The sequence below is a fragment of the Ananas comosus genome, linkage group 19 (assembly GCF_001540865.1).
Source record: "Ananas comosus cultivar F153 linkage group 19, ASM154086v1, whole genome shotgun sequence".
Classification (NCBI taxonomy): Eukaryota; Viridiplantae; Streptophyta; class Magnoliopsida; order Poales; family Bromeliaceae; genus Ananas; species Ananas comosus.
In genome coordinates this window covers 10417116-10532718 of record NC_033639.1, presented here as the reverse complement: position 1 = coordinate 10532718, position 115603 = coordinate 10417116, and the positions used below count along the sequence as shown (strand labels likewise).

General features: G+C 37.4%; 15 protein-coding genes across 30 annotated transcripts; 6 read left to right on the top strand and 9 right to left on the bottom strand.

The window, feature by feature from the left end:
* Positions 9663-14589, bottom strand: LOC109725169 (glutamate receptor 3.7-like). Its single transcript, XM_020254259.1, is given in 8 exon segments — positions 9663-10310; positions 10652-11058; positions 11175-11206; positions 11532-11809; positions 12167-13261; positions 13263-13507; positions 13752-14091; positions 14574-14589. Coding segments are annotated over 7 exon segments (2766 nt in total). The 5' UTR covers positions 14011-14091; positions 14574-14589; the 3' UTR covers positions 9663-9860.
* LOC109724821 (major pollen allergen Ole e 10-like) lies at positions 15096-15930 on the bottom strand. Its single transcript, XM_020253747.1, has 4 exons — positions 15861-15930; positions 15668-15696; positions 15323-15557; positions 15096-15198 (listed from the first exon to the last, which is right to left on the bottom strand). The coding sequence occupies exons 1-4, from the start codon at positions 15928-15930 to the stop codon at positions 15173-15175; spliced, it is 360 nt and encodes a 119-aa protein (XP_020109336.1). The 3' UTR covers positions 15096-15172.
* LOC109725236 (chloroplastic lipocalin) lies at positions 16688-19801 on the top strand. 4 transcript variants are annotated; one of them, XM_020254341.1, is made up of 5 exons: positions 16688-16782; positions 17553-17688; positions 17931-18197; positions 18466-18756; positions 19363-19801. In XM_020254341.1, the coding sequence occupies exons 1-5, from the start codon at positions 16730-16732 to the stop codon at positions 19639-19641; spliced, it is 1026 nt and encodes a 341-aa protein (XP_020109930.1). In that variant the 5' UTR covers positions 16688-16729; the 3' UTR covers positions 19642-19801. The 4 variants fall into 4 exon arrangements, with proteins under 4 accessions (XP_020109930.1, XP_020109931.1, XP_020109929.1 ...); XM_020254342.1 differs by lacking the exon at positions 16688-16782 and adding an exon at positions 16819-17141; XM_020254340.1 differs by lacking the exon at positions 16688-16782 and adding an exon at positions 17148-17337 and having other exon boundaries at positions 17961-18197.
* Positions 20909-23266, top strand: LOC109724668 (CRS2-associated factor 2, mitochondrial). Of its 2 annotated transcripts, XM_020253561.1 has the most exons (5): positions 20914-21467; positions 21918-22045; positions 22152-22377; positions 22485-22612; positions 22839-23266. In XM_020253561.1, exons 1-5 carry the CDS (start codon positions 20972-20974, stop codon positions 22911-22913), a joined length of 1053 nt encoding a protein of 350 aa, XP_020109150.1. In that variant the 5' UTR covers positions 20914-20971; the 3' UTR covers positions 22914-23266. The 2 variants fall into 2 exon arrangements, with proteins under 2 accessions (XP_020109151.1, XP_020109150.1); XM_020253562.1 differs by lacking the exon at positions 22839-23266 and having other exon boundaries at positions 20909-21467; positions 22454-22554.
* Positions 23575-30662, bottom strand: LOC109724667 (zinc finger CCCH domain-containing protein 55-like). 4 transcript variants are annotated; one of them, XM_020253557.1, is made up of 6 exons: positions 30522-30662; positions 30138-30264; positions 28540-29061; positions 26476-27018; positions 24001-26056; positions 23575-23892 (listed from the first exon to the last, which is right to left on the bottom strand). In XM_020253557.1, exons 4-6 carry the CDS (start codon positions 26889-26891, stop codon positions 23863-23865), a joined length of 2502 nt encoding a protein of 833 aa, XP_020109146.1. In that variant the 5' UTR covers positions 26892-27018; positions 28540-29061; positions 30138-30264; positions 30522-30662; the 3' UTR covers positions 23575-23862. The 4 variants fall into 4 exon arrangements, with proteins under 4 accessions (XP_020109146.1, XP_020109148.1, XP_020109147.1 ...); XM_020253559.1 differs by lacking the exon at positions 28540-29061 and having other exon boundaries at positions 26476-27021; XM_020253558.1 differs by lacking the exon at positions 28540-29061.
* On the top strand, positions 31398-40034 carry LOC109724919 (eukaryotic translation initiation factor 3 subunit A). The gene is made up of 14 exons (XM_020253907.1): positions 31398-31551; positions 32324-32423; positions 32796-33277; positions 34272-34487; positions 34810-35178; positions 35280-35309; positions 36217-36444; positions 36959-37120; positions 37233-37454; positions 37709-37915; positions 38061-38267; positions 38359-38439; positions 38556-38757; positions 39285-40034. Exons 2-14 carry the CDS (start codon positions 32378-32380, stop codon positions 39779-39781), a joined length of 2949 nt encoding a protein of 982 aa, XP_020109496.1. The 5' UTR covers positions 31398-31551; positions 32324-32377; the 3' UTR covers positions 39782-40034.
* Positions 40798-53635, bottom strand: LOC109724917 (protein EXPORTIN 1A-like). Its single transcript, XM_020253904.1, has 32 exons — positions 53267-53635; positions 52533-52649; positions 51343-51435; positions 51158-51229; positions 50757-50864; positions 50599-50681; positions 49931-50069; positions 49739-49807; positions 49427-49504; positions 49225-49287; positions 49069-49113; positions 48603-48710; positions 48355-48450; positions 47729-47932; positions 46981-47040; positions 46681-46791; positions 46439-46536; positions 46246-46354; positions 45988-46053; positions 45036-45134; positions 44853-44933; positions 44582-44671; positions 44062-44147; positions 43760-43840; positions 43418-43600; positions 43022-43088; positions 42824-42934; positions 42603-42710; positions 42381-42518; positions 42161-42298; positions 41964-42068; positions 40798-41617 (listed from the first exon to the last, which is right to left on the bottom strand). Exons 1-32 carry the CDS (start codon positions 53360-53362, stop codon positions 41495-41497), a joined length of 3225 nt encoding a protein of 1074 aa, XP_020109493.1. The 5' UTR covers positions 53363-53635; the 3' UTR covers positions 40798-41494.
* On the top strand, positions 55153-65304 carry LOC109724922. 4 transcript variants are annotated; one of them, XM_020253914.1, is made up of 9 exons: positions 55156-55498; positions 61455-61535; positions 62244-63249; positions 63502-63552; positions 63632-63691; positions 64016-64075; positions 64162-64221; positions 64604-64663; positions 64740-65304. In XM_020253914.1, the coding sequence occupies exons 3-9, from the start codon at positions 62298-62300 to the stop codon at positions 64859-64861; spliced, it is 1365 nt and encodes a 454-aa protein (XP_020109503.1). In that variant the 5' UTR covers positions 55156-55498; positions 61455-61535; positions 62244-62297; the 3' UTR covers positions 64862-65304. The 4 variants fall into 4 exon arrangements, 3 of the variants coding, with proteins under 3 accessions (XP_020109503.1, XP_020109501.1, XP_020109502.1); XM_020253912.1 differs by having other exon boundaries at positions 63632-63775; XM_020253913.1 differs by lacking the exon at positions 55156-55498 and adding an exon at positions 55571-55703 and having other exon boundaries at positions 63632-63775.
* Positions 66229-72070, bottom strand: LOC109724921. 3 transcript variants are annotated; one of them, XM_020253909.1, is made up of 13 exons: positions 71789-72070; positions 71160-71281; positions 70895-71043; positions 70504-70639; positions 70130-70173; positions 68969-69017; positions 68845-68878; positions 68347-68450; positions 67995-68234; positions 67752-67853; positions 67566-67616; positions 67014-67098; positions 66229-66672 (listed from the first exon to the last, which is right to left on the bottom strand). In XM_020253909.1, exons 1-13 carry the CDS (start codon positions 72003-72005, stop codon positions 66524-66526), a joined length of 1482 nt encoding a protein of 493 aa, XP_020109498.1. In that variant the 5' UTR covers positions 72006-72070; the 3' UTR covers positions 66229-66523. The 3 variants fall into 3 exon arrangements, with proteins under 3 accessions (XP_020109498.1, XP_020109499.1, XP_020109500.1); XM_020253910.1 differs by having other exon boundaries at positions 67566-67613; XM_020253911.1 differs by lacking the exon at positions 70130-70173 and having other exon boundaries at positions 68969-69013.
* LOC109724927 (1-acyl-sn-glycerol-3-phosphate acyltransferase-like) lies at positions 73276-77019 on the bottom strand. The gene is made up of 5 exons (XM_020253920.1): positions 76350-77019; positions 74778-74927; positions 74226-74324; positions 74038-74130; positions 73276-73767 (listed from the first exon to the last, which is right to left on the bottom strand). The coding sequence occupies exons 1-5, from the start codon at positions 76698-76700 to the stop codon at positions 73525-73527; spliced, it is 936 nt and encodes a 311-aa protein (XP_020109509.1). The 5' UTR covers positions 76701-77019; the 3' UTR covers positions 73276-73524.
* Positions 81756-87863, bottom strand: LOC109724924 (solanesyl-diphosphate synthase 1, mitochondrial-like). 2 transcript variants are annotated; one of them, XM_020253915.1, is made up of 12 exons: positions 87599-87863; positions 86573-86665; positions 85953-86033; positions 85734-85805; positions 85128-85259; positions 84955-85041; positions 84363-84434; positions 83761-83846; positions 83390-83522; positions 82954-83043; positions 82461-82559; positions 81756-82293 (listed from the first exon to the last, which is right to left on the bottom strand). In XM_020253915.1, exons 1-12 carry the CDS (start codon positions 87740-87742, stop codon positions 82114-82116), a joined length of 1269 nt encoding a protein of 422 aa, XP_020109504.1. In that variant the 5' UTR covers positions 87743-87863; the 3' UTR covers positions 81756-82113. The 2 variants fall into 2 exon arrangements, with proteins under 2 accessions (XP_020109504.1, XP_020109505.1); XM_020253916.1 differs by having other exon boundaries at positions 86573-86668; positions 87599-87738.
* On the top strand, positions 89609-95719 carry LOC109724918 (translation initiation factor IF-2, chloroplastic). Its single transcript, XM_020253906.1, has 13 exons — positions 89609-89769; positions 89958-91524; positions 91612-91644; positions 91760-91873; positions 91997-92146; positions 92278-92376; positions 92484-92546; positions 92637-92792; positions 92936-93001; positions 93580-93816; positions 94065-94340; positions 94507-94695; positions 95146-95719. Exons 2-13 carry the CDS (start codon positions 90049-90051, stop codon positions 95305-95307), a joined length of 3021 nt encoding a protein of 1006 aa, XP_020109495.1. The 5' UTR covers positions 89609-89769; positions 89958-90048; the 3' UTR covers positions 95308-95719.
* Positions 95781-99390, bottom strand: LOC109724820 (glycerol-3-phosphate 2-O-acyltransferase 6-like). Its single transcript, XM_020253746.1, has 2 exons — positions 98785-99390; positions 95781-96811 (listed from the first exon to the last, which is right to left on the bottom strand). Exons 1-2 carry the CDS (start codon positions 99388-99390, stop codon positions 95942-95944), a joined length of 1476 nt encoding a protein of 491 aa, XP_020109335.1. The 3' UTR covers positions 95781-95941.
* LOC109724925 lies at positions 99923-105766 on the bottom strand. Of its 3 annotated transcripts, none has more exons than XM_020253917.1 (11): positions 105570-105764; positions 104518-104672; positions 104200-104344; positions 103687-103777; positions 103322-103519; positions 102749-102975; positions 102082-102213; positions 101715-101782; positions 101480-101541; positions 100933-101071; positions 99923-100519 (listed from the first exon to the last, which is right to left on the bottom strand). In XM_020253917.1, exons 2-10 carry the CDS (start codon positions 104667-104669, stop codon positions 100938-100940), a joined length of 1209 nt encoding a protein of 402 aa, XP_020109506.1. In that variant the 5' UTR covers positions 104670-104672; positions 105570-105764; the 3' UTR covers positions 99923-100519; positions 100933-100937. The 3 variants fall into 3 exon arrangements, 2 of the variants coding, with proteins under 2 accessions (XP_020109506.1, XP_020109507.1); XM_020253918.1 differs by having other exon boundaries at positions 105576-105764; XR_002220115.1 differs by lacking the exon at positions 99923-100519 and having other exon boundaries at positions 101018-101071; positions 101698-101782; positions 105570-105766.
* On the top strand, positions 106544-113518 carry LOC109724920 (nucleolin 2-like). Its single transcript, XM_020253908.1, has 22 exons — positions 106544-106698; positions 107141-107200; positions 107284-107332; positions 107424-107608; positions 108136-108222; positions 108397-108516; positions 108788-108910; positions 109012-109113; positions 109249-109353; positions 109441-109569; positions 109647-109715; positions 110634-110741; positions 110831-110947; positions 111104-111208; positions 111476-111556; positions 111640-111731; positions 111812-111929; positions 112142-112230; positions 112456-112546; positions 112650-112741; positions 112858-113171; positions 113264-113518. The coding sequence occupies exons 2-22, from the start codon at positions 107168-107170 to the stop codon at positions 113290-113292; spliced, it is 2238 nt and encodes a 745-aa protein (XP_020109497.1). The 5' UTR covers positions 106544-106698; positions 107141-107167; the 3' UTR covers positions 113293-113518.

Below are 115603 nucleotides of genomic sequence, written 5' to 3'. Positions count from 1 at the left end.
TTTTTTATTATTAATAAATTTATAATTTTTAAAATTCTACTTAAACTTAAATTTAATAAAAAAAATATTTTATAATATTTAAATATAATTTATTATTAAATTTATTATAATATTTAATATTGAAATATAAATAATATGTATTAATATAGTACAATTAATAATTTTATAATAAAAATAATATATTATAATATATTAACATATTATATTTATATAATTTAGTTTTAATTTAATTTATAATTTTAATAAAGTTTGAAATTAAATATTATAATAGCATTATTCTATCAAAATAGTGAAATAATAAATCCCAAGCTATTCCGGAATAGCCGGGAATAGCAAGGTTGACCGGGATAAAATATATATTCAAACCAAAAATTATTTTATTTGGCGGAATAGAGAGGATAACTTTCGTTATCCCCGCTTATACCGCTAACCAAATGGGGCCTTTGAGATTGGCTTCTTTGTTTTATTCCATTTTTTCCAATAATTATGAAAATGAGCGTAATCAACTATAGTACGTACTTACGAATGAGACTCAGGAATATTTATTTTAGCATTTTACATTTATATTTTATTAAGTTCATGTATAATTATGTGCATATAAAATTATATTATTCGTGCGATTTATAATTAACGTAAGATGCACGTATGATTCGAAAGTCGCAATATTTTTTTTTTCTTATTTATATTAGTCTATAGAAAGTTTGATTCCGCGTGAACATTTCAGAGATCGATTTTGGCTTGGTATAGGGCCTTAACTTGTGTTGGGGTTAATTTATTGGTCACAAAACAAATAAATATTTCTCCAATATGGTTGGAACCTTTCTTTGACTTAAGTGTTTGGTTTCACGTAAAATAAACAAAAAAATTATTAATTTTTGATATAAAAATATTTTTTTATTTATTTGGTTCAACGCAAAATAATTTTTCTATAAAAATATTTTTTACAATTTTTTAAAAAAGTTAAAATTTTTATTTTTTATTTTTTTTTTCGGTGGAAAACAAAAACATCTATAAAAGAGTCACTTACCTCTCGTTTTCTTTATACTAATATACTATTTGATGAGCAAGACTGCTGTGCTCTCAGGAGCACGGAGGCCTCCGTGCTCCTGAGCCGTTTTTGATGATGAAATTTTCGAATCGACGATCAGCTCCGTTAGACTTGATCTAGCGTATTTGAAATTTCTAGAAAATATATTTTGCGATTTTTTGATATTATTTACCTTGCAATCGAAAGGATTCAAAATCAATAATTTTTAACGGTTGATATCTGCCGTTTTCAAGTTTAACGGTGTAGAAGTATTCAAATCAGATGAAATTTTGATAGAAAATTCTTTATACTATCTACAACAAGATCAATATTTCTGATCGAAAATTTTAGTGCTATATCACCGCTTTTTATAGAATTTTTATTTCCAGCCGTTAAAAATTATTGATTTTGAATCCTTTCGATTGCTAGGAATATGATATCGAAAAATCGCAAAAATTATTTTCTAGAAACTTCAAATACGTTAGATCAAGTCTAACAGAGCCGATCGTCGATTCAGGTGTCCCATCGTCGAAAATGGCTCAGGAGCTTGGAGGGCTCTGTGCTCCTAAGAGCACAGCAGCCTTGCTTCTATTTGATATTTTATTTATGAATATATAACTCTATATATTATATATATTATATTATATATGTGTTATTATATATTATGTTATATATATATAAATTATTATATATTACATAATATAATTTTGAATATATTTAAAATTATAAATATAATTCGGTATTTCTGTTGTCTCACTGTTCAAAAACTTTACATTATTTTAAACGTTCTTTAGTGGAGATTAAGAACCAAACAGAAAGAACTCTATAAAAGTTCTACGTATTGATAGAGGATTTGTCCACATTGGATACTTATTTATACTTTTTCATCCTAAATATATTCTCATCCCATTCTGCTTTTTATACGGAAAATAATTTGTGCGATCAATAACGAGAAGAATAAAAATAAGGAGTGTTATATTAAGCCACCATCCAACTAATATAACACTACAACTTCAAATCTCGTCTATACCCCAAATCACTGAACTGCACACCAGATCATAGCATCTCTAATCTCATAGAGCAGATTAGATCTCTCTCATCAATGTATTTGTTCTCATAATTATATTGACAACAAATATCAATATAATCGTTCGGATTATGAGTCACAAATCATAGATGTATTATCAAATAATTTTTTCTTAGATGTCTCATATCAATCCATTTCAACTTAACTATTTTTCTAGACATGTTCTGCTGGACTGAATTAATCATGGTCCTTAGATGTGCTAAAATAGCATCACCAAGTATCAATTTCATGACATGATTCTAAGCCCCAAAGGGTACGCAAAGCTCACACAGCGACGAAATAGGAATCAATTTCGTCACTCTCTAAAATATAGTGATTGATCTTACGCATACGGTATGAACGTATGCTATGGTGGAGTTACCTCTAAGGACATGTCACGCTCAAAATACCATACGAATGTCGGTTCTGTTGTCACTCAATACAACAAACCTCAAGACGATCACCCACATGGTGTCTTTCTTTACATTCAGCTTCATACAGGCCAAGTAGAGTCGTGAATCATTTCTACTGTCAACTTCGTACAGTCTTATCTTAGCTCGTATAAGACGACATTCAAGATTTAAACACTTGCCGGCTCTTATAGCACAAAGTGAATCACCTGCATTACTAGCTGCATGCATTTGTGTAATCTTATTTGTTTCATCCTACTCGCTCTCCTAACGACAGGGCGATCACCTGCGTGAGAGGACTAATCAAAGATCTCGTGACATTCATTCTCATAAAAATATTGTGCACTAATTCAAAATTCAAAAAAATGTATATGATAAAAAATATGTCAAAAATATTTATTATCAAAATTATATAGAATAAATAGTAGTCTTAACTATTTGTTACAATTTGTAGGGTCCATTAACTAAGTTTAATTTATGACAAATTTTTTAAAAAAAGTAAATGTGTTTTTATCCATTATTTGGAAAAGGAATAGTAGCCTTAAAAAAGCATTGGCTTATAAATTATACTCATCAGTGACAAGTAAAAACTGTTTGTGACAAGAACCTTGTGAGATTGGCTTCTTTGTTTTATTCCCTTTTTTTCAATAATCATGAAAATGAGCGTAATCAACTATAGTACTTACGAATGAGACTTGGAATATTTATTTTAGTATTTTCTATTTATATTTTATTAAGTTTATGTATAATTATGTGCACGTAAAATTATATTATTCGTGTGATTTATAAATAACGTAAGATGCACGTATAATTCGAAAGTCGCAATATTTTTTTTCTTATTCATATTAGTCTATAAAAAGTTGGATTCGGCCTGGAAACTCACAGGTCAATTTTGGCTTGGTATAAGACCTTGACTTGTGTTGGCGTTAATTTATTGGTCACAAAAAAAATAAATATTTCAAAGTAATGATTTTCTCCTATTATTGTTGGTACTTTTCTTTGACTTACCCAGCGTTTGGTACCACTTCAAATAAACGAAAAAATTATTAATTTTTGGTATAAATTTTCTTTTATTTATTTGATTTGACGTAAAATAATTTTTCTATAAAAATATTTTTTATAATTTTAGAAAAAATTGAAGTTTTTTTATTTTTTATTTTTTTCGCTGGAAAACGAAAATCACTAGAATAGAGTCACTTCCCTCTGGTTCTCTTTATACTAATATATTATTATATAATATTTTATTTATAAATATATATATATATATATATATATATATATATCCATATATTATATAGGAAAAACTTTAAATACTCCTTGTGTTCACTTTTTCCACTTTAGTATCTGTGGTTTAAAGTGTATCAGTTAGTACCTTGTGTTTTGCACTTTTTTAACTTTAGTACCTGTGATTTAAAGTGTATCAAGTAGTACCTGTGAGTGTTTCGCACTTAATCACTTAGTACCCTTTGGTTTGCACTTTATCATTTTAGTAACCTGGGAAACCATCATCCTAACCACACATCCTATCATTAAGGTTAAAAATTTATGAGTACAAGAGGATCTATACTCATAAGAGTATAATATCCCGCATATATATATATATATATATATATATATATATATTATATATATATATATATATATAATAGAATTAGCTGGTAATGCTATTAATAGTATAAATACTTTTACTATCAAGTTTTAACCTTGGCGCGATGAAAAACTTGTAGGTCAGAATAATATTAAGTACGGTTAGAGTTGAGTGGTCACTAATGTTTGAGTGTCCCCACTGGGTGTATAGTATTTAATCCAATGTTTAGAAATAATGAAAGCAGTTATCCAATGGCTAAAAAACTAGTAGCCACAATAAATTTTGGAGCTAATATACCCAGTCAACTCTCTCTTCTCTCTAGTATCTATTTCTCTCATCTCTCGTCTCTCCTCTCTCTCTTCTCTTATATATATATATATATAGAGTCCGGCTACTGTACTCTTATGATACGATCGCCCTCGTACTCATAAGTTTTTCGACAGATAGAGCTTCTGCAATCGACGATCGCATACGTTAAACATATCTAGAGCCATTTAAAACTTTTAAAAATAATTTTATAATTTATTCAATATCATTTACTTATACGAGTCAACGTTCCAACAAAGTGAACAATTTTAACGTCCAGTAGAGATATTTGCTAGTTAATCGTGAACAAGAATCGTATATAGATTTGAATTTTAGATAGAAAATACTATTCACATACCTAAATAAAAGCAATTAACGCGACTCTTTAATATAAAGGATTCCGATCATTCCATTTAGGATTATTCGATTTTACCGTTCATTTTAATAAACTCGCTTATGATCTTTATAATGAATTTCGAAAAGTTTATGAAATTTATTTTCTACGAAGCTTCAAATATTCTAAATCATTTACGATGTGGCATTCGTCGAGTTTGAAAACTCCAACATCGCAAAAACACTTATGAGTAGTAAGTTCGTATACTCATAAAGAGTTATAATAGCCACTTACTTAATATATATATATACTAGAAGTTGAGCAAATACTATGATAGCAAACGGGCTCTTGTTGCCACCGTTTGTTTCGAATGAAGAGCCTTCAAATCAATGATCTCAGCACCCTGAATAATCTATACCACTTGAAGTGTTTTGAATCAAATTTCATTACATTTTCGATATTGTTTTTCGTAGTCCATTCTAGTGGCCATAAAATGAATGGCTGAAAATAAATATTCTTAAAAAACTAATGATATGAGTCTTGTAATTAAGATAAGAGTATAGATCTTGTTTTATAGTTAAAAAATTTTCTAAGATAAAAATTCAATTATTTGAATTCTTTACGCCCGTAAAATGAGAAAACCTTATATAACCATTTAAAATTACAAAATTTTGAAAGCCCTTGATCTATTGGGCAAATGAGTCAAGATTTGAAATTGATTTTAAACACTTCAATGTTAGAGATCATGTTCAATGCCTTCGTTCGATCGTCGATTTGACCGCTTCCTCATTGGAAAACAAATGGGGCTGGCAACGAGAGCTCCGTCTGCTACCTGTAGCATCAGCCCAACTATATATATATTAATATATATATATATTTTATTATATATTATTATATATAATTATATATATATAAAATAGGGTAGTTATTTATATAAATATAAATAATACATAATATAAATAGAAAAAAAAATATAAAATTATTCTTTATTGAAATTTGTTTTTTCGACCAAATAAGTATGGTTGAAAATTTATCTTTCTTTTTCTACAAATCAAACATTAAAAAGTGTAAAAAAAAATTTACCATAAAAAATATTTTTCTACTAAAACTTATTTTTCATAGTTTTACATGGAATCAAACATACTTTTAGAGCACGCTTTTTTTTTCTGTTTGGCTTTTAGAAAAGCATTTGCTATTCCAAATATGTGAGTCCGATCATTCTTTTAAAATAATAGAATATCAAAAAATTTTAGATAATATGATATCAGAGATAATATAAAACTCGCGTCCTACCCACACAATCTTTAAAATGCAACATGATGGTGTCATTTTGGAGCGAATGTACAATAGACAAATCCAATCGTAGAAATTTGTTCTCAAATTTTGATCGTTACTTCAAAAAAATCTCGGACAAGGGAATATCTATGATGGTGATAGTGATGTGTGAATTTAGTGCTCATTTGACCTCATTTTGCAAGTCGTCTATTTTGTGGTAGTTTAGTGCGAAAAATGCGGCTTCCTTTTGGTGGAGTTCTATCTTTATGGTAGCTTAGTGCGAATTTGACTTCTTTTTATATGTTAATGCTCTTTTTTTCTTTTTTTTTTTAAGTAGTTTATGTTAATGGTAGTTGACTTCTTTTCATATGTTAATGGTCTTTCTTTTTTAAGTAGTTTATTATAATGGTGGATGACCTCTTTTTATATGTTAATGGTCTTTTTTTTTTAAGTAGTTTATGTTAAGGGTAAACTTCAGATGCCACCTCTGTGGTTTCACACGTTCTCAATTTAGTACCATGTAGTTTAAAGTGTACCAAGTTCGTGTCCTGTGATTTCATTTTTATCTTTCGTGAGCTTCTCCGTTAATATTTTGTTAAGGACGTTAAATTGTATACAAAAAGTTTCAGATACTCTACATAAATTTATCGAATATTCACTTTAATACCTTTTAGTTTTAACTTTGTCACTAATTTAACGAAAAAAATTAGTGGAATCGATAATAAAAGAAATAAAAATGAAACCAGAGAATACTAAATTGATACACTTTGAACCACAGAATACTAAAGTGAGAACGTGTGAAACCACAAAAGTGATATTTGAAGTTTTCTCTTGTGTTAATGGTAGTAGTTTGCTGGTGGGCAGTTGACTTCTTTTTGAAAGCAAAGTCAAGTAGACTTGTGGCAATTTTTTGTTACTGATTCTGCGTAAAATCTCTTAAAAACGATTTGAAAAAGAGAGATTTTTTTTTTCCAAAAAAATGTCATTTATTGGTATTTATTTTAGTATAATATGAATTCAGGACATACATAAAAAGAGTTTCTCTGTAAAATACATAAAACTGTTTTGCAGGAGACAAAGACGTATAGATCTCAATTTTAGTGCAAAAAACTTATTTTTGGCCTCATTTACATGCAACCAAACAGCGTCCTAAACCATGCCAACTTATTCATGTCTTATCTTATGGACAAGTAATGATCAAATCAAAGATAATCCCAACTCATAAAGCGAAGGAAAGCTAAAATTTTGAACAGAAAAATTCTAGAGCTTTTGGCACAATCACATGAGTTCTAGCAACAGAAATTTTTTTTTGACATATTTGGCACCAGTTACCAACCCTAACACTGCTAAATAAGTCGCGAAATGGCTTTAACCATCACGGAAAATATATATGATTTACGTTACAAGAAGTAAATTACAAGCTACATATTAACTTCCTCTTATGTTCTACAAACAGAGAAAGGTGGAACTAGTAACAGCACAATCAGCTTTTCTGAGGCTGAGAAGTGCTTTGCTGCTGCTGCTGCCTGAAAATGGCTTTTATGGCTTCTTCTCTCTCATCAATGAAATTGAAGAAGCTATAAATGGCTTGAGAACAGCCCCTCTTTGATAGCTCAGTATCTGATGCAGGATCTCTATGTTTTATCCGATAGCGAATGAATTGCCGAATCGACCGTAGAAGAAATAAGAGGAGAGAAATAATAGTAGCTGCCCCACAAACCAGAAATAGCCCCCAGAAGCAGCTCAAGTGCAGCTGGTCTGGCTCAGAATTCCCGCTTCCCTGCGCAGCACATGAGTTTGTCTTGCAAAACCACTTCTTGTGAATTCTGTGGAGTTCTCCGCTTTCGGAAAGTTCTAAGATTGCTCTCGACATGTCAACTGCAAGGGGAGAATCTCTTCGAAACGCCTATTAGCGAAAAGTGCACAGTACTNGTGGTTTAAAGTGTATCAAGTTAGTATCCTGTGGTTTTGCACTTTTTCACTTTAGTACCCTGTGATTTAAAGTGTATCAAGTTAATACCTTGTGAGTGGTTTCGCACTTTATCACTTTAGTACCCTTTGGTTTTGCACTTTATCATTTTAGTAACCTGAGGATAACCATCATCCTAACCACACATCCTATCAATCAATGGTTAAAAATTTATGAGTACAAGAGGGTCTATACTCATAAGAGTATAATATCCCCAGCCATATATATATATATATATATATAGAATTAGACTGTAATGCTATTAATAGTAAAATACTTTTTTTACTTTTAGAGCGCGCTCTTTTTCTGTTTGGCTTTAGGAAAAGCATTTGCTATTCCAAATATGTTGAGTCCCATAATTCTTTTAAAATAATAGAATATCAAAAAATTTTATGTAATATGATATCAGAGATAATATAAAACTCGCGTCCTACCCACACAATCTTTAAAATGCAACATGATGGTGTCATTTTGGAGCGAATGTACAATAGACAAATCCAATCGTAGAAATTTGTTCTCAAATTTTGATCGTTACTTCAAAAAAATCTCGGACAAGGGAATATCTATGATGGTGATAGTGATGTGTGAATTTAGTGCTCATTTGACCCCATTTTGCAAGTCGTCTATTTTGTGGTAGTTTAGTGCGAAAAATGCGGCTTCTTTTTGGTGGAGTTCTATCTTTATGGTAGCTTAATGCGAATTTGACTTCTTTTTATATGTTAATGCTCTTTTCTTTTTTTTTTTAAGTAGTTTATGTTAATGGTAGTTGACTTCTTTTTATATGTTAATGGTCTTTCTTTTTTAAGTAGTTTATTATAATGGTGGATGACCTCTTTTTATACGTTAATGGTCTTTTTTTTTTTAAGTAGTTTATGTTAAGGGTAAACTTCAGATACCACCTCTGTGGTTTCGCACGTTCTCACTTTAGTACCATGTAGTTTAAAGTATATCAAGTTCATGTCCTGTGATTTCATTTTTATCTTTTCGTGAGCTTCTCCGTTAATATTTTGTTAAATTGTATACAAAAAGTTTCAGATACTCTACATAAATTTATCGAATATTCACTTTAATACCTTTTAGTTTTAACTTTGTCACTAATTTAACGAAAAAAATTAGTGAAATCGATAATAAAAGAAATAAAAATGAAACCAGAGAATACTAAATTGATACGCTTTGAACAACAGAATACTAAAGTGAGAATGTGTGAAACCACATGGGTGATATTTGAAGTTTTCCCTTGTGTTAATGGTAGTTTGCTGGTGGCAGTTGACTTCTTTTTGAAAGCAAAGTCAAGTAGACTTGTGGCAATTTTTTGTTACTGATTCTGCGTAAAATCTCTTAAAAACAATTTGAAAAAGAGAGATTTTTTTTTTCCAAAAAAATGACATTTATTGGTATTTATTTTAGTATAATATGAATTCAGGACATACATAAAAAGAGTTTCTCTGTAAAATACATAAAACTGTTTTGCAGGAGACAAAGACGTATAGATCTCAATTTTAGTGCAAAAAACTTATTTTTGGCCTCATTTACATGCAACCAAACAGCGTCCTAAACCATGCCAACTTATTCATGTCTTATCTTATGGACAAGTAATGATCAAATCAAAGATAATCCCAACTCATAAAGCGAAGGAAAGCTAAAATTTTGAACAGAAAAATTCTAGAGCTTTTGGCACAATCACATGAGTTCTAGCAACAGAAATTTTTTTTTTACATATTTGGCACCAGTTACCAACCTTAACACTGCTAAATAAGTCGCGAAATGGCTTTAACCATCACGGAAAATATATATGATTTACGTTACAAGAAGTAAATTACAAGCTACATATTAACTTCCTCTTATGTTCTACAAACAGAGAAAGGTGGAACTAGTAACAGCACAATCAGCTTTTCTGAGGCTGAGAAGTGCTTTGCTGCTGCTGCTGCTGCTGCTGCTGCTGCTGCTGCTGCTGCCTGAAAATGGCTTTTATGGCTTCTTCTCTCTCATCAATGAAATTGAAGAAGCTATAAATGGCTTGAGAACAGCCCCTCTTTGATAGCTCAGTATCTGATGCAGGATCTCTATGTTTTATCCGATAGCGAATGAATTGCCGAATCGACCGTAGAAGAAAAAAGAGGAGAGAAATAATAGTAGCTGCCCCACAAACCAGAAATAGCCCCCAGAAGCAGCTCAAGTGCAGCTGGTCTGGCTCAGAATTCCCGCTTCCCTGCGCAGCACATGAGTTTGTCTTGCAAAACCACTTCTTGTGAATTCTGTGGAGTTCTCCGCTTTCAGAAAGTTCTAAGATTGCTCTCGACATGTCAACTGCAAGGGGAGAATCTCTTCGAAACGCCTATTAGCGAAAAGTGCAAAGTACTTAATTATCGACAATGAAAACGATAATGTAATAATCCATGTACCAATATAAAATATGGATTTTCATGTATAAGAACAAATTCCAGTTTCTTTGAAAACGCCCTCATCTTACTCCAATTCATTGGAGGGAGTTCATTTTGTAACAGAGAAACTATTTTAAAGAGGGGTAGTTTTGTATGCAAAATTATGCATGTACAACAAATCAAGTTTTTGAAGGGCATATACGAAATTCAAATTTTGTCGAGATGTATACGTAAATAGGTGATTTGCAGGGTACCATGCAACAAATATTCATATATAATAAAAGAATTAACTTACAAATCCCCATCCACTTCTGGTGAATGGCTGTCCAATTATGTCAAACCCACTTGTCTTCGACAAAAATATTTCGACATACGGAAGCTCATCGACAATTGCCGCTACACCGCCACTTTTAGGCCCGAGTTTTAATGCTTCTTCATAAGCTTCAGGAGATCCGAGAGCAACGAGCCTCGAAGGATGGACACCAAGACCGTCTATAAGATAACTTCGAGCGAAAGACCCAGTTTGATAACCAATAGGCGCATTACTTGCTATTAGACTATCAATTCCTTTCATTGGAGACGACAACTGTTGAACGGTGAAAAATGATGTTAAGCTTGCTGTATAGCTCGATGTGATAACCATAAGGAGAAATAGCCATGTCGTCATGACGAATCGGCCAAGCGTGCTCAAAGTATCTTCTTCTGAAACAAAAACAAAACAACGTAATGTTATTGTGCATAATCTCGTCAGTTATCTGCATAATGATTCTACTGGACTATTATTAGTTGTTGAGAATGATTTGAGTAAATTCACTTACGCTGTGAGTGGAAGAGCGTCGAGAAGCTAAACCTGTTAAGGAAAATATAGACATATTAGATGCTTAAATTCTTTTAAAAAAACATAATAAATCTTTTTAGCACAAATCTTCACAAACTACAAGACAAGGTGCTAATTGCAGTTGCAGTTCTTTTTTTTTTCGTAACTATAATGGAACATTTAAAAGAAAAAAAATGAATACAACTAGACTCCCAATTTACCAAAGTATAGGCAGTACGACAGCGCAGCTAACATCAATAACTGCCAGTAAAGCTTAACGAAAGTAGAATTAAAATAAGATAGACATACTGAAGCTTCCATAATAACATGCATGAGTCTAGTACTGTAAATATCTTACAAGAGCATGGTGATGCACTGCCTCTTGGGTGGGCCCCGAAAATCGCTATTCACCCGATGCTCGAGCAGCCAAATAACCATCCCAATCATGAAGAAAAATGCAAAAGTCACGCACCACATCCTAATCGTGAAAGGCCTGAGGAAAGCCCAAGCATTCGATTTTATACTTTTCAATGGAGCCACTATGACTAGGCCCGTAGAGATATAAGGCTGGGTGAAGTCAGCAATTTTGGTCCGGTTTGTGACGATTGCAACATCCCCGACAGCTGCATCAATGACCTGAAATTTCTTTCATCTTTATTATCTTACTGATGAAAAAATTGGGCAGTTGATGACCGAAAATCCTACCTCAACCAGATCCCTCAGTCAAACTCTGCTTAATTTCCTTAAGTCGGAGACTAAGTCGAAGCTAATTTACCTTCCACATCATCTTCAATTGAGGGAATTAAACAGAGTTTACCATTGCGATCTAATCAAAACAGAAATAGAAGTTCGGCACATCAACTGCAACAAACTAAGTTTTAGTAAACCGAGTGAAATTTTGCCATAAGTTCAGTCGCCAGTTGCATAATTTACCCCCAGAAAATCATAAAAGCAACAAAGTCCAAAACTGAGGTGATAGAATTTTGTACTTACATCTTCAACAACCATTCTCACAAGCTCATCATAGTTTGGGTTCGACCGTCCATCACCAACTGGCACAAACTGATGCGAGACATCATACGGAATCAATCGAGTTGCAGCATTAAATACCTCAATGCAATATCCATTAACTGTGTGATTTTCTTTTTCTACTCCTACAAACTCAGTATAGCTGGCTCTATAAGGAACTCCAATCCGTAGTGGCCTTTCACTATCTGCGACGACCCAACCACGCGGCGTTTCTGTCTTTCCACTAGGCCAAGTAGTATTTCCAAGTCTCTTACTCATTCTTAGATCCCTCTTATTGTTCCCGTGCATAGTATCAGGCAAAGAAATAGACAAGCCTGTATAATTAGACCAGTATCCAATTGTTTGGATCTGTGCGCTGTTTATGTTTATAATTTCATATGTACTGCCTACGAGATTCTTATTGCTATCGAATTTGACTGGGCCAGATAAGCCGCTGAAATTCAACAGCAGTAATTTCTTAAGCAGCAGGTTCCCGCCATCGAACGTTCGGAGCTTGTCAAGTTGCATCTTTCCTTTTGCAGAACTTAGCGCGTTGTTCGAAGAAAATGTTATATTTCCAAACTCATTGAGAAATTCATCAACCGCATGAGCAACGGCCCAAACTGAATCATACGCGTAAAAGCCATAAGCGTTTAGTTCAGCACTAATTCCCCCCTTTCGCTGCAAATCTCTCCATCTTGATATAAAAGCACTTCTCACTTTCGAGTTTGGGATATGCGGGCGAAAACCAACTACTCCTCGAAGGTCACTCAATAAATCAAAATTAACAGTTTTGGATGTTTCTAAAGCCGTAGAAAGCCAATCTGTTGCGAGCCAAACATACTCATCGCTCATCATTCCAAGATTTTGGGCAATGGAGAAGATCTTAAGACCGGAATCTGGATTAACATGTGCAACATAAACTCTTGGTCCAATTATTATTGATTTTTTCAGCAAATCCAAGATTTTATCTTCCGAAGCACTTGCTGGTAAAGCAATCTTGTGGACCTTTGACAATCTTTCTGCGAGCTCGTCATCTAGAGAATTTATTCCATTTCTGCCATACTCATCGTCTGTAAAAAATCGCAATTACTTGTCTCCACCCATAATAATCAATTAAATTGGCCATAGCGGCCATCTGATAAGAATCACTAGGTGTCATGCGGACGAAGAACGGAAACTGGAGAGAGGAGAGGGTCGGATCGGTAGCTGAGAAGGATACAAGTGGTATTTGGAGGCCATTAGAGAGAGATGATATCATGTGAGCTATTGTTGAGGATTGCGGCCCGATAATGGCTATTGCCTCCTCCTCGAGAACTCTAAGTGCTGGAAACAGCAAACATTGTTATGATGCAGCAACAGCGTCTGAAAACACGATGCAAAACACGGGAACTAGATATACTACAAAATTTGCTAAACCACTTCAACTAGTACATTTGTTAATCAGCATACTACAATCTGTTTACGAAGCCGTAAAGATACTAAACTGAAAGAGTAATCCAACTTGACACATATAGACAACTATAAATTCTCGTCAAACACAGAAAGAAAAAGACTCAGATGGATTTACCTGCAATGGATCCAATAAAAGCACTACAATTAGAGTCCTGCATTATAAGATTCAGCCGGGTTCCGCGAAGAACAGTCTCATCTGCATTGATATCGGCGACTGCAGCCTCGATCGCGGCCTTTGCGACTCCGCCGATGAGAGAATCATAAGTTAGAACAGCACCAATGTTAACAACAGAAGGCCTTTCAGAATGGCTGAGACCATTAAAGCCCAAAAGCAGGAAACTAAGAACACTAATAATCTTCACATAGGCCATCATCAAACCCCTTTTGAGCTTAGGGCAAGCCAATTTCTTCACTTTTTAAGAAACTCATCTCAGATCAGAAGCTTCTTTCGACATCTACCAGAAAAATTGTAACTTCAGCTTGACTTCGTAATCAAGAGAAAAACACCAAACACAGGCTCAATCACGCTCAAAAATTGGACCTTTTTTTTTGCCTTTTAAGGAAAACACTAACCTTCAATCGAAATCCTGATCAGGATGATAAAAAGAAACAAGATAAACTTAGTGCAAGACGAATGTAGAGAAGAAGTGATGGAGAAAAAGCAAGAGGAAGCTTAAAACCTGAAAAGTCAAGCACAAAAAATTAACTTTTTCCTCTTCCCTTTAACTTTTTCTGGGAAAAAGGTTGCAACTTTTTAGATGAAAATGTGAAAGGGCCTTTACTGAGAACCTTAACACACAGAAACAGCTGTGCATTATTAACTGGTTCTGAGATTTAGAAAGAAGCCCAATGAAGAAGAAGAGGTTAAACACATGAATATTGATAACGAGGATGATGATTGTTAGCTTATGAGCTCCATGATTCTGTGGTTAAATACCTGAGCTTATTTGTGTGAGAAAATGTGTGAACTGTGTGCAGAAGAAGATGGGCTAGCCCTTTCCCCATGGCCCATGGATGGATGGATGGATGTAGTAAATTAAAAAGGACCCACATTGAAAGCATTAGTTGCTCACCCACGTGCTTACTTACAGTACTCACAAGTCTAATAAGTCAAGTCAAAAGGAGATTCTACATAGTTCACACAATTTATAAATTTTCTGAAAATTGGATATGCAATTTTGGGCGCAACACGATAATCACGGTTCAAACACGCCATGGAATTATTAAGAAAAATCCTAAGTTAATACAATATATAAATTGGTATGATTCTTTCTAGAGTGGACTGATGTGTTGCGTGCGGCCTACAGATATCTTCGACCAAAAAAAAAAAAAAAGTACCAACACAAATTCATGTAATGTGAAAACAACAAGTAAAAAGAAAATATTTTGTTTCCATAGTTCCGCGCAACAAAATGTACCGAACAACAATTACATCCATGAAACTAAAGACAAAGGAAATACAAAAACTAAACAAGTAGGCTAATATATATGAGATTAAACTCAAGTTCTTGCTCATCTAGGAGAATCCACAGCTCCTTAAGCATACTTGCAGCTTCCATAACCTTCAAAAAAGATAGGAAAAAAAACCCAAAAATAACCATGATTAATTAGCCATTAACCAAAGGGAATTAAAAACATAAAAACTTACAAAATTAACAACACAAACATGCATAGGATAGTACTAACTTGGGTCAGTGAGTACAATAAGCCCAGAACCATTGAAGTAGCAGTTCCAAAGGTTCCTTCCTCTAGATTGGTAGTAGAGATTCATGGCCACTGAAGCGTGTGAAATTCGGGTGTTCGGGTCGAAACACGGTCCATCGGCTTGGATCGGGTCGCAGTTGGTTTCACTGCACGCGAACCGGATTATGTCGTCCAGATCTCTATCCTCAGCTGAAGCCTTTGCTACACACCATGTTTTCTAGGGAGAATTCAAAGGTGTCACATAGATTAAAATTTCTCAAAAACTTGGTAAAAATATTAAGAAAGTAAAAATATTTTCCAACCAAATTAAATTTACTATCTATGCACCTGGCAACTAGTTAGCCCACTGCATTCACCTGAAGTCAAAAAAAAAAAGTGCAACCAACAAAATGTAAACTTGGTCAAAACCAGGAAGAAATATGAAATCAATTTCTAAATTTATAAAGGAAACTAAAGTAAGAACTTTTATGCAGAAATAGTTTAAGTTTCAAATGTTTGAGCTAATTACAAAAAATGGTACCATGATTGAGGTAGGAGAGAAGCAATAGAAAGTGGAGGAAGGAGAGAAAAATAACATGGGTAGAAGCCATTGGAGAGTAGTAATAATAATTAAGTTTATAGTAAAAAAAAAAAAAATGCATATATATGAAATGAAATGAAATACACAACAACAAGAGAGATTAATTTATAGACCTTTCATAATGAAAGGTTTTAAAACATTGTAGAAGCTTTTGGAATGTCCCCCATAATTATTTGGTGATTTAAATTTCTTTAATTTAATAGTAACGGTTGAATTAATAATGATCCTATGTAACGGTTGAAATTACTTTATTGCTAGAAGACCAAAAGCCAAAAAAATTAAAAATAAAACCTCAATATATATATATATATATATATATATATATATATATATATATTTTTTTATGTGTGTGTGTGTGCAATACTCCATTTCATAGACATTGGGATTTGGGGTGATTTCCATTAATTTAAAGTTAATATATCATGTTTTTAAAAATGGAAAAGAGTTTACCAACAAATAGTTTTACCCATAAAAAAAAAGAAAAAAGAAACTCCACGTGGCAGATAATTAGTGAATGCTTAGCACAGAATCTATTCTCGAACTCCGTCCACCACGTCATCTATGAACGGCATAGCCATCGACCGTCCATTTAATCCCTTGTTGAAATCCTCACCGCAATATTTACAAAAAAATATTTAAAAACACTAAAACTAAATGGACGGTGGAGATTTCAAAGAAAGGTGAGAGGTAAGGGACGTAGCTTTCTCGGTCCACAGATGACGTGGTGAACCTCGTCCACATAATAATATTCCCTTATCTTTCTCCACCAATCACATTTCCCGGATTGGTTCTCCACTCTTCGAGTGGCCATGGCTTTTGCTCTACTTCGAATCCCACCCCCATCTCCACCTCCCTCTTTCCGGTATTTCCCAAATTTCCCTTCAAAATCAATGCTTTTTTAGTGAATCTTAAAAAAAAAAAAAAATTGTTAAGTAATTTCGACTTAATATTATTCTAAGTAACATTGTTATAATTCTCCGTCTCTTTTAGGTTGGCTGGTTGGTTTGTTCTCTAGGAATTGTGGTTGTAATTTACAGTTAATTTTCTAACTTTAACAAATGGGTTTATTCAAATTTGATTGGTCGGTATGTTTGTGGTCTAAAAAGGTGGGATTTTTCTACTTAATTTGAGTAGTGTAGGATGGATTCCCTTGTATTCTTCATATGCCATGAAGGTGTTTGACAAATTGTCAATGTGGATACTTTTAATCTGTTGCAAGAGGTAATTATGTTGTATTATGGAGATTAATGGGATATGGTGATTACCCAAAAGATCGATCAGATATGAAACTGTCTAGAAGTAATCTTAGCATTCTCCGCTCTTGTGGATGGATGGTTGAGAAAAGTCGAACTATGCCATCCGAACTGAGAGGGCTTAGGAACGGCTTTGACACCATGATATCGGCGAGATTGATTTGGTAGGAAACGGTCCACAAATAGGATTGAAAGTTTTCAACCAACTACATATGCATATTATTTAGGAGACACTCTTCAATGAAAATCATGAACAAAAAGTTATCTGTTTTATTGTATTCCAGTTAAAAGTTCAATGCCTTTTAGCGTATTTATCTGTAGCCTTATTATCCTTGGCTGCTCATATAACCTCTTTTTTTTTTCGCTTTTGTCTCTTTAGGAGGAAATGTTCCTTTCCAGGAGAAAAAAATATTAAATGCTCTTCGAGGGAGACAACATCTTGTGGTGATTCTATATCTAGACGACTGCTCTCCTGTTTTGCTGCTTCAATAATGCTCGTCTCTCCACCAAACCTGGTAATGATATGTGTTGCTATTTTGGTATATTTAAGAATGTCGAATTTTTATTAAAGGGCCGCGGAAGAACTAAAACAGTAAGAAGAGTTGTGTACAATGTAATGTCGGAACTCATAGTTATCACCGTAAAGAATACTGGCATTTAAGCACACAACCAGAATTACAGAGTTATTCTTTCCCCGTTAAATTTCGAAGAAACTAAATTTCAAAAGATTAAATGAAAAGTTTACTTTTGTTACAAGATTAAAGACTTATTACGGTTAAAAGATCAGGCTTTCGCTGCGGAACCCTCTGGCCACCGGAGCTTATGCCAGATTGCAGCTGCCGCAGACAATGGTTCTACTCTAAAAGTGGATACCATGTTGGAAGATGGAAGTAGGATGCTTATGATGAGGGGTATGACAGCTAAGAATTTCGATCCCATCAGATATTCAGGAAGATGGTTTGAAGTAGCTTCACTGAAACGCGGATTTGCCGGCCAAGGGCAAGAAGACTGCCATTGTACGCAGGTAAACATATGGCTTAAGGCATCGTTATGATGAATTTACTGTAACTACAAAATGCCTCTCCTTAAAAAAACTCTTTCTAATACAAAACCAACATCCCTGCATGAATTGGATGACTCTGCAACTTAATGGTATTATCGCAAGAGACTCTACTTACGATGTTTACGTAGTAAAAGTCAGAGCTTATTGGAGGGATACATGTAAAAGCCCCTTTTTCATTTTACAGCAGTAAAATTATGCTAATTTAGGAAACTTTTGTGTGAGATTTCAGGGAGTCTATACATTTGATGCGAAGATCCCAGCTATCCAGGTGGATACATTTTGTGTCCATGGTGGCCCTAACGGATATATTACTGGTATAAGGGGAAGGGTTCAGTGCCTTTCTGAGGAGGATATGGAGAAAACTGTAACTGCTATGGAGCGGCTGGAAACGATTGAGGGAAAATGTTACCTTCGTTTCCCAACACTACCGTTTATACCTAAGGAACCCTATGATGTGATTGCGACTGATTATGACAACTTCGCGCTTGTTTCTGGGGCTAAAGATAAGAGCTTCATTCAGGTAAGTAATACTATTACTGCATTTGAGTCGCTTTTCATATTTGTCAGCAATAATACTTCTGTGCCTATTATTCTGAATTTTATGTGTAAAACAAATTGCAAAGTTCTTCAGTAGATTCCTACATTGGAATTTGATAGGTAATAGTAATGCGGTCGAAACTTTCAGCTTAATTTTACGCATGAAAATGTCAGCGGATTCAATGACACATTGAGCGTGGCAAAAAAAAAGAAAAGAAAAAAAAAGAAAAAGAAAAAGAAAAGAGCCTAAAAACCGAGTTGAAGCCCCAAATTTTAGTTTTGTGTCTGTGCGCACACACACGTGTTTTATTAAGAAAAACATAGCTATGAACTTCAGGAATTCAAGGTACAGCAAAACTCAGAATTGTTCAGCCTTTTTGATAGTTTCATAGTGTTTTGGTTAGAAATCGTATGGTGTGGTTCGCTGGAGAACTGAAATCGGTAATAGTTATGTTAAGCATGTAATTTTATCACATTATTTCTATTTTGCATACAATTTAAACTTTTTGTACCTTGTGATGCCTAGTTAGTTCGTGTGCTATATAATCTCCCTGGAATTGATGCTTACACTTGAAATTCTGGAAATCAGATTTATTCAAGAACTCCCAATCCAGGTCCAGAATTTATCGAGAAGTACAAATCGTATTTGGCAATGTTAGGATATGACCCTAGTGAAATCAAAGACACTCCGCAAGATTGTGAGGTCATGTCCTCTAGCCAGCTAGCTCTGATGATGTCGATGCCCGGGATGAACGCAGCTCTCACAAACCAGTTTCCCGATTTGGAATTAAAGGCACCGATCGCACTTAATCCGTTTACGAGCATCTTCGACACATTGAAAAAGCTTCTCGAGCTATACTTTAAATAGCTCACTATGTGTACTAATGTTGTGTAAATTGTGTTGCTGCGCAATCGCCTTTTCAGTGACGAAAGTTGCTCAATGTATGTAGATAGTTACTCAATGTATGTATTTGATTTCATTGTAGTTATTCGTTTTCATTCAAAAATCTACCATGAGAATTTGAGAATGTTTTTTTTTTTTGTGGTACATCTTTTATAGGTAAAAGTGTCTGGAGACCCCCTTAACAATAGGAGAACTTTGAAATGGCACCCTCGACTTTATTTTTAGTCTGTTGACGTACTCCTTAACTTTTTGATGTTTTGGAATTGGATGATCTTAGGCAATTAAATTGGAGATTTCAGCAAATTTATTATTTTTTTTTTCAAATTTAGTAGTCTTTAATTCGCTTTTTAGCGAAAAAAATTATTCATACATCCCCTTTTGAGATGTATTGGTAGCATTGCTTTAACTGAAACCATTGGAGTGAAATAAAATAGAAGTTTAGAGGGGTGTCAAAAAAAAAAAAAAGTCGAGGGGTCACATTCAAAATAGCCTTAGTTGAGGGGGTTCGTACGCAATTTTACCTAACCAATGGGTAGGGCTTTTTTATAAAATGACCCTCCAAAAAATTGAAATTGGCAAAATGACCCTGTAAAAATTTTATTTGTAAAACTAACCCTCCTTTCGCCACGTGGGTGCCACGTCAGGGTTTCCTTACAAAGACGGTGAATCGTTCGCCGTTTTCTCCCATTATCCATTTCTTTTAAAAGCGGTGAATCGTTCACCACTTTCTCCTATTTCTTTTAAAGGCGGTAAATCGTTCACCGCATTCATTAAAATTATGCGTGAATTATATAGGAAATAGAAAAAAGTGAGGTTGTTAGGATTATATGTGGATTATTAGAATTTTTATTTGATTATTAGGATTGTATGGATAGATTATTAGGATTTTCAGGCTGTTAAGATTATATGAAATTATATGGATAAATTATTAGGATTTAAAGGTTGTTAAGATTATATATGATTTGTTAGAATTTTTATGTGGTTGTTGGGATTATATATGGGATAAATAAGTGAAAGGCGGTGAATGATTCACCGTCTTTAAAACAAATAGGAGAAAACGGTGAACGATTCACCGCCTTTAAAAGAAATTCTGACGTGGTGCCGACGTGGCGAAAAGAGGGTTAGTTTTCCAAATAAAATTTTGAGAGGGTTATTTCACAAATTTCAAAACTTTAGAGGGTTGTTTTATAAAAAAGTCCCAATGGGTATAACCGTATAAGACGAGAAGTTACTCCCTAAACCGGGAGTATAACTTCGGACTATTCTCAATCCACTTCGGCTTCGTCCCCGCTTCATGCTCCGGAGGCTTCTCCCATGGCCTCACCACGCTCCCCAAACCCTAACCCTAACCCTAACCCTAACTCGCTCTAAATCCCAGTCCCCTTCTCCTCCACGCGATTCCTACGACCCCCCCTTCTCCCCCATCTCCCCCAAATCCCCACCGGCAAAACCCACCAACTCCCTCCCCAAAACCCTAAGCCCCAATCAGATCAAACCCTCTGCCCCCTTCCACTCCGACCTCCCCTTCGACTTCCGCTACTCCTACTCCGAGTCCGACCCCTCGGTGCGGCCCATCGGGTTCCGCGAGCCCCCGCGCTTCTCCCCCTTCGGCCCCGGGCGCCTCGACCGGAAATGGGACGGCGTGGTCGCGCCGGCGCCGGAGCCGGCGCCGGTGGTGGGATCCGCCGATCGGAGGAGCTCGGTGCTTGGCGAGCCGCTCACGGAGGAAGAGATCGAGGAGCTGATCGAGCGGTATCGACACAGCGACTGTTCCCGGCAGATCAATTTAGGTCTCAACCCTTCTCCTTTTGATCTCAAAATCAAATTTTTTATGCACATTTACGAGGCCATATGAGTTTTTATCTATTCAAATTAAACATTCTTTTTTTCTCGAAACTACACTTGCTTGGGTTGATACAATCATGCCATTTTTTCTTGTTAAAGTTTTGCCTTTTATCGGAATTTTAATGATATTTACAAACTATTAGTGGAAAATTCCGTACCCTAATATAATATTCTGTTATTTATCTAAGTTCTCACAGAACTTGACAAAGAGATTCCAAAATCCAAAGTAATCAAAGGTCGGGTGTCGAAATCAAAATTTTTTGAATCTGAGGTACACATTTCAAAATGCGTTGTAGTTTGTTGTAGTGTCTTTTGTGTTTTTACCTTCTACCTGCTCATCGCAAACTTTTGTTTTAAACATCTAACACAAATAGGTGACATTTGATGTTGCTTAGGAAAGGATGGCGTGACGCATAATATGCTTGACGACATCCACAACCATTGGAAGAGAGCTGAAGCTGTGAGAATCAAATGTTTGGGGGTGCCGACTCTCGACATGGACAACGTTTGCTTTCATCTTGAGGTTGTGAATTGTGATGCTACACTATTTTGCATTAAACACGCGGTAAATTTGTTCTCTATCGTATTATTGTAGGTACTGCTCTTAAAAATATTAGTTCGACCCACAGGATAAAACTGGAGGGAAAATCATCTACAGGCGAATCAACATTCTCCTTCTATATCGCGGTCGGTACTATGATCCAAAGCAAAGGCCGGTCGTACCATTGATGCTGTGGAAACCGCTCGCACCTATTTATCCAAGGCTCGTACCAAATGTTGCTGAAGGTCTCAGTTTCGAGGAAACGAAGGAGTTGAGGAACAGTGGGTTGAATTCCCCGCCGCTGATGAAACTAAGTAAGTCGGTTCAAAAAATCTATTGTAGGAAAGTTAAAGAGTGTTGCTTGAACGAATTTACTTCGATATTTTCTAGGGCAAACAATTTGACTGCTATACTCGTGCAGCCAGGAATGGTGTGTATGTGAATGTGGTGGATAAAGTTAGAGATGCCTTCAAAACTTCGGAGGTGGTGAGACTAGACTGTGCTCATGTCTATGCGAGTGATTGCAAGAAGATTGGAGTGAAGCTAAGAGTACGTATTCTATGCCCTCGTATTTGTTGCAGTGTTCTTCTTCATACACAATAAGTGGTGGCTTCGGTGCTTTAAGTGTAGCATCTCAGAAATTATCGATGCTCTTTGCTGTTCCCAGAAATTATAGGAAAAGTGTATATTTGTACTTCCTACTATATGCCGCTGCATCTCCACGTACAAGAAACTTTTGAAGTCTCTTTTAACGCTTAGGTTGATTTCACTGCAGGATTTGGTGCCTTGCATTCCTCTCTTGTTCAAAGACGGTCAGATAATACTGTGGAGGGGCAAAAGGAGAATCTGAGCTCGGTGCTGTGTGATTCATGACTCTATGTGGAGACAGAGTCTCCGCCATCTCATTTGTCGGCGCTGTCGCAAGTGTAGAGATGATTTAGAAATAAGCGGGTCGCGGTTACCTTTATAGGGCTTTTCTTTTCTTGTGGGACGTATGTTGGTGTTCCTGTGGGCGAACTTTTAGCATCCATTGGGAACCTTGCTTAGTCAACTGAGTTTTGTATTGAAAGCAGAGTAGTTGGGTCACTACATGCAAGGATGTAGTTTATTTGATTAAAGAAAAATCATGTTTTGAGCAATACTATTCATGTTTAGTGGCACAATGCCTTAATTTTGAAGCGAGAAACTTTAGTAGTTGTTTTATTTAGAAGTTAAAATTTAAATTATACTCTTTTAGTTCCAGATGCAATGACGACAAAATTCTACATGGTGGAGAATGGTTACAATGATGCAAAGGTGGGTGTAATTCGCAAGTGCAGATGAGCCCTACAAGGCTACAACCCTTTTTTTCGCCTATCAAAATCCCCAACCATTTTACATACGGAGCATTTCTCAGTAACAAATGAGCGTAATCTATCAACAATTTGTAGAGCTCAATCTTCAGTTTAACTCTCGCAGTTGCAGGGTTGCATGATTGGTGAAATAAGCCAAGGTAAATGAATATTCAAAAGGACACAACAGAGGAGCATAGAAACTTTTGGGCATCATTTCTACACATTGCCACCGACTGACACAAGTAAAGATAAGTTTGAGTTTATAATTCTTCAATGCATCGGAAAGATCACGGAAAACACCCGTCTAGTATCAAATAGAAGTACCGAAGCCGAAAGAAGAAAACATTCTCTAGTCAATTAGCAAAGCCTCCAAAATTTACAAAAAAACTTCATCATTGGAAGTAGAGATGGAGCTTTTCGACGGGACGATGACAGACAAATAGCTTGGCTTTGCACAGAGCAGGCTCAGCTCTTCACATATTTCTCTACATACGCCTGCATCAGGACAAAGAAGTATTGCAGATGAAGCAAACAATAATTTTTTTACCAAACTTCAGAGAAGATACAAAGAAATGAAAGCAGACGATTAAGTTCCTAACTCACCTGTACAAGCTTGTTGAGTTTCGCCTTAGAGTTTGATAGATAGAGATCAATTTTCTCCTGGGTTTGAGGGATGTTAGGACCTTGAATAGCACCAGTCACTTTCTCAACCACCTTCTTCACTATAGTTTTATGAGCTTCTTTGCTCAAATGACCTTCCTTCCAAGAGGGCTTCAGTACATCCTTAACAAACTCGACAAGCGCACACTTAAACATTTTCAGTGCTTTAGAATCCTTGCTCTTCTTATTCTCGCCATCCGCCACAACATCCGCATTTGCTTCTTCAGGAACACCATTCTGTTCTTCTTCTTTACCTTGGACTAACTCCTTTTCATGGACTTCCTTCGAAGGAGCGTTAGTCTCAACTTGCTTGGTTTCAACAATTTCGTGGTCTTCTGACTTGGAATCCCTTTTACCATCAGCAATAGTCAAAGGAACTAAGTTCGCTGAATTTCTATTCAGTTCCTCCATCAAGGGATTTTTTTGTTCAGTAGAAACAGATGAGGGTACAGTAGGATTCAAAGGCATCACAAGTCCCATTGGACTGGCATTTAAAGCAGCACTTCCAAAGAACTGCGCCAAAGAAGCCGAAAGGTCGGTAATTCGAGCAGCCTGCTCGCTCGTCACTACTTTAGGGGCGATCGAAGTTCCAGAGCCTGGCTCCAACAGTTTGATTTCTAAACTCGAAGTAGTATGAGGGGTTTCAAACTGGTTTTTCCCTACTTGGACATTCTGTATTCCTTCTCTATTTTGAGGCATAGGAACAATGACTTTCTCTTGGCTTTGTCCCTCCACAGAAGAAAGAGTCTGTTGAATTTTTACATTTTGAATAGAAAGATTATGTAGACCTTGCCCACCAAAGAGTTTTTCCTGTTGGCCTTGACCATTACTTTGAAGCAATTGAGAACGACTCTGTGAAATCTGCCCGCCAAGATTAATCCCCTGTTGGTTGAGTCCTATATGAGGAGGGGCTTGTTGAGCTATGAAATGACTCTGCCCAACTGGGTGCATTGGAAAGGCCACTTGTTGCATTTGACCATTAAAAGGCATCGCAGGGACACTTTGAGAAAAATTTTGCACATTAGGAACCCCGGGATTGATAAATTGGTTCTGGGATGGATGGCCCAAGTTTGGTCCTGCAAGCGCGGGTCCGCTTCCATCCTTGAATCCAGATGCCTCTACAGTTATTTTCATCTCACGAGAGACTGGAGGAGCATTTTGAGGAGAGTTGGTTGCGTCAACAATTGCAGTTCGATCACCCCAACTCGAGTCATTTCTTGATAAATCATCATGATTGGTGTTCCACTTATCATCATTTGTCCCAACTTCCATATTATTTTGATGCGAGAACCTGCAGCGCTCACCGCGGTGACAACGCCCTTCAGCAAAAAACTTACAGGGCTCATCATTTACCCTTTTTGTCTCAGTACTTCTGCCAAAAGATACCTCACTACTATTATTTCTACTATTATAATGGGATCTTTCTCTTTCCCTTTCCCTTTCCCTTTCTCTTTCCCTTTCCCTAGGCTCCCTAGCCTCATCTTTAATACTATACCCACTGTGGGAAGAAGCTTCATGATGAATGAATCTGCAATTTGCGCCTCTTTGGCATCTTCCCTTCGAAAAATCATAACATCTTTCAGTTGATTTGTTGTTATTTCTACGTGGATCAAGCTTTTCCCAACTACCACCTTCATCAAAATGGCCCCCTCCTTGCCTCTGAGATGGCTTATTCCGTGAATGATAATTGTGTTCTCGTGAATCAGAAAAATCATTCTCAATCTCGTTACGATGGTATTTTGCCCTTTCAGATCGACCTTCCCGCAAATCTGTTTGGTAAGGCCTGTCAAAGTGTCTCCGATCACTGTCCTCATGAAGGAATCTGCATTGATTTCCTCTCCTGCATCGCCCAGAAGAAAAATCTCTGCAAGGTTGAACCAACACTCCAACTGTTCTACCTCTGTCCCCTCTCCTTTCAATACCATGCTTTTGACCATAAGGGCTTCTGCTCCTGCTTCTGCTTCTGCTTCTGCTTCTACTCCTCGTTCGACTTCTTTTCCTAATTGTTATTAAATATTGTCAAACTTGTGTCAATACTTGTTAAAAATATAGTTTAGTGCAGCAATATAAATATCGAAAGAATAAGATACACAAGACAGAATCAAGTAAATAACTAACAGGATAATCATTTGTGCACCGATACATTATGCATATACCATATCTATCTATAGCCCTGCAAAATTATCTACCTACATATCAATCCCTTAAAAAACTGAACTTCACTCAATGCCCTTAAAAATGCCCTTGTACTATTTTTTTTTTTTTTTATTTAAAGTGAATTGGATGACTCCCCACAAAAGTTGTGTAAGAAACTCTGCCTTTTAAGGGGTATATGAAAATTCTACAAAGGGTGTATATGGAAATAGCTGATTTTCCAGAGAAACACATCAAAAGGCCCTTGATTAGTTTAGTGTATACCTGGATGGCTTGTTAGAACCACCTCTTGGAGATGGACTGCAACTGTGCTGCCTCCATGGATTGAGACCAGGTGACATGCTTGACTTGATTGCTGTACCCCATCCCTCTACCATTCCACTTTTGTCAGCATTTTTAACCATAGATTGATTCTCACCATCCGGGTTCCATAATGAATTCTTCGAATCAATCTTGTTCCCAGATTCAGTGTAAAATGCCTCTTCAGGTGGTTGAGACCCTAAAGGAAAAGCTTTAGATGATCCACTATTATTCTCACCATCTTCCATGTCTGACCAGTCAGTGAACTTTTGATCTGTTTCAGAATTATCTCTCTGCACGGAAAACTCAGTTTTTACTTCTTCCGGAGGCCCTTCTTTCAAATCCCATTTGGATGCCCTTTTCCTAGCACTGTCATTCATCTTTTTAAGTCCTCTTAACAAGACCGTAACTTTAGTGCTTTGTTTGTAAACCCTGATCGTCTTCCTTCAAAAACAGATAGGCTTAGGATTGTCTCTGCCAAGCTAAAGATGTTGATAGACTTATCAACTGCTACATTTAAATAAGAGAAAAGAAAGATTAATTACTGTCATGAGTTAAACACCCTGCCGCAAAAAGGAAAGACCAGATGTACTTCTTAGCAACAATATTAACATGTGACTATATGTGAATTAACAAAATATTTTTAACTACATTATCCAATATACAAGAAGAAAAACAAACAAATAAAACATACCAACAACGAAATTTGCATAAAGCTAGACTCTAGACATAGATAAAGCAAGTGTGGCATGAGTATGCAGATTATATATCATTGATATGGTTATCTACTTCAATAGCATATCAAAATTCTGAAGCAACTTACAATTACTGAAAATACATACTACTTGTCTAGGAACTCGAGAATAAGAATTCTCTTCTGTTCAGTTGAATGAAAATAACTTCTTGTTTCCTTAAGTCGTTTCATTTGCATTCTCATCTGCGTTCCTGTGATATATATGGGGGGCTTATTCTCCTTAAATCATTTCGTTTGCGTTCCTGAGATACATATGAATCTTTCAGTCCTTGGGTAGAGGCAGCATTAAAGTTGTTCACATAGAATAACTCTGCTCCTACCTCATGTCAAAATCATGAGATTTCTTCTCTCTCTCTCTCTCTCTCTCTCTCTCTCTCTCTCTCAATGGAACATCGTTCACCGCAAAAGGGAAATTTCCCTTGAGATAACTTCATTAATCAAGTAGAGAGTTTCATTGGCTCATTGATAGTAGTATAAGAGACAATCCTATAATATAATAGCTATTCTTCCATCCCCACTTGTTCCATGCTGAGAAACTTTAGAAAGGGTAGCTCAATTACATCTGGCCCATAATTAATTCAATTCCAAGTTGATACCCAAGTGATAAAATAATCTAACCTTGTTACAAAACCTCTTTTACTTTTGATTCTATATCTTGTCCAACATCTGAAAATAATGGACTAGCATGATGATAGTAATGATGATAAAGCATCAATATCTTAGTTAATTGATGGTCAGAGAAAAGGAAGGTTTACTCTAAGGCACTCAACAATATATTGATAGATGTATACTGCCCTAGAAGAAAGCAACTTGGATAGTTTACACTGAAGACACTAAACAATTTCTTTTAGATATATACTGGCCAAGAAGAATATAACTTGGTCTATCACAATTCACATAAATCACACAGAGAACCTGCACAGGCAGCTCTAGCTCCCATGTTGACAAATACCTTAGTTTCAAGAGCATAACAAAGGAGAATTATTCAAGTGCTAGTGATCTAAGTATAAAATTCCAATCCTATCATTCAAGAAAACCTTATCAGAATACGTAAGAGGATCAGTTATATCATTTACATCTTAAAATAAGTAAAAGCCAAAAGTTTTCAGGCATGTTTTCATGAAGTGCAGTGCATGCCACAACACATATCAATATGTATAACCTTTTTTTTTAACTCCTAAATGCAAAGCAAAACAGAAGAAGCATATAGCCTTTGAACATCATCATTTGTGCCACACAACCAACTTAGACCAAGGAATTTTAATGCTAAGCACCTTGTAGTAAACTAATCATCCTTGCACATGAACCTTGAAATACTTCAATAGAACAAAGCTGCATTTACATCAGAAGGAAAGATCGAACTGAATCAAGATTTTAATTAATAAACTTAGGACAACTCAATACATCAAGACTACTCTTAGAGAATCCTAAAACAACATCCTGCTTATCAAGATAATCAGGATAAATTACAATCATCTTTCACTCAGCTAAGCACAGAGAGGCATTTTTTGACTGGAATAGCTTCTTGGTTGTCTCTAAACAAAGGTGCTTCAAGAACATCAACATGACAAAGCTTATGCCAACTTTTAACAGTTTTGCCAACAAGCTTGTGGCAATATAGAGATCACCACACTTCTTTTATTAGATCATTGCTAGCTACAAATCCAACAACTTTTGCACCAATGGGACTCTATGAAAATCAATCATCCTGCAGAAGGGAGAGAAAGAAAGCTCCATCTGCTCCTAAGAAATACTTTCAATGTTTCCGCCCAGCTCGCTCATGTTCACTCTGATTCCTGAAAATGGAATACCCCAGACATCAGGCAGAGGCTAGTATGTTCTAATAATTTCTTAATTGTGTGCTTCTTAATGTAAAATAGGTAGTCAGCTGCAAAGATATTATGCTCCTTTTTTCCAATCCTATTTAGCCTACTTTTGACTGTTAAATTAAAGAAGCCATGCTCCTCACTTTTCTTGTGTAATGTTCAGGAACTAAACATAGGAGAGGTGTATCATTATTATCAGAATGTACATTGTTTCTCTCTCATCGGGATACAAGTTCCATCTGGCTAGGATGCTTGTTGATTCTTCAGAGGTTTTCTACAGTTTTCGATTTTTTGGTTCTTGATAGATATGAAGATCTAGAAATGCATTAAATTCCACATCACAACAAACTTGCTCTACTCAAAATAAACATTCATTAGTCAACCTAATAAATCTTATTCTTTCTATACTAATTCAAAACATCATAGATCATGATCTGAAGGCTGAGAATTGGTTTAAGGCGGGTGACGAGTACAATAAGTTTTGCACGGTTACGCAGGATAGGAATAAGACAGGACATTTTAATCCGAACACAAAAGAAGGGGAAGAGAAGGCCCATGCTCCTTCACACACAACAATGGAATCAGCTCCCACCTCAAACCTCCTTATTATCATCCTTACCCTTAGCTAAAGTTTAATCAATCTAGTGTCAACGATGGAAGCATTAGCACCAGGGTTATAATTAATCATAAAATTTCGTCAATATCTTCTCACATAACAGTGTCAACATTCGGTTGCTATGGCTACGTAACTACATATCACATGGTAAAATAAATGGATGCGAAAGATGATGATGCTTAATGGTGATGATCAAAAAGACTATTATAACTAGAGTATTATCAAATAACAACAAGCAAAGTGTCCAAACACCAAACATGACATACATTTAAACAAAAAATACAAACTCATACTCATTTTTTCCGCACCAAAACTAAATTGTTAGCCACACAGCAAAATGAAATCATCCACCAAAGCATACTGAAAAAGAAAAATCGAAGAAGAACATAAAAAAAAGACAGTTTTAATAATATTAAAAAGCAAAACCAACCTCAAATCAACTTCACAGTAGCTGCGAACTAGTAAAACCACCACTTTTCATAATGTCCTAGAAGAAATCAAAACGCGACGATCTTCGTGCTCCTAGAACGAGTCCTAGCTTCTTCTACTCCCGACATCTGAAGGACTCAAAACAAAACATAAACTAAAATTAGTGAAACAAAATAAGAAGTAGCGATGCAAAAACTACGGATACGATCCCACAAAGCAGCTAAAACCAAATCGAAACCCTAAATCAGAAGCCGTGTTTAGTTACAAAAGCAATCCAAGCGGAATCAAACACCACAACGCAATCGAAGAAGCATTGTGAACGAAAGATTAGGGGAAATCGTGTGTGGGATTTGTACAAGCGATCCAGAGAAGGGGAGTAGGGCACCTGTTGATGGATTCGAAGGTGTCGGGATCCCCTCGGCTCCTCCCTACGAAGCCCTAGAGAGAGAAACAGAAGAGGGAGAAGAAGAACGCGTGGGCGATACACTGGGCGAGAGACGATCATAGAGATATTTGCATAAAACCCCCTTAAAATTTTGAATTTTAAAGTTCGTAACTCTAACTTACATTATACCCCTTAAAAGATTTATATTTACGAACAAAATTTCTGAATCTATATTTTCATATTATTGTTTATTTGATTTTTCAAATTAAAATAATAATAAAAAACACCTCACACACTGCCTCTTCCACCAAAGCCCCCTTCATTATCATTGGTATTATTGGTATTATTATTATTATTATTATTATTATTATTATCTGCATAATTCAAACAAAAAACTAACTAATTTTAAAAATAATAAAAACACCCCATAATTTTTTCAAAAAAATTCAAAACCTCAGAAGAAGGTCATAAAAATTTGAAAAATATGTATAAAATTCCAAAATATCATGAAATCCAAATTTAAAAATTTTCAATTGTTTACTCTATTGTGCAGGATAAATAAATTGCATTTAATTTAATTCGCTGTGGTGTCTTAAACCCCAAACCCGATTCTTTTCAACAAAGAACCATAACCCGTATCGGGTTGAGAATTCAATCCAATACAAATATCTTTTAGTCAAAACCTGACTCGAGTTCAAACTGTTGAGATGAAAACCGACCCAAACCGAGTCGGATCTGGTTAACTAATCGGGTTCGGATCAAAAATAGCCACCCCTGAACCGGACCGGTTCGGTCCGGTACGGTCCAATTCGACTACCAGCCCGAACCAGAGAATAAATTACCCGGCTCAGCTCATCGATCGCCCATGCGACCAAACCCTACCCCGTCGACTCTCCCCCAAACCCTTAAAAGCCAATCCTTTCTCTCTCTACTTCTACCTCTTTCTCTCTCCCACCGCCGCTGTGCGCCTCCTCTCTGCCCCGCGATTCCTCGCCCTCTCGTGCTCTCCCCGTCTCGATTCCCCAGCGAGGTGAGTTAGATCCTTCTTTATATGCGCGATCGATGCTTTCTTTGCCCTCTTTAATTCGATCTCTCGGTCTTTTTGGGTAATTTATGGATCTAAGGGTTGGTTATAGATTTTTAGCTTACTTCGTTTTTTAAGATCCTTTTGGGAACGGGCGGATCCATCCGCTTCGTTGATGTTGGCGTGGGTTTTTTGCATGTAATCTTGGAGAAAAAAGTTGCCTTTTTGGTCATTTTTGCTAATCATATGTAAAATATCTAGCAATGTGTTCGACTTTAATATTCTAGGGGTTAATTTGCAGTGTTTGGGATAGTATCGTGAGAATATCCCAAGATGGGTATAGACAGATTTAGATAAGATATAGATTACAATTTTATGGTGAAGCTGGTGTTTGTGGATTTGTTGGATTTTAGTTCGATGGCTTGAAACTGAATCATTTTTCTCTTGAAGTGTGTAATCTTGTTATGTTGCTTGTTTTTGCCGATAAATCAATTGTATCAAGCTCATCATTTTTTATTCATTCACACATCCTATGTTTTTTTTATGCTTTATGTTGCATTTGTAGCTTATTTAGTCTTTCTTATTGCCTTTGTCAGGATTATCCTATGTTTTCTTCTTACTTTATTCTTTTTTGTCGATACTTATTGTTGCCGTCTTGTGGTACATTTTGTGCACTGATGTAGTCTTTCCTAGGTTTCTGGTGTCTGATGACCATGAATTCAATACTTGATGCTGCGATTAAATTATACGAATATATTTTATTTTTTTGATGATGCAGGTTTGATTGCGCCTGCTTGTAGAAAGCAGGCACCACTAAACATTTCTTGGGATCATGGCGACCTTTGCAAAGCCTGAAAACGCTTTGAAGCGTGCAGAGGGTAAGTGTTTATTCCTTATTTCTATATATCAGTTAATAAATATTGCTGCCTTTCTTGCACTGTTTCTGATATGTTGATTGAATCTTCTGGCATATTGTATATCAGTGCTTACATGTATTTACAATAAGGATAGCAGCTGAAGCTTTGTTGTCTCGTAATTAAAATCAAGAAAGGCAGAAGTCTAATTATTTTTGAGTATGAATGCCATTATGCATCTGGTCTGAGTATTTCAGCTCTTCTAAAATGCTTACATATTTCTCATAGACATTTCCATTTTTCTGCTTTTATTGACTCGCTTTTTTTTCTTTTTCCGTACATATGTCAAGATTAGATTGTTTTGAAAATCACTGATTCATCTTCTTGTTTCTTCAGAATTGATAAATGTTGGACAGAAGCAAGCTGCCCTACAGGCACTTCATGATCTTATCACGTCGAAAAGGTACAGAACCTGGCAGAAGACCCTGGAAAGGATAATGTTTAAATATGTAGAACTCTGTGTGGACATGAGGCGAGGGAGATTTGCGAAGGATGGGCTTATTCAGTACCGAATTGTTTGCCAACAAGTCAACGTGAGCTCTTTGGAGGAGGTGATAAAGCATTTTATGCAGCTTTCCACGGAAAAAGCTGAACAAGCTAGAAGCCAAGCACAAGCCCTAGAAGATGCCTTGGATGTAGAGGATTTGGAAGCTGATCAGAGGCCTGAGGACTTGATGCTTAGCTATGTCAGTGGGGAGAAAGGAAAGGATCGATCCGATAGGGAGCTTGTGACGCCATGGTTCAAATTCTTGTGGGAGACATACAGAACGGTGCTTGAAATCCTCCGTAACAATTCAAAGCTGGAAGCACTTTATGCAGTAAGCCATCTTTGCTGTTTATTTGGAATTATTTTGGGATATTGGTAAAAGTGTTTTTATTTTTAATTTTAGCAAAAAATGTGGCTACACGTTTGATACATTGAATATGCTCAAATGAATATACTGCTTCATTGGATGGTTTTGCTGTGAGATGTTTTCTGCACAACTCTGCCCTCAAAGCTATGCACCTCGCTTTGTTGGACATCTGTTTCAGTTGTGTATTTATTGTCTGTGTACATTGGTATTGTGGGCCTAGATTTGTCCAGCTATGGGGGAATTCCTGTTAGTCCCCCCATCTGAGTTCTCGCTTGTACATGGATTTGCCCGGGTTCCATGGAAGAAAATCTTCATGACCACAATGTACAGCTCCACACCCCTCTAAGGACCTTCTGTACACTCCTTGCCGTGGGTGGGGGCATTCAAATATCCTTACCTGCTTTATCAAAAAAAACCCAACCCAAAAAAAGAAAAAAAGAAACAACAACAAACCACAAAAAGAAAAGAAAACCATAGTCCTTCCCTTCCCTTCTCTCTTGAAGATAAGATTGCTTGGCTCACTGGGGCAAGGATAGGAGAAGACATTTAATTTGTGAATTGAAAACTGGCTTGATTCTTGTATTGTGTTTTACAGCCATTAGATATGCCCATACTTACATCGCAAAGAAACGTCCAGTTGGTCTCATTTCATTGGCATTTGCATTTGACAAATATTTGAACTGATTGTTTACATAAAATTTTTGAGTTCTGATGAAAACTCTCTGATCAATGCATATGCAACCCTTTTCAAGTTGCTTTTCATGTGGATTCTATCATCTTGCAATTCTTTTCTTTAGTCTGTTATTTGGCCAGTATCTATGTTCAGCCAGTATCTATTTCCGTTACTTTGGTTCTTAGTTAAACTTTTATACTTTCAATCTTAACTTTTTTAGTGCACAAGAAATCTAATATGGCTGCTATCTTATATCCATTTTTTGTTTCAACTTTTGACGCGCAGATGACTGCACATCGGGCTTTCCAATTTTGTAAACAGTACAAGCGAACTACTGAATTTCGCAGACTATGTGAAATAATGAGGAACCATCTTGCTAATTTAAACAAACACCGTGATCAAAGAGACCGTCCTGATCTGACAGCGCCTGAGAGCTTGCAGTTTTACTTGGATACAAGAGTAGAGCAACTCAAAATTGCGACAGATCTTGAGCTATGGCAGGTCTGTTTGCTGCAAATTTTGGAATGGCTGGGATGTTGGATGTTTCATAAAGGCACTTTAAAAAAATTACATATTATATACATGTGAAATTTTAATTTACACGTACATCTTCAGCAACTAAATTTCTCACCTATGTACTATTATAGTGGAAAAAAAGTACTATTTGAAAAGCTTTTTTGAGTACAAAACAAACTTGTCCATGTAAATTGGGTGACTTATCAGATTACAACGCTTTTCTAGAAACTGTACTTTCAGATGATGTGCATTAAAAGCCACTTGTCTGTTTGTTCGTATCATAATCTTTCGCAATGCTTATTGACAGGAAGCCTTCCGTTCTGCGGAGGATATACATGGCTTAATGAGCATGGTGAAGAAAACTCCGAAGCCATCAATGATGGTCGTATATTATGCAAAGCTAACAGAGATATTCTGGGTTTCAGATAGCCATCTTTATCATGCATACGCATGGCTTAAGCTCTTCGGTTTGCAAAAGAGCTACAACAAGAATTTATCTCAAAAGGATTTGCAGCTGATAGCATCCTCTGTTTTATTAGCTGCGATTTCTGTGGTACCATTTGACCACAAGTATGGTGCATCCCATCTGGAACTTGAAAATCAGAAAGAACGTAATTTGCGAATGGCCAGCCTTATTAACTTTTCTCTTGAACCTAAACGAGAGAGCAGAGAAGTGGTACCTTTTTTGTTTCAGTTGTTGTTTTATTTTATTTTATTTTCTAAGTAATAGATTTAAGTCCTTCTACCCTGACATCTTTTTTTTGCTCCATTTTGCAGCTTTCACGGTCATCACTTCTCTCAGATTTGGTATGGTCCAAAATGTTTAATTTTTTGTTTTAAATACTTGCGTTATACTCTAAGATCAAAATTTGTGAGCTTGTTGGAAGTCAGCCTAGTGGAATTTTTTTCCTGATACTATTTATGTAATTACTTTCATTATTAATCTTTTTCAGAAAAAGGTAATCAGCATGGATATTTGGTCTATGCTAAGTTGGCCATTGAGGCCTTATTTGGATATCGGAATAAGTTATCCAAGGATAGCTTGTTCCATATGAGGATTTTCTTGTATGATTGTAAGGAGTTTGATTTTTGCTTTTTCAAACGTCTTGCTATCCATGATTTGGTAGAAAAGCATATTTCATTTGTGAGGTGATTTATCGTATTTTGGAAAAATGATTTGGAGTTCGAATATGATTTTTCATTTTAAACATTTGATCACACTCCTTATCAATCAAATGTACAATTTTTTTGAGTAAATCAAAGAGAATATACTGAACAAGGTATTCATGCATCCAAGCAGGGCCTTAGTCGAATGTTCCTTGCTATACATATTTAAAATTTTGTCAAACTGTAAAATTAGCAAATAGTAAGATTTGGATATGTGCATTAATTCGTAATGGAGTCTGTAACTTAATATTATTGATATCATCAATAGTTGCTAAATGCCTTGAAGCCATATGCTGAAAATTTTGCTGGTGTTGTCATGCTTTGAGGTTTTCATCTTGTCAATAGACCAACTGTCTAAGTTGCTGTTCTCATACAAGCTAATTATTTTTCATTTTTCTTCTCATTTATCTGGCTTTCTTTGTGACTTATTTCACCTAATTTAGCATGACGAAAGGATATGTTAAGACATAAATATATTTCAAGGTCATTGCATGTATTGGTAGAATGACGAGAATTTTTAAAATTTTCTTTTCTTTTGTCGCTTTAGATCACTAAAGGTGTGATGTCATGTGCCTCCCAAGAAGTGAAGGATCTGTACAATCTCTTAGAAAATGAATTCTACCCACTGGATCTTGCGTCGAAAGTTCAGCCATTGCTTGCTAAGATATCCAAACTTGGGGGCAAGCTTTCATCAGCCTCTTCTGTTCCAGAAGTTCAACTTTCCCAGTATGTCCCTGCATTGGAGAAACTTACCGCTTTGAGAGTACTACAACAGGTGGGGGTACCTCTTTACTAGTCTTCTTTGCTTTTTTGAGATATTTGCATACTAACTCCTGCAAAATATTCTAGTTATATTTATAGCCCATAATTTCTAAATTTTCATATTTGCCCTTTAAAACTTTAATTTCATCACATCTCTCCTTTAAGAAACATTTTTGCTAATACGAACCATGTTTCCTGATGAATTGGATGAATTTCGTTCGGAAAAGTATTTTGTTAATAAACCTGCATTAAAACAAATATATGTTAAAATATATATATATATATATATATATATATATATATATATATTTATATATATATATATATATATATATATATATATATATATATATATATATCCTCTTTTTTTGGGGTGTTATCATCATTAGTACTGCTATTTTCTCTTCAATAATATTTTTGATGATATTGTTTCTATATGTATTAGTAATGTAATGTTAAGATCTATACTAATGTAATATGAAGCTGTGTGTTCTCATCTTCATTTTTGCTGCCTTTTACCTTTTCAGGTGTCTCAGGTGTTTCAATCTGTGAAAATTGAGAAGCTATCAAAGATGATCCCTTTCTTTGACTTCACAGTTCTGGAGAAAATTGCAGTTAATGCAGTTAAATATAACTTTGTACCTATGAAAGTCGATCATCTAAAGGGCGCAGTTCTTTTTGGTAACGTGGTATGTCGGTGTTCTTCTCATTTGTGCATACTATCGATTTACTCCAGCATTAATATGAACACCAATTTATCTTTTATCAAATCAGGCTAATTTTGCTATCTTCTGTGTTCAGGACATTGAATCCGATAGGCTTTCTGGTCACCTTACAATGCTTGCTGATTCTCTTAATAAAGCAAGGCATCTTATTTATCCGCCTGTGAAGAGGCAATCAAAACTCGGCGAGAGCTTGTACAATTTGTCCGAAGTAGTAGAAAAGGAACATAGGAGGCTTCTCGCACGAAAGTCCATTATTGAGAAGCGCAAGGAAGAGCATGAACGCCAGATGTTGGAAATGGTATTGGCATTTTACCTATCCTTTTTTTTTTTTTCTATTCTCATATATATTAAATCTATATGATTGGGTTCATTAAGATTTAAGACCTTTGTCCTGAGCGTAAAAAATTTAAGGAAATAAACATCCTAAGTTCTGGCAGAAAGATGGACTGTGTGTGACTAAGGCCTGTAAACTTCAACCTCCTGTCTCTGTAGTTGCAAAATATTTTGAACCTTTTATTCTCGGTTATTATTTTTATGATTTTATTTTTTCAGGAAAGGGAGGAAGAGTCTAAGAGACTGAAGCTTCAAAAGATAACAGAGGAGGCCGAGCAGAAGAGACTTGCTACTGAGTATTCACGAAGGGAGGAGCAGAGGATCCGTCGGGAAATAGAGGAGAGAGAACTCCAAGAAGCTCAGGCCTTACTTCTGGAAACTGAAAAGCGTGCTAAGAAGAAGGGGAAAAAGCCTCTCCTTGAAGGGGTAAGCTCAAAATATAATCCTTTGATACACTTGATAGTCCGACGGAATAAATGACGTTCTAATGAAGTACTCTTCTTTCATTATAATGAGAGGTCCACAACTCTTTCGTGATTTGTTAAGATTTGTAAACTTTATTTTCTTGTAGGAAAAGATTACAAAGCAAACCCTCATGGAGTTGGCTTTGAGCGAGCAACTGAAGGAACGTCAAGAGATGGAAAAGAAACTTCAGAAACTTGCAAAGACAATGGACTACTTAGAACGGGCAAAGAGAGAAGAAGAGGCCCCACTGATCGAGCATGCATTCCAACAGCGATTGGTGGAGGAGAAAATCCTTCATGAGCAAGAACAATTGGTTAGCTCCTAAATATTCTCTTCAATTGCGAATTCCCCATGATAGTTTCCTTCAATGTTTCTTGTGTTGATTTATTTAATGCTTCATGTAGAGAGAGATCGAGCTTAGTAGGCAGCACCATGCAGGTGACTTGCAGGAAAAGAACAGGCTCTCGAGAATGTTGGAACATAAGGTATGTTTCCTCCTGCAATATCATTACATCTTCATGAATGATTGGTTTGATCTTTTACTTTGTTTCTAAATTTTGGTGCTATCCTTACCGTTGAATACTTTGGGCTCTTTTTGCAGAATATTTTACAAGAAGGGATTGCTAGCCGCCGCGAGGCGGAGTTTAACCGGCTTAAGAAAGAGAGGGAGGATCGGATCAACCAATTAATTGCAATGAGAAAGCAGGAGAGGGAGAAGAAACGGAAATTGCTCTACTTCATCAAGTCAGAAAATGAGCGACTAACGAAGTTGCATGAAGAGGAGGAAAGACGGAAGCACGAAGGTGATATTTACTGTGCAGAATTATGGTGTGAAATTTGTCATTTTTATATTTGCTGGGTGCATTAGCTATTTCAGGAAGCAAAGTTCTTTTCCTTTTATCATATGATCGCTGATTCGCTGGTGCATCCTTTCGATCAAAAGCTGCTTCCATTTGCTAATACCAGAAATGGTAGTTGGTGGATTCTAGTTCTCATTTCTGGTGAATAATGGAAGGTGCTAGAAGGCATTATATAGTTAGCTGACTTCGCTTAGTAGTCCAGGAGTAGAAGCTTTAACACATGAATTTGTGGGGTACTTTTGGTGAAAAAGTATATATGACAACGGGTACTGGTGTGGTAGTCTTTAAAAACCTCACTTCATATCTTTTGCATCCAACCTTTTCATTAATCTCACTTTCACATCTTCCATTTTTTTCCTTAAGATTATTCACTCGTTGTGGTTCATAAGTCACAGCTTATTCTCATCCTTTTTGACCTCGTCTGAGGCCTAATCAAACAAATATTAAATTACAATTTCTCTTTGTATCAGAGGAGGAACGGAGGAAGAAGGAAGAATCCGAACGCAAGGCTAAGTTGGACGCCATTGCGGAGAGGCAGAGGCAGAGGGAGATTGAACTGGAAGAGAAGGAAAGGCTTAGAAGAGAAGCTCTCCTGGGCCGTGCATCTGAGCCGGTGGTCCGTCCTGCCGACCCCATCCCTGGGCCACAAGCTTTGCAGCCCATCCCTGCTGCTGCAGCCGCCTCTGCTGCGGCTGCGGCCGCTGCTGCCCCTGCTGCTGCTCCTGCTGCCCCTGCCGCTGCAAGTTCGGGAAGATATGTCCCGAGGTTCAAGCGCGCCGGGACTGAGGCCCAAAAAGCTGTGTCCTCTCCCGAGCCCGATAGGTGGGGCAGGCAAGATGATCGGCCTCCCCAACCCAGCGATAGGTGGCGGAGCGATGACCGCCGCCCATCATTTGGGGGTGGTGGCGGGTCGAGATTGTCGTCGTCCTCCTCATCCTCTTGGTCTTCGTCGAGGAATCGTGGGTGATTTTGATGGTGTGCTTCTATCAATGGCCGTGTTTTTTGTAAGAGCGGACTTATAATTGTGCTGTGTTAATCTAGAGGAGGTTTGTTTTATTCTTAGATCTGTTTTCTGTCTGCCTAAGTGGTTATGAAATTTTTGAAGTTTGGGACATTCCGAAATTTGTAGTATGACTTATGATTATGAATTTTGGGAGACTTGTCTCGGCCTTAATTTATGCTTCAGCTAAAATCAAGCTTGGTCAATGTGTTTTCCTTTTCTTTTGAAGTGTTTGATTTAAAGCTTCACGTGCTTTTGTGGTGATTCCTTTTGTCGATTGTTAGATGTACTGCTACACTAAACAAGCTGACAAGTCGGCCTTTTCTGAGTTGTATAGGAACGAAATTGTATCTGAGGGTATGATTTGCGTGGTTGGAGCTCCTGAAGTTGATTGAGACAGCTTTAAAAGCCTTATTGTGTAATCGTTCCTCATAGGCTTTATGCTGTAGCTTGAAGCACAACCTTCATCTTTTAGCTGCTTTTGGTGGTACGGACTCTCTGTTTTGCCTCAGAATTACAGATGCTTTTTGCTCAAAATTAATAACCATCTCCGGCGGAAAATTCGCTTATACGATAAATGCCTGAGTCGTGAAAATTGTGATGTTGTAAAGCTTGTATTTGTTCGTACAAAAGGCTTGCCATATTCCAGGATTTCACTATGATTCCAGCCTAGGCACGGTGGTCTTCATTTTTTTAGAACTAAGAACAATGAAAACCTCATTCCCAGGTCTACACACTGAAAACCATTCAAGATACAAAGACATTCCACAACCAATCTGCCAGAAGAGAAATGGAAAAATAAACACACCAACGAAGAAATATCAACACAAACAACCGATTTCACCTATTGCCAATTCTCAAGATTAATTCTATAAGACTCGAATGTCTCATAAAAAAAAAACAGATAGATGTATCCATTTGTGTGGCAGTTATTAGACTAAACCAAGACATCAGAACATCATTATGAAGTTGCACTCGCATCAAATCCATCAAAAATAAAGCCTCAATTAGACTAACACTGTCTGAATCTGTAGTTTCCTATTCATACATCGTTTCCCCAGACACAATTTTACACACTGCTTCCAGAAATTTTCTTGCCCTCAACAAGATAGAATTCCAACAGGCAAGTAAAAAAAACAGCCAAAAAAATTAAAAAAAATAAAATTACCAAGTTGCTAAACTACAGCTCAAAATAGTAAGAGAATGTAAATTTTCAAACCCTCTCTAGTAAACAATACAGCAAACCACAAATCTCTCGAGTCAGCAGAAGGGGAAATGCTGTCACTCCGTCAAACGCCATCACTTCATTGATGTGAATGAGCCTAAACATGTAATGATAATAACAATAATAGTAAAATCCTAACTGTACTATGGTTTGTTGGATCAAATACATCACCTAACACACACTATACTTATCAGCAATCAAATTTTGCACGAGAGCCGCAGCTACTTCAACCACAAAGCCTGAAAGTATCACCAGCAGTCGAGCAGCTCTTGAGATGACACTCCTCGTCTTTCTCTCTCTCGGTTGAATATAGAAAAATCAGCAGGAAAATTTTAAATGAAAACGGATCCTATTTTGGTAGAAAATTAGGCAAATGATGTGAAGAACCCCAATGAAATTAGGAGGAAGACACCTGCGGAATTAGCTTTTTCTGTAGTGGAGTACATTTTAGCATGTTATGAATCCACCATTTCATCCTGCAACTCGCTCGGGGCGATGAGCCCCGGGATGGAGAGCATCCTTTGGCGTTCCCTCTCTCTCTGGGCGGCAGCCTCCTCGGCGTATAGATCTTTGTTGTCCTGCATATTGAATTCCAAGAAATTATGGCAACATGGTACTATTTCTACCATTCACACACAAAGGGCCAAGCACTCAACAGCTTCCTATGAACCATGGAATATTTATATGCAATATAATTGACACTGCTTCATTTTGGGAACAGATTTTATGGACACCCTTTCATAGCGGTGACACTTAAATGCTCACTTATATTGCTATTTAGGTATTTAGTAGATGGATGTATGTGAATGTATGTGGATGTATGTGAAAAAAGACAGTACGCCTAGTTGCCTACAACTTAAAAGCAGGAATGTTTTTTCTTCTTTACCACAAAAGTACAACAATTAGATAAATAATTTAAAATACCTGTGCCGAGAACTCTTTCGATTGCACAAGGAAATCCCGTATATGGTTTTTGAAAGTCGGAAGCTCATTTCTTGATTCTAAAAGCCCATCAACAAATTGAGTAATCTGGGAGAGAGGAAAAAGCACACAACTATCATGCCTACCCAAGTTCGAGAAGGAAAATAAAATTAGAAAGGATGTTAGACGCGAGTTGCTACCTCTGCAACAGTCATATTTGGAAATGATGATCCCAAAAGCTTTATGGTGAAATCACGAACAAACATCATATTATTTGGGTATGGGTATGGTACGGTGGAAGCATCCCACAAGGGCTCAGTGAGTGAACTTGAATCGACCTGATTATTGACTCGTGCATTTATAATATTCACCATAAGAGACTAAGCAAGAGTGGTGGAAAGAATAGCTTTTGTATCTTACCAGGTAAAACAAATGATGAAGCACCAAAACATGTAGCTTAAAACCTGGCTTGTGGAATGTGTCAGTTAGCACAGCAAAAATCTCTTGTTCAATTGTCAAATAGTAAGTCCGGTAAAATTGATTACAGAACTCCGACATCTGAAAGTAATTGTGCTATTGATAGTGAGAATTGATGCATATCTATTTAGTAATGGTTGAACAGGGATAAGCAGAAGTAAAAACCTGGAAGTTCTTCAGCATTTCCAATAAAAGATTAAGCCCAGTCTCAGCAATGTTTCGCTCAGTATGCCGAAAAGCCCAATTTATGGAGTCCATAACAAGTTTCAATTGCTGCATAGTAAAGAAAAAGAAAAAAATAAAGAAAAGGAAAAAAAACAAACAGACTAGTATTGAGGAAGCTACAATCTGGACCAAGAATGTCAAGGATACTCTTAAATACTAACCTGACTAGACAGCTGAATTAGAGCTTGAAAACAGTGGGTCCCAATTGCCCGAAGTAAAGAGAAGAATTTGAGACGGTGTTCGGGATAGTCTTCGAAATTCTTCGTAATCATCTGCACAGAATGAAACAAAATTTGCTGTATAAGAGAACAAAGCAAACAAGAAAATCTAGTGTCTTAAAAATTATTATGTATCCTTACATCAAGGGTGCACTGGAAAACAGCTTCAAATATGCGAGGCACGTCCTCCATCATTGCAGACTTATATCTGCAAGGATTAAGTCCACAATACTATAAAAGATGAAGAAAAACAGATTTAATTCTGCAAAAATAAGACAACAGTATCCAAAAGTCAAGACAGTAGATGCAGCTATTGCAGCTGCATCAATCCTTATCGGGTAATTAGAAGAATTTTTGGGCTGCTGATACTGCATTTAAATTTGCCTACTTGTTTGTCGAGTGCATTTCACTATTGTCTGTTAGCAATGCAGTTAACTACAGTGGCATCAATGAAATCGAATTTTTTCTTAAATGTACAAATAACAATATATAAAATAATACTGCATAGAAGGGAGAAAGGAGAAAAGGCATATATACTTGTTTATAATAGTAGCAAAGAGGGATAAGACTTCAGATTCCCTCGCATCAGGCAAATTTCTGGCATAGTCACCAAGAACAGGATCCATCATAGGTGGAACAAACTGTTTTCCAATCTGTGATTGACCTTCGGCCTTCTCTACAAATGTCTCAATCAGTTTCAGAGTCTCCCTCTTGACAGATCTATTAATATAAAGAAAAATTTAGCTATGCAAGAATAACTCCAGAAAATTCACAAACAACCAAGTAAAAGATATATATATATATATATATATATATATATATATATATATATATAAAACAAAGAAAAGAAAAAGGAAGTTCGAGGATTTGTAGTGTTACCTCAACAATTTTACAAAAGATGTTCTAGAAGCAAAAGGGCCCCCTTCAGCTATGGTGTTAGAAATGAGTTCACTGTACATTCTGTGATGAAACCAAAATTATACAATTAGTACATAAAAAAAAATACAAAGTACATGCTTCGGCATTTGTTTGTGTAAAGACATAAGCTCAAAATATAAGAGAATGGAGAGAGAAGAAACGGAATTAGTGATAGTACACAGCCAACTTTCCACTACTGATACCATTGTTTTTGCATCATGAGAAATCGAATACAAGTTAAAATAAACGAATTAAAATCTTACCTGTATACAGTGAGCATGTCCAGGAATATCAATGATATTTGTGGGATAAAAAACTGTCCAAGTGAACTAGCAACACTGGTATTTGTCTGCCAAGCATCAACAGGCACACCCAATTAATATGCAAAACGTTAAAAGCAAGACCAAAGTTCATTTAAACACATCAAGGTTCATCTTCAATCAAGATTCATTTTAAACACATCAAAGAATTCCGTAACCAATTGCTAGAACTTGGAAGATTGGAAGCAATCAAGAAGTTACATAATATGGAAAGAAAAACAGCGGTCGATATAAAATATTCCAAGGACAAGAATCTTCCATATGTAAAATGTTAGCGATATGCTCTCACAAAAGTGGGACACAAAAAAAAGGAGGTTTTTCAACATATTAAAAGCAATGAAAACATGGATAACCACATGCGATTATAATCTTTTAGCAGACAGCTAAACAAATATTTTAGCAAGCAGCAGTACAATCCTAAGTGCCATTTACTAGTTCTGCAATAAAGTTTATGCAAAAATACCTGCAATATATTAAGAATAGCTCGTATGACATCCTGATCCTTCAGGACATCAACGCTTTGACTAGCCCGTCCAATGATTTCAGCCCAATTCTAAGAAAACAATTAGTCAAATCATCAGCCACCCACACACAATGCAAAAAGTGTAACTTAAAATGATAACAAATTGAGAGTTAAACAAAACATACAACAAGAGCTAATAATACCAGATAACAATAAAAAACTGTGAGTTAAATGAAGCAGATAAATGCCAACAATACTAGAAACACGTTACCTGATTTGGAAGTTCCATCAACCTTCTCAGATACTCATCTCTCTTAGGAGGATCAGATTCTGCTTGAATCATGTGACCGACCTGCCAAAGAAAAAAAAAAGGGCCAAAGGAAACGAAAAACTAAATGTTATTGAAAGAGCATGCCGTATCACTGGAAATTTGCAGCAATAAGATGCACAATACCGATTCATAAAATGTATGAATCTGATGAGGCTCCAGATCCGCAATAGTACTTGGAAGGGTGGCTAAAAGTTCAGATACGAATGGCTCATTCTCGCCAACCTGAATAGACAGCTAATAATGTAAGAGGAAAAGATGCTGATATCAATAGCATGATTGGTTCTCATTTGTCGAAATAATGAAAAAAAAATCCAGCCACAAACCATCATCTTGGAAACTCATTAAGAAAAAAAAAATTACAATATCTTTGGATGATAAAGCCAATTATAAGTTTGTTCAAACTAAAAAGTCTAAAATTTAATTAGTCAACAAACTGAAGAATTCCAAATTTGTTCACATTCTATTTCATCTTTTGGTTGACCAATATGTACATATGACAGAAAGATAAAAATGTATGGAGACCCCCTCAACTTCATAAGTATTATGAAATAGCCCCTCGATTTATAGTTCTTTGGTTGACACCTGTTCAGCTTTACATTTTTTATGGGAATTGTGTGAGTTTTAGTTAATTAAATTAGAGATTTCACAAACTTTATTGATAATTTCATCAATTTAATGGGTTTAATCATGTTATCACAAATAAAACTAGGACAATTAATGTCTAATAGTCAATAGAGTCATCAAATTTAATGAAAGTATTAACTTAACTAAGTATAATAGTAATTCAAATTAAAGAACAAAATTAGGAGTTAGAAGGATATCAATAAGAAAAGTAAAGGGTGGCCTGATTGATTGAGGGGTATCAATACATCTTCACGTTAAAAACATAAAATTGTAGCTAATTCTAATTTCTTTAAAATTCCAAAAACAGCATTTTTAACAACTTTTTTTCTAAAGCAAAAAGAAAGCACATGAACATTAGTGAAATGTACGAATGAAGATATACAGATGCTGACATATTTAAACCCTTTGAGAGTATTAATTGAGTTTAAATCATCTCAAAAAGGGGCAATACCTGTGTAACAACAAACTTGCGTTTGCATTTCTGAACAATCTTTAGAAACGTATCGCATGCCATATCCTGCAAAGAGGGTGAGAATAGATCTCGTGTAAAGATAGATATAAATTGTATCTTCAAAAAGTTTATTCTACATCAAATTCACTAGAGGAACCAGGACCCATGATACCAGCAAACAATGCAATATCATGGAGAAATAATTAAGAAATAAATTGAAGAGCCAAAATATCCAAACAAAACAGAAAGATTGACTACCTGAACTCCTGGATGTGTTTCATGCATAAACTCAAATAATTTATTCACCACTGTTTTCAGAAACTTCCAATGAGCCCTAAGAAATCTAGGATACTGCCCCACTACATACCTGATAATATACAAAATAAAATGAATAAATTAAAAAAAGTCATTTTACATAATTAAATGAGAATGTGAAGCGAAATATACTGACATAATGTTACTTGCTATTACAGCTTTGTTATCCTTCCCTTTGGTGATTTCACAAAGATTCAACAAATCACGGATAACCATCACAAGAAATCTATTTTCCTGAAAAACAAGAAGAACAAAAATGAACCTCAGCAGTTATTTGAAAAGATATGAACTTTCATAATGATGCAACTAAATATCCAAAGATCAATTGGTAGGCACAACTTGCCTAAGAAACATTGACAATATACTTTTCTAGCATACCTGCTCCTCCAGCATGGAACCAGATATTGATCCAATCGCCCAGCATAAAGTATTTAAATTGTTCCAAGACCAATCCTCTCCATTCAATTGTTTACTTAACTTCTTCAACATCTGAGATACAAAAAAAAGACTCACATTGCATAGAGCGCCTTTTTTTGGGAAAAAAACACCAGTAATGAAAAGTAACCAGCTGGAAATGATAATAATACATTATGCATAATAAGACTTAATAATAATAAATAATGAACAGTTAATGACTTGAGATATTATGTGCAATAATACACCGTAATCAACCCATACCTGCTGTTCTGTATCCTCAAGATCAAGGTGCGACAAGTAGATGAGTGTTTCCCTCATAATCTGCCAAAAAAGAACTATGGTTACTTAACGTCCTTTGAAACCGACAAAGAGAAAGAACACAAGATAACAAGAAAATGTATAATAATCAAGCATAAATAGTTTCTAGGGAAAACTTCAAATACCACTCCTGTGGTTTCGCACTTTTTTATTTTAGTACCATGTGGTTTAATGTGTATCAATTTTGTACCCCATAGTTTCATTTTTCTCTTTTTATTATTCCTTCCACTAATTTTTTTCGCTAAATCAGTGACAAAATTAAAACTAAAATGTACTAAAGTGAATATTCGATAAACCTTGGTGAGGTATCTCAAGTTTTTTGTATATAATTTAACAAAATATTAACGGAGGAGCTGACGAAAAGAGAAAAATAAAAACCACAATGTACTAAATTGATACGCTTTAAACCACAGGGTACTAAAGTGAGAAAGCGCAAAACCACAGGGGTGGTATTTGAAGTTTACCCTAGTTTGTATTTCATCCATAAGAGAAGGGATTCCACATTAAACGCTAAGAAACCCCTTGTCAATTGTAAGGTGAAAACATCTAATTTAGAGATTCCATGCGGCCAAAATTATTGTTGTTCCTTGATCCAACAACTTTAAACTAACCAAGAAGCATTTAGGTGTGAAAAAGTAAAATGAAGCACAGATTCCTACAAGAAAGATAGCACTATGATTGGATAACACACCTTATATTGAACGAGGACATCATTGTCTTTCATAGTTTCGCGAACGATATTGCCATTTTCATCTTCGACAATCAATACTTCCTCAGGCTTTGCCATACGACAAATCATGAGCATTCTTAACTTTGATAAAGGGCCTGAGTATAGCTGTCGCCTTTGAAGAATTGCTGAACCAAGGCCATCTACCATTCCTGAGATCAGGGGAGTCTGCAGAATACCAATTGTCAATCATAATGCAAATATCCTTTTCTACAAGCAACTGATCTCGAAAGAAAGTTACACTTGATATGACATGAGAATTCTAAACAGAAGGTGCAGTAAATAAAGTGGAAAAAAGTCGGACTCCTCCATATCATCAACTTAATAATACAGAAGAATTTTGACTTCTCATTCAGAATTGCAAGTTCTTTATATTGTTAACTAACAAAGGTAGGAACTAGTATTCTTGTACAGATGATTCACTAGCGTGCCTTCACCTACATATCATATAACATAATTACTATCAAATAAAGGAAGTCAAACATGGGATGCCAAATGAAAACTTGTTAGACCAATATGATAAACAAATCAAAACAAAAACTACTAATGGACAACGCGACTCCATAATTGACAAGAACAGTCAAATTTACCTGAAGCCCCATCATTGCTGCAGTTGCTGCAGGCTCCATCTGTTGATGTGCTTCAAACAGCTCCAGGACCATAATATTCCAATAGTCCAGGCAAACCTGCCCAAATAATAACCATATAATCAACTAGGTTCTACTGAAAAACACTTTTTATCAGGTCCAGGAAAACCTGCCCAGATAATAACCATATAATCAACTAGGTTCTATTCAGAAACACTTTTTATCAGTCTAGAAGTAACTAACTTATGTACCTTGAAAACCTCCGTGTCCTCAATATACGAGATGCCAATAAGATATTCAAGGCCCAAAAGCAATGCAGCTCTATTTTCAGGTGTGGACTCCAATACCCGCATATGTGACTGCCACCATGTAAAATTAAATTAACAGCCAGAGATCTTAAACTCCCATGCCATAAATTTAGATAATTTTTAAAATGTACAAAGATATAAATCCAAGATCAAAAGCACCATTACATGCAAGAAAATGGCATAAGCACAAGTTACAACTAGTGAGTAGATGAAGTGAAAAATCTAACCTACTTGTGTGTAGATGAAGTGAAAAATCTAACCTATCAACTCTTTTCAACATGAGAGGTCATATATTAACAAAAAGATACAATCTTTAGCTAGTGCAACAGTAGATCATTGAGTTCAAGTAAGCATCTAAAACCACTATGCTCTAATTTAAGCATGTCGGGTCTAGAATTGGCCAACTTGCCTTATAGAATGAAGTGAAAAACAGTGCAAGGTTCTGGAAAAATGCCTGCAAATAAGTGTAAAAAGTGATATTAGCCCAAGTTCACCATCATGGCATAATGTTGTAATAAAAGCAAGTCAAATACAAGAATTGAATAGAAAGTGAAAACTATTCTACCTGTTCTTCAGTAGAGCCATTGGCATAAGCTTCCGGGATATTCGTTCCAGGAGGCAGAATAGTCTAAACATAATCAAAAAAAGGGGGGGAATTCTCAACTTGAGTTCCACAAAATAGAGTCTAGAGTTATGTTGTCACGAAAAGGGGAGAAAAATATCCTACAAAAAACTTCAAATTTTAGACAGGGATAATAAAAGACTACCTGCAATTGCATCATGAATATGGTATACATCTTAACATACTGCATGTCATAGAATTCACCGAACTGGAGAGCAGCAACCTGTGAAACACTAGAAGGTATTACACCAGATTGAAAAAGGTAGGAGAAAAACACAGAAGTGATAGAACTCTATCAAAATGACCTATGGCACATGGCCTTACAAACTAATCAATGAATGTCTTATTGTGAGTGGTAAAAAGGACTCATTCAACGAAGTTTATTAAGTCAATGGACAGTTAAGAGAACCGGCGATGGTGTGGCAAATTTTACAATAGGAAAGTGTCATATATGTACCTCTGTTAAACATTGAAGTGTTAGATTCCGGTACGAAGCCACTGGAAAAAACTTCAGGAGTGTCTCTAGCTAGCATAGCATTAACAACATGGAGAATAGTAAGTATGGCAAATAAACCTCAGAAAGCATGCTATCACAATCATATATAGCACACGGAGAGAAAGAATAACACATAATTGTTAAGAAACTAACCAGTGGCGATTCAAATATATAACCAAGAGGAATCCATGATAAAAAAGCATGAAGGGTTGCCAATGTAGCCCGTATAAGCTCTGTTCTCTGTGATGCTGATAGTACGTATAAGCATAGCTCATGAATGAGTTGAAATTCACTGTTATACAAACAGATGAAAATAGGTAAGATTCATGTGCTCACAAGAACATAAAGTGAAACGATATAGACATCTTGTATGTTAAAGAACACATAAGGGAGGCTATCTAGAAATTTTATCTTATATTTTGACAAGCAAATAGAAGATGATCAAAATAATGCCAGCATAAAGCTCCAAACAATTATCATAAAGATAAAAATCACATGATATGAACCTACAGACTTACATAGATCCCGCTATGTCAAAAGTAAGAAGTCTCAGTAGTTAAAAAGTTACGAGATTACTCCATGATGAAAATAATCAACAACTAATCTCCATACAAGGTCTTTTGCAAAAGATAGTTTATTTTCATGTTGCACACAGCATAAATCAACAAAACCATATTGTCTTATTGTATTTCAAGATACATAGCAATACAAACTTCAGCAAGCCATAAGGTTCTTTACTGTAATAAAAGATAACAAAAATAAGGTCAAAGAAGAAAGAAGTATCCAGTGCAGGAAAGTGAAAAAAAAAAAAGAACCATTACCTATTCAGTGACTGCTTGAGTTCTTTAATTTTTTGTTGAGTCATCTCTCCTCTTGAGAAATCGAAAACTTCCTCACTCAGAAGCTGAGCATTGATAGATAATGTTGAATAAGTCATTCTGTAATGAAAATTAAATCTTTATAAAAGAATGGTACATACCTTCAATATAACCATGCAATTCTCGCAGATAGTTTCACTGCTCTTTGCCGCTGAAACAAGGTCAGGAATGAAGCTTTGCCACCTAGCAGGCCACTCGTGCTTTAAGACCTGTTTTAACAGGAAATACACGTAATCAGAAAAAAAAAGAAAAAAAGGTTTGGCAGTGCAAGCAATGAGCATAAATCTCTCAGAACTATGACCTGAAAGATAACAAGAGGAACTATCTTTGAGTAGCCAAAATAGCGTGAAACAAAAAACTCATTTTTATGAGAGGAAACAGCATAAACATACTAAACCTCTTATGAGAAGATCAGAAGAAAAAGTGCAAACAATGGAAAACACACTGTAAACAGAGCAAAAGAAACTGAAAATTGTTTATGTTCCAAACAGAAAGCAACTACCTGCACCAAGATGACATTGAGTTTGTTAACATAAAGCCTCTCCCTCCGGAAAGAAACTTCGTTGCTGGAAAGCTGATCAGACCAAAAGCAAAGAAGAAAAAAACGAACAAAACACAATTAAGACCGCATAAGCAAAGTAACGACCTTGGCAGATATGTATACCATAAAAAGATTAACCCTTCTACCTGTACTATAACATCTGATATATAGTTTTTTATACCATCGCGTTGTTCAACTGGCAAAGCATTCCACTTGTACTTGATAACACTTTCTAGTACCTACCAAAGGTAAAAGAAAATATTAAATTTCGGCAAGGCTTCAAAGGTAACAAAGAAGATACATAATTTTTTAAAAATATGTATTTTTCAAACAGCTAGTAGTAAAGGAGATTAAAGAATCAATAGGAAAAGGAACAGCTGCAAGACAACGACATGGAATGCCTGAACATTCTTTTACACCATTGAATTAATGCAGTTGCTTCAATACATGACAAATCGTAGCCATTTGGCCCATGATTGGTAGAGCTTTCTGATGTGGTCAAGTCACTGCATCACATAGTCTAGTCACCCTTGATTACTACTAAGTTTCGAGTCATACAATAGTTATGGTATTAAATAGATATACAGACCTAATTGACAAGCTGACTGCAGGAACTTATGCAAAGACCTAAGCAAAGGTAAAGACCCAAATGCCAGAATTTAATCCATGTTATTTCTCCAGCCTAACTTCAAAATCCCATGCAGCTTAGATAGGTATGACCAAGTTGGAGCCGTATGACCAGATGGATCCATATGGCCAAACCACCACAAGGAATCAATAGAAAAAGGAAATAAAAAATAAAATTGGAGAGGGACACTAACTATTTATCAGGGATTTGGAGGAGTTGATGGCAAGGACAACAGGTTCACTGGTGTCCCGTGAAAGAAAAAGAGCAGCAACCGAAGCAAAAAGCTGGTGTCATGATATGTTTCTTGGGATTGGGGGGGAAGGACAGGCATCCTAGATATGAGATTGCTACCAGAAAATAAATAAGCGGCAGCTATCTAAACTCTGTTACCTATTCAGGATATTCTCTAATACAACCATGTAAATTTGCCATAAAGGGGTCCCTAGAGTTACGTTCCAGGACCAAACAAATTACATAAGAATCATTATGACATGGCAATTCCCTATTTGAGCAAAACTTTTGAGTTGTCATCTTGATCTCTATCAATGAAATTAAAGGTTTCCTCTTTCTCTTTATCACAATTAAATTATATGAAGTAGGTATCGAGACAATGATAAGCACTATAACAAGAGCATATTTCTGTCTTCATCCTCGAAGATTTCACTACTTATGTAATTAAGGAAAGGGATTGAAGGGCGTTATACTTACTTGAAGTGCGAAGAATTTACTGTTCAGGTTCTGTGAGTTCTGTAAAATGTGAACGACCTGCAGCCACATATCTGGATTATTCTGCAACTCCCGTAATATTTGATCTGCTGCTGACCTCTGCCAACAAACAAGTAGCATAAGCAATACAAGTTACCACAAAAGGTGGTAATACAAAATGCAGTCGAATTACATACTATACTGTGCGTTGAACAAAAGATGGTGTGACACAGAAACAACAAACAGCATGCTAAGCTTTAAAAAAGAGAGCTTATTTTCAAATTGTTCATGACACCATAGAAAAATACTAAAGCCACATATAGTTCCGGGAAACTAAATAATGATCGAGATTACATAAACAACCAAAAACAATACTATAATTTCTCGTAGAGCAAACATAAGCTAATTTCCTAATATACTTTTGTCCCAAACAAAATCCTCTTTTTCCTTCAAAAATCTGCAGCTGGCCCCTTTGAAACACGAATTTATACTACAAAGTACAAACATTAACACGGAAAGGAGAGAACAAAGAGACACCTTTGCGAACAAAATCAAACGAGTAAAGACCAGTTAAAACAAAAACCCACACAAAACCCTACTCGACCCACGCCTCCCACCACAGCAAAACACCAAATTAGAGCACCAAAAGCACTTCCCTCCCTACAAACAAAGACGAATACAACGATTGCTAGTGAAGAAGGATCAAAGGGGAGGCGTCAAGGTATCGAGCTACTCACCTCCTCCTTAGATCCCGTGCCGTAGAACGCGGCCACGGTGGCGTCGAGGAGCGCGACATCGATCGGCTGGCTCAAATCCCGGAGCTTCTCCGCCATGAGAGAGGCCGGCTCAGATCGGGCCGCCGAAACCCTAGAAACAGAGGGACGGGAAAATCCCTCCGAACGTTCTAGAACGCGGCGGAGAAGACGAGCTCGAGGAAGCAGTGGGGCGACGAAACCCTAGCTCTTCCACTCTTCGAGGGATTCGAATGGGGGCTCGCTTCTTCGCTTTCCCTCTCTTTCTCTCTCTCTCTCTCTCTCTCTCTCTTCCACTCTTTTTCTTCGCTTTCGCTCGGCTTCGGTGGTCGCACGAAGACGCAAACGACGCATAAGAAAAATATATATATAACAAATGTATAGAAAGAGTATACGGGAGCGGCATTTGGGTTTAAGACGCGTAACTTAATGGGCCCCGAATTGTACGTAATTACGTAAATGGGACTGTGGTCGTGAGGGATGGGGGAGTGGCGGGTACTGCTGATTTGTACGAAGGTGACCCATGCGGACGCCTTAGATCTAACCGTCCGCTTATGTTTTGACGGCTGAGAGTGGAACAAGGGCTACACTGTCGGCATATGGTGGGCCTGGGGCCCATTTGTGACGGGGCATTGTTTATGGACTTATTTGCAAATTTATTATCGGAACGCACACGCTTTAGTACTTTAAAACTAAACTAGCAAATTGATAAAATAAATAACTAAATAAATAAATATTTATAAAACTTACTTGAATACTGATCATTTAAGAGTCAGCTATTTAACCTGTCAAATTTTTATTTTACTATCTAAATTTTTAATTTATTTGATTTTGAATTAGTCAATAATATTTTAACTGTAGAATTTAAAATAATTACTTTAATAAATTATATAGTTGCAAAAAATTGTATAAGGCATACTAATTAAATTTGTATGGTAAATAATACATTCAAAATTTAAAATTTGGTACATAGTTGAGGTAAGTTGTGTTTATATATTTACCTAGAAAATATAAGCTAAGAATGAGATTTGAATTAAAAGAGCATCAGTTGATGTGTTATTTGACTACAACTAGAGCATTGAACTATGAAGATACTACACCCGATGCCATTTCGTGGGCCGAGAGAAGGCCCACGAACTCGGCCCAGTAGTGGCCCATCAAACGGCCCAGTAGTGGCCCATCAAACGCCAAACTACTTTCTAATCGTTCTCGTGATTCGCGCCCTCCGTGGGACCCCACCAAGGGTCAGCGTATCCCCCGAGGAGGACAAATTATTTCCTGGACCGCGTCCACAATGGACCGATGTCCTAAACGTAAAATGTGCTATCATCTTATCTTTTGCTATTCCAGTGAATGATTGTATTAAAACGAAAAAAAAAAAAAAAAAAACAGAACCATCAAAATATATCTGAAACACCATTGGGGTCATGATTAAAAAATTACAAACTAATAATACTTTAATTATAATTCACCTGTAAAATATTTTTTTCAATAATTTTCTCCAACATTTATTCAAATAATTATAACAATAAATTATATAAAAAGACAATCTAGTCGTTTCACTTAAACATAACTCAACTACAACATTTGACCAAAATGAAAAAAATTATACTTTATGATTGGTAAAAATCCAATATTGAGTTGTTTTTTTTTTAATAATTAAGCTTTATTATGTTTTAAAAAATCACGAACATTTTTATTTAACTCTTTAGATCACATTTAATTAATTACATTCAATTTGAATTTGGACACACCATTAATAAGGTTAGGGAGAAAAGGAGTTGGTTCATGGTCGACGTGGTGCACCAGGTCCAGGGATAAGTCTTGTAGCATATCATCAACGGGGTAGTGTACGGCCACCCGGACGACCCCTCTCTCTCTCTCTCTCTCTCTCTCTCTCTTGTTTCTCTCTCCTCCATATGAACCCGCACGAATGCCGAGCGAAACTTGTGTTCACTGAGAGAGAGAGAGAGAGAGAGAGAGAGAGAGACGAAGAAGAAGAAGAGCACCTGCGACAGAACACACGCACACGAGAGAGAGAGAGAGAGAGAGAGGGAGAGAATTAGGGTTTCCTCCTTTCTTCATTTTCTCCCGCTCCTCGAAATCCACTAATATTACAAAATCAGAATCGTTAATTGGATTCCCGGGGATCTCAAAACAGGTTGTGATCGGAGGGTTTCGCGCACTGGGTGCCCTCGGAGCTCGGGAGCGACGGAGGTGAGCTGTGGATTCCCCCTTCCGCCACCCCATTCCGATCATTTTTCCTTGCGTGCATGTGGATTCCTGATGAAAAGATTGGATTTTTGTTTGTTTTTTTTAAAAAAAAATGGGTTTTTTTTTTAATCTTTTTGAGAGATCCGCTGTTGCGTGGGTTCGTAATTTGGGGAGTGGTGGTACGAGGAGGATTTGTTGGAAACGAGTGGTGAGATTCGTATGAATAGTTTATTCGATTTCTTTATTTTGATACCGTAGTACTTTATTGTTGTGGGGCCTGTGTTGAGCTCTGTTTGTGATAAGCGAGTTGACTCGGTGACTCGGGATGGTTTGGGCGATGTGGATCCGCTCCTTGTTTATTCTTTCTCTTTTCTTTTTTCTTTCCTAAGGAAATGATGAGCTAGGAAGTGTAAGCTTGTATTAACTGATTGGATTAGTGGTGTATGAATTCTATTTCTAGTTTCAAGCTAGTAATTAGGTAGATATTTAGGGGGAGAAAAAGAAGAAATTGGGACTAATTTCTTAGGCTAATTGTTGATTTGATTTGGTAGCACTACTGAAAGCTGTTTTAGAAATGGTGGTTCATTATTTAGTAGATTTGTTCAGGTCAGACTTGTTTCAGATTAAGAAATCTTAAGCTAATACACCACTAATTTGGATTTAATTAAGAAATCTATACTAATACACTAGCTAATTTGGATTTTCGTATGAATACTTACGGAAACTTGTATCTGCATGTACTTTATATGCCCGATTCGTCTTTCCTAACGTGAATAGGTCACCACTGTCAGCCGGTGTGTTACAGTAATTACAATGACCTAGATTAGGGTTCCTAGGTCGAGGCCATGCACAAGTCGCTTAATCAGATACTACCGTCACTATGTTACAGCTAAGCAATCAGCAACAGTGAGCAAGAGCTAAATAACTTGGACAGAATTGATAATATAAGAGAGATCAAAGCTAATACGCCAGCTAATTTGGATTTTCATACGTATACTTTGGAAACTTGTATCTGCATGTACTGTTTATATGCCCGATTTGTCTTTCCTGACGTGAATCGGTCGCCACTGTCAGTCGGTGTGCTATGGTAATCACAATGACCTAGACTAGTGTTCCTAGGTTGAGGCTATGCACAATTCGCTTAATCATAGTACTGTGACTATTTTACAGCTAAGCAAGCATCAACAATGAGCCAGAGCTAAATAACATGGACAGAATTGATAATGTAACTGAAACATGACATGTAGGAGAAATAAATTAATGTAAGTGAAACTATAAGTCACGTGTAGAGTATTGGCGTACCAGACTGATAATAAAATTCTCTTTATTACACACAAAATAACTCTCATTCGCATACACCCATAAGACTACAAACAAACCCCACACACTCACTTCACTACTTCACTACACCTCACAACACTTCCTCACCTCACACCACCACTTACACCCTTTCTTCACTATATCTCACTCTTCAATTTCACTCTTGCACACTTGGTGTGGAGGCCTCACACCTAGTTATAGGCCTCCAACCTACCTACATAAGCACTCTAGAATATTCTAGAGTACTTGCTTCTAGAACTCACTAAAGTGCTCTATTAGCAAGTAGAGAGCACTTTGTTCCTAAAATTTTCTAGAGTGCTCCATTAGTTAGTAGAGAATTGGAAAGGGATAGAGCTTTCTAGAATGTTCTATTAAAGAGAGAGAGAGAGTTGCCTCTTTAATACTCCCCCTTAACTCTAACTCTCTCTTAATGTTGCTCTGCTGAGCATTCCTAATTGCTTCCGGAACTCTTCGAACTTTGCGGTGCTTAGTCCTTTGGTGAATATGTTGGCTACTTGCTCTTCTGTTTTGATTCTGGCTCAGCACCTGGATCTCTTCGTCCATCGCGTTCCTCTACTCCTTGCTTGTAACTGCTTCTTCGTAAGAGGCCGGTTCTTTTGGAGTCTCTTCTTCTTCGGCGATAGCAACATTTGCATACTTAGGATTAGGTTTTTTTTGCCTAGAGGATCTTCGTAACTGCATACCTATGTCTTCAAGCTGGCTTGGCCGATATTCTTCTGGGGTTTGATAATGCACGTCAGTTCGCCAAGGTTCTGGAGACTTCTGGAGTTGCTGCTCGTCACTGGTTGACTCCGTAGAAGGTTGACCACTTTCTTCTTGCTCTGACGTCGTCTTCTTTTCTTCTTGTACTTGCTCTCCAAGCTTTTCTTGTAGCTTGATTTCTATTTCTTCAGAGTCTGACAGTATAACTTCTTGTGAGGACCACCAGGACGACGCTTCATCGAACACGACATTTCTCGACGTGTAACAATGATCGGTTGTTGGTTCACAGCATCTCCACCCTTTTCTTTCACTGTCGTACCCGACGAAGATACATCGTATCGCCTTCTTGTCGAATTTACTTCGAAGATGGTCCGGTATGAACACACAGCACACACATCCGAAGACTCGAAAATGACTTACTGTGGGTTTGATTTTCCACAGTACTTGATAGGGTGAGATGAATCCTAACTTCGATTGCGGCAGCCGGTTGATGACATGTGCTGCTGTTCTCATACATTCTGCCCAAAATCTACCTGGCACATTCTTTGCATGCAGCATGCTTCTGCAAGTTTCTGTTAGATGTCTATTCTTTCTTTCAGCTATACCATTTTGTTGCGGGGTGCGTGGACACGTAAGCTGTCTCCTTATTTTGCACTCTCGCAGATAAGCTGAGAACTCTGCTGAGGTATATTCACCTTCATTATCCGTGCGCATGCATCGTATTTTATAACCGGTTTGACCTTCAGCTTTTTCTTTAAATTCTTTAAATTTTTGCAGCACTTTAGATTTTTCTTTAATAAAGTATACCCAGATGTACCTTGAGTAGTCGTCAATAAACGTCACCATGTAGCACATGCCGCTAATTGATGTTTGCTTGACTGGTCCAAAAACATCAGAGTGCACGAGCTCGAGCGGTACCTTGGCTCTATATTTGGATTCAATGTAGGGAAGTTGATGAGCCTTACCAAACTGGCATCCTGCGTAGATTGTGTCTCCTCGTACTTCAAGTTGAGGTAAGCCCTTAAGCATACTGCGCTCCATCATGATTTTCAGTTTGTGATAGCCCACATGTCCCAGTCTTGTATGCCACAAATCAGCAGTCTCACTTTTTCGAGTCTTTTCTACGTATGTTGATTCTACAGACATTATGTATATAGACTCTACTTTCTTTCCTTCCATGATTTGTATACCAGATATCTTCGGATTGCGAAATACCTTGACATCTTGTGGCCCAAATACTACATAATTGCCCGATGCAGTTAGTTGTGATACTGATAAGAGATTTTTCTTCATACCTGGGACATGGTAGACGTTCTGTAGTTGTACTTGATGTGGGCTGAATCTGGGTGTGATGATTGTCTTTCCTATATGAGTGATTGGCAGCTTCGAGTTGTTAGCTGTCACCACTACTTTTCCTCCTTTATATTTTGTTGTGCTGAGCAGCTTGTCTCTATTACCGGTTATATGATTGGAACATCCAGAATCAATGATCCAATCTGTATTGTAATTCTCCTCTCTTGGATTTTCTATTGTTGTGAGTGCATATACTGGTACCTATTTTAGTAGCTTTTCCTTCTTAGCACCTAGCGTCATTTCCTCTGCAGCAGTGTCTTCTGACCTTTGTTCTTCGAGAGCCTCCTCCTTGTCTGAGTGGCAGCTTTTTTCTGACTCCATGATGACGAAGGAGGCTTGAGCATCCCACTCTTCTTCACTTTTGTATGCTACTTGGTGGTCACCTGACTTTGCCATATTGCCTTGTACTTGTTTCTTCTTGTGCCAACAGTCTCGGGCGAAGTGTCCTTTCTTGCCGCAATTGTAACACTCTCCGCTTCGTCGTCTGTCGCCTTTAAACTGCCAGGTATTTTGCTCTATCTGGTTGTAGACTCCCCCTGTAAGGTGGCTCTCTCCCGACCTTTGTTTTAACCCATCGAACTCCTTCGGCAGCTTCAAATTTCTTGGCCCTCCTGTTGCTCGACCTTTTCTTCTACTGCTGAAGAGTGCCTCCTCTTCAGTTTTCAGTGGGACTCCAACCATCTGTTTGGCTAGAGTCTCCTGATTAGCTGGTAAATTTTCTAGTTTCACCAACGTTGGTTGAGTGGGCCAGCCTCGAATAGCAGTAATGAACCCGTTATATTCGGGTTTTAGACTGTGAATAATAATTCTCTTCATCCGCTGGTCACTAATTTTTGACTCTAGATCTAATTGGGAAATTTCACGGCAGAGAGATTTTACCTTCATGAAGTACTGGCTAATCGTCATGCTGCCCTGAGATATCGTCATCAGCTCATTCTCCAGAAGTTGAAGTCGAGCATCGTTCTTCTTTGAAAATAACGAGGCGAGGGTGTCCCATGCAGCCTTGAGTGTATCTGCTTCTTTGATATGCTCCAGCAGCTCTTCTTCAATTGTTGTCTTCAGAACGAACATTGCCTTCCCTGCCTTGATATGCCACTTTCTGAACACTTCTGCATTCTCCTTCGGTGGTGGAGTTGTTTCAGCACCACCGATTACCTCCCACAAGTCCTGCCCTTGTAGGTAGGACTCAATGCAGGTTTGCCAATAACTATAATTATGGTTATTTAGCTTCTTAATTCCGCTAGTTGTACCAACAAGATCTGTCATAGTGACTTGGTGATTGCCCAGCAGTCAACCAAGTAAGTCTGGTCCCAGACCAACCAACTTCACAATCCCAGACTGTACATCAGCAGAATCTCTACTTATATCGGTATTTAACTGCCTGGACTAGCAGAATATCACCGATTTAACTAGCAGAATATTTTCTACAATCTGGCTCTGATACCAAATAAATTGTAGAATATTGGCGTATCAGACTAATAATAAAACTCTCTTTATTACACACAAAATAACTCTCATTCACATACACCCATAAGACTACAAACAAACCTCACACACTCACTTCACTACTTCACTACACCTCACAACACTTCCTCACCTCACGCCACCACTCACACCCTTTCTTCACTATATCTTACTCTTCAATCTCACTCTTGCACACTTGGTGTGGAGGCCTCACACCTATTTATAGGCCTCCAACCTACCTACATAAGCACTCTAGAATATTCTAGAGTACTTGCTTCTAGAACTCACTAAAGTGCTCTATTAGCAAGTAGAGAGCACTTTGTTCCTAGAGTTTTCTAGAGTGCTCCATTAGCTAGTAGAGAATTGGAAAGGGATAGAGCTTTCTAGAATGTTCTATTAAAGAGAGAGAGAGAGAGTTGCCTCTTTCATCACGCAGCGAAATTATAAAAATCTATTCATAAAAGTCGCACATTGAGTATTTATGGTGTAACTACATACCTAAAAGTCTATCAATTACCACATGTATCTTAAGAGTATAGAGAAAAGGCGCCGCATTGTATATCTAAATCCACAATCTGTTCATGGGCCATCTACAAGTGCACGCATGTGGCAGTATTTCTCAGCATCTACAGTATCCAGTGGTCCTACACATGAGCTATACTGTATTTTTCCTAAATGATGGTATGAGATTTTGTGTCTTTTTTGAGCCATTTTGATTGCATGAGGAGAGAAGAGTTACCAATTTTTCTTGTCGTTAGTCTTAAGTTAATGAAATTACTTAATTAAGGATGGCGTTTCTACCAAAATGTCGATTATATCTGTCAATATTTCTCTAGAAGTAGCTTCCACTAGTAAAATTTAACACTTTCTTGTAGATACTTCTATAAATACTTGTATTTGTATCAGCATATTTCTCGGTCTTCTATTAATTTTCAACCTTATTGTCGCTTCATTTCTTGGACTTTATCATCGATATGTGTAGCTGTATTGTTTTGATATGTGTAGCTGTATTGTTTTGATTTTCTATATCACTAAATTGCTCGCATTTTTTGGATTTTACTGGTTAATATCATAATCAGGTTCATACGTTGATATGCAGGGCCCATTTAGTCCGTAGTCTTCTCGTAAGCTTCCTGGCCGTGTGAGCTAGATTTCACAGTCGCACAACTAATGTTGCTTGGTAATGGCTAAAATTTCTGTTAATTTGAATATGTTATTTTGTATATCATTCAATGCTGGTTATAGAAAGCATGTTAACATTTTCTCTTCCCGATTTCCAATCAATTGTGATTCACAAATTGTAGTGTTGCCTTCAGTTGAAAGAGGCATCTCAAGGCCATCGGCCATATTGTGATCAATTAGGATATTAAAAATTTGATCAGACACTTTGCCCATTATACATATTATTCCAGCAGCAAGAACCTTTATACGGTAGACTTTGGAAGCAACATCTTGGTTGTGGCCCATGCACTAACTATGCTTGCTAATATTACATTTTTTATTTCTGCTTTGCTAAAGAGCCAGCTAGCAACTCTTTAGGAAGCCCTTTTTTCCTTTTCCTTTCTGTGCATGTGATCTTACTGTTTAGATTTTCATTCATGTTCTTTGCCTCATGCACTTTTGGGAAGAGTTTAAGGATGAGTCGTATCATATAATGGACTAGACAACTTTGGTAACATAGTGGGCTTTCTGATTACAATTTGCTTACCTTATTAGTTAGTAAAGAAGGAAGAGGTGATGAATGCTGTTCTTAAATTTCTTTCCCAAAGTCACAAAGTTTTTGAAACTATTGTTTATTTTATCACTGGTATCTTATGCTAGGATATTCATCTCTCATCAATAATTTTAACCACTCTTTTTTCGTCCTTTTTTTAAAAATCTTTTACAGCGTACAATATCAACCAATAATCCAGGGAGCAAATTCTCACGCGGATTTTATAGAATGGCCCAAGAGAATCACGAAATTGTGCCTTACAACCCAGCAAACTTTCCCATCAGGCGCAAACGTGGACGTCCTCGAAAGTATGACTATCCTGGATATGAGCCGCGAAGGAGAGCCCAAACATATTATCCTCGACCTAATCCGAGCCAACCTAATGCTAACCCTAGTGGCCAAGTGGTTCAGCCACAACCGAACCCTTCCCCTAGTTCAAGTCAGGTACCTTGTGGTTCAGCGGCTCATACAGCAGCTACTCCTGCTTCTACTGCTAGTCATTGCCATCCTCGTGTCCCAGTAGGCCCAACAGCTGCTAATTCATGCCATGGGCCTGATGATCTATTGGGCAAGACAGTCTCCGGTGTCTTGGATGGCATATTTGATTCTGGGTATCTGCTTACTGTGCGAGTGGGACCCACAGGGCCTGTCCTTAAGGGTTTGGTCTTTGATCCACGTGTATCTGTCCCTCTTTCGGAGGATAATGATGTGGCACCACTGCTTCCAATGACAAAAAGAGGCGAAATTCCAATTCCTGGCCAGGCTCCAATCTCCATACCGGTCCAAAGTGTACCAAATAGGGTAACAGTTGCACAGCCTATTCAAATGAGGGAGCCGGGTTGTGAATTGTCCCCTCCTTTAAGTAGAAAAAGGGCAACCAAACATGATGGTAAGCATGTTAGTCCAGATATGCAATTTGCTCTAAAGTCCGAGTTAAGAGCCAAAATTCTGCGGGCTTTACTAAATAAAGCTGCCTCCGATGCTAATGCACAATCCACATCAGCGGCGCCTTCCAAATCTGGAAAGAGATTCAAACAAAACAGGTTGCCTTCAGGCTCTTCTGCTGGAAAAATTGAGACATCTAAAGATATTGCTGACACTTCAGAGGGGGGTCGAAATATCAACTTTGTCGAGGGTCCAAGAGAATGTGAAGGTTCAAAGCAAATAAAGGGACCATCAGGTAATGTGAATCTCTTTTTCTTAAAAAAAAAAAAAAATGCAAGAATCAACTTCCACAGTGAGTAGGCTGTTCTGTAACTTAGGATGGGGGTATTTTTTCTTTTCCCATAAGAAACTGCACTGACAAGTGACATATATGAAAGAACTGCAATGTTATGTATTCAATTTATGATTTTGGAGGGATATATATTTAAAGGCCCTTTCGATTTCGAGTGGAAATGAGATTTTATGGTTGATAATTGCTGTTTTTCAGGCCAAATGCAGCAAGTAGCTACTATATTTTCTGTCACTGATGGATCATCAGGTAAAGGTGAACGGAACAATGATTTTTTTCTAGATTTCCATTGAGTAGTTAGGGTAATGATGGATAATCAATTCTGCAGGTCAAATGGAGCAGCCTAATACTCAACATTTGACCTTGAGCAAAAACAAGGGATTGTCAGGTGATGTAGTGGGACCAAACATTCCTCTAAACAAACAGCCTAATGCTCAAACATCTGGGTTAAACAGCGAAAAGGAAACATTAGGTAGAGTAAAAGGCTAAAGTGCAGGAAAAATATCTGTAAATATCGGTATTTTCACGTCTCCCCCTGAAATAATCATAACTTCATTTCATCCGTCTTACTACATGAAAAGTGAAAGGCTGGGATATTGTATGGGTTTCGATATTGGGGTAACGAAAATTGTGAGATTTATTGGGGGTCTTGTGGCCTTCTTCTAATGTTTTGATGCGTACTTAATCTGATCGTCGAAACTTTATTACTCAGGCCAAATACAACAAGCTGGTACTCCTATTTCAGGCTTAAATGCAACGGACCAGCCACCAGGTAATGTAAATGTGGCCAAATATGTTTATTAGATTTCTTTTATTTTTTTTATGAAATAGGTTAAGGTGGAAATGTGGATATTACAGATCAGACACCGCAACCTCATACTGAACCCTCTTGCTCGAATGAGATCAAGGAATCTTCAGGTAGTGGAAGCTGAATTGAACACCCTATTTTCAAATATGTACCGTTATACTCCTGCATATTATCTACTTACATATGTTTCCTCCAAAATCTTAGTTTTCATATATGAACTCTTGATTTCTTATGTATATGCCCTGAATTTTACAAATTTATTTAAAATAATAACATGTAATATAGAACTAACTACCATTTTGAATGACTCCCCAACTTATGGAAAGGGTATTCGTTTCAAGAAATTGCAGTTTCCAGTATATATGCAAATTCAGATTTACAGGGTTGTATAGGTAAATAGATGATATTGCGGGGGACAAATATATGTAAAACGTCTCTAAACTTCTTTTAAGGGCTTCAGATTGATCATGGAATGTCGTTGGATTTCTTCAGGAAAGATACAGGACCCTGTTACAGAAGCTTCTGGTTTGAATGGAACTGAGGTTTTGTCAGGTAAACCTAGCCAAATCCTACTATTGTTGTTACATTTAGATGATAAGATTGATGGGGGATATCTTGGATTCTTTAGGTGAGAACAATTTGCCTGCTGCTCAAAGTTCTGAACAGCTACCGCCTTCCGAAGAATCCAAAGAAGAGCCGGGAGAAAATGAACATTTAGATCCGGTCGCTGCTGATAAGTCCGATAGTTAAGAGGCTGCGGCGAAGCAAAGCACACTCTTCAATTAGCGGTTTTACCAATTTAAATAGGTCAACAAAAACCTAACTTGCTAGTTTATATTAACTTTTATCTCTAAAGTTTTATATTGGACTATATGAGCTGAGACTGTTTTAAGTGTTGCCAATTAGCTTAATAGGAGCACATTCTTATAGGCCGAAAAGTAATCTACATTTCGCTGTAACCTTGATAATGTAATGTTTTCTGCTTACAATTTGAGAAAATAGGTCTGTTTACCGAATGTTTTCGGTCACTCCTCAAGTTTCATTGGCAATTCTGAAGACGGATTAACAATTTATATTGACCAGTGTAAGTTTAGGCATCCTTGAGATGCTACGAAAGATAACAATTTATATTGACCAGTGTAAGTTTAGGCATCCTTGAGATGCTACGAAAGATTGTGGACTTTTGGTGCTTCTGTATTGTGGTTTTTTTGTTATGGTTGTTGGTTTGTGGGGATGTGGATTTCTGAATATGTTTGATGCAGGGTTAGGGTAGCTTAGATGAAATGTTGTACCAAATTACCAGCTGGACTAGCACTTACATCGAGTGTAAATAACTTTTTAACATCTCCACGCTGATCTACTCTTGAGTAATGCTTACATGTGCCACGAAAAGGTGTTTTTTCATTAACTTAGACGCTGTATGGAATCACGAGAAAAATAAGAAAGTGTGATGAAAAAATATTATCTATTTTCATAAAAAAAAAAATTGCGTTCTATAGATTGCAGTTCCAGTATAGATTCTGCAATTCCACCGTAAAAAAAAAAAGAAAAAAAAAAGAAGCCCATATCTCATATTGTTGTGCTATTTCTTTTGGCCAAATAACAGTAGATAGGACTTAAGGCAAACGGGCCCTTTAGATAGGTGGGCCGGAAATAGCACAATAATTTTTATTAATATCGAAGTCGGAGTATAAAATTGATCTTTCTTCAAATACCAAGCCCAATAACACGTCCGTACTATAGATCCAAAGTGGCTTCTCTCTCTCTCTCTCTCTCTCTCTCTCTCTCTTACGATAGATCCAAAGTGGTTTGGCTCTCTCTTTCTCACCAATTGACTTAGTGCTAATTACCACTACGGCCCCTCCCAAGATTCTCTTTCCATGCTAAATACTCGGGTGCCTTTAATTAGTGCAAGGCCTAATGAGTGCTACATTTCCATTAAACTGGCTGGAGCATGTATATACAATATATGGCTCCAAATTAGAGTCTAATTAGACACAGTCTAATTCGACTTCTATTCATACTCTATATATTCTAAATAAATCTAAATTCCATCTTATCCTAATTAGATTAGGACTTGTCTTCAGTTTAGATAACTAAAAGTTTAAACCAAAATATAACAATAGGAAAACCAGCAAAGCTCACTAATTTTATTTCGTCTGTCGCAGATGTGATGTACAATGAACGCCTTTGACAATAGGAGGAACAGCAGGGAATAGGAAAAGAGAAGTAAATCGAAGAGATTTTTCTACTCTCTTTGGATCTGACAATAACTTGTTCTCGCAGTTTTCAAAAGAATAACAACCTCAACCATTATATACTACTCCAATGGCAAAAAGATGCATGCATGCGCGACAAAAACTGCATGATGAAAGAAGAAACCAAGATTCTTTCTTATTAATTTCATTGGAACTACCCAGTAAAAATGCCATTTCCGTTGGGAACTACGATAGGCCGGATTGCTGGGAAGGGCTGCGAGAAAGGCATGCGGCTCGGCACCATCAGATGCTGGTTTCCGCCATTTAGAAGAGGTGGGGTCACACACAATGGAGGCACGGTACCTGAAAAATTAAACATTAGTTGTTTAATTTCTCTTACGCAGTTCAAGTTTAACACGAATAAAGTAATGAATTGATATCATAAAGAAGCTATCTATGACAATTCTCTTCAGTTGAAAAGCACAAAACCACATTGCTCCTGTTATTCACTTTGGATCTTAGTTTCATTTTTCAGCATCTAAATTTAATACAAATAGAGAAAGATCGAGAAAAACAAAGCAACCTTGAATGGATTGTAGTGAAGCTTCACTAATTCTATGTCCGTATCTGTCTCTACTTCGACAACATACTCTTTCTTACAACTGGAAATAAATGCTAACATTTGCACGAAAGTCATTGGTTACCTTGAAGCTTTTGCATACTTAGTTGATATGGATTCAACATAGGAGGGGGTAATCCTTGTGAGATAACATTTCCTTGAATCGCATCCTTAGATCAAAAGGCAATTGATGAGTTACAAAGGGCATATATGTGTATAGAACAGGATTAAATAACAGATGAAAACAAGTAAGAATTAGCGGAATTGAAAATTTGTGATTAAACTAATTTCAATTCAAAAAAATAGATTAGGTAACTAGATAACTCTAATGAAAGGAACACATTGATGTTAAATGGAGAAAGAATGAATTCACAAGTCAAATATAGATTGTTCAAATAAGTTCATGAGGCTTAAACTGCTTCGATCTACTAAGACCACCTTGCTACCTAAAAGGTATATTAATTAGCGAACTCCATTATCAATACAGACCAGCAAAGTAAAGCACTTGGAGATTGCAGCAAAGATGCATTATCTCAGAGTCATGAACTGACAGGAAAAGCCGTACACCTGATAGCCTTAAGGCGAGACAATTTACCATAACAAAGAACATAAGAGAAGTCAAAGATATGATGGTTACCGGAGAAACAGGATGCATATAAACAAATTGACCAACTCGCGCAGCCATCTCCTATTACAGTGTGTCAAAGTGTTAGAAGCAGTCCATAATTTCAAAAGCAAATATGTTCAACCTGATGCCACCTTCACCATAAAGTAGTATTCAGGAATGCATTGAACATGATAAATGAGTCTAAGAAGAACTTACGGGTTGAGGATTTGGATTTATATATGTGGGTCCCACTTGAACAGTTTGATATCGAGCCCCTACTCTGACTGGCTCTAGCATGCCAGCCGCATGCCCCGCAACCTGTGGGCAAAAAGGAGTATCACAACACATCAGAAGAAAAAAATATTAGCTCAACTAATGGAACAAACAAATGATATTAGGCACTACTTAGTAGTCTATTATTATCAATATTTTTATTACGTTGAACAAAGGGTTACTTACTGGTCGAGCAAAGTGAGTACCAATGGCGCTGTTTCCAGGTACCAGGTTATTATAAGGCACCATTTTTCGGCTTGGGAAATGGTTAACTTCAAATGCTGATGGCAAATAACCATTAGGCATTGCAGGAACACTATTGGAGATATAAGTTTGGTTCAGAACAATTGGAACAGCTGCAGCTGCCGACTTAGAGTTAGAATATGATGGGGAGAAAACTTCTGCATTAGGGTTGAGCTTTGACTCCTGCAATTTTTTTTTTCAGACACAAAAATAGCTTGTGTAAATATAAATTCAAGATAACAGGTAGAAGTAAGCCAGAATACGCAAACCCAAACAATTTCAAATTTAAACTAACCTTTGCACCAAATTTCCCAAGTAGATTCTTTTTGGGGTTCGACGCCTCAGATGATTTGGTGGCCAAATTTGCAGGGCCATCTGACTTTTCTCTGTTCATATTCGCTGAGCAAGAAATAAACAGCAAAAGGAGTTACTAGTGGCTTCATTGTTTTGCCGGACTTCTTAACAGATTTTCCATTCCAAGAAGAAAGAGCCAGGTGATTGGCAAACAAGAGGTAAAGAGCTTTTGCAGAGGCGGGAAGCTGGAATTACTTTCCGAGCATGAAAAGCAAAAACTTCACTTCGAAGTTTTTGCTCTTGCTGCAACAAGCTGTTGGTAGAATTTTAGGGAAAAAGTTTTTATAAAGTTGTTAGTGCTTCTTTGAACAACTCTACTCAAATTACAAAACTTCCTAGTAAGCCAAACCAGCCCAAAGGGGCAAAACTGAAATGTAATAATAACTCATAGATCATGAAGCCATCAAGCTACTCTGAAGAGGAAGCTGTTATAACTCACAACTAGGTTTCAAATGATAAACTTCATGCCCCATCTGCATAATATAAAGAATAGTTTCAATTAGTACTCTGAAAATGAAGTAAAAGTAAAATTATCCCAAAAAATTTTCTATATAGAAGAAAACCTCATAGATGTGGTCAGACTCCTCCTTTGTATTGTATTTCCCAACCTGTCTGCAGCAGAGCCAATAGTTAAAATAAAATAAAATAAAATAGCCAAAGATAACTACGTTCATAGCAAAAAAGAGGATAGAAAATGTAAATAGTGGAAAACTAGTGTGTTTGACTGAAGATACTGTTAAATATAAAAATGTTGAAAACACCGTTCTCTAACAGCTTAAGCTTTTAGGTAGTGTTTGGTTAGGGGATAGGGATAGGGATAGGGATAGGTCCTTATCCCCCCCTTTATACCCAAACACTAATTTTTTACCCGAGAACAGTAGTTCTCGGTTACCTATAATAACCGGTTATAACTATCCCCACCAACACCTCCATTTTCTATATAAAACTACCTAATATTTTTCTTATTCCATATTATCTATCCAAAGATTCCAAACGCTATCTTTCTTATCCCCGGGAACAACCTAATTTTCATCCAAACGCTATTTTTCTTATTCCCATACTTGTACCTATCCCTGTAATAGCTAGTTCTTGCTTATACCCGAACCAAACGGTACCTTAGAGTACAACGGTTGTTTCACATAATATCAGAGCCAGAGGTCACGGGTTCGATTCCCACATGCTGCAAATGTATGCAGGTGCTGGAGGGAGGATTGTTGGCTTAAATGGACCAGCATCCTGCCCTGTGGCGGGAGGCCATGTGGGCCGAGTCATGTTCGAAATGGCGTGAGGCTAGGTTGGGCCGAGTCATGTTCGAAGTGGCGTGAGGCCAGGTGGGTCGAGTCACAATCAAGATCCGTGGGCGTTGTTTCTGTACGCTTTAAGTGAATTGGTTGCGTATTTCTAATAGCTCGAGCTTTTGGGATTAATGGTTAGCGCCAACGATCACATGGTATCAGAACAGGAGGCCCTGAGTTCGAGTCACGTCAGGCTCCTAGCATATTAATTTTCTCCCATTTAATTTAACCCCACGTCATGAGCCGACTAAAAAGTCTCGAGCCCAGACGTGAGGGGGAGTGTTAAATATAAAAATGTTTAAAACACCGTTCTCTAACAGCTTAAGCTTTTAGAGTACAACGGTTGTTTCACAGATACAATCAGTTCGTAAGCCCTATAGTCACTAGAGAAACAAAGACAACGGATTGATTCATTGAACCAAAACGTACCTCCCCATAACGGCATTATTTGACACACTAGATGGCACTTCAGCCTGAAAATACAAGTACCCAGACACTGATTAGTTCTAATGTTCATAGTATCCTTCGAAAACAAAAAAATATCAGTTGATTTTGGTTCCAAATCCAATTGCACCCATTACTTCCAAAGTTTTTCTAATTAAAAAAAGAAAAAAAAAACAAAACTATGCTATAAGAGGTAGGCTTTTAAAGAGCCAGATCCGAGAACAACCTATTGCTAAGGAGCAGTCAGATCTGCAAATTTTAAGCCGCCTCAATTGCGTGATTCTGCATTACTTTTAAGATGCAAGTGACTTTAGCGACATAAACTTTTATTGCTTAACCAATTAATCAATAAACATCACCTTTTCCAAGCACTTCCTATCTTGTATATCATTTCTCATCTGATCCATGCTTTCAGATTGCCTCCCAGGAACTCCAAGTTCCTCGCCGACTTTAGCATCCTCAGTTATAATCAATCGTTCATTCTGGTCCAGTTTCCTGCATCAATGAGTGAAATTTGAACATGGTTTTCCCCAGACATTTGCAAGCTCTATATAAATTTGACCCCTACAATTAGTGCAAACATTCTTTGACTCAATCCACTTCTTAACAACAAAATCAACATAAAATAACACAGAACAAAAACTTTACCAAATTAAACATGAGCAATAGGTATCACTAATTACCAATGCATGCTCAAATTAGTCGATTATCGAGAATACATTAAACACAAGTTTAGCATCGGCCACATACCCTGCAGAGGAAACAGCATCTGATGTAAAAGATTTTGCCCCTAGTTTTACATCCTCATCACAATTTTGGGTCGCAGCAATTCCAGCAGTAGCCTCCACACCACCACCTGATATATTAGCACCAATTCCTTCAGCTGGAAGAAGAAACTCCTATAAAGGAAAAAAAAAGGAAAACGATTAATCACGCAAATCGAACTATTATTCATAACAATCAAAATCATAAATCATAATTGGAAAAGGCTTTTCTCATGGCATGTGAAATGTACCTTCACTACCACTTGAACAAGGTCTCCAGATTTTACAACAAGAGTATCCACAAAATCTCCTAGAGCTACATTTGAATCATACTTTCCTCTCCCAATCTTCCTCGCTTTCTTCAAAACAACCCCTACATCAACATCAAATCAATAAAAAACCCTCTTACAATTCACAATGCAATCAATATTTACTCAATTCACAGATTAAAATGGACTTATCCAACAGTAGCTCAACAATGAGATAGCTAGATCTATGGCATTAAACTCATGGACGAAGCAAGTACACCACAAAGCCACATCCAACCGTTCGGTCCGTTCCAAAACCAAAAGCAATTTTGGATTCGGATCGAAAACTAGGAAAGATGAGAACTCGGAGAATGTACCAAATAGTCGAGATCTATGGATTAAACTCACGAATCAAGCAAATTACATCCACAAAGCAACATCAAACCGCCCCAAAACCGAAACTCATCTCGAATTTTGGATACGAAACGAGGAAAGATGCGAGATTCAATGGTATTAAGCTCACGAATCGAGCAAATTACGTCCACAGGACAACATCAAACCGCTCAAAAACGAAATCCATCTCGGATTTCGGACCGGAAAACGAGGAAAGATGCGAACGTTGGGGTGAGTACCGAAGCCCTTGTCGAGGGAGGCGGTGTGGAAGACGCCGGAGAAGAGGGACCCGTCCCTGACCTGGACCTCGACGGGGAGGCCGACGACGCACATGGTGGCGAAGAGCAACGCGTCGCTCGCTAGGGTTTCCAGGGGCGTCGTCGTCGTCGTCGTCGTCGTCGTCGTTCGCCTCTTCCCTTCGTCTCCAACTAGTACCACCACCTCGTCGCACGCCATTGCGAGTACTCTTCCGACTCTTCGTAATTTCGCTCTCTCTCTCTCTCTCTCTCTCTCTCTATCTCTCTACGCTACGAGTTGAGTTGTTTGTAACGCGTTTTACGTAAGAGAAGTGGTGTTGGGCCTTGTGTATGGGCCGTAGACTCGGCGTATATGCGAACGTAGAGTAGAGGTAGGGATGTAAAACGGGCCGGGCACCCTGTTGGCCGCCTGGCTTCGGGCCGGATTGCAGCCCCGCACGGGTGCTGTAGCACCCATGCCGGCCCGGCCCGGCCTGAACTTCTGGGTCTTGCAGGCTCTATCTTTCGGCCCGACAGTTTGGCCCGTAACGGGCCTGAACTCTGCCTGGCCGAGAAAAGGCCCGTGACCCGACACGGCACACACAGCCCGATTAGGTTGTGTGGCTCGGACACCAAGGCCCAAAAGCCTTGGGCCTTGGGGTCCAAGCTTTTGGGTTCTCAGGAGCTCTCCTCCTAAGATTTGTCGTGGCAGACCGCGAGAGTAGTTTTTGGTCCAATGGACCAAACAATTTTAGTTCATTAGACTGAAACTCATCTTTTTTTAAATAATAATAATAATAATTTTTATATACTTTTTATTAAAAAAATATATTATTTTATAAATTTTACATTTTTTGATGTAAACATCAATTTAAATAGAAATAATTTATTACTTTTTATTTTTTAAATTTATATTTTTAAAAAATAAACATGAATAAATTTAAGGGGCCGGCCCGGAGTACGGCCCGGCCCGGCACAGCCCGTGCCTTCCAGGCGGGAGGGCCGTGCTAGGCCAGAGGGTTGTCAGCTTAGGCGCGGCCTGGATTTGAAACCGGGCCTGATTGGGCCGACCCCTAGTCCGTTTTGTCCCGACACGGCCCACACTACATCCCTAAGTAGAGGTGACAATACGGGTTCGTGGATCATCGCGTTCCACGGACCGCAGTTGAATCTGATGTTGTCCGTACAAAAAGCCATTCACACTTTTGACTCTTGAGGATCTGTTTCGTTGTGCGGGATGTGTAGTGCTATTGAATGAAGCGATATCTAAATTATGTCTTCGTGAAAATATGAGTAATTGTAATTCATTTTTAGTTAGTCATGAGTGTTAAGCTCTGAGAAAGCAAATAGTAAAAACTTTTTACTTGCGTGTACAATATGTCACTGTTGCTTACTCTTAGTTAAGAAGCTGCTGCTCCAAAAGGCGCAAAATTAATGAATTTTTTAGCTTTGCAGGGTAAAACAATAGGCAACATGAAATTTTGAAGTCATAGAAAAGCCTAAAAAGAGATTTCCATTGACAAACACCAGCATATGAGCTTCAGCAACATTCAACAAACTCTGTACAGGATTCAGCGAGCTGTTTCAGAAGAATTATTCAACTTACATTTCTACAACTTTGGTTTATCACACAAGGAAAAAAGAAAAAGAACAAAACTGCACATTAAACCATTTGTCGCAGAAAGACCCCTCTATCTGTGTATTTCGCTTATCCTTTTCCTTTTGGTTTTGCGTTCACTTCATTCGGAAACCAAAGGTTTTTGAGATTCGGGAAGGTTTTCGACATACAAGTCATGTACCATCTCTACGTATTCGTTGATCTTCTCTGGCTCCCAATCTACAGTCTTTATCGGCGGCAGATATTTGACGGTCAGAGGAGCCGGCCTAACTCGCAAACTGTTCTTCCTCCAAGCTCGATGAGTGCCCGTGAGAACTATTGGAACGATCGGTAGCCGCGATTGCAGCGCTATGTGCACAAAACCCTGAAGTTCAATTGAGACATAATTAGAGTAAAAGATGCGAGGTTCCTAATACTTCCACGATTCTGATGCTTGAAATTTTAAATTCTGAACACCGTTACAGTTTGAGTGCGTGGGAACCATTTTCTGTGAAGCGCCATTTTATCGGAAATTAGTCTCACATGATGCAAAGTTCAGATACTAAATTTTTTAAATGAGAAGTCCAACGACAAAATTTCAATATCATAAAAGTACATGGACTCTCCGTTCATTGTATTTTTTGTCCTACATTACCTTCTTAAATGGGAGAAGCCTTCCGGTTTTCGATCGGGTACCCTCCGGAAAAATGATCAATGATAGGTTCTTCTTGACTATAATCTTCGCTGCCTGAGATCATTATAAAAAGCTGAATGATTGAAACTAAACAAAGAGGAAAAGAAGAAAAGGTGACATAAAATTTAATCATCAGAAGTTGAGAGAACCTCTTTCATAGACTCGATTGCAGCAATCGGGTTTGAGCGGTCTATGCGGAGATGGTTGGCCAACACATAAAGCTGTCCAAAGAGGGGGTACCATATAATCTGCACTCACAAGAAAAAAAAAAGAAAAAAAGAAAAAAAAAGAGAAGCATTAAGTGTGTGTTCTACTATGATGACCCAACCCGGCTATAGCATTTTAGGCCGGTAGTTTGAGCCTAACGAGTTATTATTGTTAGCGGGTTGGATCGTTATATTTGATATTAGAGATAATTCACCAGTAGGAAGTGCGAGTGGACCTCACATCACCCGGTGATCTTGGGTACACATTTGTGATTGGGCTGATAAGAACGTCAAGGTCTACATGGGGAGAGTTTATGACACCTAATAATTCCACATCGGATGGAAAAGAGATTGCGATTGGGTATATAAAAGATCATGAACCCTAATAAAAATAATTGGGGTAAAGCATTTTGGACTAGTGATTTAAGCCCAACGAGTTATTATTGCTTGTGGATCTGATCGTTATATCTGGGTAGAGAAATTCATGCAACCAACCTCCTTTTTGGCAATGCCAACAGTTCCCGTCGGAGTTAACCACATGATAAGGAAAATGTCAAGCGGCGATGCATGATTACATATATAAATACCCCTTGTATTAGAGTATTCGGAGCCTTCGATTTTTATCGGGTTTCCCAATATCCACATCTGCAGTAAAAAGCAAATCAGTGAACACATAACGTCGGTCTAATCCAGCAGCTCAGTAGTAAAGCAAAAATACAAAAAGATTAAGCAATTCGGACACAGTTGCTTGATATTACATTAAGAACTATAACTAGGCGACATAAAAGAGAACCTAAATCAATAATATTATCATGTTCCTCAAATGGTCACAGCTCAATTTTCAGGTGAATACATAGCGCTTCTTGTGTCATCGAAGAATACAAAAAAAAAAAATTGAGGGGAAAAAGAAGAAAAAAAGAAACGGCTTGCAGAGATGCAGAACTGAAGCTCAGAAAAATTTGACTTTCTCTAGGATAATACTCAAAACCCATCATTAATGATCAAGCAACAAAGCTTTCACCCCTTCAACACTGCTCAAATTATTACGACGCTTCCTCTCCTTCAGTTTTAGTGGTGTAAGGAAAAGATATTAGAAACCGATCAGTGCCAGGTTATCCATGAACTTATTTAAAAGGTTTTTATATCCATGACTACAGTAATCAAGCATCATAGACAATACTATAAGAATGACTAAAACAACCAGCGTAGTAGTTCATCATAGTATAGTTCTCAATAGTTTGCGATTCGTGATTCAACGTGGAAATGTAAAACACTTATAAGAATGGATGGCTATTCCAACCTCTGGATAAGTACCGACTTATCCTGATCGACAAGGACTAGAAGAGATTAGATTCGTCACAAAACACCAAAAGCAAAATAGCTTAATTACGTCTAGCTTCAATTCTTTCCGAACCAGCGTCTTTTGAAGTACAAAAACCTAGTGATATTATCAGATGAGCGAACGCCGTGCATATTAATCCCATAATTACTATGGGAAGTACCATCTGTGAAGATCAATTAAGAACAACAGTGCAGCTATAATCGAAGATTAAATCACAAGTGCATTGTTTTCATAGCAAAAATCAGTTTTTCATACTTATGAGAATAAGTAAATGCATCTCCTCATCTGCTTAATCAAATATGGCTCACCTGTAATAACACCACCAGTTAGTAGAATCATAAACTGATAATAAACTGATCAGAGTTCCTCTCATAACAAGTTCAAGTACTCACAGATACTAGAAGAAACTGAAACATGCCAGCTAAAACAATCGCTAAAAGCACTCAAAAAATCACATAAACGTAAACAGTAATACAGGAAAAATGTACAAATTTACGCAAACAAAACCATCATAAAACTTTAATAGTATTACTAAACACTATCGATCAAAAACAACAGCAAACACCCACACAAACTATAAGAATTGAGAACTGAAACATACCCAATTGAAAAAAAAAAGGGGGTTGCGTAAAATTACACAAAAAAATCAACTAAAAATAACAGAACATTAGAACACAACATCAACATCAACATCAACATCAACATCAACATCAGAATCCTCTTACCAACATCCTTCCAGTAACGTGCCCATACACATTACCCTGCCGAATCCGCGCATAAGGCCACGGCAACAGCACGACCATCACCACCGCCCAAATGAACGTCGTCACCATCATCGACACGAAGCACACCACGATCCTCACCACGGACACCACCACCGTGCTCCACTTGTCGTCGTCCGCAAACTCCTCCTCCACCGCCGCGGCGGCGGCGGCGGCGGCGGAGGCGGGGGTGCAGCTCCTCGGCCGCGGCGGCGCCGCCCGGGGCTTCGCCGGCGCAAGGGACCGGAGCCCCGCCTCGAAGTAGCTCTCGAGGCGCCGCCCCCGCAGGAACGAGCCCAAAGGCGAGCCCTCCATTGCAGAAGCACCGATTCGGTACCAAAATCCACAGGGGAATGCAATAAAAATCGGATTTTTATGTAACTTTTTGGACTCTAGAGCAAAATTCTCCTTTTTTTGGTTTTCCTCTGTTTTGTGAGACTCAGAATCAGAATCAGAACAGGGGGGTTTAATACTCTACATGGACATGTAGAAGAAGATTCTAGAGGATCGAAAAGGTGTTACATGAATGTGTTCATATCACACAGTAGGCTTGTTGTTAATGAATATGAGAGAGAGAGAAGAGAGAGAGAGAGAGAGAGAGAGAGAGAGGTTGCTTGGCCAAGCAGGTCCTGTTGGATTGTTTAGTAATATTTTAAACGGTTTCAAGGAAGAAATTATTGCATGCACCCGATGCACCATGCACTCGAATTTTGAACTCCAAATTATTTGGCATTTTATAAAAAGCTGCTTTTTGAAAAGCGCACTACGATAAGAGGTGTAAGTTGTATGTAGAAAGGCATCGAGAAAATTAGTAGGAACGATTTGAGAGATAGTAGTTTATCATATATATGACGGTCAGCTATTCGAGAAAAATTATGGATATTAAAAAAAGTTTTGTACTCCTGAGATGAACAATACTCTTTTTCATGTTGTTAATTTGTAAGACCATGTAATGTCTAGGAAATGAGTAACTAAAACTTATTAAATTGTTATACTTAGGTACTAATTAACTATCCTCAAATATTAAGCATGGTGCATAAGTTGCATAGATACAGTGGGTGCATGCAAGAGAAAACAGTATTGAAAATGGGATTTCTTAACCACATAGTTGTGGTCCAAATACTTTAAAATGTGGTGCATGAAGTTTCAAAGACTTCAAGAATTTGGGTGCATGAAGTTTCTTCTTCCCTTTCTGTTCTTTTTTTTAAATGTGGTGGTTTCTGCTTTCTCCATTAAAAAATACTTTCCATTCCCCCACAGCATATACCTTATAATACTGTTAATATGTTGGTCTCTCTCAAACACACATACACATATCTAGAGTCCGGCTGGAATGCTATCGATAATACCAAGGGCTTCATATTATCGAGTTTTCACCGGTAGATTTAACCCTTTGATTATTTTTACCCGTTAGATTATACTATTCCACCAACCACCCACTCAACCCTAGAGGGCCCACATCATCCTAACAGCACATTTTTCAATTTAAGGATTAAAAAATTAATAGCATGAATAACTTAGTATTATTAATAGCATTCCAGTCTAATTTCATATATCTATATATAACATTTAAATTTTAATTATAATATTTAGAATTTAGAGTTTAGAATTTAATATGCTAACTCATCAACAGTATTTTAGAAGACGGATAATAGGGTACTCCTAAGAGCAGTGTTTTCAATTTTGTATGGTGTGGAGGAGGTGAGTTGTGTCATTGGGTGTGTGGGTGGCTGGGGTAGGTGGACCCCATTGGATTTTTGTTAAGATGGGGAGATTGGGGTTTGTGGACATGGTGCCATGTGGATTGGAAAGGGATCACTAGAGACTAGAGAGTGGTGGTGGGTGGGTGGGTGAGGTCAAAGGGAAGGTGCTGCTTTTTCCATTTCCATTGTAGTGGATCTAGTCTAATGTGTTGGGCTATCATTTTTTTTTTTTTTTTAAGAGATAGATAGCATGTTATTCGATTCGTTTATTTTATTTAGAAATAAATTTAGCTAAAAATATGAATCAACTAGAATTCGAACTTGGGACTTCGGGTATCAATCACCAAATTCTTTACCACTTGCGCTAGGAACAGTCGGTTGGGCTATCATTTTTTGATGATAAAGAAAGAAAGGAATGCCTTGAACAGATATATTCTAGAGAGATCAAACCAAGGAATAAAGTTCTAGCTTAAAAAACATATTAATATATAAGAATTTATTTGAATTATAAAATATTTTGATTGACTATCTAAACTTTCAGAATTTAATTTATTCAAATTAAATAATTCGACGGCTTTTTTGGAAATAAAGTTTTAACTAATTGATTTGAATGAGCTTATAATTATGTAAATTATATAAAATACTATTGATTAAATTTTATAAAAATAAATGACACGTTCAAATTTTAAAATTAAAAGATTATTGATTGGCTCATATTAAATAAACTAAAAATTAGATAGTGCAGTTAAAATTGCGAAGTTGTATCAAATCAACTAAATAAATTATTTAGAAAACACGTCACTTCTATTTGATGGTACGTTTTGAGAGGATGCATTGGCTGTTTAAATTACTTATTAAAAAAGCAGGATGACGAAGATAGATAGAGAGTGCGAACGAACGTAGAGTATCTGCAATTAGAAAATTAACTAATTTAGAAAGAAATGTAAAATAAGTAGATTTCAAATTTAAAAATTTTAAATACCAATCCTTAATTTCTTAATCAATTGCTGCAAAGTACAATCTAATTTTAATGTTATTATATTTATCACCTTGAGATTGTAGGAGATCTATATATGATGTATATCATGGAATATATGGTTAGTGCCTCACTTGTAAAATAATACCACCTAAGAAGGAGAGAGAGAGAGAGATAATATAATGCAGTCCATCGCTAATGAGCAGTACATCTAAATGCTAAACCCTAAACCATCCAAGAGCCTTGGTGCGAAGAGACCACGAACAACTTAAAAAGAAATTATAAAAAAATTAGTAATATATATCGATCTAACATCGTTGTGTCTATGTGCTCTTTTGTTTTTTTTTTTTTTTTTATGTGCTTTTGCTTTCAACAATAGTCATCTACAAAGAATATTTAGAAAAATATTATTTAGACAACAAATATCACTTTATTTTTTTTATCTCCCAATGTAAGCACTATTTTTCTCTTTTTTTTGAGAAAAAGGTAGCATGCTACCCGCTTCGTTTATTTCATTTAGAAATAAACTTAGCTGAAAAATGTGAATCAATTAGAATTCGAACTTGGGTCTCGGGTATCAACCATCAAGCCCTTTTGCCACTTGCACTAGGAATTGAACAGCAAATATGTGACAAGTATACGATAACATGCTCGCATGAACAAACTTGGTTGCACGAATGAGTGTTCTTTTTTCTAAAAAGTTCCTTAAACAAGAATAAATTATCATTATTTTTTTTTTTTATTTTCCACTCAGAAACAGCTAACAATAGCAATTCTTTTGAGGTTAACAACAAAGCCTATATTCTTAATTAATTAATACAATCCCTATAATGGGTTCCATTTGGTATTAATAACACACAATATTTTGGTTGGTTGGTTCTTTTTTCCCCCTCTTGCACAGATGGATCTACTATTGTGGTTGGTAATATATATTGTAAAAGGCTCTAAGTTTGGTCTACACCTCCCTTGTGTAAAGAGAACATATATAGGTTGGAATTATTAGATGTAAATTTTACACTATTAAAACTAAGAACTAGTAGTAATTATTGGCTCAATTATATTGGAATAGTAGAGATTTCAGAAGTATCCCCAAATCTAGTTGGAGAATTTCTTAGTCTAGTGTGAGAATTTCTAAGGAATTGTATTTTAATGCTAGTTAAAAATTTGTAGATTAAATTATGGCCATTACTTTGTAATATTTCAGCTGGAAAGAGAGAGTGGAATCAATACAGAAACAAGCAGATGTAATTGCTGTATTTTTTTTTAACTCTGCTGCTAAAAGCACTTCCTCCCAACACACTTTGCTTCAGGTTATTTTATGTGCCACAAATCATTTGTTACATCAAAGACAATTAACTGCTTAAAGATCATTTATATTGCACTATCAAGAGAACACTCCAAAACTCAAAGCTCATGAGAACTAAATGCTCGAAATAGACGAAAACCCTTAAACCCCTCATTGAGAAACAAGTAACTATAATTAAGGCACTTGTTCAAATTGAAATCTCTTTTAATGTTTGATAATAATATCCAAGTTCCTGGTAATTGCACTTGCTTCTCTGAGAACTGCTAATAAGATACCGAAATTGAGCTCGATCTTCTTCAACCCAGAACTGATCTTCCTCTTGATATTCTGCAACTTTGACCTCTAAATTTGCTTCCTCTTTTGTCGAGCATCGGCTTCATCCAACACTTTGTAGATCAAGAACCTTGCTTTCCTATGCTCCAGCTTTTCTGGGTCCTCCTCCTCAATCCTTGAGTAAGAGAATTGTGTTCTTAAAAAGCCCATCTTTTTTTTCCTCTTTTTTTTTTTTTTTTTTCTGTTTAAGCAAAGACCAACATCTGTATATATATATGTATGTATAGCCTTCTAAGATATTGAGTGAATTCATGAGATGCAGGCTCTATTTGTTAAATAATATTTTGGTGTAACTGCATTCCTTGTGAAAGATTGTATAATTAGTTATGAGTTCAAGAAGAGAGACACAAGGGATAAAGACTTGTTCTCATCCAACCTGTACTACAGGGTGCTTCTTGGGCTTCATCTATTTGTTTTCTGTGAAAGCCATTTATTTAAGCACCAATGTCTATGCAATGCAAACTTATCTTCCAACTGTCCATTATTAGATAAATTTACTTTGGCTTTGGACTAGTTGTTTGTTAACCATAGGTCATGTGCCCAATAAAAAGGAAAAAAAAAAAACCACTTGATCATAGAAAATGTAAGGATTCATGCTTTTTCTGATTCTTTCCTGCTAATGAGGGGTCAAGAGAAGGATTTATCACCTGATAAGAGGTATGACAAAAATATAAAGATCAGGAAAAGAAGGGATTATCATTAGTCACTATACAAGAGAAGATATTATAAAGACCATAGGAAGCATACCAATGCTATTTGATTGATCTGTCAAATACAAGAGAAGATATTATAAAGACCATAGGAAGCATACCAATGCTATTTGATTGATCTGTCAAATATCTTATAATATCTTAATATGCTTGGTAATTTTTTTAGAAAACTTAATATACTTGTATCAGAAGAGTATAATTTTAGAATATTAGATTTGAAGCTAACTTGATGTCAGATATAAACTGGAAAAAGTTAGATGAGCTGGATGAATACCTGATTGTTTACTTGGCAGATCTTTTTTTGATATTTTTGGTAATGAATATTGACATACACATAGCATAGATTGTCACTGAAATGGCCAAAAAAGAAAAAAAAAGTAATGATTCATAATTTAGTACAATTTTCGCAGCAAACTGGAAAACTAATACAGCATATTTGGCCTACATGTAGAAGCATACACAGCTGAACTACAGAACAGTTTAACATGGTTATTCAAGCCTTGTGACTGAATTAAATAATTTTTTTTAAAAAAAATCCGGGTCCTTACCCGGATCCGCAAATCCTGTGAAATAACCCATAAAAAAATTGTGACTATGATCTAAAAGAATGCATTCACAAAATCGCGTGACTTGTAACATGATAAATCATATATAGCATGGTTCTCGAGTGCCAGTTTGTTCGCCAAGGTGGAATATCCTTCTACTTTGTTCTTGTGATAACCCTGTTGGTCAGATCAACAAGGGCACGCCTCGAGATGATGACATCCTCATCGTCACTTTCGGGAAAAGCTTCGATCGCTTCGACCGCCCGGTTGGCGTGCTCTGCCGCGAGTTCTCTTGTCCTTTCAATTCCACGGCTCTTTTGTAGGTATTCGAGGGCCTGTAGTTTTCACGGTTAAAAGTGTCATCAAGTTGCAACATATTCTCTGTACATAAACATTGGAAATGAGCTGAAAATTTTCAGTTTTTATGCTTCGATAAATGTTGGCGGTTTTCAAAATTAGCTAGGTTTAGTTTGTATAGAATATTTGTGGAGAGTATGCTTACAATGTCCACATCTGCTGGATTGTCGAAACCCCGATCAACGACTTCACTCAACTGAGGAAACTCCTCGATTGCAAATAGTAGTGGAGCTGTTACAATACCCTGCATAAAAATAAGGCTAATTACAACAGAAAGAAAAGAATTTAATGGCAAACTAAAATAGCAATGGAAATTTTTAAGCATGACAACTCATTGTAACTCGTGACGCCAATTTTCAATGCCCTAGGCTAAAAAAAATATGGTACAGTATAGTGATCGCAGAACTGCTCGATGTATCATTGCAAGGTAATGAGTTGAAAGGACAATCAGAATGTGTAAAAGCTTCGGCCATTTCTCAAGATTTAGGGCTTACTACCATTTGAGAATCACCAAATAATGTTGAAACTTTTTACATGGAGCAACTATTCTTGCAAACTCGCAACTATATATAGCAGAAATGGCAGGGTCTTCTATACAGAAGCAATCTGTAGAAATAGGCACAGAGAAGTGATATTACATGGCGAATGTCGGACAAGGAGCCTTTCCCAAGTGAAGCCGATGTGCCCGTGAAATCTAGAACATCATCAATCAACTGAAATGCAAGACCCTGCAAGGATTTCACACTTACTTTAGTTATTACAATATTTTCATATAAATACACCAGAAAAAATCATCTATCCACATACATATATCCATGAAAAAGCTGGATCTTCATGTAAACCTTGCAGTTAAAAAATGTCTCTCCTTTAAAAGCCTTTTCCAATACAAAACCAACTTTCTCCCCATGAATTGGATGACTCGACGGCTTAAGAGCATTTACATAAAAAATTGCACTTTCAAGGGGCAAATATGGAAACCCAGATTTTACACCTTGCAGCCATATATATATAGAATAGATGATTTATACAAGGAAACTTTGCAAAAGAACTTAGTTACTTCAGCAGTTAACAAACCAGGTTTCGCCCATATTCATAAGCAAGTATTGAAACTTCTGCAGTTTGTCCTGCAAGAAGAGCAATAGCTTTGCAACTATTTGAAATCAGCGAAGCTGTCTTGTAGTATGTCTTCTGCAAGTAATACTCCATGCTGCACAACAATAAGAAGTGATTTAACATAAGAATTCGACAGCATATTTGCATTTTAGTCACTGACAAAAAAACAAAAACGTATTCCACTTAAGCTAATAAAGCATTAACATAGAGATATCACATAGAGATTTCAAAATGAAGGGTCTGAAGTATATTACTCTTCTTATCTGGAATTTCTCACACTGTAGCAACCATCAAAATCAAAATGTTTCACGTGGAAAGTTAAAATCATATACCTACGACGTTGCTCAGATGTAGTTGTCATCTGCATTGTTTCACCAGTAACTAGATGTTCTACAACAGTTGCCAGTAGAGATACAACCTGACAAAGAAAATGCAGAAAACCGAAGCACATAATTACGTATTGACACCATTACTTCTCATTGCAACTGTGATAACTTAAATCAATATTAGGCTCGTCTAAGTTTTAAAAGTTCTCAAAATTCCATGATAGTACTTGATCTACTGTCAACTGGAGTGGAGCTTCAAATTCAGTCTCCAAAAGTTCCTCCCACCAGGGTCTACAAAGAGTATAAGCACATTGTGTGTACGCATTGTTAAAATTACCTAAGGATGCAAATTCCTAGGCAGCTTGTAGCCTTGTAGCATGTAAACATAATAATGGTGCCCAAGCAACTTATCACAGAAAACTCAGGTTATCTATTCTCCGAGAGACCAAAAAGCTATACTACAAAATCAATGAATCAGGAAGAAAGCCTCACCAATATTTACACAAGAGCACATGATAAGTCAAATCTGTCCAAATACCAACTATGAAGCACAACAATAATGGATAATAACTTGGGTTACAGAGCGAGAATACTGAAAGTCCAATTACCTCTGTATTCTTAAGGGATGCAAGGGCAACACAAGCCCTAGAAAGTAGAAAATCACCAGCCAGCACAGCAAGCTGCATAAGCACAACTTCAACTGATCAATGAAGAGGACTTAACAAAAATAAATAAATGAATCTCCACAATTAAAGACATATTAAATTGTTGTTAATACCTAACAATACCTATCAACAATACTTATACAGCGCATAGGCACAGAATATAAACTCATCCCATAAGAAAAGGGGGGAAAAAAGAACATAAAGCTGAATGTCAAATACTGCAGACAGATTGCTTTTTCTGAGGCTGAGAAAAGTTTAAATGAGTTGCAATTAGTTACCATGTCCTTCTGTAGGACAATCATACACATATTTATGAGCTTTAACTGAAGCAATTTTTCTTCCCCCTTTTTTCTGGTCATGCACAAGCACTGTTAAATTTGTTAGAAATACATTATGAAATTTGTGCACTTTCCATTAAATAATACTTCTCCTACATCCTTTCCATTGGAGGTTTAATAGTATTTAAATGTAGGACGAATGGACACCAAAATGGAACAGATCTTTTACTTGATTGTAACAGGAATTGATTAAATACCTTGTTACCCATAATAAAGTTCAATGAACCAATCCCGCGCCTAGTGTCAGCATCATCCAATACATCATCATGAAGAAGACTAGCCACCTGTAATAAGGTGTGAAAGGAAGCTGATCATCAAACAAGTTATAAAAATAATAATTAACAAAAGGCAGAGGCTGCGTATAAGGTACATGAATCATTTCAGTAATTTCTGCAATACACTGCTGCCGAGTACGCAACTCGTTTGACAAGGTATTAAACACTCCATCTGCAGCTGATTGTGATATGGGCATATTTAAGGCCGACGCCATCAGCAATAAAACCTATGGGCAGATTATCAAACAATTGTTGAGAACACTAGAAGCAAAAAATGAAGAGAAGAGCAACTTATAAGAGGCTTTCATTTTTCACATCAAAGTCATTTTTGCAGCAATTTAAATTCATACACACAAAATAGACAATAATTAAATATATGCCTATGCGAAATTGTCTTTTAAACATATACAGATCCATTTTTGGTAGAAAAAAATCAGTGCAAAATCTAAATTTCCAAATGGCCCTTCACAACTTAATTTCTTACATATGCGTCCTTTGTAGTAGCAAAAAACGGATCTTGCTGGATGATTCCTCAACTAAATAAAAACTAGAAAGATATCTTGGGAATAAACTGCACTTAGGAGGGACAGAGGAAAAAAATCCAGATTTTACAGGGGTAATTATGTAAGTAGATGATATCTCAGGCATAAATATAGTAACGTGGAATGTGGAAAAAATTGTCAGTGGTTTTCAGATCTTACGGTAGGGCGGAATCTTTTTCCCTCAGCTCCCATTTTAAAAAAGTATTCAGCAGCTGATGCCAGCTTGGGAACCTGCAAGAAATTAAGAAACACGAGATGAGATTCAGATAATTTTAACTAGTCTAAGAATCAAACATCACCATGAAGTTAACAAATGATTTAATAAGCATTGAAAGGAGGTGGAACAGTTTACACCAATAACAGCCCACTATCACGAACCTCAGCGACCACCATCGAACGCAGTCTATTAGCAAGAAGTGACAGTTCATCAGCAACTAAGGAAAAGGGATCTAGTGGTTCCTGATACATAGAGCAAAAAAAGAACCATCATTCCAAGCTCAGAGCTAATTTGGTAAGTAGTGACTCATTAAATGCAGATCCTCATCAACCCTGTTAAGCTTGTGTTTTAAAGGAATTTGTGTTTACAGTAATATATAGGAATAGTTTTTTGTCTTAGCAACATCCTTCTTTCTTAGCCACAATAAATGTTGTTCAAAGCTGCTCAGTGCTAACTCGCAAGAGATGCAAAGCTGCAAGAAAAATTCTACATCAACTATTCATCGAACCCAGCTGTGAAGTTGGGTGTGTGTGTGTGTGTGTGTGTGTGTGTGTGTGTGTGAGAGAGAGAGAGAGAGAGAGAGAGAGAGAGATTGGCCAACTAATGACTAACGAGGAACAGATCAGAAGAGAACAATGGAGACATATGAAATGATAAAAAATTCCTAGTTAATCATTCACCTTGTGGAAGAGTAACAATGCCCATGCAATCAGATTTGTTATAAATTTAAAATAAAACCAAATACTATGAATGCAATCAAGATCAATACAACAGTGACAACCTCGGCTCTCGAACTGCTGTCCTGGTGAATCTGGTACCTTATGTCATGCAACCCACGCAATCCCAAAGAATAAGTTTCTGTACAACCCAATACCTACTAATTCACATAAAAAACAGCAGGACTGTCAAGATATTACTTGTCAAAAGTTAACACTTCGCCACTATACGTCAAGCAGCAAAAACAAACAACTGCGCATATTATGTACTTGAAGCAGCAAAATTGCAAGCAATTAATCAGGTAAAACAGATAGTATGTGAGTATAAGACCAAAAAAAAAGTTCAAAAAGGCTACTGGCAGTGTAAGAGACTTAGTCTGCTTATTCACTGGTTCTAGCAAAAAGTGCCTGAGGCCCTTATAATTTGTGCAATATTAGATATTGGATTAGGAAATATCTGGTTCCCCACAAGAAAATTTCCCAGCCGTTAGTTCATAATATTAACAATGTTTAACTAATGCAACACAACCAAGGATTCATACCGAAAAATCACTAAAAAAGCACACAATCTCCTAGCGTAAACATATTCCTCCAAATCTCATGTACCCATCAAATTATATATTCATAATTTCATATACATCCTCCATCCACAACATAAGAATGCCCAAGCCAATATCTACATCAAAATTTAGCATGAATGCATCGCAGAAACAACTAAAGTACGATTTGATGCGCACAGAAGATAAGAAAATCATTTCATCATCAACTTGGCGTGCATCCAAACCCAATAAACACGACGAAGCTAATACAGAGAATCTTATCCACACCATAAGCTCAAATAGCATATGTGCAATCAATTTTGAACCTCAGCTAACATATGAAGCTCCAAAACAACAACTTGGTGATGATTTGCTGCATAAAACGGACAGGTGATACATTTTATCATCAACCTAGCGTGCATCCTAACACCAACACTCGATTCCTAACACAAAAAACCTTCTACACACGAAAAGCTCAACAAACAACAAATAAAACAAAGACCCATCTCAAAAAACCGATCAAAGGTGAACAAAAAGCGGCAAAAATCGCACCTTCGACCGTGTCTCCCACGGGCTCCTCCCCAAGCAACCCCCACAGGGGGCCGCATGGGAGAATCTCTGCGTAAAACGCCCGTGGCCGTGGAACCGCGCCGCGGCGGAGCTCAACCCCCTCGACAGCGCCCATCTCCAATACATTCTCGATCGCAGGAGATCAAAAACCCGGGTCGCGCGATCGATCGAGGAGGCGAAACCTCAAAAATTGGATTTTTTGTTGGGGGGGGAGGGGGGGAGGCCGGTGTGTCGGGGTGGGTCAAAGTATGATCGGTGTGAGTCCACCGCAGCGAGTATGTAGTGTGGTGGTGGCGCCGCCCGAGTAACGTTTCATTGCATGCGTGTCCCGCGACGAGGCCACTTGAGCTTCGGCTAATCTCCACCGTCCGATCATATAGTCAGATCATATAAAGTGGACGGCTCCGATTAGTTAACGCGTATGCGGCTTTGTTATTATTATGGGCCGGGCCAGGCCCATTATTGTGAAATGGGCTTATTTCGGATCAGCCCTCTTACTTGTTGGAAATTATGAAACAGGCATATTTTGCGTTTTTCAGTTTTGATAAAATAGATAATTAAATTAAATTAAATTAAATTAACAGTAGTAAAGGAAGGAAAAACACACAATGAGGAAAAAAAAAATGTGTGAATCATGAATAAGGTAAAAGTTCATTAGGTCCATAAAAATAAAAACCATATATTCTTTTCAAGGCATTGCTGCCTCACCCATGTTGCTTAAAAATAAAAAAATCGTATTTTTTTTTTCTGCCTTCCATCGAGGTCTTGCTGCCTCACCCATGTTGCTTAATTCATTTACTGAATGAATGAAGCAGGTAGCACGCTGCCTTTTTCTCAAAAAAAAAAAAAAAAAAAAATCTTATAGCTCAGCACAGTTCAACTTAAACTCACACTCTAAACTTATATTCAGAAATTAAGTATTTTAGTCACTTATATAGTGGATTGGTGAAATATTTAGAAAGTATAGATTCTACAATTGTATGAACAACTTTTGCCTACTTTTTTCAGTTTGGACTACTTTTTATTACAACAAAAGTAGTAGAACTTATAAAAAGTCAAAACTCATGTTTTTAGATCTAAAATATTGTTTAGCTTTTCAATGTAGCAAAAATGGACAAAATTAATATGTGCTAACTCACTCAAATGCAGTCCTTGTTTATTAAAATAGAAAAACTATTTTAGAAATACTAAAACATGTAAATAATTTTTTTTATCAAGAAAAAGATCAAATTTATTAAATTTGATCAAATTCTGAAAAATACGCCTAATAATAATCAAATCAACTGCGAATAAAATCACTAACTCTCTTCAATGGCAAAAGTGTGCAAGAGAAACCAAACACTTCAAATAAAAAAAATAAATTGAAAAATAGAAAAAACAATGCTATTCATATTGTAACGCCCTAATAGTTCTATATCGGGTGGAAAACAAATTCTAATTATAATATATAAACTCTACACGCTAGTAATAATAGCTGAGTTTAAATATTTTGGGCAGGTGGTTAGGCCCAACGAGTTATTATTGCTAACGGGTCGAATTGTTACATTTGGTATTAGAACCGAATACCAGCTAAAAGTGTGAGAGCTAAGTGCTATCCATCTCACAAATCTCACATCGTCTTTACAAATAATTAGACTTAAGTATTTTAGGCCGCTAATTTGGACCCAACGAGTTATTATTGCTAACGGGTCGGATTGTTGCACATATATCCAAAAATAGATGTATATTTTACATCTCATTAAAAGTCTGAAATGAAAAACTGAAATAGGCTCTGCCGCAGTAACAAAAATCAGTAAAAAAAAAAAGAAAAAGAAAAAGGAAAAAAAGAAGAAAAATTCCCATGCAAACAGAGAGAGTCGACTGAGGGGGCTTGTGTGGTTCTCTTCCTATCAAAAACCTTATCACATAAAATTGACAAGCAGAGAAAGAGCCACACATGCCTTTGGAGACCCCTCCCTCACAAATAAAAACCCCACCTTTTTTTTTTTTCTTTTTTCTTTTTCTCCTACCATAAAATTTCCACATTTAACAAGGAAAAAAAAAAACCAAAACTCCCTTATTTCTCTCTCTCTCTCTCTCTCTCTCTCTCTCTCTCTCTCTATGAAGCAGAGGTGATGATAAATTGAGCCCCTTCCATTGCCAATTCTTACGAGGTAACACTGTTCTCTTCCCCAATTTCTCATCAGAGTATAGAATTAGGGTTTATCCCCTGCTTTAACGTATTGGAATCAGTCCGTGGCCCAAAAAAAAAATCAATTTTTTTAACAAATTCGCAGCATGGGCGTTGTTCTCTCCTCGATTTGAAACCGAACTGTGATAAAAAGATGCGATTTTGATGCAGGTTTTGGTGGGATTCGATGCTACACGCTCGGTGAGAGCTCATAATCTTTCTTAGTTTTTATGTGGGTTTGAGGCCAGTTTTTGGGAAATCAATGGCTTCTCCTGCTTCCCTTGCAACTCTGGGAAGTGTGAGGCCGAACCCTTCTCCTATCTTTGAGGTTGGTCCATCACATTTCCATTTTGGTAGATTCCGAGTCATTCCTAGGGTTAGTTTTAGTAGCTTCGATCGAACACGCCGCCGATTGCCGAACTCGCCGGGCCGGCTTTGTAATTGTATGGTCACCACTGCTTTTATTGAAGCAAAGGGGATTCAGTTATCTCCAGAATCTACAGTTAAGGGAAGTACTGTAACTGGTGGTAGCAACGACGATGCTGATCTCGTCCTGAAACCGTCTCCGAAGCCGGTTCTCAAAGTCCGGCCGAATGGTCCGGTCGACCCGACTAATCCGGCGGCGTGGGCTTCAAACAATGTTGCGGGCGAGAAAAGGCCGACTTTGGAAGACCGTGATAAGCTTATAGAATCATTGGGGGAGGTTCTCGAGAAAGCGGAGAAGCTCGAGACTTCGACTCCGTTGAAACCGCCCGGAAGAGACTTAAAGGATAGTGCAAAGTCGAATGGTAGCTCCAAACCAAGTAGACCGGTGAATTTGAATTCGAATTCAAATTCAAATTCTCTGAGTACGAAATCCAAGACGCTTAAGAGCGTGTGGCGAAAGGGAAACCCGGTCGCGAATGTACAGAAAGTAGTTAAAGAACTCCCGAAAAAAGAATCTGTGAATGAGAATGATGAGAAAAAGGCTCCATTACCAGTTGCTTCTGCAAGACAGCAAATTAGTCCTCTGCCCAAAGCCGCACCTAGATTGCAATCTAAGCCTGCTGTTGCTCCGCCAACTCCTCCGACTTCCGCAGTGGGGAAAAAACCGGATGTAGTCAAGGACCGAAAGCCGATTCTTATAGATAAATTTGCTCCAAAGAAGCCAATTGTTGATCCGCTTGCCGCTGAAGCCATTTTAGGTCCCACAAAGCCAGTGAAGGGACCTCCGCCATCCAAAGTTAAAGATGAGCGCAAAAAGAGATCGAGCACTAGTGGTGGTCTGCGCAGGCGCCTAATGGATGATGATGAGATACCTGTAGAGGATGCTGCAGATCTTGATGCACCGATTCCTGGTGTGACGGGGGCGAGGAAAGGGAGGAAATGGAGTAAGGCGAGCCGTAAGGCGGCCAGATTGCAGGCGGCTAAAGCTGCCGAGCCAGTCAAAGTGGAGATTCTTGAAGTGGGGGAAGAGGGGATGCTGACCGAGGAGTTGGCGTATCATTTGGCTGTCAGCGAGGCTGAAATTCTTGGGTATTTGTTCTCGAAAGGAGTTAAGCCCGACACAGTACATACCTTGGATAAAGAATTGGTTAAGATGATATGCAAGGAGTATGATGTGGAAGTGATAGAATTGGACCCAGTTAGAGTGGAAGAAATGGCGAAGAAGAAAGATGTTCTCGATGAGGAGGATATGGACATGTTGGAGGATAGGCCGCCTGTTATCACAATTATGGGTCATGTGGATCATGGAAAGGTATACATTTTAAAGTGCTCTTTTTTTCTCTTTTATTTGTCATTATTTTCGAAATTCTACTAATACTTACGTGCTTTGCATTTGCAGACAACACTATTAGACCACATTCGAAAGAGCAAGGTAATATTTTGATCACTTTACCTTGTGATATATTTTCTGATAGATAATTGGACTGTTCTGTCACATTTTTACAGCTTTTGAATATCTTAAAAGTCCCGACCACTGGATTTTGCAGGTGGTGTCGTCCGAAGCAGGTGGAATAACCCAAGGTATTGGAGCCTATAAGGTTCTCGTACCGGTCGATGGCAAGCCTCAGCCTTGTGTTTTTCTCGATACACCAGGGCATGAGGTATCCTAACCTCTTATTCAGTCGGCTTCTTTTTCGTTCAATTAACATTTTGCTCTGTGAGAATAGGTTGTTGCCGAGAAATACAAACAATCTACTGAATAAGTAATCTCACATTTTTCACAGGCATTTGGTGCAATGAGGGCACGTGGGGCGAGAGTAACAGATATTTGCATAATAGTAGTGGCTGCCGATGATGGTGTTCGGCCCCAAACAAATGAGGCGGTGGCTCATGCTAAGGCAGCAGGCGTGCCAATTGTAGTAGCCATAAATAAGGCATATTCCCTGTTCTACCTGTATATCTTCCAAAATTACCTTTTATTCTCATACATTGCATCAGTATTATCTTTTTTTCTGGGGGAAAAAAATCATCTTTCTCTCATATATTGTCATGACATTGCACTCAGATAGATAAGGAAGGAGCCAGTCCGGAACGGGTAATGCAAGAACTTTCCACAATTGGCCTTATGCCGGAAATATGGGGTGGTGACACCCCAATGGTTCAGGTTGGTTTCCTTTATACCAGCTTAAGTGCTTATTGTCTCTTCTTTCTTTTCTTATTAAATTTCCTGAACCAATAATCAATATCGTGTTTGGTTTTATGCTGAGTCAGATCAGTGCTCTTAAAGGGGAGAACATTGATGAGCTGTTGGAAACCGTCATGCTCGTAGCAGAGGTATATATGTCCGTTGGATTTAATTTCTAAAGTTTTTGCTTCATCTGGCTCCAAAAGCTCTCTAACATATATTTATTAAAATTGGTGAAGTTACAAGAATTGAAGGCCAATCCTCATAGAAATGCAAAGGGTACTGTAATAGAGGCTGGTCTCGACAAATCCAAGGGACCAGTTGCTACTCTTATTGTGCAAAATGGAACCCTAAGAAGGGGAGATGTTGTTGTGTGTGGTGAAGCTTTTGGGAAGGTTAGTTTCCTATTAAGTCGTTGCTTACACGTCTGTATAAAATAGCAACGTTCCAGAGTACACACTCTGAGTTTCCATTTTTGTTCATTTGGTTTCATTTCGTGGTCAATCGTTTCTTAAGGTATTATATTTTCAACAAGCAGGTTCGTGCTATGTTTGACGATAGAGGAAGCCGAGTTGACGAAGCTGGACCATCCATGGCTGTGCAGGTTTCTTGGTTTCTTCCTGTTTACTTCTCATGTTATGCCTTTGCAATACTTCTTCAATAGTCATTTATTATTGCTATTTAAGCACATTTAAAATCTCAAAATTCTTACCTTTGTTTAGTGTATTGTTATCTTGGGACAAAGTCCCGAACAATTCTAGATGCATGTCCTAGGTTGTAAATTGTAAGTTCAGAACCAAGCTATTAAACCTGTATCAATCGAGAAAATTGTCGAGTATTATAGAAAGAAGTTTCCTTCTTAGAGCTTGAAGTGTAGATAAGATTTAGGTTGCATAGTCTTGGAGCTGAAAGTTTCAGGTAAAATCATGAAAATATTGTGATCAGCAGTTCAGCATCTGTTTTGCCTTTGCCCATGGGAAAGAATCACTGAGAATGCTGATTAGCGGTCCTAATAACATAATTGAAAAAATTTAGATGCTAACCCTGTGTTGATTGGACACATGAATGGTCCCAGATGTTCAAGCTTTGATGTTCATGCACGTGTCAGTATGTATATGCATGTATCTATTTTCATAGTTGAAACACTTATTCTAGTATTGCTTTTGCAAATTTTGTCTTCAGGTAATTGGCCTGAGTGATGTTCCCATTGCTGGCGACGAATTCGAGGTTGTTAGCTCCCTCGATGTCGCGCGTGAAAGGGCTGAAGCACGTGCCAATTCATTGCGGATCGAACGGATATCGGCAAAAGCCGGGGAAGGAAAGGTCACTCTTTCTTCCATTGCTGCTACAGTTTCAGCAGGAAAGCAGTCCGGACTAGATAGACATCAGCTGAATATCATCCTCAAAGTTGACGTCCAGGTATGCCGTATGCAAATGCTTGTTAATTACATAATTAGTACCTCAATTGTGATCCTGCTACAGTTATGTCCGCAAAATTTCTTTTTTAATAACATATTCCGGGAACCTTCCCTTGGTGAAAGAAGGATTCTATGCCAATGAATACGTCCCATTTTATTTATTTATTTAAGCAACTGTGGGATTTGCCTCTGCATATTCATCGCAACTTTTGTTTCGTTTCTAACTTGTAAGACTTTCATTTAAACCAGGGTTCAATTGAAGCTATCAGGCATGCGGTTCAAGTGCTTCCACAAAATAATGTTTCTCTAAAATTCCTACTTCAAGCTCCGGGAGACGTGAGCACTAGTGATGTCGATCTAGCTGTTGCGTCTGAAGCAATTATAGTCGGTTTCAATGTTAAAGTGCCGGGCTCGGTTAAGAGCTATGCAGAAAAGAAGAATGTCGAGATACGGGTTTACAGAGTCATCTATGATCTATTAGATAGCTTGCGCAATGCCATGGAAGGTCTCCTAGAGCTAGTTGAGGTAAACAGGGCACTGACTTTGACTAATATTGATGCATTAATGATACGTTTTTTTTAATCATAGTAAAAAAGTGATTTTTCGTAGTTAAGAGAAACTTGTAAGGATATTTATTTAATTTAATCCTTTTTAATTAATTAAACAATCACCTCTTTTGTATGTATTGCAGGAACAAGTTCCTATAGGAACAGCTGAAGTTCGAGCCACATTTAGTAGTGGTAGCGGACGAGTGGCTGGTTGCATGGTCAGAGAGGGAAAAGTAGTGGAAGATTGTGGTGTTCGGGTTGTTCGAAACGGAAAGATAGTTCACACGGGCAAAATCAATTCTCTGCGACGCGTCAAGGAGGAGGTGAAGGAGGTAATTCTCACGACGTTTGGTGCCACTTGAGCTTCTGAATAGGCGTGGTTTGAGTTGGAGCTTCTGAATAGGAACTACAACCCTTTGGTGCCACTTGAGCTTCTGAATAGGCGTGGTTCGAGTTGGGCTGTTTTTAAAAACCACTAATAGCTGAGCATTCAAATCCCCTAACCACTGCTCGCTGCAGCAGAATCACAGAAGCAAAATCTGGAAAAGTAACTTCTGCTTTTGGGGCAAAAGAGCTCTTTTCAGCTTTCCACCACTGGAAAATTTTCAGACTTTTTGTTTGCCAAACATCTGTCTGCTGCTTCTAGGAGTAGAGCAACTGCTGTCGACGCCTGGCGAAATAACCACTTTGTTCTATTATATGTTTCACAAGATTCATTATGTATTTTAGCGGAACTAACATTATGTTTTTGCACTTTTCCTGTCTTTATTCTATAAATATAGGTTGGTGCCGGATTGGAATGCGGTATTGGCGTTGAAGATTTCAATGAATGGGAGGTCGGAGATATTATCGAGGCCTTCAACACCGTGAAGAAGCAGAGAACCCTGGAGGAAGCCTCGGCTTCTGTGACAGCAGCATTAGCCGATGCGGGTATCAAGCTGTGAAATGTGGCGAGAAAGTCTATACGAAGGAAGAAAAACTGGCCGGTAAAGAAAGCCATTCCGGTGATGGAGTTGAAATGAAACTGAGGTGAAGTTTTAAGATTTAAGATCGAGCCCCGCTCCTTTTTGCTCAGAGATGATGTTTACTCAGATGGCTAAAGCTCTCTCGCCGCATCATCATTCTCGACTTTTGGATAGTTTTTTTTTTTTCTTTTTTTTTTTTGGTGTTTCTCCTTTTTGCCTTAGCTACTACAGTCAATGTTATATGCTACTGTACATAATTAATCTTAGCCATCAATTTATTTTTCTTCTATTTTTGTAGACAAGGTAACTCCTCCCACAAACTTGTCGGATAATACTTGTAACAGATGGAATGATTGTTTATTGTTGCAATAGAAATCACCTTCTTGCTGCAGATCATAGTTTCTTTTTCACATTTCGGTGATTGGTTTGTATGAAAACAAACAACAGAGAAATAGGAAATAAAGTCGCAAATCGCCCTCTTTTTTAACTTATAACAGCTGCAAACTACAAACTGCAGCAAATACATTGCTCAAATAATTTAATAGTAAGCTGCAATGTTACTAACATTATACTTCTATGAGCATAAATTACTGGTAATTACTACTGCAAAATTTCAGCTTCTTGTATCCACACCATCATGGCCCGCGAGCATCCGATACTTGTCCTTTCGCGTGAAATTGGTGCACTTGAACCCAATCGCCTCCCCGATCAACCGTTGGATGTGATTTGCAACATCGTATTTCGATTTCTGACAGCCGAATACAGGCTCGAGGAAGTCCAACTGGTAAGCAGGGCTCGGATTCATCAGAAAGAAGAATGAGTCCAACCACTTGTGACCCCGAACCGTGGACCCATAGAACATGGTCCCGTAGGCTCGAACGGCAACCGGTTCAACCACATCGGTTATCTCTGCAAATAACGGGCTAAACCGGAGCAGGTATGGTTCGCGGCACGTGGTCCCCTCAGGGCACACCACTAGATCACCTTGATCAAGCAGTGGCCGCATCATCGCACCGTCCTTACAGCGGTCCCTGGTTAATCGGACGGTCGGGATTGGAGAGACCAATTCTGAGAATCTGCTTAAGCTGTAAGTAACAGCTGAGATCTTCCGCTGGAGAACCGTCGATATGATCACAGGGTCGAGAAGCGTCTGATGATTGCACACATACAGTGTGCCACTTTTTTCCGGTGCAGCGGTAACTTGAGGTGGCCCGGAAATGTGGCAGGCTGTAGGGAATTGGGCCCGTATGCGAAAGCCCGTGGCCGCAGCACCAAATAGGCCCAAATTGGAGGGGAGGATGAGGCCCACTAAGATCCGGAAAATGGCTAAGAGGACACCTAGAGGGAACCAGAGAAGAATGATAGCAAAATCCGACGGCCCTGGTCGTGCCACGAGACGACCGTCGTGGAAGATCAACGGCTTAGGATAGTTGTTCCGCGGCAATGGCGAGCTATTCTCCTCTGGTGGAATAAGGTGCTGCTCCTGCATGTTATTGCAATTTCTATTAGAGGGCGTTTGGTTCGCGCTATGATAGATTACTAGGAGTAAAAAGATACCCAAGAATTTGATTCCTACTTATTTTATTACTAAGGATATAACATTTCGATGTTTGGTTCGCGCAGTCATATCATCTAAGATTACCAAAAAGATAGATTAATATGTTTGGTTCACGCAGTCATATTATCTGAGATTACCAATAAGATAGATTAATGTATTTGTTTCATTAGCTAGCAATATTAGTAGTAATATAAAATTAAAACTAACCAGTTCAAACAAATTCGACATATATATTGTAAATTAACTATAAAATTTGCATCACAATATTCAAACAAGTTCAAAGATTCTAATATTGAAACAGTAATAACATCGTCATCAATAAAGACAAAAAAATAAAAATTTTTAAGCAACATCAAATATCCATAAAAAGTCCAAACAAGAAAGCAACATCTATCATAGAAAGTAAATAACAAATAAGTTCAACACTTCATAAACATTAAAAATCTAAACAAAATACCAAAATTTAATATCCTCTGGTCATTGCAAAATATAAAACAATTTACATCCCATTGCCCGCCGGAAAGTTTAATGGAACCAAAATTGAGCCTTAAACCGCAAAGATTCCCAAAAAAGCAACTCGTTTTAAGCTGATTAGATCTCAGATCACGACAAAGGCCCCAAAACCCTAGGTAGCCCCGATTCCCGTCTCCAATCTCAGATCAACGATTAACTAATCCAAAATTCTCTCCTAATGCTCATATCCCCCGATTCCCGCATCACTGAAAACCATTTCAAAACCCTAATTTCGGAGGAGGAGGCGGATCAAGGATCGATGGGATGCGGAGCGTAACCTTGTTGAAGAAGATTTGGCCGCTAGAGAGGGCGATGTAGAGGAGGAGGTGCGCGTAGGTGACGGCGCCCTCGCGCCACCGCCGCCTCCGCTCCTCCTCCGCCGCCGCCTCCGCTCCTCATGCCATGGATGCCCTAGGTCGAGAGAAGAGGTCGGGGAGAGTCTCGCATGGTGGATGAGAGTCTTGCTATGAGAGGGGATCGCGACGGGGTCGGGGAGAGTCTCGCGTGAGAGGAGATCGAGATGGGTTCTCAAATGTGGGAGAGGAGAGATAATAGGCTAGGTTAAAAAAACATTTAACATTATCCCAATAATTAATGTGAGATACCTACCCTCTCCCAAGGGAATAGGATTAGCACTTTGAAATTAATCTCATTACCAAGTGGGTTTAAGATTACCAAATAGATTACTTAATATATTTTGCCAAACACCGTCATATTTTCACATTCCGATTGGATTACTAGTAATCTTAAAAGGATAGCGCAAACCAAACGCGCCCTTAGTTTGTTACTAAGGTAAGTTAATCATTGTCACATACTTGTTTAAGCTGTATCATGGTTTATGCAAGTATGGATAAATATATGCAAAATACAATTTACAATATGCACTATCTACATCACACATATGATGTTACTTGCATACAGACTTTAATTACTCGATAATAATGATTGTGATTGTTTTGATGGAAGGTTTTGATCTAAAATACCTAGGATAGCAAATGAGAAACAGTACTAGTCCAAGCAAATCAGGATGTGCATTTTTTTTTTTTTTTTTCTGTTCCTTCTCGAACATGGCTACAGGGCCCTCACCTCAAAGAGTTCCACAGGAATTTAATTCATATTAAATCCAAAGCAGCGGGGACAGGAACCACAAATTTAAGCACACATGGGAACTCAAACCCTGACTTGAAGGTCACAGAGTAATCTGGCAGCACGATTTATGTAAACAAGTTGAAGCAATTACGAAGACTAAGGGTTAGTTGGAATTCCAATCTGCATAATTTACTTTCATGTAAAACACTCGCAGAATTTAAACAAGCAAGAGTGTTGGCATTGACTTTAACTACTTAAAAACACTCGGGTGTGTGCAGTGAGGTTCAATGTATTACCAGGCACAGGCTCAAGAATGGCTGAGCAGTAAATGCCGCACCGATTCCGAAATCGATCATCCGATCAGTCCCGTGAGCTTCCATGAGGGCGGTGAATCTTCTGCTGCCTGCCATGATACCTGGCGGAGCCACCAGGCCGAGACATCGGCCCCCAAACACCCTCAACTCCGTGCTGATCACGTGATCGACATCCAAGTACTCCCTCAAGATTGGTTCCACCATAACCCTCGGCAAACAAGTCACGACATACTTCTTACCTCCACACTTCGCGAAGACTTCGTACGTGCTCCGCCTGAGCTCTTGCAGAAAGAACCGTGGAAGTGTGGCCTTCGCGACCGCCTTCACATCTGAAACCATAAGTCCGGCAGTCGATATGAAGATCATCATATGAAGAGCTACGTTTTCATCGAGAATGAGTTTGAATAACAGTGATAAAGGATAGGACAGGAGGAGAAGAAGAGCCCTGAGGGGGCCACCGGCTTCGAGGGCGATGAGCAGAAAGTAGGGAAAGAAGTTTCTGGAGAGGAGAAGAGCTCCCTCCAGTTCAATGGCAATGGAGTGCTTCTCTTTCTCTACATGAAAAGCAGGGCCAAAATGAGAGCTCATGTTTGAGTAAATGGTTTATTGTGCTCTCAGAGAAGAAGAGCTCTACATATTTCATATACATATATACACACATGCAAGTCGAGTAGCAAATCGGAGTTCTCTCAAGGCTTGTTTCTTTTGGACCTAACTCAACCAAGTATTTCACAAGAGTAATAACTCATGATTTGGACATTTCAGCTCATGCATATTGGGGCGCAGAAACAAATATTCCCATGCTGTTTAAATCACAAGAATGACATTTCATCAAAAAAGTAAAACACTGTTTATTTTTTAAACAAGCATGAGCAACAAAAATCATCATAAATCAAGTCACTGTCAGTTGAATTAAGCATATGCTCAACACAGGCTTTGGTTCAACTTTTGTTATTTTTGGTAACTACTCATAACCTACCAAGTACCTCACAGTTTCCATGTGATAATGCTCATTCCAATAATCATGAGCAAGGAGAATTCACACTGTTCTTCCTCTTTGCTAAATATAGTTTGATTGGACAAGAATAAGAATCTCAAAGGGCATTTATTAGACCATTGATGAATAAAGCAAAGTATATCCTATTGTATTGATAATTAATTAAATAATCTATTACATGCCACAAAAACTGTAATGGCGAATCCATGTTACAAGACGGTTGCTCGCTCATTAAGTTTCTGGTGACACAGCAGTGCGACATAGTAATGACGAATAAAGCCAATCCCAAAGCCAAAGTAAGTTTCTGCCTTTTGAACCCTTCACACCTACCTAATGAGAAAAGCATGACAAACCCATTCATCTGCCATATTCAAACTTGAAATGAGAATTCAACAACCCCCCCACCGCAAAAAAAAAAAGAAGAAAAAACAAGAGAAAAATCTAAATCAAAAAATAATCAGGAAAAAACAAGTTCTCAGAGATCCCCCTCCATATCATATCAAAAGTGGCTCCACTAGATGCCAGAAGCATAGTTCATGGTCCTATGCATCGAGAATCCACACGTTAAGAATAAAGCTCTCGTCAAGGGATCAGTAACACAGCAATTGTCTAATGGATCCGCACGCATCAAAGCAGTTGCATTGGCACGGGAAGTAGAGAAATCCTAGTTTTGAGGAACCCAACGAATTAAATAAACCCCACCTGGTAGATGAGTTGACTCTGCTAAAAAAACAGTAACATGATTAGATTAGGTAGTAGTAATTTTAGCATTCCAGTAAATTATGGTTTCACAAGTTCAAATGGTCATTACCCAAGAAGAGATCTAAATATATTCTCTAGAGCATAAAGGTTGAATTATTTCAGTCACAATAATGGGGATGGTTCAGTTCTCATGAAACATAAGGGAGGACCAATTAATGACCAGATGACCCTATCGCATTCTATTGATAGTGACTCAAATTATCGGGCCCTGCAAGGGGTCCTGATATGAAAATTTATTATGATGTATTATTGTATTCAAATCCGAAAACTCAAATGTAAAGAATGAAAAACTACCTAATAATCCACTTAAACAGCAAATCTAAGAAGAAAAGAAGCGTATTTAAGAATTGCCAGTTGTATAGGGATCAAACCTTGACTATGTTGCTAATTTAAAGATCTTTGCAATAAAAAGTCCACTAGTTTGAGATGTTGTAGGATCAAACCGCAAGGTCTTTGGGATTCTCCCAGATCTGCAGGGCCAGCCATCAGCAATATCAATCTGTTGCAGCTCTGCAAGTAGCAAGATAACAGTTAAAGGAGGTATAGATAAGATAAAAGCTTCTCATTTACTTAAAGCTCTAATACGTTCAACTCAATGAAAATAAGTGGTTGCCAATATTTTACATCAGCATTCACGAGAAAAAAAACTAATTAATTGACAATTTTTCATCTAGCTTTAAACAATGTAGGGTTCTTTACTCTCATAGATCATATTCCAAATACACAATATGTTTCCCTTTTTCTTTTTCTGTGATGTCAATTTGAGAGTACTCTTTGAAAAATTATTGAAGGCCAATATTGAGGATAACTAACTGGATAACTTTGATTTCTACAGTATGTTTCTCGGTGGCACAGGATCTACAATAGATTGGACAATATGCAACAGTTATTACACTCTAATTTTGTAAATTCACATACCAGCTGAAGGATTTCTCGAGAGGAACTGCTCAACAACACCCTCGTTCTGAGCAACTGTTAGACTGCTTGAAGACATTGAGAAGAGCATCACTATTTGGTCTTACAAAGGATAGGTATTCAAATATATTGGCAATTTAATTAGACAATGTCATTTCTCACTAAATCTATCCCAGCAAGTTAGAAAAGCCTGCAATATGACACATCATATTGAAACTTACCAAGATATCAAACTCACCTGCAAGTGCTGTACACCAGCGACCCACCAACTCTCAACAATCTAAAACCATTTGTCAGAAGCTGCAACTGTGAAAAAAAGGGCATATGATTTTTCTGAGCTTGAGGGTTAAGCAGAAATTAAACCACAAAGGAGCCTACATATTGTTTGATCAATTGATCTTCAAAACGAAGTTATATATTTATAGATCCTACTTGTGAATTCAATAGGATTTCAATTCAGTGGCTACCAAAAACAGGGTTCCTACATAAATCTAGTAAGCTGCTTATTTTGGTATCCTTAAGCTGGTACTTCAATAATGACACACACTCACTTACAGATGATGAATTTTAGATTAAAAGCATTCTTTTAAGAACCATTTTTCTACCTGAAGATTCAGCAAGTTGTCTGTTCTTTCCGCGTCAAGTACTCGACGTTGTAGGGTTTTCCAACCCCAGAACTCATACTTCTGAATGTGTTTGATGGATCCATCATGTGTACACTCGGCGTCCACCAGAACCTGGATTAAAAATAAGTTGAAAGAAACAAAGTAACCAGTGGAGTCTTTAGCCTGTAATACCTGCACTTTAATGATATTTGGACTCATTGGCCATGTCCAGGTCAACATTTAGTTTCATAGTCAACACACCAAAGAAAAAACAAATACGATAATGCACCTAACAAAGTCCCTAAATTCTAGACCCAGCAGACCAGACCGGAACTCAACCTAATCACCTGGACCGGCATGACATGGAGACAACCCCACATCTTTTGACTACAATAAACCAACTATTCTGCTCTTGCTATCTTTAACCTGATAATTTACAAAGAAGCTATATAGAACACTGCTTAGAGTTCGAAGAAGCATGATAGCATGCAATATCAGAGGGCAAACATTCTTTTATCCCATTTGATTGTTCTCAAAATCACTCAGAAACAGTAAATATTGCTGATAGGACCAATAAATACCACCATATTTGCGGGCACTAAAAATTAACGAGACATTAATAGATTGGATGATAATGTACTCTGATATGGAGTTGATAACAGGATACCTTATCATAACCAGATGTTGAAGGTTCATTATCGTCTACACGACGAAATAACTGATTTCTACACAATCCAACCACCCCAGAATGCCTGCCATAAAATATCAACTCAGGATCTGAAGTTACTAAATCAGTGCCATTTCTTGCTTTGCTAGCTCTCCTTCGATCTTTCCACGTCCTCTTAGAAGTCCACTCTAAGAGCCTATCAGTACTACGTTCACTATTGGCTCCACCTATGAAAAATAAACAAATAATTTCAATTGTGCTCAGAAATTTGTAGGCAAAAATGTACAATTCTTCCTAAACTATGGCACATTTTGAAATGAATATCTGACTTTCGAAGTTTAGCTTTTGCTTCCTAGCCTCTCATTACTCTTCCGTAAAAAATGTTTCAAATACCAATAAGTTCAATCGGAAAAGAACTTACAATGAATGCAATGAAAGGGTGGGTAGCAAAATTCAAAACTTTCAAAGTTCAGGATCCCATTTCAAAATGCAGTACAGTTCAAGTAATGACTGGATGTTTTTATCTTTTTGCAAGAATATCAAACAAATAGATGTCATTAAGCGCTCTCTTACATGGATTGATGCCAAAGCTAGCCCGAACAGGTAAGATGGAAAATGACGTTCCATCTGCAACAAATAGCCGGCAACGATTGCCCAGAGAATATTTTTGTAACATTGTGCGACAGGCTGCTAGGCGGTGCCTTGAGAAATCAACACCAGTTAGAGATCCAGAATCACCAAGTACATCACAAAGCATGCAAAGCTTAGCTCCTAGCATAGTAAAGAACATCCATGCTAATTACGGTCAGACCAACTATAAAAGGACAAACATGTTAAACAAATAAGCAATATAAAATAAGTGAATATGACACTGATATTGAGTAAATAAGCATTAAGCAATATAGCATTTATAGGAAGTAATGTTAAGGTATAATTACCAGGAGCAGCACAAAGATCAAGAACATGATCCCCTGATAACACATTTAAAGCTAAGACAGCAGCCCCAGAAGCGGCATCCATCCCGTAGATCTGATGACAAGTACATATAGAAATGAATATATTAGGAAGTCCCAAAAGAAATGAATATATATACAAATGAAAATATAGTTAATAATCATAACAAAAATCTGAACAAAAAATCGAACTTCTGGAGATCTCTATCATATACGATCATGTAATATCTAATCATAGAAAACTCATAGCCCCTTTGCCCGAGAATTTCAATTCTAATAATTATCCTTTCCGCGCAGGGAGCGGGGGGGTGGGGGAGGGAGTAAATACCAGACCCTGTGCACTCAAATTGGACAACCAGTCGAAATTTCAAATAAGCTGTCCAGTATAACAAGAAGATACAGTACTGCCATAGATCAGAAGTTGGCAAAGAAGGATGCAAGCACGAGGGCTACGTGCAAAGCAAAAGAACATCTCAATCATTTGCTGTTTCCTATTACCTTTCCAAGCTGATATGACTTTGAGCCAGCAATTTGAATATGTGGTGGAATGGCAAAGAAACCTGGTAGCCAAACAACCTTTTTGAGTTCACACTTCAACTCAGCTTCTATCTCAGTAAGTTCATCCTCACAACCTGGTTTTAGCCTATGGGGGGAAAAAACATTAGATGGTATAATTTACTGAAAAAGAGTAAACAACAAAGAAGACCAAAACCATATACGGCAATTGGTGCGCTCTGCAATGTTTTAATCTTTGCTATATAATTATCCAAATCGGGTTTAAACCACAGAGTAACAAGACCCGTTTAATTCTGGTACCTTATATAGCGCGGGGTGGAGTTGGCCATGGAGTATATTGATGGATCCAATCCATTTTCTTCAAGAAAGTCAAGGAAAGCATCTGGCAGAGGCAAGGTAACATCCTGCTCTACTGTTTCATGAGACGATAAACCATTCTCCACAGAATCCATTTCCTGAAAACAAGATGTTACTAATGCACTGAAAATAATCATAGCATCTTTCCTTACAAGGTGATTAAATTGAATAGTTAGATGATCTCTTGCTTAAATCTAGTGGAACCAGATAAGTAGTTAACTTATCTGGTTAATCTTTTCACTTATCTAAACTTTTCAGATCAGCATACATATATGTATATATATGTATATATGTGTGTGTGTGTCTAAAAGAAAAAACATAAACATTAGACTCTGAAAAAAAAGAAAAACATAAACATGTGTAAGCTAAAGGGATCGATTTCAACTGAAACCAAAAAAAATTTATATTTGGAAATTTAAGTTTGAAATCGATCAGAACAAACCAATACTAAGCCCAAATTGATCACTACTTAGTTCAACAAAAACCCCACAAAACTGGCTGAAAATAGTTCAAATATTGAAACCCTTCTGATCAGCTCTGATAAAAAAACAAGACAAAAAAAAGTTTTGCTCATATAACTCACTAAAGTTCCAATTTTTTCTACATATTTTGCACTCTTATTCCCTAAAGTATGAATTTCTCATTTCTCACTTAATTTGCTCCACATGTCAACAGGTAAACAAATTTTAATACTGCAAACTCCTATATACAAGCAAAAATCTCTTCTTCTTTTTTTTTTTTTTTCCCTTTTTCCTTTTGGGCATTCTATATAGAGCACGTGATAATATACAAAATTAAAACCAACTCCGCCTTTTTGAATCAACAAATTTACACTTCAAACAAATCCACTTGAAACAGTTTTTCTATATACGGGCATCTCGATCGCACACAGCAATGCATTATTCAATAGAAAAACAGCATCAAATACAAAAAGATTAAAGATATTGAACAATAGGATGAAAAAAAATGAATTAAATTGCCACCCAAAATCTCACCTTTACCTTACTACTAATGAGGGATTTGGATCCAGTAAGGAAACCCTAGGGACCCATGGGATTCAAGGCCAACGAGAACAGGAGTTTTGTATCTAGGGTTGTTAATTTAGCTTAATTTGTTCCTAATTTTCCCGGAAAAACGAGCATAGAAGATGAGGAAAGAGCAGAAAATGTTTTGTTTTGAATAAATTGCACCATAGTCCCTGACTTTTTATCCTCTTCAATTTGACCCCCAAACGTTTAAGTTTAATAGGGAATATTAAGCTAATATACTTTATCGTAATAGCAAACTATTGTATTGCGCTACAGATATATATACAAACACGAAATATAAAGAAAAATTTGATGTTCAAAAGTTAAGAAAACACTTTAATTACATGCTTCTATTTCTATCTAATATTAAAATTTGTACAATAAACTTCAAATACCATCCACATTGTTCGTACTTTTTCATTTTAATATTTTGAGTTTAAAATATATCAAATTGGTATCCTGTAGTTTCATTTTTCATTTTTCGTCGGCTCCTTCGTTAATATTTCGTTAAATTATATATAAAAAACTTCAAATACCCCACTCAGATTTATCAAGTATTCACTTTAGCAATCTTTAGTTTTAACTTTGTTACTAACGTAACGAAAAAAATTAGTGGAATGAATAATAAAAAGAAAAAAAATGAAACTATAGGATACTAAATTGATATACTTTAAACCATAACTATATATGTGGTATTTAAAGTTTGCACAAAATTGTAATAACTAAAAATAATTATATTAAAATAATATTTTATTCAATGGCACTATGGGCTCCAACTGGGCCGAGCAAGGCTTATGAACTGAACGGGGCCGGATGTGGTCCAGTGGGCCGGATCGGTCCGGTTCGAGCTCAACCGGGCGGGGGGCGAGAGCGCCGCACTTTCCCAACTCCATCACGAGCCCCGAAAACCGAAAACGAAAGCCCTAAAACCGCACCGCGTGCGACGCCCCTCCTATAAAAACCCCCCTCGACCTCCCCCGACTACCAAACCCTCTCCAAAACCCTAGCAACCACTCTGGTGTTAGGGTTTCCTCCCTCCGCGCGCCTCCGATTCCACGGCCCCGATCTCCTCTCCTCCGCCTCCTTTTTCCCCAAGGTGAGCGAACATCTCCAAAACCCTTACGTTTTCTCTCTCCAGTGATCATTCTCCCTTTTGGTTCGTGTCGTTGATTTCTTTTTATCTTTTTTTTGGCTTTTTTTGAGTGAATTTTCTGGCGATTTCTCTGTCGCTTTTGGCTCCGATTTTACCCGATGATCTCTTATTTCTGTGGTTGGATTATTGCAGAGTTTCTAATAATTTGTCAAGCTCGATGAGCGTGGAACGTAGGAATCATGTATATTGTTTTCTTATTTTAGCTTGAGAAGATGGTTTCGAAACTGTTTTAAGATTTGCTTCACAATCCTTGGTGATGATTTCTCCATACGAGCTTGTATTGGTGGCTAATCTTTCTATGTTATACATAGCCAAAGTCGAGTATTAATAATCGTATAAGAATAATCACTCACGTGTATTGACGCCTATTTTACTTGCTCTTCAGGATTGCCTGTGTTTTGACACATCAGTAATGGGCAAATCAAGCAAGAAGTCCAATGCCCAGGTGCTCTAGTAGTAGTATTTAGAGTTAACTTGTTGGTTTTATGTGTTTTTTGCTTTGTTTCTAAGTATAATGTTTATGTGTAGGTTGCGGTAGCTCCTGCCTCGCTTCCGCAGGAGAAATCGGGCAAAAAGGGTATGCTTTGCTGTTGGGACAAAATGTACTTGTGATGTGGGTCTTTTATTTGTTACTAATTGACTAAAGCTCCCTGATAATTGGTAACCAGGCAAGAGGGATGCAGAGGAAGCAGTTGAGAAGGCCGTGAGTGCGAAGAAGCAAAAGAAGGAAGTTGAGAAGGTAGTCCCTAAAAAGGAGCAGGATGCGAAGAAGTTGAAGAAGGCTCCCCCACCTCAGAAGAAGCCAGAACCTAGCAGTTCTGAGGAATCCTCATCATCGGAGTCTGAAGAGGAGGTAACCTAAGTGCTTTGTGATTAAAAGAAACTTCTTTTTAGCATGGGGAAAAAGCTTAGTGCACAACTTCTTTTTAGCATGGGGAAAAAGCTTAGTGCACTCCTTTCTTCATGTACCCGTTTCGATGCAAATACTAGCTGTATGTAATCATTCACCTGTTAGTGGATGGTTGTTTACTGGAAAGATCCCCAGTGGCATTAACCTGGTTACTGGTTTGGCGAAAATCACTTTTGGGGGAAGTGAGGCTAATGGCTAGCTTTGGTGATTTACTGTGATAATATGCTTGCTTTTATAGGCTTTACTTCTACTGAGATTAACATATTTCGACCATAATATATGTATATTGGCACATATCGGTGCTTAAGTGAGGCATTATTATAATGTCCATTGGTGGCTGCATCTTGCTGTACTCTAATGAAACCTTGAATAGTTATTCCTTTCGTTTGGGATGGATGAACTATGATTGTGAAATATCTCAATGGTCTTTAGAGTAAGTGAATCTCTAAGTTTGGTTGTTTAAATTGCAGGTTAAAGTTCCTCCTAAGAAGCCCATAAAGGCTCCTGCTAAGCAACCTGATAGCAGTAGCAGTGAGGAATCATCTTCAGATGACGATGTAAGATGGAGTTGCACGCCTGTACTCAATCCCATCTGTTTGATGCTTTCTTTCTTCTTTCCTCTTCTTCTGAGCTTGACAATGTGATGTTGCTTTATTTGCCTTGTGCCTTTTCAAATTGGCTTATTTTTTGGCAAGACCGGATGTTTTACTAGTATTCCTATGTTGGTTCAGGAGCCTGTCAAAAAGGCTGCTGCTCCTGCGAAAAAGCTTCCACCTGCTGCCAAGAATGGCTCTGTCAGTAAAAAAGGAAAGGCAGAGAGCAGTTCGGAAAGCGACTCTGATGAGGATGAGGTGAATATCTTATCTCTTTTGCCTCTTGCAGTTAAAGTCTTCTCTGTTTTTTTATTCATTGTTCATCTTAAACTGCTACGAAGAGATATGATGTCACTTTTTTCTCTCTCGTCTTCAAAAGCACGTCTTGTACGAGATCAATTGCCAATAATTGTATAGCTTTTGCACTTGTGTAATCGAGTCCGGCTTTGTCCATCGGCATGATATCGTACATCAATTTTAACTGCAAAATGTTGTGCTATTGACCATTCTTTATTGTTAATATATGAAGGAACCAGCAAAGAAGTTGCCAGCTACAGGAGCCAAGAATGGCAAACCTGCATCTGCGCTGTCAAAAAAGAAGCAGGAATCCAGTGACAGTTCTGATTCAGATAGCAGTTCTGATGAAGACGCAGTATGTAGCTTTTTTGCTTAAGTTGTTTTAGTGATTTTGAAGGTTTATGGAGGCTCGTATGTTTTTTTGTGTATTGGTAAAATTTTACTTACTGTTCTTAGAAACCTGCTGCCGCATCAAAGCAACCATCAAAGGCTGTGCCCCCAAAGAAACTGGAATCAAGCGACAGTTCCTCAGAGAGTGATTCTGATGAGGAAGATGAGGTTAGTGAGTCAATTATTTGAATTACTTTACCGTGTGCTTTCTTTAACTTCCCTGGTTACTTCATTGTTTGCATTGTTTCGCTGTTGCTATCACCATTTCTGCTAGTAAGGTAGAATGTTTATGCATTCATGCAGGGGTTGGCGGCCAAGATTGGTGGAACCAAGAATGGACCTGTTGGTGCCTCAAAGGCCAAAGATAGTGAAAGTTCAGATGAGTCTGAAGATGAATCTGATGATGAGGTATGAGAGGCTAGAGTAGTATATAATATACTCCATGCAGCTGGCTGTATTTCTCATTTCCTTGTGCCAACTTGTCTTCCTGTATAGGGTAAAGTTGCTAAAGCTGCCCCACCTGCCTCAAAGGTAGCTGCAGCTGGTTTGGCCAAAAAGAAAGAAGAGTCAAGTGATAGCTCAGAGAGTGACTCAGACTCTGATTCTGAGTCTGATGACGACGATGTAAGTCAGAAGACAGTTGTTGGCGATGTTGCCAAATGGAAATTTGTTTTAATCGCTTTAAGCTTACGTAATTGTAGGCCCCTCCAGCAAAGGCTAGTGTTCCTCCAAAAAGGCAATTAGAATCAGAGAAAAAGGACCTTCAAAAGGTAACATTCTCTTAGATGACTTGTTCTTCAGCTGTTTTTTTGTTCGTTATTTTGGAATGTGTTTCTTGGGGAGGTATATTACTTTTTTGGTACTGCTAGTTTGAATTTCCTTGAATCATATCACTAATATCCTTTTGCGATGGGCTGGTCAGATAGAGAAAAGGAACAGTAAAATCAATGCTCGTTTGATAAATCTTTTCTGCTTCAGTATTCTGGGAATGCTTTCATCTTGTTGTAAATTATGGATGAGTAGCAACCCACCACTCTATTGGATAGCTTGCAATTTACCGCTGGCTGTGTGTGACCAGTAAATTGTGAAAACAAATGAAATAGGATCTTAAATGTTGTAGGATTTGTTACTTTAGTTGCAATATATGGAATATTGTTTTTGCTCATTTTTTTTCCTCTCTTCTCAATCTTTTACTGTGATGAGTTCTGCAATATTTCTAACCGTCTAATTCTAAACACGTTATAACATATTTCTTTTGGCTGTGTTCTGGTAGTTTATCAATTTCCAGTTCTTTTTTAGGTATGCATGATATCTATATGTGTTCATGAACTTCGTCCATGTCACTCACAGTATACTTCTTCATCTGAATATTTCTGAACATAAGTTCTGATTTACTTGTTCCTTTTGTCTATCTTTTCTAGACTGTTGCCAACCGCGGCTTGACTGTGATTAGATTGCATTGTGTACGAGATTGAATAAATGAGTTTATTTGGGCTGCATGTTCTTATTTTTTTGGCCTTGTATAGATTATGGAAACATGTAAAGTACCAGCTTACAATTTTTTCTGTTCCCATTGATATGATTTTTTTTTTTTTTTTTTTGGGCTAACATTGAAGCCATCAAACACCTCTGAAGAATAGTTATACTGTATATTGGAGGTCATAATTATCTTTTCTTCTGAATGTCAGAAGCCACAGACTGAGGCTAAAGCAGATGAAGGTTTGGAAGAGAGTTCTGAGGAGAGTTCAGAGGAAAGCGACAGCGACAAAGAGCCCCAAAAGAAAAAGTTGAAGCCGGTAGTTAGTTAATTAGCTGTTTTTTTAGTGGAGTATTAATTGGTTTTTTGGTTATATGGATACTTAGTGATGTGATTCTCAATATACAGGAAGCTGGAAAACCTGCTGCTAAAGCTGCGAAAGTAGAAAGCAGGAGTGAAGAAGATGAGGATGACAGCTCTGAAGAAAGCTCTGATGAAGAGCCTAAAAAAGTTCCAGAAAAAAAGGTAGTCAATGAGGCAAATTATAGCCATTAACTTGTAATCAAAATCTTTGGAAGAATCTTTTAAAATATCCAAGTAAATTGCTATATAGCTGGTAAAGGTGTCGGTTTCTTTTTTTGGTGTTCCTTTTGCTCTCTCTGACACTCTTTATTATTTTAGCCGTCAAAAGAATCAGCTAAAAGCGGCAGCTCTGAGGAGGATTCCTCAGAGGAGGAAAGCGAGGAGGAAAGTGAAGATGAAAAACCAGCAAAAACTCCAAAGAAGGTACATTTATGGGTCTATATGAAAAAATATTTGAAGATTTAATTCTATATAATTGTACAACATGTGAGGAAAAAGAATACCCATATAATTGTACACCATGTTATTTAATCAGGAATATGTTACTTGTAAGATTTTAATATGAACTATTAAGATAATATAAAGTGATTTCTGTTTAGAGAATATATCACACATTTGTTTACTCTCTTCAATACACTTTACATACATTCTTATGCTATTTTTTAAGGATTTTTCTTTTGCTTCATGCAGGATACAGATGTGGTAATGAAAGATGCACCATCAGCAAATGCAATTGCGAACCAAGCTTCTGCAAAATCTGAGAAGAAAGCGGTATATGAAAAAACTTCATAATTTTGTTTGTTCTATCTTGCCGCAATATATTAATTTTCTTACATGTTTTCCTTTTAATGCAGCCTAAAACTCCTGTGGCTAATCAATATCAGCCATCTGGTTCGAAAACCATATTTGTCGGGAACCTTTCCTATGATGCTGGACAAGATGATGTGTATGTATTGTTTTCTTAATCTAATCCAATTTGCTGGGATATCCACATATAGTTGATGTTTTTTTTTTTTCTCTTTGTAGGTCGGAATTCTTTAAAGAGGCAGGGGAGGTTGTTGATGTAAGGCTGGCAACATCTGATGATGGGCGCTTCAAAGGATTTGGCCATGTTGAGTTCGCCACTGAAGAAGCAGCTCAGAAAGTAAGCTAATCCTGTTTGTCAACATTGATGATCTTAACCAAGTAGTGTAGTCACTTTTCATAGTCACTTTTCAGTCTAACATTACGAGCAAAAGTTCAATGCATCTTTTTCCCTGAGTAGTAAAGTATTTTGCATTTTTTTTATTTTGGTGGCTGAACATTTCCTGTTAAATAGCAGCTCTAAAATTTTGGGCTAATTTATCTCACCTGCAGGCACTTGAAATGAATGGCCGGGAACTGTTTGGACGTGGAGTGAGACTTGATTTGGCCCGTGAAAGAGGCTCATATACTCCTCAGAGCGGGTACCAGTCTCTTTTCCTCTTTTGTTCACATTAAAGCTATATTTTTTTAGTTTTACATTCTGCTGAGTAATCAGTGAAGCAGCTTTACCGGAAATTTGGGTTATCGTTTGTGTCGCTTTCACCTCTCTGTCATAATTTTGGTTTAGGGACACTAATGTGCACTTTTCCAATTCTTTCTTATGATCATAATTCGTTGCAATAACCTACTATCTCCTTGTTATCCAGGAAGGAGAATGCATCTTACCAGAAGGGTGGGAAAGGTTCTGGCCAAACCATATTTGTGAGAGGCTTTGATAAGTCTCTTGAAGAGGATCAGGTGCTATTTTATTTGGTTTGGTTGACTATATTTTTGTTGCTCTGACCACTGAATTAATTGCAATTCTTGTTGTTTGTTTCTCTAACTATTATAACCATTTCAGATTCGAAGCTCGCTGGAAGAACATTTTGGCTCTTGCGGGGAGGTTACTCGAATTTCTTTACCAAAGGATTATGAGTCTGGCTCCTTCAAGGGGTAGGTGTTTTCTGCATACTAGCTTTTGATCGTATGATGGGGTTTTCTTGTATGCCTGCTTTCTTTCGTTCGTTTGTCCTTTTTTAAGTGGGCAATTAATTGCCTTTTTGGTGCAGGATTGCATACATGGATTTCAAGGATCAAGATGCTTTCAACAAGTCACTCGAGCTGAATGGCTCTGACCTCAACGGATACAACTTGACTGTGGAGGAAGCGAAACCACGGACCGATAGCCGAGATGGTGGTGGCTGGAGTGGTGGAAGGAGCGGTGGTAGGGAGAGTGGAGGGAGAAGCGGAGGAAGGTTTGGAGGCCCGCGTGGTGGTGGCCGTGGCGGCAGGGGTGGTGGTGGCCGAGGTGGCCGAGGCGGCGGTGGTAGGGGGGGCCGCGGTGGAACCCCCAACAGGCAAAGTGCTGGTACAGCTAGCACCGGTTAGCAAACTCCGCCCAAAGAAGAGGGGAAAATATTAAGAAAAGAGCTAATAACTCGTAAATTTACCCTTTCTTTTTTTGTTTCTCTGCAGGTAAGAAGACTACATTCGGCGATGACTAGAGAAATATGTTTCTGCTAAAGACGATTCCTCTTGTGGTTTTTTATATGGGGCAATTTTGTTCGTTATTTTCTGCAATGAAGTTAAGGACGTCTGAGTCAAAACATCTCTATTAGTATCTTGAATATTTTAAGTGCTGCATTCGTTTTGTATATGCACCCGCATTATGCTTATTCGACAGTCTCAGCTTCTCCATGTCCAAGTAATTCTAAGTTTTATTTGTTTTTATCCGTGGTGTGGTGTTTTATTCTTGCATGATTACTATCGGTGCTTATACGTGACAAATTTGGTGCTCAACCGATGGAATACGGTAAGATGGACTTATTTACGTCGCCAGGGTTTTTTTTGGTAGCAGGAGTTGGCAACAAAAGAGAAAGCTTTTGGCCGAAGAGAAGCTTCGACTGTGCTTCTCCAAACCTGAACATCTTTGGATGCTCTGGCTTGTGTCTTCTCTGTTCCAAGAAAATAAGCCTAACCATGGTTTGTTTTTTTTTTTTCCTTCCCTTTTCTGGAAATTGTGAGAATTGTTTGCAACAGAGCTCCCATTTTATTGGGATCTATGGGGGTTTTAGCAACTCCACTGTACCATTGATTAAGTTTTGGCAATATATGCTCCTTATTTCCTGGCCAAACGATGTTTAATGAATTGCTTGTAAATTGCAAAACTAATTTTGTATACTTAATGCGCTTTCAACCTCGTATTCCTTAAAATAAATCAGGTTATACAATAAGCTCAAACCGAAGAACAGTAAGAGAAACAAAAACTAGTTAAAAGCTCAGTATTAAAAATCTGTAGACTCGTAGCTACATTTTCCCTAGGAGGAAAATTTTGCTACTTGGATTTGTTCTTTCCCTCTACACTGTAGCTGAAGTTCGCTGTTTTAGACAATTCCTGACCTTGTATCATGGACTTCTCAAGCGAAGTCGACGAAGCCAAGGCATAGTCTGCGGTGACAGCGGCTATGTCCTCCTCCCTCTCATCCTCCGCGATTGTCTCGAGGATGTTCGACATCTTGCTCCGCTTCACGACCGACACGATCTGCGGAGGCGCGACCTCCGTCGCAAATCTTGTTGCCGGTTGAGTCTTAGACATTGCTTATTTTGCCCAATGTTTGATCAATGTTTGTTTGCCTTCAGAGGACAACACTATGTAAAAATCACTTGTAAGTGAAGTTGAAAAGGAGGATATTTTGGGTAGTGTTAGCAGGAGAAATTTATATAGCCTGTGCTATGTATGAGTTGTACAAAGGAATCATTCTTGTATTTGAGTCATATAACAAGTCAAATACATCTTAATCGACGCATTACTTTGAAGCGAGAAAATTTTCGCATTATTTTTACATGATGATAGTGCATTTCCTCTTTGACTGCAATAGATCCTAATCTTTCGATAAAAATCAAAATATAGATTTAAATTAAATAGAAGAAATAAAAGGAAATGGAGAATTTGAAATTAGAATCTCCTGCTCCGATATTAAGTAGAATAATTTTTTTTTTTTTTTTGGAGGGAGGAAAAACTTCAACTGTTATAGAAATAATACAATTCAATTTCATTTGGTATAAGAGAAGAAATAAAATTTTATCCTAACGTCATTTCAACCTAAATTTATTATTTTGTCGTTAACAAACGTTCATTATGTTACACACGCGACTCAGCAGTAATCTTCCGTTGCATATTTTATATAAAATATTTATTATAGAAAAAACTTTTTGCAGAGAAAATATGTATGCTACGTCACCTAGGTGATTGTGTGTGTGCTTGACCCACAATTGCTCTCGCATTTATTATGTAAAGCTCATATTTTGGAGGAATTCTACACTACCACACTTACACCACATCATCAAATAATAAGCCAATAACATTCCTACTTTTCAAACAAAAGTATAATAAAAATATTTTTTTTACAATCATGATGGGACATATACTCCTAAAAGGAGATATTTGATTAGTTTGTTATGCCACGTCACCAATATATCTGTTGCATTTTTAGAATTTTTTCATCTTTTGCCACCTCTAGGCTCTAGGTACCTTTTTGTATTTAATGAGGGGTTGCATAAGAGAGTGATAGATTTAAAACGTGTCAGTAGCTCTTGGCGTTGTCTACCTTATCAGGATTTGTGACTGCTGCATTTGGCTTTGTTTTTGTGTGTGTGTGTGTGTGTGTGTGTGTGTGTGTGTGTGTGTGTGTTGCTTATCTTGGTTTTAAACATAAACATATTTTACGAAGAAAGGGGCACATGTTTTCCACAATTCTGTGTATTGCGTGATCTCAACCAATAATATATTACATTCGGATTATTTAGTAATACAAA

Bases quoted from the DNA above. Each gene is read 5' to 3' on its own strand.
- LOC109724820 (XM_020253746.1), bottom strand. From the start codon at position 99,390: ATGAGCTCTCATTTTGGCCCTGCTTTTCATGTAGAGAAAGAGAAGCAC. The intron at 96,812-98,784 runs GTAATACATTGA...AATAACATGCAG, and splicing joins CATTCTTGAGCCTGTGCCTG to GAGCAGCACCTTATTCCACC.
- LOC109724918 (XM_020253906.1), top strand. From the start codon at position 90,049: ATGGCTTCTCCTGCTTCCCTTGCAACTCTGGGAAGTGTGAGGCCGAAC. The intron at 91,525-91,611 runs GTATACATTTTA...TTGCATTTGCAG, and splicing joins GTCATGTGGATCATGGAAAG to ACAACACTATTAGACCACAT. The intron at 91,645-91,759 runs GTAATATTTTGA...TGGATTTTGCAG, and splicing joins ACCACATTCGAAAGAGCAAG to GTGGTGTCGTCCGAAGCAGG.
- LOC109725236 (XM_020254339.1), top strand. From the start codon at position 17,168: ATGGGATATGGTGATTACCCAAAAGATCGATCAGATATGAAACTGTCT. The intron at 18,198-18,465 runs GTAAACATATGG...GTGAGATTTCAG, and splicing joins AAGACTGCCATTGTACGCAG to GGAGTCTATACATTTGATGC. The intron at 18,757-19,362 runs GTAAGTAATACT...TCTGGAAATCAG, and splicing joins AAGATAAGAGCTTCATTCAG to ATTTATTCAAGAACTCCCAA.
- LOC109724922 (XM_020253912.1), top strand. From the start codon at position 62,298: ATGGCCCAAGAGAATCACGAAATTGTGCCTTACAACCCAGCAAACTTT. The intron at 64,076-64,161 runs GTAATGTAAATG...TGGATATTACAG, and splicing joins TGCAACGGACCAGCCACCAG to ATCAGACACCGCAACCTCAT. The intron at 64,664-64,739 runs GTAAACCTAGCC...TGGATTCTTTAG, and splicing joins TGGAACTGAGGTTTTGTCAG to GTGAGAACAATTTGCCTGCT.
- LOC109724668 (XM_020253561.1), top strand. From the start codon at position 20,972: ATGCTCCGGAGGCTTCTCCCATGGCCTCACCACGCTCCCCAAACCCTA. The intron at 22,378-22,484 runs GTAAGTCGGTTC...ATACTCGTGCAG, and splicing joins CCCGCCGCTGATGAAACTAA to CCAGGAATGGTGTGTATGTG. The intron at 22,613-22,838 runs GTACGTATTCTA...ATTTCACTGCAG, and splicing joins AGATTGGAGTGAAGCTAAGA to GATTTGGTGCCTTGCATTCC.
- LOC109724919 (XM_020253907.1), top strand. From the start codon at position 32,378: ATGGCGACCTTTGCAAAGCCTGAAAACGCTTTGAAGCGTGCAGAGG. The intron at 33,278-34,271 runs GTAAGCCATCTT...TTTGACGCGCAG, and splicing joins AGCTGGAAGCACTTTATGCA to ATGACTGCACATCGGGCTTT. The intron at 37,121-37,232 runs GTATGTCGGTGT...TTCTGTGTTCAG, and splicing joins CAGTTCTTTTTGGTAACGTG to GACATTGAATCCGATAGGCT.
- LOC109724925 (XM_020253917.1), bottom strand. From the start codon at position 104,669: ATGGATTCTGTGGAGAATGGTTTATCGTCTCATGAAACAGTAGAGCAG. The intron at 103,778-104,199 runs GTAATAGGAAAC...ACTTGTCATCAG, and splicing joins AGTCATATCAGCTTGGAAAG to ATCTACGGGATGGATGCCGC. The intron at 102,214-102,748 runs GTATCCTGTTAT...TTTTTAATCCAG, and splicing joins CAACATCTGGTTATGATAAG to GTTCTGGTGGACGCCGAGTG.
- LOC109724821 (XM_020253747.1), bottom strand. From the start codon at position 15,930: ATGGCTTCTACCCATGTTATTTTTCTCTCCTTCCTCCACTTTCTATTG. The intron at 15,558-15,667 runs GTGCATAGATAG...AATTCTCCCTAG, and splicing joins GTGGGCTAACTAGTTGCCAG to AAAACATGGTGTGTAGCAAA. The intron at 15,199-15,322 runs GTTAGTACTATC...TCTTTTTTGAAG, and splicing joins TATTGTACTCACTGACCCAA to GTTATGGAAGCTGCAAGTAT.
- LOC109724924 (XM_020253915.1), bottom strand. From the start codon at position 87,742: ATGTATTGGAGATGGGCGCTGTCGAGGGGGTTGAGCTCCGCCGCGGCG. The intron at 86,034-86,572 runs GTTGTCACTGTT...TCTATGTATCAG, and splicing joins ACAGCAGTTCGAGAGCCGAG to GAACCACTAGATCCCTTTTC. The intron at 85,260-85,733 runs GTAAGATCTGAA...ATCTGCCCATAG, and splicing joins GAAAAAGATTCCGCCCTACC to GTTTTATTGCTGATGGCGTC.
- LOC109724927 (XM_020253920.1), bottom strand. From the start codon at position 76,700: ATGGAGGGCTCGCCTTTGGGCTCGTTCCTGCGGGGGCGGCGCCTCGAG. The intron at 74,325-74,777 runs GTTGGTTGCATG...TTGTGAGTGCAG, and splicing joins TTGGCATTGCCAAAAAGGAG to ATTATATGGTACCCCCTCTT. The intron at 74,131-74,225 runs GTTCTCTCAACT...TAATGATCTCAG, and splicing joins CAATCGAGTCTATGAAAGAG to GCAGCGAAGATTATAGTCAA.
- LOC109724920 (XM_020253908.1), top strand. From the start codon at position 107,168: ATGGGCAAATCAAGCAAGAAGTCCAATGCCCAG. The intron at 107,201-107,283 runs GTGCTCTAGTAG...GTTTATGTGTAG, and splicing joins GCAAGAAGTCCAATGCCCAG to GTTGCGGTAGCTCCTGCCTC. The intron at 108,223-108,396 runs GTAAGATGGAGT...ATGTTGGTTCAG, and splicing joins AATCATCTTCAGATGACGAT to GAGCCTGTCAAAAAGGCTGC.
- LOC109724667 (XM_020253557.1), bottom strand. From the start codon at position 26,891: ATGAATGACAGTGCTAGGAAAAGGGCATCCAAATGGGATTTGAAAGAA. The intron at 26,057-26,475 runs GTATACACTAAA...AATAACAATTAG, and splicing joins GGTTCTAACAAGCCATCCAG to GAAAAGAAGTCGAACGAGGA. The intron at 23,893-24,000 runs GTGAGTTAGGAA...GTCCTGATGCAG, and splicing joins AACTCAACAAGCTTGTACAG to GCGTATGTAGAGAAATATGT.
- LOC109724917 (XM_020253904.1), bottom strand. From the start codon at position 53,362: ATGGCGGAGAAGCTCCGGGATTTGAGCCAGCCGATCGATGTCGCGCTC. The intron at 49,114-49,224 runs GTAGAATAGTTT...ACTTATTTGCAG, and splicing joins ATGGCTCTACTGAAGAACAG to GCATTTTTCCAGAACCTTGC. The intron at 45,135-45,987 runs GTATTGCCCCTT...CTGTCTATTCAG, and splicing joins GCAAGTTTGTTGTTACACAG to GTTGGCGAGAATGAGCCATT.
- LOC109724921 (XM_020253909.1), bottom strand. From the start codon at position 72,005: ATGGCGTGCGACGAGGTGGTGGTACTAGTTGGAGACGAAGGGAAGAGG. The intron at 70,174-70,503 runs GTGATGTTTATT...TTGTATTTTCAG, and splicing joins ATAGGAAGTGCTTGGAAAAG to GCTGAAGTGCCATCTAGTGT. The intron at 67,099-67,565 runs GTAACCATCATA...TTTTGATCTAAG, and splicing joins ATATGCATCCTGTTTCTCCG to GATGCGATTCAAGGAAATGT.